Source organism: Selaginella moellendorffii, unplaced genomic scaffold (genome assembly GCF_000143415.4).
Source record: "Selaginella moellendorffii unplaced genomic scaffold, v1.0 SELMOscaffold_163, whole genome shotgun sequence".
Taxonomy (NCBI): domain Eukaryota; kingdom Viridiplantae; phylum Streptophyta; class Lycopodiopsida; order Selaginellales; family Selaginellaceae; genus Selaginella; species Selaginella moellendorffii.
This window is the reverse complement of record NW_003314423.1, coordinates 30,856-141,583: the sequence shown is the minus strand read 5'-3', so window position 1 is coordinate 141,583 and position 110,728 is coordinate 30,856. Positions and strand designations below refer to the sequence as shown.

The 110,728-nt window shown below is 45.6% G+C and overlaps 17 protein-coding genes and 2 non-coding genes across 24 annotated transcripts; 8 read left to right on the top strand and 11 right to left on the bottom strand.

The window, feature by feature from the left end:
• Nucleotides 1–5,011: 5,011 nt before the first annotated feature.
• Nucleotides 5,012–7,874, bottom strand: LOC9663398 (protein ecdysoneless homolog). 4 transcript variants are annotated; one of them, XR_002991314.1, is made up of 5 exons: nucleotides 6,739–7,874; nucleotides 6,383–6,687; nucleotides 6,205–6,327; nucleotides 5,663–6,143; nucleotides 5,012–5,617 (listed from the first exon to the last, which is right to left on the bottom strand). XR_002991314.1 is itself a non-coding variant. In XM_024667203.1 (4 exons), exons 1-4 carry the CDS (start codon nucleotides 7,863–7,865, stop codon nucleotides 5,812–5,814), a joined length of 1,887 nt encoding a protein of 628 aa, XP_024522971.1. In that variant the 5' UTR covers nucleotides 7,866–7,874; the 3' UTR covers nucleotides 5,633–5,811. The 4 variants fall into 4 exon arrangements, 2 of the variants coding, with proteins under 2 accessions (XP_024522971.1, XP_024522973.1); XR_002991315.1 differs by having other exon boundaries at nucleotides 5,012–5,546; XM_024667203.1 differs by lacking the exon at nucleotides 5,012–5,617 and having other exon boundaries at nucleotides 5,633–6,143.
• Nucleotides 7,875–11,254: 3,380 nt separating this feature from the next.
• Nucleotides 11,255–12,045, top strand: LOC9663397. Its single transcript, XM_024667200.1, has 4 exons — nucleotides 11,255–11,408; nucleotides 11,465–11,539; nucleotides 11,603–11,845; nucleotides 12,029–12,045. Exons 1-4 carry the CDS (start codon nucleotides 11,255–11,257, stop codon nucleotides 12,043–12,045), a joined length of 489 nt encoding a protein of 162 aa, XP_024522968.1.
• Nucleotides 12,046–30,088: 18,043 nt separating this feature from the next.
• LOC9663408 (vacuolar iron transporter homolog 1) lies at nucleotides 30,089–30,652 on the bottom strand. Its single transcript, XM_024667199.1, has 2 exons — nucleotides 30,608–30,652; nucleotides 30,089–30,499 (listed from the first exon to the last, which is right to left on the bottom strand). Exons 1-2 carry the CDS (start codon nucleotides 30,650–30,652, stop codon nucleotides 30,089–30,091), a joined length of 456 nt encoding a protein of 151 aa, XP_024522967.1.
• A 2,809-nt stretch (nucleotides 30,653–33,461) lies between these two features.
• LOC9663407 lies at nucleotides 33,462–34,259 on the top strand. The gene is made up of 3 exons (XM_002993519.2): nucleotides 33,462–33,555; nucleotides 33,629–33,727; nucleotides 33,798–34,259. Exons 1-3 carry the CDS (start codon nucleotides 33,484–33,486, stop codon nucleotides 34,176–34,178), a joined length of 552 nt encoding a protein of 183 aa, XP_002993565.1. The 5' UTR covers nucleotides 33,462–33,483; the 3' UTR covers nucleotides 34,179–34,259.
• A 503-nt stretch (nucleotides 34,260–34,762) lies between these two features.
• Nucleotides 34,763–35,836, top strand: LOC112343549 (RING-H2 finger protein ATL72-like). Its single transcript, XM_024667198.1, has one exon. It carries the CDS (start codon nucleotides 34,763–34,765, stop codon nucleotides 35,528–35,530), a length of 768 nt encoding a protein of 255 aa, XP_024522966.1. The 3' UTR covers nucleotides 35,531–35,836.
• Nucleotides 35,837–35,986: 150 nt separating this feature from the next.
• Nucleotides 35,987–39,979, top strand: LOC9663405 (protein CHROMATIN REMODELING 25). The gene is made up of 22 exons (XM_024667184.1): nucleotides 35,987–36,141; nucleotides 36,209–36,565; nucleotides 36,636–36,737; nucleotides 36,793–37,033; nucleotides 37,091–37,216; nucleotides 37,269–37,325; nucleotides 37,375–37,461; nucleotides 37,514–37,609; nucleotides 37,664–37,714; nucleotides 37,763–37,837; nucleotides 37,889–37,975; nucleotides 38,022–38,113; nucleotides 38,176–38,299; nucleotides 38,348–38,467; nucleotides 38,523–38,636; nucleotides 38,681–38,764; nucleotides 38,824–38,889; nucleotides 38,938–38,993; nucleotides 39,049–39,190; nucleotides 39,254–39,352; nucleotides 39,405–39,727; nucleotides 39,793–39,979. The coding sequence occupies exons 1-21, from the start codon at nucleotides 36,032–36,034 to the stop codon at nucleotides 39,627–39,629; spliced, it is 2,511 nt and encodes an 836-aa protein (XP_024522952.1). The 5' UTR covers nucleotides 35,987–36,031; the 3' UTR covers nucleotides 39,630–39,727; nucleotides 39,793–39,979.
• A 33-nt stretch (nucleotides 39,980–40,012) lies between these two features.
• LOC9663396 (E3 ubiquitin-protein ligase EL5) lies at nucleotides 40,013–40,663 on the top strand. The gene is made up of 2 exons (XM_002993516.2): nucleotides 40,013–40,489; nucleotides 40,607–40,663. Exons 1-2 carry the CDS (start codon nucleotides 40,013–40,015, stop codon nucleotides 40,661–40,663), a joined length of 534 nt encoding a protein of 177 aa, XP_002993562.2.
• A 163-nt stretch (nucleotides 40,664–40,826) lies between these two features.
• LOC9663395 lies at nucleotides 40,827–43,316 on the bottom strand. Of its 2 annotated transcripts, none has more exons than XM_002993507.2 (6): nucleotides 42,283–43,316; nucleotides 42,024–42,149; nucleotides 41,711–41,950; nucleotides 41,354–41,540; nucleotides 41,141–41,290; nucleotides 40,827–41,092 (listed from the first exon to the last, which is right to left on the bottom strand). In XM_002993507.2, exons 1-5 carry the CDS (start codon nucleotides 43,103–43,105, stop codon nucleotides 41,254–41,256), a joined length of 1,413 nt encoding a protein of 470 aa, XP_002993553.2. In that variant the 5' UTR covers nucleotides 43,106–43,316; the 3' UTR covers nucleotides 40,827–41,092; nucleotides 41,141–41,253. The 2 variants fall into 2 exon arrangements, with proteins under 2 accessions (XP_002993553.2, XP_024522953.1); XM_024667185.1 differs by having other exon boundaries at nucleotides 41,711–41,925; nucleotides 42,024–42,144.
• A 160-nt stretch (nucleotides 43,317–43,476) lies between these two features.
• On the top strand, nucleotides 43,477–44,526 carry LOC112343543 (RING-H2 finger protein ATL39-like). Its single transcript, XM_024667186.1, has 2 exons — nucleotides 43,477–43,616; nucleotides 43,681–44,526. Exon 2 carries the CDS (start codon nucleotides 43,723–43,725, stop codon nucleotides 44,350–44,352), a length of 630 nt encoding a protein of 209 aa, XP_024522954.1. The 5' UTR covers nucleotides 43,477–43,616; nucleotides 43,681–43,722; the 3' UTR covers nucleotides 44,353–44,526.
• A 1,774-nt stretch (nucleotides 44,527–46,300) lies between these two features.
• LOC9663393 (RING-H2 finger protein ATL72) lies at nucleotides 46,301–47,391 on the bottom strand. Its single transcript, XM_002993505.2, has one exon. It carries the CDS (start codon nucleotides 47,274–47,276, stop codon nucleotides 46,605–46,607), a length of 672 nt encoding a protein of 223 aa, XP_002993551.1. The 5' UTR covers nucleotides 47,277–47,391; the 3' UTR covers nucleotides 46,301–46,604.
• A 1,578-nt stretch (nucleotides 47,392–48,969) lies between these two features.
• LOC9663391 (pentatricopeptide repeat-containing protein At5g10690) lies at nucleotides 48,970–51,948 on the bottom strand. Of its 2 annotated transcripts, XM_024667189.1 has the most exons (15): nucleotides 51,744–51,948; nucleotides 51,348–51,565; nucleotides 51,116–51,277; nucleotides 50,881–51,060; nucleotides 50,687–50,819; nucleotides 50,538–50,632; nucleotides 50,324–50,485; nucleotides 50,192–50,254; nucleotides 50,007–50,142; nucleotides 49,723–49,955; nucleotides 49,589–49,666; nucleotides 49,473–49,544; nucleotides 49,340–49,414; nucleotides 49,235–49,290; nucleotides 49,024–49,175 (listed from the first exon to the last, which is right to left on the bottom strand). In XM_024667189.1, exons 1-15 carry the CDS (start codon nucleotides 51,832–51,834, stop codon nucleotides 49,130–49,132), a joined length of 1,800 nt encoding a protein of 599 aa, XP_024522957.1. In that variant the 5' UTR covers nucleotides 51,835–51,948; the 3' UTR covers nucleotides 49,024–49,129. The 2 variants fall into 2 exon arrangements, with proteins under 2 accessions (XP_024522956.1, XP_024522957.1); XM_024667188.1 differs by having other exon boundaries at nucleotides 48,970–49,175; nucleotides 49,235–49,414; nucleotides 51,744–51,914.
• Nucleotides 51,949–52,181: 233 nt separating this feature from the next.
• LOC9663390 (RING-H2 finger protein ATL74) lies at nucleotides 52,182–52,940 on the bottom strand. Its single transcript, XM_024667197.1, has 2 exons — nucleotides 52,470–52,940; nucleotides 52,182–52,295 (listed from the first exon to the last, which is right to left on the bottom strand). Exons 1-2 carry the CDS (start codon nucleotides 52,938–52,940, stop codon nucleotides 52,182–52,184), a joined length of 585 nt encoding a protein of 194 aa, XP_024522965.1.
• Nucleotides 52,941–54,340: 1,400 nt separating this feature from the next.
• On the bottom strand, nucleotides 54,341–55,209 carry LOC112343545 (RING-H2 finger protein ATL80-like). The gene has a single exon (XM_024667191.1). The coding sequence runs from the start codon at nucleotides 55,185–55,187 to the stop codon at nucleotides 54,543–54,545; it is 645 nt and encodes a 214-aa protein (XP_024522959.1). The 5' UTR covers nucleotides 55,188–55,209; the 3' UTR covers nucleotides 54,341–54,542.
• TRNAH-GUG lies at nucleotides 54,417–54,488 on the top strand. Its single transcript has one exon. It is a non-coding gene; the product is annotated as a tRNA-His (tRNA).
• A 48-nt stretch (nucleotides 55,210–55,257) lies between the features above and the next one.
• Nucleotides 55,258–56,191, bottom strand: LOC9663389 (RING-H2 finger protein ATL38). The gene has a single exon (XM_002993501.2). The coding sequence runs from the start codon at nucleotides 55,693–55,695 to the stop codon at nucleotides 55,279–55,281; it is 417 nt and encodes a 138-aa protein (XP_002993547.1). The 5' UTR covers nucleotides 55,696–56,191; the 3' UTR covers nucleotides 55,258–55,278.
• Nucleotides 56,192–56,296: 105 nt separating this feature from the next.
• On the bottom strand, nucleotides 56,297–58,670 carry LOC9663388 (pentatricopeptide repeat-containing protein At4g02750). The gene is made up of 2 exons (XM_024667190.1): nucleotides 58,206–58,670; nucleotides 56,297–58,148 (listed from the first exon to the last, which is right to left on the bottom strand). Exon 2 carries the CDS (start codon nucleotides 58,127–58,129, stop codon nucleotides 56,546–56,548), a length of 1,584 nt encoding a protein of 527 aa, XP_024522958.1. The 5' UTR covers nucleotides 58,130–58,148; nucleotides 58,206–58,670; the 3' UTR covers nucleotides 56,297–56,545.
• A 25-nt stretch (nucleotides 58,671–58,695) lies between these two features.
• On the top strand, nucleotides 58,696–58,767 carry TRNAD-GUC. The gene has a single exon. It is a non-coding gene; the product is annotated as a tRNA-Asp (tRNA).
• Nucleotides 58,768–64,586: 5,819 nt separating this feature from the next.
• Nucleotides 64,587–67,663, bottom strand: LOC9663386 (probable LRR receptor-like serine/threonine-protein kinase At1g34110). Its single transcript, XM_002993498.2, has 2 exons — nucleotides 67,594–67,663; nucleotides 64,587–67,529 (listed from the first exon to the last, which is right to left on the bottom strand). The coding sequence occupies exon 2, from the start codon at nucleotides 67,340–67,342 to the stop codon at nucleotides 64,853–64,855; it is 2,490 nt and encodes an 829-aa protein (XP_002993544.1). The 5' UTR covers nucleotides 67,343–67,529; nucleotides 67,594–67,663; the 3' UTR covers nucleotides 64,587–64,852.
• Nucleotides 67,664–70,358: 2,695 nt separating this feature from the next.
• On the bottom strand, nucleotides 70,359–72,005 carry LOC112343548 (pentatricopeptide repeat-containing protein At2g35030, mitochondrial-like). Its single transcript, XM_024667196.1, has 2 exons — nucleotides 71,235–72,005; nucleotides 70,359–70,484 (listed from the first exon to the last, which is right to left on the bottom strand). Exons 1-2 carry the CDS (start codon nucleotides 72,003–72,005, stop codon nucleotides 70,359–70,361), a joined length of 897 nt encoding a protein of 298 aa, XP_024522964.1.
• Nucleotides 72,006–110,728: the final 38,723 nt, after the last annotated feature.

Sequence of the window (110,728 nt, the reverse complement as noted above, 5' to 3'; positions counted from 1 at the left end):
GTGATAATAACAAATACAACTCAAAAACAAAATCAGTCTATGCTATCAATTTTTTACCCATAGGAACTTCAATGTGCTTCTGGATGTACCAGAAAGGACTCCTTAGCTTATGGAACTGCAGAAGGTAGCTCGAGTTTTTCTTTCATCTCTGAGAAGAAGCTAATAAAGCTTTTGCTTGTAGTAACCTGAGCATAGATGGTGAAAACTGGTGGCAAGGCCATGCACATGCTTACTCAATTCCCAGCCAAGGCACTCTTAAAAGGATTGATTCACCAAGTTTAATATTTGTAGCATCACAAGTCTCCCTGCAAGCTGACTTGGTCACTCGGAGAAACTGAGAGACAGTCTACTTCATGATTGAGTTGAAGGAACTCAAGTTGGTTGTTTGGTTGTTGTTGCTGTTTGTGGGATTGAAACACCAGAGGATCTTCTCATAGATTGCCTGGGACATGAATGCATCCTTGCCAACACTGATTTTCAGGGGTTGTTCATGTAAGTAGTACTCATTTCCTTCAAGTTTGATACTACGCAGGTTGGGTCATTTGTTTGACACAGCAAGGCGTGAATTTCATCGTTAGCATGTAGCTCTAGATCATAAAAAAAAATTGGTTTTTTTACTTCCATACTTGGTCCCGGTGGGAGTGTGAAAGCTTTTCTCTCAGATTTACCAGACACTTGCTGGGCGGGAATGATGGTACATATGCATGAGTTTTTCCTCTAGTGTTTTTCAATCTCTTTCTCTTTCTTGAGCAACTATGGCAATGCTTTCCAAAACTTATACACATATGGCGGATACAGCATTCTTCCCTGCATTGATGCTGTTATTGCCTACATCTCTGAAGATAACAGCACATAGATGATAATTTGGTAACATCAGATATCAAATCAAAATCTGGATTTGATCATTTGTAATCTGGATCTATAATACAGCACACTTAGGGATGGACGGTTGCCTGTGAAAGTCTGCAAGAACAAGGTAACTGTAGAGCTGCAAGGAATGAACCTTCAGGAACTTACTCTATGAAGAATCTAATAATCCAGAACACCTTCTGCTCAAGGTTCCTCGGGGATATGAAGAAAGAAACATTTAGACTGCGAGAGATTCCTTAATGACCTTGCCATAAGCAAACACGTCTGCTTGGGCATATAAACTCGTTGGTTGTTATGACAATTTACTGACAATCTCATCTGAATGAATCGTCAGCCTGTGGTAACGAGAGTAATAGAAAACTTACTTCTCAAAATCACTGATTGCTGTCTTTTGATGATTCCAATGAAGTCGCACAGAACAACTTGATGTTTGTTACTATCTGAAAGTACTGAGCTTTCCTTCACCAATGCGCAAAAACGCAGAAAAGCGAGAGTGTTGAGGCTGATATCGTCACTAAACTTGTTTTCTTATGAATGCAAGAATGCCATTCACAGTCTGTGAATATTGTGTTCTTGGTTTCAGTAATGTGTTGAAAGTTATTTCTGGCAACTTTCTCCACCAGTTCAAATGCAAGATGCATAATGCCGCTATCTCTATCTGTTGCAGCAGTAATAAAAATCTGTAATCGATAAAGCATTGATACCTTGTCCAAAATTACTATAATTTACCATAACCATAATTTTCCAGCCAGATTTTACGTTGCCAACTCGGATCCTGCCTCTGTTGAGACCTGTGGCACTCAGGAGGAACCTGGCAACCTCTTCAGGAATTTTCTCCACTTCTTGGCTTTTACAAGGAAATCAATACTCATGCAAGGCTTCTGGTTGAATAGTATGATTCCTTTCTGCATAGTGTAAAAAACTTGGAATGCCCAGTTCTTCATGCATCCCTGGTGTATAGGGTGGAAAAGTTACAGAAGAAATTCTCAGCACTGGCGCTCTCTTACAATGAAGCAGGGATAGAGGTTACCTGAAGCTCAAGGTTGTGAACACGTCTTTGACTGCATTTAAGTTGATGCTTGATCTGTTTCTGATTCTAATGGTTCAGTGGTCTCATCCCCGACTTCTGTAGCAATAGCTCCTCCCATGGATATGCTTAGAGTGTCCGAATGTCTACTTCAATGCCATAATTTCTCGCATAGACAATGAAACTATAGCAATGAAACTATAACTCTGATATCATGTCCTGCAGAAATAAGTTTCTTGCCAATAAGGTCCTGTCCGCAGAAAAATCCAGATTGTTTAAAAAAGAAAACCGATGAATGACATGATCACCTGTGTCGCATTGAAGGCACGTTTTAAATATTTCAACGTCCAGGCAAGTATCACTAATCCGCATAGTGGAAGCTAGCAAGGAAAGAAAACCACAGTTTGTCTGACCTGATCAAAAAATTGGGCCAGTGCAAAACCTCCTAGATGACCTTTGCCAGTCCCAACAAAAGAACAACTTCCTCTCCAATCTGGAAGAAGCAAGTAATCAGATTTGAATGAAAGGATATGAATTTCAGTACCTTCAAATCAGGGGTGACGATGAGTGTAATGTCTGGACAAGTCACATACGACTAATGACGAGATTCGCAAGTGCCTTGACAGTTTCACCACCTGCTTGAGCAGCCATTGACAAGCTGTCCTTTCCACCTTCTATTGCAACCTCAAGCTCGATCACAGTGTCACGAAGAGCAACAGCAGGATTGTACATATATTTCGGAATCAAGTTCAACCTGCAAAGTTAAACAGATCATAAGGTGTGTAAACACAATTAAGATGAGAGTACCTTAGCCCAAACAAGATTCGTCGAAGCTTCTCCAAGCGCCAGCCTAGCCATAGCTGCAGGATTCAGCAGTCCCTGCAAATTGTCTTCAGAAAAAAGTAAAGAATTTTCAATCTACCTTGATCGGTTGTTCACCAATAGTGCATGCAGCAACTTAGCAAGCTTGGACACATCCTTGACATGTTCATGGAGTCACATGAAACCATGGAGTTTGTGGATGCGTCGCTTCTTCCACCTCACAGCCAGCTCCTGGAGAACGTTTGTGGCTTGCAGAGACTTTGGAATCTGGCCGGATGGGAAATACAGGGGCGAGGATCCGGCCTGCACACAGCAAAAATGTTTTGAGACAAAACAACGACAAAGGTTTTATTGCACTTTTGGTTTGCAATAATCTATGAAAGACCATCGCAGTCTCTTGATCTTCCAAAGTCATTTCAAACAATGACATGACCACTGAGTGAGTATAAATATCCTTCCTTCAACAAGACTGTATGGCACAGAAAATGTGGCGAACAGGAGTGGTTGCCAGTGGGGAAGTCGTCATGGAGCTGGAGCTTGTGTTCTTCAGACTGTCCACCTTTGACCTGTCCCAGGCAAGGTGCGTGTGTCGCAAATAGCGATGAGCAATCCACGATCCTGGCTTTCGCAAAGGGTATGCACACGCCCACCAAAGGCAGCTTGTCCTGTATGAATTTGCCCGATCGCCCTAAAAAATTTCACTTGATTTGGAGCGTCATTAATTGAAGCGTTGCCACCCCTTTAGCACTTCATCCATGCCATCTATTTGAAGTTTTTGAATTTAAGCCATTAGATTATAAGCATATTCAGAAATAATATTCTAAAAATGGAATAAAAGACGCCGGATGCCATATGCCAATAGCACGTTTAAATAAGGGAGTATGATTTAAACTCTAGAAAGGTCAACAAGTATTCAACTTTTAACAGACTCTGCACAGTCCACAGTCCCACACTCATTGTTTTCTGTGAGGGAAGCTTTGTCTGCATGTCTCTCTTGTTAAAGTTCTTCACATCACTTCCTCTGAGTCTTACGTTTATGCTCCTCCTTGTCATATGGGAGCTGCATTCCAATCATTCCCAGGACATTAGGTGCTGGTCTCTTGCTGAAATGAGTATAAGTCGAGCAGGTTCTTAAGCAGGTTGAGGTCCACGTCCACATGCAAGTTTTCATGGTACCAAAAGTAGATGCTAACCCAAAAGCACGAGATGTGTCAGGTTGCACTTCTCTGACATGTCAGTCGAGCAGCCCTGCATACCCCTCCATACATAGAATCCGCTAGATGCTCCCTTCACGGTACTATTATCAGAAATATTTTGTTTTTATAGGTTTAGTACCTAAAAAATTCTAAGTACTGGACAATAAAAATTATTCTATTTCTTTGGGTTGATTCGTTTAATTTAGCACAATAAAACTATAAGATAATAACATATTGATTGAGTGTCATATTTATCTTTGGAGATATCTTTCACACATGAATATTAATTTTTTTTTCATTAATATTGTTTGGCACAGCAGGATTTAAAGCTATAATTATTATTTGGAAAACAATTGTCTTATAATGAATATTCTTCTTATAGTTTCAATTTTTAATCAGTTAATGTTTTTCCAAACCATCCAATGATATAATCAAGTGATTCTTAGTGAAACATTGCATCTATGTGAGCGCATGAATTTTAGCTGTTTCAAACTTAAGCAAGTGTGTGCTCAAACTGTTTCTCCAACATTTCAGATTTCAACTAAAGAGCACAAATGCATAACAAAGTAAAGTGTTTCAAACATAGCACTGGAATGAAAGTGTTTCTCGAATTAAGCTGGTATGTCTAAATTTTTGTGTGACATATTTCACATGGGGGATTTAAGCACTTTTTTCTTTTTATAATGGTTGAACTCTCCAAGTAAAAGCATTTATTTCCTACCGTTGAATATTATATGTCGTATAGGCATGAATATGCTGAAGGCTGGTATTTTATCATATTTCACTTACAAAACCCATAACATCTCTCAACCCTCAATCCCAAAATACTTGCACTGCTTCGGAAGCAAAATGTGAATGAGAATATATTTACTTTTAATTTCTTGATTGTTTCAAGAGTATTTCAGATTTTTCTAAAATCTAGGTCTTCTGGAGAAAGTTAGAGTTTAAATATGGAATATTTAAATTTTATATTTATATTCTAGGATTCTATTATTTGTACAAAAATATTCCTATAATATCCAGGCATAATTATTTAATATACTTTTTTTAAAAAAGATTTCGTCATTTATTAATTTTCTTCTAAGAAAGAGTCGGCTTTAACTTTAACAATCAACTGTAAATGCAGCCGCCAACGCGGTGTTTAGCTTCGTCCACGACTATCTGGGCCTCAACACCATCAGCCTCGCCATGGCGGTACGCCTCCACGAACCCCGCGGCTAGCAGGGGCACGCCACCGCCAGTGGTAAACACCGTCGCCGACACTGCCACGGTCGCGCCAGCGCCTCCATGTCAATTCTCCCGCACCCCCGGCGGTGTGCTGCCGCCCCCTCCTCTCTATCTCGGCTCGTGGTCGCGCTGCGAGGACACCGACAGGAACTCTCCCACCGCCATGCTGCACGCGCCGGCGATGAGGCCCGCGATGCCCGAGAGGACGCTCGTTACTGTTCCTGGCACTCACGCCCAGGAGGAGTGATGCTATTGAGGCTAGGCCGTCGTCGAGAGCCGGCAGCTGAGCGACGGGGAGGCTGCTCCGGCACTCTTTGGCCGCTTCTCCATGTCCCCCGGTTTGTTGCTCTGCTGCTTGGAACCGTGGAATCACATGATCCAGCTTCTCAAATACCCGACATTTCCTGAAACCGCAAATTTAAAACATGAAACGATGATTAAACATGTCTTATGCACTATCCAAGTGGAGTATTATCTGGGAGAAGAAATGTGAGGCAAGAAAAGAAATAAATGTGAATACCTGGTAACTGAGATAAATAATTCTTGGTCCAGCAGCATTCTCCTCCGAATGCGTGGGTCTTAAGTTGTAACACAGTCCCACTGTTTGGTTTCGACGAGGGAAGCTTTGTCTCCGTCTCTGTCTCGTCCAAATCAACGCACTCCGTCACGTCACTTCCTCCGAGTCTTACGTTTATGCTCCTCCTTGTCGTCTGGGAGCTGCATTCCCATCATTCCCAGGACGTTAGACGCTGGTCCGGGCAGGCCTTGCTGCGATGAGTACGAGTCGAGCAGGTTCTTGAGCAGGTTGAGGTCTACGTCCACGGGCAAGTTGTCATCTCCGGTAGCGGTAGCAGAAGTAGATGCTGACCCAGAAGCGCGAGACACGTCAGGTTGAGCAAATGTTTTGGAGACACTCGAGTTTTTAAGCTCGTGTTGGATAGCGTCGGAGTACTCCTCCATAAAGTCATCGTCACCTTTCGAAAGGTCTCCATCTTCGTCGTCTGAGCTTTCAAACGGAAAACAATTTAGAGCTTGCATATTGAGAGGAGAGAAAACGAATACCTTCACCCGAATCTGAATCTGAGGAGCCCGACTGCAAGTTCCCGGCACGCTCATTATCCAGTTTCAGTGCTGTTTTGAGCTCTTGCATAAAATTTTCCAAATCCATAGACACAGGCTCGTCATCTGTCAGAGTTGATGGTTAGCAAAAGCCCAAAACAAGATCACAAATATATCTTACTCTTTGGTACCTCAGCACCCTCAAAACTTGAGATTTTGTCCACAAATGACTTCATTGTCTTGGTCAATTCGCTGGGATCAAACTCGCCTTCGACAACAGGTGCCAGAGTTTTAGCACCACTTTTCTTATCGTGAGCGTCCATTTCCTTCTGTCTCTCTTGCATGGCACTTGTTAGCTCATCTTCACCTCTATATAACCACGAGTCATCGTCACTTTCCGGGATATCCACATTCATGAAATCCTCGGCTTTATGTTCCAAAGCCAAAATTTCGTCAATTCGTTTCGCAGGGACTTGCATTGCTTCTCTGGAAAAACGAAGAAAATTTAAAAAAGATTAACTTCCCGTCAACCTTTACCTTATTCTTGAAAACGTTTCCGTCTCTCGGTAGCTGGCAAAGGCAGCGTCCAAAAGCTGGCGGTGTTCTTTCGATCCTTCAAGAAGATCTTTAAAGTAACCTCTAGCCTCCAGGCCCTTTCGAAATGTTTTGCCTACTGCCTGCTCATCCTGGAAATTGGAGCGTTCCCAGTACATCATCTCAAAACCGCAGGCCAGCTTCACGCCAATGTCATCTTGTCCCTCCGCAGGATAAATCCGAGGAGCCTGGAAAACCTGCTGCTTGAGCTGAGCGTACATAGCCTTGGACAAGCAAACCGCCACGGTGACTATCTCATCCTGCCCTCCACGTAAAAACTTCTCCATCCTCGAGGCCGCAGCCATTGCATCGTGATCGCGAGTGTAAAACGCCTCCACCGCCAGAGCAACCAGCTGTGGCTCGTGCTTGAGCACCTGCGCTACGCTCAAAGGAACCTTGCATCTCACTCTGTGCATGTTCTTCCGGGACCGCTCGGGATATCCTTCCAACTTTCGGCCGATTGCTGCCTGGACACCCTCGGAAGCTCTAGTGTCGACGCTTCCGCTGGAAAGAACTCTCACGGCCTCTGCCAGCGTTGGATTTGCTAGAGAAAGGCCAACGTGAGCCGGAGAGGTGGGCAGTGGAAGAATGTGAAGTGACCCCTGGCTGATGAACACCCTGTTCTGGCTGTTCTCTGGTTTCAACCATCTTGGTATCGCGTACGCTGCCTCTATGAGCAAAAACTCTCCATCAGAGTCCCACACCCTGATATACACCCCCGGAATCCTCCGAGAAATCTCGTAGAGCAAGTAAACCACGAACCACTCATCCTCCAGATTATGCCCATACCTCGTTCTTCCATAGACAAGCGGCAGCCCGGGATCGCAACGAGCCGCCGGCTCCTCGTCACCGGAAAATGCCGGCTCCCTGTGCGATGGCGGCGCCGAAAGCGCTACCTGCAAATCGAACTGCGCGTGCTGCCAGATGTATCCACGGACAAGCGGCGACGCTACAGCTAGGCAATCGTCGCGGAGGCGCTGGAGCTGGATCAAGGTATCGCCATCGCTCGCGCCGGCTGGTAATCCCGGATAGATCGAATAGAACACCGCGTCCTCGGCACCAGCATCCATCGCCAAACCCTACCTAAACCCTAGCTGCTTAGTGAGAAGGGTGATTCCACAAAAAGAAAAAAATGTGAAAAGTTTTATTTGTTAATTGGTAAAAAAAGTTACGCGGCAAAAAATTCTACCGCTGGTGTCAAAGTACATGTTCTCCTTGGTAAATTTCTCCATTACCACCTTGTTAAATTCCTCTGTGTAGTGAATTCCATCCCAGCTCGCAAACTCGGTGCTGTTCGTGTAAGCCCTCCCTTTGCCGCATCCACACGTAAACATGGTAGCGACGCCATTGATCGTCCCGGTCTGGCAATTAGACTCGCCATCGCCGTGCGGCGATCCACAGCACGCCCGCAGCGCATTCTCGGCCTGGAAGCTGTTCATCGCATCGATGCTGGCCTGGAAGAGGTCGGCGTAGACAACCATGGAGCCGGCGTCCCCCCGCAGAGAGCGCTCACCGTCTTGTTGAGCTGCGAGGAGAATGCCTGGGCGATGTCGTTGTAGCTCTTGACGCAGTTGAGCCCGTCCCTCTGGGTCTGGCCGTAGAGCTTGGATTGCGTGAGGAAGAAGGGCTGGCAGCCCACCGCCGGCTGGTTGAAGATGAGGAACTTCTTGGCGCCGCCGAGCTGCGCGAGGATCATGGTCTCGTTGTAGATGGTCTCGGCGACCATGGGCACAACCATCGCGGTCATGTTTTGGACGCTTACATTCTGGGCGAAGAGATTGTAGGCGAAGTCCGCGGAGCCGGCTTGGATCACGAAGAGGGCGTCCGAAAAGGAAGCTGGCGATGGGAGCTTGGTGGATCCGGAGGTGGTGTTGGCCAGGTGCTGGAGGCGCAAGAACTCGAAGACCTGGACGTCGAGATCGAAGGGGTTGTGGTTCTCGTAGACCGAGGCGGCGGTGGATCCTCCATAGGCAACGTTTGCGCCGCGGTGGAAGTTGGAGCCCATGGTGATGCTCCGCAAGTATGGGGACAGGAGAGGGAAGCCAAGGTAATCGGTGAGGTAGTCGATCATAAGCTGGCCATTGCAAAACCTTGAGTGTTGATTGTTGCGATAGAAATCCTTGCCCTAGGGGCAGTGCTGCGATGGGATATGGGAATTGGGGAGATTGAAGATGTTGAAGTACGGGAAATCCAGCGTCCAGGTTGCCAGTGTTGGAGTAAGAGTCACCAAAATTGTAGACGGACGAGACTTTCAGCGTCTGGATCCCAGCCACGAGTAATGGGCTTGAAATTAGAGAGAATGATACAAGAACAATAAACCATAGAGACATTTTTAGGAAACTAATGGGAGAATTGTGCCTTTATACATGAAATTGTGAATCAGATTATAAATGAATAAATTTCTATGAGGTTTATTTTAAATAAACTGGGCCACTTTTGTAAATATTAAGATTAAATTTATCTTTGGCCATAGTTATTTTTCTATCCCCTCATTGGAACTTGGGACACTTTATTGTTTTTATCTTTGAAAATCCTCACTCTATCCCAGATATAATCATCACTGTAAGCACCATCATCTGGAAGAATTATAACATCAACACCAGCTCCGACCTCACGCTGAATCGTGCTCTTGGCTTGTTTGGCATTTGCTCTCAGAAGTTCATCCCATCTATCTGCAAAAGAGAATTTGCGAATTCAATCAGAAAATGAAAAATGAGAGAAAAATGTGGAGAGATCATACGCTTGCTTCCATTCACATTCAAAGCACAGCCAACGAGCATAAGGAGGAGGATAGAAACATAACCATTTATCTTCCTCATTCTCTCCAAGTTACTAATATCTAGATCAATGGCGAGTTTTAAAGACAAGGAGGAACTCTGGATGTATCAACCAGAGGCTGTGATGAAAGCAATGCAGACTTTTGTTATTTAGCTTGGATCCAAAGAAGGGGTTCAGGGCACGGAGGCTGCGTGAGAAGGATAGGTGAGAGCCCAAATCCCAGACACTCGAGCCTGGAGTGATCACTTTGATGGGATTGAAGTCGCAGGTGGCAGAGTCTTACCACCACTTTTCTAATTGTGAGCGTCTATTTCCTCTTGCACGGCACCTTTATATAACCACGAGTCATCGGGATACCCACATTCATAAAATCCTCGGCTCTATGTTCCAAAGCCACAGGGGCCTGCATTGCTTCTCTGGAAAAGATTAACTTCACGTCAATCTTCGCCAAAACGTTTCAGTCTCTCGGTCGTCCAAAAGCGGGCGGTGTTCTTTAAGAGATTGCCTCCAGCCTCCAGGCCCTTTCGAAATGTCTTTCCCACCGCCTGCTCATCCTGTAAATTGGAGCGTTCCCAATACATCATCTCGAAACCGCAGGCCCCACTCTCCTCGCGAGAGTAAAAAGACTCCACCGCCAGGTGGAGAGGTGGGCAGCGGACACACTCCGTTTCGGCTGTTCTCTGGTTTCAACCATCTTGGTATCGCTCTATGAGCAAAATCCCCCCATCATCGCCCACCCATGACATACACGTCTCGTAGAGCAAGTAAACCACGAACCATTCATCCTCCAGATTATGCCCATACCTCGTTCTTAGCCCGGGATAGCAACGAGGCGCAAGTCGAATTGCGTGCTGGAGCTGGATGCCATCGCTCGCGCCTATACTAAAACCCAAAACCCAGCAAGGAACGCAAAATGTTGATGCGGCTGATAGGCGCGACTAGGAGTAGGAGCGGCATCCTCACAGCAAGCGCAGCTAATAGCTCTTTCAGGTGAGCAAACCACCGACCCAGAAGCCTACAAAGAGTTTAGAGAGTTTCTATGGGTGGTGATGCTCCGCTTAGACAACCGTGTCCTCGGCCAAGCCTTTAAGGTGCTGGGCAACTCTGATGTTACCACCTGCGGCCTCGAGGCGCATCTCCTGGACTACACGCTCAAGTACACCGAAATTGTGAGCGAAATCCCCCCATCCACTGGAAAACCACTCGGGTTTGACGACATCCCGTCCCATATACACACATAATCAAGCTCGTGGACGGCGTCTGGGAGAATCCCAAACCCCCCGCTCGCTTACGTGGAGCCCGAGGCCGGGCGGCCGGGGGCTGAGGGCGACTTGCGCCCGCCGGTCGTGTCCGGGTGGTTTGCGGTCGATGGGGCGGTTTGCCCGCCGGCCATCGTGGCGGCCGTCTCTCCCTTCCCGGCTTTGCAGGGGTGGGAGCCGCGATCGGGAATGCAATTCGCGACTTGCGTGGACGGGAAGAAACTCGCCTCGTGCACGACTTTTGCCGGAGTCTTGAAGTGCACGAGTTGCAGGAGCAGGCGAGAGTGTTTGGCGCTGAATCCTGGACCAGGTTCTTTCGTCTGCAGTCCACAAACCTCACCGCTCTGGTCCATCAGCGCTCTATATCACATGCTACACCGGTCGTTCCATGCACTGAATTCTTCCCCGACGCTCCCTTGACGATGTGTGTCAGGAGCCTCAAGTTAGCGCAGGAGGTGGCTGATGCCGGGGGGCTCCCGCAGTTCCCTGATCATGGCGGTCTAGTTGCTCTCTACAACTTTGAGAAGAAACATGCTTACCAGCTGCTGCTAAACTGCCTCAAGCACATTGATAAAGGTATGGCTTTGATCCTGCCTGGAGTTTTTTTATTTCTTTTTCTCTGTGGCATGCAGGATATGACAAGCGCAAGCTATTGTGGTCGTCCTTCGAGAACCAGCAGTTCTACACTGTCGATGTGCAAGTGCCGGGTAAGTCAACTGCAGACAACGTTATCTCATGTTTTTTTTTTTCTCTTGCGTACTACTGTACAGGTCTCTCGTCGCTGGATCAAGTGCATGTTGAAAAACATGGACGGGGTGTGCTTGTTTCCACGGAGATGGACGTTTACTGCCCCGAGAAGCTTGCCGTTCCTCCTTACACCAACGTCGACGGTTTAATAGCTAATCTGCAGGATGAGATTCTCACCATTCGCCTTCCCAAGGGGGCCACTGTGCTCGAAGGGACAACCTCGACAGTGCCAATTGAGGACCGTGACGAGGCCGAGCTGGACACAAGTATTTTGGTTTTTTTTCTTTTACCTCTACTAATTTCTTTTCCTTTTCTGCTGCAGCCACGAGCAAACGACTCAAGGCAACTATTGTAGATGACAATCATCACCATTCTTCATATCAAAGTTCCAGGTATGTCCCTGGAAGCTTTCATGTATTCTCAATTGCTTTTGCTTTGCGACCATGCAGGCTTGTGGAGGAAGTGATTGTGCCACAGAACGTCTTCCAGGAAAGGAAGTTTAAGCTTCCCAGCTACCGTCTCTTTGGAACGGCTTGCTTATCCCAATTGTAATGTTCTTAATTATCGGTAAGAGAAAAAAAGTAGCACACAAAATTAATCTAAATGAATAAATGTAGAATGTCCTCATATTGTAAATATCTAATAATCACTCAGTAATAGCCATCACTGTGGCTTATTTTATTACTAAAAATCAAGAAAAATGAGCAAACTCCCCAAAGAAAGAAAAATAGTATTGCTGTGTTTGTTATGCATTGCAACTTCTACTTACAGGTTTGCTTGAGTAAAATTATTAATGAGAAAAACATTTATATTCATTTGTGAAAGATAAAAAATAAACATAGCATTCAATCAATATGTTAATATTCTATATTTTTCAAGAATCGACCTAAAGAAATAGAATAATTTTTATTGTCAACACTTAGAATTTTATAAGAGCCAAACCTTTTATAAGAAAAAAAATCACATTTTAGATGTGTTTAGACTCTTAGAATATGCTTGGATATTCTTGAATTATACTATTTAACAGTTATAATTTTTAGACTTTCTTAAACACTTCCTAGTATATTAGTTTATTCTTATGCAATAATTATAATTATACACTAGATTAAATTACTAAATAATATTAAATATATATAACAATACTATTATCAAGTGTTGTTGCATACAATATGTAGCAAATTATTCATCCTGGGCCATAATAAGATTTAAATATATAAGATAGATTGATTTAAATTTTATATATATATATATATATATATATATATATATATATATATATATATATTACTTGGAAATAAAACAATTAATATTATGATATTGAAGTATACAGCTATGATGCCATATACTAATATTAGTGTAGTGGGATTTTGACAGCTGTCAAATTAATATCAACTTTTGTATATAACTAGGGTTTTTAGGCTTATTTCAATATTCTATACACTCACATTAGTGTAGGTGAGAAGCATTTTTAATTGTCCCTGATGAATGGTTATATTTTGGATTTTGGTTTAGATGAAGCTTTTGCATTGTCTAGATTTCACTTTCCTTATAAATTTTTCAATTTTTTCTTTTTTTTTCCTTTTCGTTCATTTTTATATAGAGTAGTAGCCTCCTAAGTTTAATTGTTTAACTACAATTGCATAGCATCAAGCAACTACATTGTCGCGCATGTGACTTCGGGTATCGAAAGTTACCTGTCAACTAGTCCTTACGGACACTCTTACCTTACTGCCACGATGGCAGGAGGTCGGTATTGCTGGTTCCCTTTATTAGCCCCTCTTGTTCAAGTGTTAGTAAACTGGACTTTGTATCTGTACTTGGCCGGATGAGCATAAGGAAGGAATTCCTAAGTGTCTATTTAGCTGAGCATACTTGGCCCGGCTTGTTAGTTCTCTTTTGCTCTGTTTTGCACTGGCTTGACAAGAACCCTCGCGTATTGAGATTGGTCCCTCAATATCGCTACATGATAGCTTACCGTGTCTGCCAAACACCCTCGCTATCATGCCCTTTGTGTTAGTCTCATTTCGGTCCCAAATGCTATTTGTGGAAAGTGTCCAGATTTGCTCATTTGGCATATCTACGGAATGTAGAGATCGTCCTGAACACAATGGTGTTTGTCCCGTGTCCAAATTCGCAATCTAGGGACATTCCATATTTAGTAAGTTTCGAACTTGTCCCAGAGACTAACTCCTGATACTAAGGGAGGCTTGGGGTGAAAGCCCAAAGCGTGTGTTCCTCAAGGGGGGGGGGGGCTATGGGGGGTTCTAAATGTATAGTAGGGATAGTGGGTAGGTTGGGCATGGCTGACCAACCTGAGGCATAGTCTAGCTCCCGCTTGCGTGCCTATCCTTGTTCTGCGTCCGGCTTGGGTCTAAGCCCAAGTTCCATTCCATGCTAGTTGGTGGAGTACCCATATCCTCACGTTAGGCCACCGGTATGCCGAAATAGCGCCAGACTCCATTTGGCTCCGTTTTGCGTGCTGGTCCTGGCATTGGGATGCTGGTTGCTCCAGGACTATTCCAAGTCGCTCCGGGCTCCTGTCCCTTCACTCCTTGGGCTTTATGCTCGGGAGTTGCTCCATGGTTCGGTTCCGACACTCCTTGGCTCCATGCTTGGGAGTTTGGCACCGTTCTATCGTTCAGTGGCCCAAGGCCCTGAACCTCGGGTTCCTATGGACACGTGGCATGGACACGTGGCATGTGACACGTGGCATCCGTCACGTGGCACAAAGAGGGTTTAGGTTCCGCTTCGTGGTGTTATCCTATGGTAAATCACCATAGGATAAAGGGTCAAAACCACGTGCGCTACATTTGGTATTAGAGGGTGAGTCTCAGCGAGTACTATACAATGAGATTGGGCAACTAGTCTCGTTGCATACGCAGAGATGAAAACGATGATCCGAGTGGGTACACGTTTGGTGCAAAGGGTTCACATTTGTTCCTTGGGTATGGTTTTGGTTACCTTTTGTACCTAACAATGTGAGCTTGCTCTTGGGCTCATAGGATGGATTTGAGATGCTCCGTTAGCACGAGTTTGAGCTTGGGCTCGTGAGTGAGGCGCATTAGCAACTTGAGGTTACACTTTGAGTTGGCAGGATTAATGTTAGCCTATCAGTGGTTCCATGAGTTGTTCCATGTACCGTGGGTGAAAGTAAACCTTCCCTAAGTTTGCTATGAGTGGCAAATAGGTTGGTCTGTAGCTGTTTAGCATAGCACTAGTGGATCCTTCCTAGGCATGGTTACAAGTGGATCAGTAAAGACTGTAGGGATTAGTCTATTGGTTCAAGTAATCATTGCCGTGCTCTCTCATAAACTTTTCTTGGATTGAACTGAAGGTAGTGCGAAAGCAAGCTTGAGGTTTAGTCAAAATTGAGAACGAAAAGAGAGTCATCGGGGACGAAGGATCAAACACGTAAATCATCTTCTCTTGGAGAAATGATTTGCAACGAGGTGTGACTCATTGCTCGTGTTCACATTATGCAATCAAGAGTCCCTATCTTGATGCATGTTGGAAATGATGGTCTTACAAATGGTGAGTCATGGGATGGATAGCGGTGAAACGCTAAACCATTTTGTCTAGACTTGCTATCGGAAGACTTGGGTTGCAATGCTCAATTCTTTTCCGGGGAACCTTGCTATTGCTCCTTGAGTAGCTTGGTATTGGATTAGTGTTGAGTTTGGTCAGAAAGAGAGTGGCATGAGTTTGTCCATGTTGTGAACAAAAAGTTAGTGGTGTTGGGTGTTATAAAACTCTATCGGTGGAGTGTGGCATTTATGTTGCATTTTGTCGAATTGAGTTGGCACTTGATGCTCACATAAACCTTTGAAGTAATGACATTGGCATTGCTCATATTGTTGCTTGATTGATGATCAAGTCATTGTGATACTTATATCATATCCATGTGATAATGAACAATGTGTTTACGAAGTTGCTTGGTTAACGATGATCAACCCCAAAGTGGTTGATGGAGAAGCTAATCTACTTGCACGTAGTAGCATTGTAGTAGCTTTGACTAGATTCTCAATGGTGGACCATTATGCTAAGTTTGAGTTGGTACCTTGTTTCCTTGAGGGTTTGCCCATAATGTGTTGGAAAGGGTTATAGCATTCACTTGCTATAGCTTGTTGGTTTATCCGTTAACACTTGGAGTAGATTGTTGGATGGAAAAGGTGTGTAGTTGAGGCATTTACATCACTAGCACTTATGTTAGTGGAAGTGGCATTGTTGTTCGAGTGATGAGGAATTTTCCTTAGACCTTGATTTTCTATGTCATTTTTCTTGTTAGTGTTTTAGCTTCACATTGGATCTTGAAGGTGGTTGAAGAAGAGTGTTAGTGCAATGTAGATATCCGAAGATGTGGTCTTCGTGATCAAGCCTTGGATGTTCACTTTGCATTTTGCGGATGTCGGTGTTGGATGTCGGAAGTATGGGCAAAAAGAGATGTTCAAGGCTTAAGCATACTATGGGTCATGAGAATGTATGTTGAGGTGAACCTATGTGAAGTTGTTAGTAGGAGGAAGTTGGTTGAGTCTTGAAAGTTTGCATTCCTGGACTGAGAGCCATTCTTTCTCTAGGATGGAAAATTTTCCACAAATTTTCTTAGATTTTTCCAATAGCTAATCTATTATCACTTTGCCAAAAACCATTCTGTTTTCGTAAGCCAGTACAAACTAGTGAAGGGGTTGGAGTTGACTTCGGTTGGCTTAGACCTTGGTAGGTAGTTTGTATGATGCGACCCGAAAGGGATGCTGATTTTCGAAGCTAGAGCAATTGAGTTGGATAGAGTCTGGAGTTGATGTAGAAAAGTGGCCATTGCACTTTTCTAGAAAGGTGACCCTTGTGCCTTTCTTTTACAGCGTTATGCTTGTGGCAAGTTGCTCCTTGCATTCTATTAGACTCTATGAGAGTAGTGAGCTCTTACTAATCTTGACTTGGTCTTGGTGGCCCTGCGCCTTGGCTGAGGATAGTGATGTTCAACTTAGTTGTTTGAGTTTGAGATGTTAGTACCCATACTATAGCTTTGTCTGTGAGGAGGTTGTGTACTGACATGAGTTCATCTCATGGTCTTCACTTGAGTTTCGACTTAGTGTTGATCATGTATAGCTAGCCTCTTCAAGGCATGCTCAGAGCTAGTGGTTAAATGCATTGGTGAGTTTATCGCGGTTGAGTTGGGTTCGAGTGGTTATTTAGTTTGTGCTTGTCTATGAACCTTTATCTCGTCCATGAGGTATTACGTTCATGTTGGACAAGTATATGACTCGATGGCATGAGTTTAGTGTTTGGGTCTTGTGAAGGCAAGTTGAAAGAGTGATTGTTAGTTGCTTTGCGACTAGTGATTACTTGTAGATTTTGTCGAAGACTGTTACACTTGCTTCACTTGATGATGATTCAGCAGTGATGGGCTTGCTTTATCGGATGGTGTTGCAGAGGATCGTGTCATTAGACTTATATGGTTTTCCATGTTGGTATGTTGACTCTACCTTTGTTTATACCATTTGGTTGCATTTAGTTCATAGTGTTGGATTTCATGGAGTCTTGGATGTGGTGATTCACTCCTTGAGGAAGTGTTATCTGTAACTGAGTATTGTTGAAGGATTAGTCTAGGATACTGAGTAAAGTATCTTCGACTTTGGTTAGCTTGGTTGCAAGAGAGTTTTGAGTGGTGATTCACTCTTGCTTTCTTCTAGCTTTATTATGGTGTTGATGGCATTGAGGTGATGCTTTGTCATTGATAATATTGATGTTGAGATTCAGGTGAGATGATATATCTATCCTTAGGATTGATATTGAGTTTCATTGTTCTCGATGAAGATAGTGTTGATGATTTGGTTATAGCTTTGTGTTATTAGCATTCGCGCATTTGCTAGTTAGCAACTATGTTGACGTTCAAATGAACTGAGTGGCAAGTTTGAGTTAATTATGTTCTAGACGAGATTATTTAGTAGAGGTTAAGCTTTGGCTTTTCCTTGAAAAGTGATTTAGTCATGGACTATGCTAGCTTTATAAGAGGGAAGAGTTAGTGATTGAATCCTTGCTGGATTTCAGTTGGGATATATCGATCACTGATGATTCTTCTTATGCTTGTTATGAAGTGAGTTACGTCTTGCTATAGATGGATTCATGGAGGATCGTTTGGTGATCACTTGTTGAGTATAGCTTCGTTATGCTTAGCTTTTGGATTGATGCAGACATGCTCTTCATTAGCTTTGGCATTATGAAGTTTAGCTTATGGATGTGTTGAAGAGGATGTTGTGGGTTGTACTATGATTTCTTCTTTAGCATTGAAGTTAGTTCATGCAAGACTTGTGATCATTGTTAAGCAAGACTTAGCTATAGACTTCTTCGAGCTTTTGGTTCTTTGAGTTTTATGCTCATTGTTCCATTTGTTAGAAGTTGTTGGGGAAAACATTTTGGCTTGTTAGCTTCGATATTGATGTTAGTATTTGCGTTTAGCAATCATTGGCGATGATTGACTATCATCTAAGATAGTTGATTATCCTTGTCAAGGGTGTTGCTTAGTTATTGTTGATATAGAATGGTTTGCCATTCTGCGGGATGGTGGATTCTTTCTTTGACAATGATTATGCATTTCTTTATTGATGGGATGATTGATGATCTTTCATGATGGTTAGTTGTTCTCTTTGATAGCTTTTGGCTTTTCGCAATACCGCATGTTCTTTGTGGTTTGCTCTGGATTGGTCTCTTGGGTTTGAGACATCAGTAGGATATTGCTGACACTTGCTTAGGCAACTTGAGTTCCTTGGTATTGTTGGCTGGGATCTATTCAGATTGACTTTTGTGATAGTTGGCAGGAGTGAGTGTTTATTAATCTTACCGCATTCATTCTCTTCTGTTGATTGTTGCTTGAGTTTGTTCTGATAGATTGGAATGTTATTTCCTCCAGGTGATACATTCGCAAGCATTTTGCTTGCCAGTTGATGATAATTTGTGTTCTTTGAGTTATCTTTGGTAAGTTGTTCGGCATACTATCTGCCATCTTCAGTAGTTAAGTTTTGTCATTGAGTTTTCTCGATGATACGCTTGCTATTGAGTTTTGTTAGATGGTGATTCCTATGTTTCCCAATTATGATGATCTTGGTGGTTCCTATACTGTAATCCTAGTTTATCGGATGATAACTGGCTTGGAATACTTTTGTGTTCTAATCTAAGATATATTCACTGATAATTAAGCTTCTAAGATATCATTGTCTATGACTTTGATATTGTCCATCTATTGATCTTTGAGTTTGGGCCAGTAATAGGCAGACTGGCTTCGGCACTTCGTGTGCATGTTGAAATCTCTAGTCATGGGGTAGCTACTGTCGACTGGTCACACAACCCGCCTCTTTGTCGATGTTCCTTGTTCTGTTAAAAGGGTGTAGCGCACGTGGTTTTGACTCTTTATCCTATGGTGTTTTACCATAGGATAACACCACGAAGCGGAACCTAAACCCTCTTTGTGCCACGTGACAGATGCCACGTGTCACATGCCACGTGTCCATGCCACGTGTCCACAGGAACCCGAGGTTCAGGGCCTTGGGCCACTGAACAAAGGAACGGTGCCAAACTCCCAAGCACGAAGCCAAGGAGTGACGGAACCGAACCACGGAGCAACTCCCAAGCGTAAAGCCCAAGGAGCAAAGGGACAGGGGCCCGGAGCGACTTGGAACAGTCCTAGAGTAACCAGCATCCCAATGCCAGGACCAGCACACAAAACGGAGCCAAACGGAGTCTGGCGCTATTTCGGCATACCGGTGGCCTAACGCGAGGACATGGGTACTCCACCAACTAGCATGGAATGGAACTTGGGCTTAGACCCAAGCCAGACGCAGAACAAGGACAGGCACGCAAGCGGGAGCTAGACTATGCCTCAGGTTGGTCGGCCATGCCCGACCTACCCACTATCCCTACTATACATTTGGAACCCCCCACAGCCCCCCCCCCTTGAGGAACACACGCTTTGGGCTTTCACCCCAAGCCTCCCTTAGTATTAGGAGTTAGTCTATAGGACAAGCTCGAAACTTACTAAATATGGAATGTCCCTAGATTGCGAATTTGGACACGGGACGAACACCATTGTGTTCAGGACGATCTCTACATTCCGTAGATATGCCAAATGAGCAAATCTGGACACTTTCCATAAATAGCATTTGGGACCAAAATGAGACTAACACAAAGGGCATGATAGCGAGGGTGTTTGGCAGACACGATAAGCTATCATCCGGCGATATTGAGGGACCAATCTCAATACGCGAGGGTTCTTGTCAAGCCAGTGCAAGACAGAGCAAAAGAGAACTAAGAGCCAGGCCGAGTATGCTCAGCTAGAAACACATAGGAGTTCCTACCTTATGTCCATCTGGCTAAGTACAGGTGCTAAGCCCAGTAAACTAACACTTGAACAAGAGGGGCTGATAAAAGGAACCAGCAATACCGACCTCCTGCCATCGTGGCAGTAAGGTAAGAGTGTCCGTAAGGACTAGCCGACAGGTAACTTTCGATACCTGAAGTCACATTCGCGACACTCTCCCCCCCTTGGGAAGATCGACGTCCTCGTCGATGCATACTCGAGTCTAGAATACCGCCAAGGAAACAACTCCAGAAAAAGTTCACGGTACTCACACTATGTGAGAAATGCACCAACTTAAATGAGTTAGGGGTAACCTCTTTGTCTAACGCGGATGCGCTACCAGCTCAGACACCTTCCGGCCGTCGCCGACAAGGAAATGACCAACGGAGTCAGCCACCCTTGCTGCTCTGGGAGTCACCCAGCTTACAAAAGTGTGATATGCCCCTGCCCGCAGGAACATAGAGAGAGAAGCCAGAGGCCCCAACCCTCCTAAGCAAAGAAACCAAACCCGTCGGTAAGGTTTAGATAGACTACTGTAAACAGGCAGTTAGAGTTGTTTACACGGTCACGCCCTTTTAACGGAATAAGGAACATCGACAGAGAGGCGGGTTATGTGACCAGTCGACAGTAGCTACCCCATGACTAGAGATTTCAACATGCACACGAAGTGCCGAAGCCAGTCTGCCTATTACTGGCCCAAACTCAAAGATCAATAGATGGACAATATCAAAGTCATAGACAATGATATCTTAGAGTCTTAATTATCAGTGAAGATATCTTAAATTAGAACACAAAAGTATTCCAAGTAAGTTATCATCCGATAAACTAGTATTATAGTATAGGAACCACCAAGACCACTATCATTGGAAAACATAGGAATGACCATCCAACAAAATTCAATAGCAAGTATATCATCAAGGAAACTCAATGATGAAACTTAACTACCAAAGATAGTAGACAGTAAGCTAACAACTTACGAGAGATAACTCAGAGAACACCAAGTATCATCGACAAGCAAGCAAAATGCTCGCGAATGTATCACCCGGAGGAAATAACATTCCAATCTATCAGAACAAACTCGAGCAATAATCAACAAAATAGAATGAATGTTGTATGGCCAACAAACACTCGGTCATGTCAACTATCATACGAGCCAATCCAAATAGATCCTAGCCAACAATACTAAGGAACTCAAGTTGCTTAAGTAAGTGTCAGCAACATCCTACTGATGTCTCAAACCCAAGAGACCAATCCAGAGCAAACCACAAAGAACATGTGATATTGCGAAAAGCCACAAGCCATCAAAGAGAACAACTAACCACCATAAAAGATCATCAATCATCCTATCAATAAAGAGATGCATAATCATCGTCTAAGAAAGAATCCACTATCTCAAGGAGCAGCGAATCATTCTATATCAACAACAACCAAGCAAAACCCTTGACAAGGATAATCAACTATCTTAGATGATAATTAATCATCACCAATGATTGCCAGATGCAAATACTAACTTCATCGAAGCTAACAAGCCAAAATGCATTCCCCAATAACTTCTAACAAATGGAACAATGAGCATAAAACTCAAAGAACCAAAAGTTCGAAGAAGTCTATAGCCAAGTCTTGCCTAATAATGATCACGAGTCTTGCATGGACTAACGTCAATGCTAAAGAAAAAATCATGGTACAACACACAATATCCTCCTCAACACATCTATAAGCTAAACTTCATAATGCAAAGCTAATGAAGAGCATGTCTGCATCAATCCAAAAGCTAAGCATAATAAAGCTATGCTCAACAAGTGATCATCAAACGATCCTCCATGAATCCATCTATAGCAAGACGTAACTCACATCATAACAAGCACAAGAAGAATCATCAATGATCGATATATTCCAACTCAAATCCAATAAGGATTCAAATATTCCAATATCAATCACTAACTCTTCATCTCGTAAAGTTAGTGTTATCCACAACTAAATCACTTTTCAAGGAAAAGCCAAAGCTCAACCCCTACTAAATAATCTCGTCTAGAACACAACTAACTCAAACTTGCCACTCAGCTTGTTTGAATGCTAACATAGTTGCTAACTAGCAAATGTACGAATGCCAATAACACAAAGCCATAGCCAAATCATCAACACTATCTTCATTGAGACTAATGACACTCAATATCAATCCTATGGAGAGATATCTCATTTCACTTGAATATCAACTTCAACAATGTCAATGAAAAGGCATCGCTTCAATGCCATCAACACTAGAACAAAGCTAAAAGAAAGCACAAGTGTATCACCACTCAAAGCTCTCTAACAACCAAGCTAACCAAGGTCGAAGATACTTTACTCAGTATCCGAGACCAATCTCTCAACAATACTCAGTCACAGATAACACTTCCTCAAGGAGTGAATCACCACATCCAAGACTCCATGAAATCCAACACCACGAACTAAACGCAACCAAATGATATTAACAGAGGTAGAGTCGACATGCTAACATGGAAAACCCATGTAAGTTTAATGACACGATCCTCCGCAACACCATCCGGCAAAGCAAGCCCATCACTACTAAATCATCATCGAGTGAAGCAAGTGTCATAGTCTTTCGACAAAGTTTACAAGTAATCACTAGTCACAAAGCAACTAACAATCACCCCTCAACTTGCCTTCACAAGACTCAAACACTAAACTCATGCCATTGAGTCATATACTTGTCCAACATGAACGTGATACCCCAGGTTGAGATAAATGTTCATGGACAAGCACAAACTAAATGACCACTCGAATCCAACTCAACTGCGATAAGCTCACTAATGCATTTAGCCACTAGCTCTGAGTATGCCTTGAAGAGGCTAGCTATGCATGATCAACACTCAGTCGAAACTAAAGTGAAGACCATGAGATGGATCATTTCGGTACACAACCTCCTCATAGACAAAGCTACAGTACGGGTGCCAACATTTCAACTTGCAAACAACTAAGTTGGACATCACCATCCTCAGCCAAAGCGCAAAGCCACCAAGACCAAATCAAGATCAGTGAGAGCTCACTACTCTCATAGAGTCTAACGAAATGCAAAGTGCAACCTGCTACCAAGCATAACGCTACAAAAGAAAGGCACAAGGGTCACCTTTCTTAGAAAAGTGCAACGGCCACTCTTCTACACCAACTCCAGACTCTATCCAACTCAATTGCTTTAGCTTCAAAAGTTAGCATCCCTTTCGGGTCGCATCATACAAACTACTTACTAAGATCTAAGCCAACCGAAGTCAACTCCAACCCCCTTTCACTAGTTTGTACTGGCTTTCGAAAACGGAATGGTTTTCGGACAAAATGATCAATAGACCAGCCATTGGAAAAGTCTAAGAAAATTTGTGGAAAATTTCCCATCCTAGAGAAAGAATGACTCTCAGTCCAGGATTGCAAACTTTCAAGACTCAACCAACTTCCTCCTACCAACAACTTCACATAGGCTCACCTCAACACAAATTCTCATGATCGAACAACATGCTTAAGCATCGAACATCTTTGCCCATATAACCGACATCCAACACCGACATCCGCAAAGTGCAAAATGAACATCCAAGGCTTGATCACGAAGACCACATCTTCAGATATCCACATTGCACTAACACTCTTCTTCAACCACCTTCAAGATCCAATGTGAAGCCAAAACACTAACAAGAAAAATGACATGGAAAATCAAGCTCTAAGGAAAATTCCTCATCACTCGAATCAACAATGCCACTTCCACTAACACAAGTGCTAGCGATGTCAATGCGTCAACCTCACATCTTCTCCATCCAATAATCTACTCCAAGTGCTAACGGATCAACAGATGAGCTATAACAAATGAATGCTACAACCCATTCCCAACACCTTATGGGCAAACCCTCAAGGAAACAAGGTACCAACTTAAGCTTAGCATAATGGACCGCCATTGAGAATCCAGTCAAAGTTTCTACAATGCTACTTCGTGCAAGTAGACTAGCTTCTCCATCAACCACTTTGGGGTTGATCATCATTTAATCAAGCAACTTCGTAAACACGTTGCTCATTATCACATGGATATGATATAAATCACAATGACTTGATCATCAATTGAGTAACGCAATGAGCAAGGCTTATGTCATTACTTCAAACGTTCATGTGAATATCAAATGCCAACTCGATTCGACAAAATGCAACATAAATGCCACACTCCACCAATAGAGGTTTACGACACCCAACACCACTAACTTTTGTTTACAACACGGACAAGCTCATGCCACTCTCTATCCGACCAATCTCAAAACTAATCCAACACCAAGCTACTCAAGGAACAATAGCAAGGTTCCCCGGAAAAGAATTGAGCACTGCAACCCAAGTCTTCCAATAGCGAGCCTAGACAAAATGGTTTAGTGTTTCACCACTATCCATCCCATAACTCACCACTTGTAAGACCATCATTTCCAACATGCATCAAGGTAGGGACTCTTGATTGCATAATGTGAACACAAGCAATGAGTTAACACCTCGTTGCAAATCATCTCTCCAAGAAGAGAAAATGATTTACGTATTTGATCCTCCGTCCCCGATGACTCTCTTTTCGGTCTCATCTTTTGACCAAACCTCAAGCTTGCTTTCGCACTGCTTTTAGTCCAGTCCAAGAAAAGCTTATGAGAGAGCACGGCAATGATTACTTGAACCAATAGACTAATCCCTACAGTCTTGATTGATCCACTTATAACCATACCTAGGAAGGATCCACTAGTGCCGTGCTAAACAGCTACGGACCAGCCTATTTGCCACTCATAGCAAACCCAGGGAGGTTTGCTTTCACCCATGGTACATGGAACAACTTACAGAACCACTGGAACCATCGATAGGCTTACATTAATCCTGCCAACTCAAAGTGTAACCTCAAGTTGCTAATGCGCCTCACTCATGAGCCCAAGCTCAAACTCGTGCAAATGGAACATCTCCAAACCATCCTATGAGCCCAAGCGCAAGCTCACATCATAAGGTACAACAAGGTAACCCAAAACCTATCCCAAGGAACCAATGCGAAGTCTTTGCACCATAACGTGTACCCACTCGGATCATCGTTTTCATCTCTGCGTATGCAACGAGACTAGTTGCCCAATCTCATTGAATAGTACTCGCTGAGACTCATCCTCTGATACCAAATGTAGCGCACGTGGTTTTGACTCTTTATCCTATGGTGTTTTACCATAGGATAACACCACGAAGCGGAACCTAAACCCTCTTTGTGCCACGTGACAGATGCCACGTGTCACATGCCACGTGTCCATGCCACGTGTCCACAGGAACCCGAGGTTCAGGGCCTTGGGCCACTGAACAAAGGAACGGTGCCAAACTCCCAAGCACGAAGCCAAGGAGTGACGGAACCGAACCACGGAGCAACTCCCAAGCGTAAAGCCCAAGGAGCAAAGGGACAGGGGCCCGGAGCGACTTGGAACAGTCCTAGAGTAACCAGCATCCCAATGCCAGGACCAGCACACAAAACGGAGCCAAACGGAGTCTGGCGCTATTTCGGCATACCGGTGGCCTAACGCGAGGACATGGGTACTCCACCAACTAGCATGGAATGGAACTTGGGCTTAGACCCAAGCCAGACGCAGAACAAGGACAGGCACGCAAGCGGGAGCTAGACTATGCCTCAGGTTGGTCGGCCATGCCCGACCTACCCACTATCCCTACTATACATTTGGAACCCCCCACAGCCCCCCCCCCTTGAGGAACACACGCTTTGGGCTTTCACCCCAAGCCTCCCTTAGTATTAGGAGTTAGTCTATAGGACAAGCTCGAAACTTACTAAATATGGAATGTCCCTAGATTGCGAATTTGGACACGGGACGAACACCATTGTGTTCAGGACGATCTCTACATTCCGTAGATATGCCAAATGAGCAAATCTGGACACTTTCCATAAATAGCATTTGGGACCAAAATGAGACTAACACAAAGGGCATGATAGCGAGGGTGTTTGGCAGACACGATAAGCTATCATCCGGCGATATTGAGGGACCAATCTCAATACGCGAGGGTTCTTGTCAAGCCAGTGCAAGACAGAGCAAAAGAGAACTAAGAGCCAGGCCGAGTATGCTCAGCTAGAAACACATAGGAGTTCCTACCTTATGTCCATCTGGCTAAGTACAGGTGCTAAGCCCAGTAAACTAACACTTGAACAAGAGGGGCTGATAAAAGGAACCAGCAATACCGACCTCCTGCCATCGTGGCAGTAAGGTAAGAGTGTCCGTAAGGACTAGCCGACAGGTAACTTTCGATACCTGAAGTCACATTCGCGACAAAGGGCGTGACCGTGTAAACAACTCTAACTGCCTGTTTACAGTAGTCTATCTAAACCTTACCGACGGGTTTGGTTTCTTTGCTCAGGAGGGTTAGGGGCCTCCGGCTTCTCTCTCTATGTCCCTGCGGGCAGGGGTGTATCACACTTTTGTACACTGGGTGACTCCCAGAGCAGCAAGGGTGGCTGACTCCGTTGGTCATTTCCTTGTCGGCGACGGCCGGAATGTGTGAGCTGGTAGCGCATCCGCGTTAGACAAAGAGGTTGCCCCCTAACTCATTTAAGTTGGTGCATTTCTCACATAGTGTGAGTACCGTGAACTTTTTCTGGAGTTGTTTCCTTGGCGGTATTCTAGACTCGAGTATGCATCGACGAGGACGTCGATCTTCCCAAGGGGGGGAGAGTGTCGCGCATGTGACTTCGGGTATCGAAAGTTACCTGTCGACTAGTCCTTACGGACACTCTTACCTTACTGCCACGATGGCAGGAGGTCGGTATTGCTGGTTCCCTTTATTAGCCCCTCTTGTTCAAGTGTTAGTAAACTGGACTTTGCATCTGTACTTGGCCGGATGAGCATAAGGAAGGAATTCCTAAGTGTCTATTTAGCTGAGCATACTTGGCCCGGCTTGTTAGTTCTCTTTTGCTCTGTCTTGCACTGGCTTGACAAGAACCCTCGCGTATTGAGATTGGTCCCTCAATATCGCTACATGATAGCTTACCGTGTCTGCCAAACACCCTCGCTATCATGCCCTTTGTGTTAGTCTCATTTCGGTCCCAAATGCTATTTGTGGAAAGTGTCCAGATTTGCTCATTTGGCATATCTACGGAATGTAGAGATCGTCCTGAACACAATGGTGTTCGTCCCGTGTCCAAATTCGCAATCTAGGGACATTCCATATTTAATAAGTTTCGAGCTTGTCCCAAAGACTAACTCCTGATACTAAGGGAGGCTTGGGGTGAAAGCCCAAAGCGTGTGTTCCTCAAGGGGGGGGGGGGGGGGGGCTATGGGGGGTTCCAAATGTATAAAAGGGATAGGGGGTAGGTTGGGCATGGCCAACCAACCTGAGGCAAAATTTAGCTCCCGCTTGGGGGCCTGTCCTTGTTCTGCGTCCGGGTTGGGTCTAAGCCCAAGTTCCATTCCATGCTAGTTGGGGGAGAACCCATATCCTCACGTTAGGCCACCGGTATGCCAAAATAGCGCCAAACTCCATTTGGCTCCGTTTTGCGGGCTGGTCCTGGCATTGGGATGCTGGTTGCTCCAGGACTGTTCCAAGTCGCTCCGGGCTCCTGTCCCTTCGCTCCTTGGGCTTTATGCTCGGGAGTTGCTCCGTGGTTCGGTTTCGACACTCCTTGGCTCCATGCTTGGGAGTTTGGCACCGTTCTATCGTTCAGTGGCCCAAGGCCCTGAACCTTGGGTTCCTATGGACACGTGGCATGGACACGTGGCATGTGACACGTGGCATCCGTCACGTGGCACAAAGAGGGTTTAGGTTCCGCTTCGTGGTGTTATCCTATGGTAAATCACCATAGGATAAAGGGTCAAAACCACGTGCGCTACATACATCAACTACTATTCCAGAGTTAAAAGAGGTTGATAGTAACATTTATAGAATCTGTTATAACTCCTCTTGCTCTTATTACCAATTCTCATGTTTAGTCAGAGTTTTTTTATGGGAATCCTAAAATAATGCATACCATTAGTTTAATCACTTTACAGTGATTGTTACCTATCATTCTTGGGATGATGCTTAGCATTTATATGAGTTTCCACATGTCTTTAAGGAACAGCATTATAGTGGTACAATGGTTTAAGCACAACCACTTATGTGGATTAGAGTATTCTCCTAGATGTCTTCAAACGTGTATTTAAATATATTGATAATTGTGATAATGCCTTTTAATAATTGCATTATCTTTGTTAAAGGCCATTTGAGTCAATAATGCAATTTGGCATTTGTTTTTAGAACTTTTTGCTTTATGTGGAAGTGGATCAAGTTGGGAATGTTATGCCCACCTTAAGATTTTGTTTGACTTGCATATGCATTTGCTCCAACCATCCTTGATAATACTTTTCAACGAACATAATGTTATAAGATATCACTTCTTCCATTTCTCGTTACACATCCTTTAACTCCACTTTCTATAGAAGATGATCCTATTCTGATAAAGGTTAATGTTATTGTTGCTCGTGTTTAAGGAAAAAAACAAAGACATGGTCATGGCCATGATGTCAGCTATTGGGCATATGATGAGGTTGGCCACACATATCGGTGTTAACGTTTTTTAAATTAACATCTTCCATTTCCTGAATGGAGGTATTGGCATTAATAATGTAAAGGGTTCCAAGGATAGTGGGTAAATTGGGTATACCTGACCAATCTGAGTATAGTTTAGTTTATGCGTGCATGCCTATCCTTGTTTTGCATCCAATTTAAGTCCAAGTCCAAATTCCATACCATGCTAACTGGTGAAATACTTATATCCTTGCATTAAACCACTAGTATGCTAAAATAATGTTAAACTCTATTTAACTTTGTTTTGCATATTAGTCCTGGCATTGGAGTTGGAAGTTCTAAGATTATTCCAACATTGCTCCATGCTCCTGCTCCTTTACTCCTTAAACTGAATGCTCATGACTTATTCCATGCTCAATTCTGTCACTCTTTGGCTATATGCTCGGGAGTTAGGCTCTGTCTCTTTGTTCAGTGGCCCAAGACCTTGAACTCAAGTTCTGCTTTGCTACCCTTACCGTTCTACTTCATGGTTATCCTATGGTAAAATACTATAAGGTAAAAGGTAAAAGTTATGTGCATTACAATTTTCATAATCTTATAGTATATGGTTTGTCTAAGGGGCCCTTTACTCAATAGAAAAGACCATATTAAGTGTTGGAGTAAGTTGGACCATAAGTTTATGAAGTTCAATATAACATTTAATAGATTAATTTGTAATAGTTAAAACACTTCATAAAAAGGGATTAACTAACACCACCTATAGATCCACTAATGCCTCCTTTTGATGTTCCTCCAGATCCTAACCCATTAATCATAGAACTTTGACTATTTTCCATCCTTTCAAAAGAAGAGGATGATGTGAGGTCCAAGTGTACAACTACAATATTATATACTAATATTAGTATAGTGGGATTTTTATAGGTATCGAATTAGTTTCAATCCAGACCACTCGGTCCTATATATAAACTAAGGGTTTTGAACTAATTAATATATACATCTCTATATTTCATTTTCATATTTTTTATACACTCACAATATAACAAGCAGATATAAACACTCTTTTTTTTATATATATATTTTAGTGAGTCTCTCATTAGTCTATACCTCAAGCAAAATCATTTCTTTCATTATCCCTTTACCATTGCTAATGAGACGGAGATGGTGAATATTATGTATAATATACACAAAGGTATTCTATCATATTTCATTTTGAAAACCCATAACATCTTTTAACCCTCAATCCAATACACCTACACTACTTTGGAGGCAAAATGTGTTTGAGAAATATTTTACTTTTAATTTCTTGATTGTTTATTCTTATGAATGAGTGCTTCAGATTTTTTTCTAAAATCTAAAGTTTAGAAGAAAGTTAATGGATAACTTCCCAGGGTTTATATTTGTTTTAAGTAGGACATCATTATATTTTTTGTACAATAATAGAATCTTAGAATATAAATATTCCACATTTATTTAAACTCCTATTCATTTTTAAAAGCTCTTAAAGTTAAAGAGCTTGTTGAAGACTAAGGGCAGCATTCCGCCAACCAGCACCAACTTTAACCACGTCCTGGCCTTTGCCGGAGAGCTGTGCTGCCACCTCTCTCAGGCGTCAGTCCGCACGTCACGTATATCTGGGCCAGCTCCTCCATCTCCTGCCGGGAGCGTGCTGCTGCCGCTCCCTCTCTATCTCGGCCACCTTGGTGTCGCACTGTGAGGACACCGACACGAACTCTCCCACTGCCATGCTGCACGTGCCGGTGATGAGGCCTGCGATGCCCAAGAGGATGATGCTGCGCTCGTTACTGTTCCTGGCACTCACGCCCAGGAGGAGCGATGCTATCGAGACCAGGCCATTGTTGGCGCCAAGGACGAGAGCCTGCAGCCACGGAGCTCTGTGAGCAACGCGGAGGCTGCTCCTGCAGTCCTCTTTGGCCACTTCTCCATCTCCCTCGGCTTGTTGGTTTGCTGCTTCATTTGGTAGCTTTGGGGACTTTATTGCCTCGTGATATAGTTGTTTTTCTAGATCCTCACTCTGGAACCATGGAAACACGTGCTGTTTCCAAGATCGTGGCTTTGAGTATTATCTGGGAGAAGAATTCTAAATGTGAGGTGAGAAAACATAAAATTTAAAAATGACTACCTGGTAACTGAAGTATATAATTCTCGGATCCTGCAAGAGCAGCATTCTCGTCCAAACGTGTGGTCTTAAGTTGTAACGAACTGTGGAGCCCGCACACTCCACGGTCCCACTCGTTGGTTTCTACAAGGGAAGCTTTGTCTCCGTCTCTGTCTCGTCCAAATCGAAGCAGTTCGTCGCGTCACTTCCTCCAAGTCTTAAGTTTATGCTCCTCCTTGTCGTCTGGGAGCTGCATTCCCATCATTCCCAGGACGTTAGACGCTGGTCCAGGCAGGCCTTGCTGCGATGAGTACAAGTCGAGCAGGTTCTTAAGGAGGTTGATGTCCACGTCCACAGGCAAATTTTCGTCTCCGGTAGCAGTAGCGGTAGCAGCAGTAGATGCTGACCCTGACGCGTCAGGTTGAGCAAATGTTTTGGAGATGCTCAAGTTTTTCAGCTCGTGTTGGATAGCGTCGGGGTACTCCTCCATAAAATCATCCTCACCTTTCGAAAGGTCTTCATCTTCGGAAAACAATTTAGAGCTAGCATATTGAGAGGAGAGAAAACGAATACCTTCACCCGAATCTGAATCTGAGGAGCCCGACTGTAAGTCCCCGGCACGCTCATTATCCAGTTTCAGTGCTGTTTTGAGTTCGTGCATAAAAATTTCCAAATCCGTAGACACAGGCTCGTCATCTATCAGGGTTGATGGTTAGCAAAGTTCAAAACAAGATCACAAAATATATCTTACTCTTTGGTACCTTGGTACCCTCAAAACTTGAGATTTTGTCCACAAAGGACTTCATGTAGATGGTCTCAGCGACCATGGGCACAACCATCGCAGTCATGTTTTGGATGCTCACATTCTGGGTGAAGAGATTGTAGTGTTGAAAACTAAGGAAGAAGAGAAAAACTCTATTACTCAGATATTATCATTGCCATACATACACAGGTGAGAGTCATGACTCTCCAGATCCACCACGTGTCACCACGTGTCTCAGCCGTACAGTGATCTTGGATGTACTACATCCTCACACCCCCACTCAGCCGAGATCATCATGCGAAGGTTGGATCAGAAAAAAGAAATTAATGCTAAACCATTGTGAACCTATCTCACTCCCCCCACTCAGCCGAGAAAAGCTGAGCTCATGAAATCAGCATCTTGTGGTGTTGAACAAGAGTAGCAGCAAGTTCCAAGGTACCCAAGCTTGCACACAGCCCAGCTTGTATTAGGACCCATCAGGAACCAGCATCTTGTTCCATGTCCCCCACTCAAATGTGATCTCTCCCATCAGCCTCAAGGCCTTTGCGCACAGCAATTCCCGAGAGAAGCCTCTTGGCAGCATCAGCAAGTCTCCAGGAAGCCTTCCCTTGTAGCAGCAGGGGCATCAGATCGTCTCCAGCGGTAGCAAGCAGTGCCGCAAGCAGTGCCCTTCCAATTCAAATCCAGGCCAGTCTCGATCAAGAACGGCCTCCATTTTAGGGTTGCCTGCACAAGACAAAATAAACAAGAAAACCTCCATATTGATATTTGCAATTCACAGCCACTCCAGATCAGGGGGCTTATTGTCTTCCTCCTCCATTCAGCCCAGGATTTAATCCTTGAGCTCCGATGCCATGTTGAAAACTAAGGAAGAAGAGAAAAACTCTATCACTCAAATATCATCATCACCATACATACACAGGTGAGAGTCTGTGACTCTCCAGATCCACCACGTGTCACCACGTGTCTCAGCCATACAGTGATCTTGGATGTACTACATCCTCACATGTAGGCGAAGTCTGCAGAGCTGGCTTGGATCACGAAGAGGGCATCCGAAAAATAAGCTGGTGATGGGATCCAGAGGTGGTGTTGGGCAGGTGCTGGAGGCACAAGAACTTGAAGACCTGGACGTCTAGATCGAAGGGGTTGTGGTTCTCGTAGACCGAGGCGGCCGTGGATCCTCCATAGGCAAAGTTTGCGCCGCGGTAGAAGTTGGAGGCCATGGTGATGCTCCACAAGTATGGGGACAGGAGAGGGAAGCCGAGGTGTGAGGTAGTCAATCCATTGCAAAACCTTCCCTGGGAGTGTTGATTGTTGCGATAAAATCCTTGCCTTAGGGGCAGTGTTGCAATGGGATCTGGGAATTGTGAAGATGTTGAAGTATGGAAATCCAGTGTCCTAGTTGCCAGTGTCGGAGTAAGAGTTACCAAATTTGTAGACGGACAAGACTTTCAGCGTCTGGATCCCAGCCACGGCTTGAAATTAAAGAGAATGATACAAGAATAATAAACCACAAAGACATTTTTAGGAAACTAATGGGAGGATTGTGGAACAATGATCAGATTACAAATGAATGGAAATATATGTTTATTTAAAATAACTGTGCCACTTTTGTAAATATTAAAATTAAATTTATCTTGGGCCATAGTTATTTTTCTATCCTCTCTTTGGAACTTTGGATACCTTATTGTTTTTATCTTTGAAAATCCTCACTCTATTCCAATGATAATCACCAGTGTAAAAACTATCCTCTGGAAGCACTATAACATTAACACTAGCTCCGACCTCACGCTGGATTATGCTCTTGGCTTGCTCAGCATCCGCTCTCAGAAGTTCATCCCATCTATCTACACAAGAGAATTTGTGAATTCAATCAGAAAATCAGAGAAAAATGTGGAAAGATCACCCTTGCTTCCATTCACATTCAAAGCATAGACAATGAGCATAAGGAGGATAGAAACATAGCCATTTATCTTCCTCATTCTCCCCAAGTTACTAATATCTAGATCGGATGGCAAGTTTTAAAGACAAGGAGGAGCTCTGGATGTATCAACCATAGGCTATGATTAAAGCAATGCAGACTTTTGTTATTTAGCTTGGATCCAAAGAAGGGGTTTAGGGCACGGAGGCTAGAAAAATGCGGTGGGTCACAAGCGTGAGAAGAATCATTTCGATAGTGTTCAAGGGAGAAGATCCGGTGCTTCGCGAGGTGAGAGCCCAAATCCCAGATACTTGGAAGCGAGCCTGGAGTGATCGCTTTGGTGGGTTTTCTCGATCGCCAGATGCAGGAAGCTCGGCGGAATCAGGAGCAAATGGTGTTAAAGGTCTTCCGTACGCTCCATGAGGAGCTCTTGAAGAAGGAGCAAGTGATGATCCAGGCGGTGAGCGAGTGTTTATAAGATTGTCTCTCGTTCTTTCTTTCTTTCTTCTCCTGAATTGTGACTCTGGCAGCGTGAAGAAGCCACGAACAGGATAAAGAGTGTGACCCAGCAAGTACTCGCGACGCACCCGGAGCTATCGCAGAATCAAAAGTCTCAAGAGCTGACCATGGACGAGCTCTACACTTATATGCAGGCTCTCAAGCAGAACAAAATTCCATTCGATCTCAATGCCGACGTACGTGCCCAGCTCGAGGAGCTCAAACGCAGCAGCAAAGTTGACGACCAGAGCGACGGTTCTCCGGATCAAGCTCGCAGTGTGGACATCCAAGCCCATCTCGAGGAGCTCAGCCGTGCTGACAATCCTCCGAACGATCACTATCAAGCCGACACTCCTCAAGCAGATCAAGCAGATGCTCCTCAAGCAGCCAAAGAAGATCACGCAAAGCCTTGAGGGACAAGTTTTGTTTTTTTCTCCCTCTCCCTTTCTTGATAAAGCATAGCCAAAGCAACCGTCGCTCTCGGAGCAAAGTCATGAAGATTCGCCCAAACTCTTCTACTAGGTGCGTGAATCTTCGACTGGCAAAACAATCAATTCCTTGCGCGTGGTCTCTGTACTGGGCAGCCTCTCCGCCGCTGCGCCATCGCCATCTCTCCACCTCCATTTCTCCACCTCCATCTCTCTCGAGCCTTCGTCCATTCATCCACGGGCAAAAAAAAGGAGACGTGGAGATCTGGCTCGCGAGTTCTCTAGCGTTATCCACTGGAACAAGGATACAAACAAACAATGCAAGTCTCTGGCATTGATTTGTGTCGGTCGCTCCAGGCTCCAGCGTTGACAAAGTTCTGACCCCACGGGACCTCCCATTAGATTTCCCCGGGAAAAGAATTCTTCTTTTGAGCTAAAATCACGGCACCGTACCGTACGGTAGACCCTCGCTGCCACGTGGCGGATTCTCTTTGCTCCATGTGGCGGTGCATATTCCGTTGGCTATACGTTTGGCCAGCTAGATCTATATATGGTTGGCTTCCTTTTTAATGCGGAGAAACGGGCGGAATGTTTTGGTCGAGAACTTGTTCCTCGTAGGGTTCTTGGCTGGAATCTCCCGGAAGATAGAAATGCTTGGCGCGCCACCTCCCAACGCCGCTGCCTCCGCCGCCTCTGCCGTAGCGCCCACGCTCTCGGGCTATGACATTGGCCAGAATTTCACCTCGGCGCTCGCGATTGGCGCCGCCGCGATCGTCTGCACGCTCGCATTGCTCGCCTTCTACTTTTGCAGGTATGTGTCGCTGGACCGCGGCGGCGGCGGCGGCGACAGCAGTGCCGCCAGCGGCAGCTCGCAATGGAGCGGCGGCGGCGGCGGAGGAGGAGGAGCGGCGGCGGCGGGGCACTTGGAGAAGATCCCGGTTGTGGGGGCGGGCGAGGTGGCAGGGCGGATCAAGGGTGGCGAATTCTGCGCTGTTTGTCTCACAGACTTCCAGCAGCAGCAGAGCCGCCTGGATCCTGCCAGTGACAGGCTCCGTTTCCTTCCGCACTGCTCCCATTGTTTCCACTGCGATTGCGTCGACGAGTGGCTCCAAAAGCATCTCTTCTGCCCCGTTTGCCGGACGAGCTTAGTCGCCGCTGCCGCCACCGCCGCCGGGAGCAAATCACAGTCGACTGCCACTGACACAGCAGCAGCAGCAGCAGCACCAACACCACCAGAGCAATCGGAGCAATCCGAGCTTCAAATCGTCATTGTAGTTGATCCTGGAGCTCGCACCGATCGGGATCGCGAGGTGGATCGGGAAGAGACAAAGCAATGACACTGACAAAGTTGATCAAGATCGGATAAGCTTGCAAGAACAGAGGGAGTTAACTGATCTCACCGGTTCGTACGCGCACCATACGCATCCATATCAAAATCACCCGCACGGCCTATCGCCACACACATTGTTGGCGTGAGACACGTATTGCTTGCTCACACACTTCGTGCTACCAAAGAAAATAAAATGTGCCCATCTCTTCGCAAGAGAAAGAAGCGTTTGTAAGTTGTAGGATCTATGATCACTTCGAATCACTCCTCCCCATCTTGCTGTCCGCACTGATCGAACAACAATAAACAATAACAAAAGAATGGGACAAGGGAGACCCTAATCATTTGAATTTTATACTAGACGAATATCTTTTTGTACTGGCGGGAAGTTTAGTAGCTAGGGTTCCTGAGCAGAGGGAGGGTTTCGCGTCGCCGCCTCGCCCGTGGATCACTCGTAAGGTTCGCTTCGCCTAGATCGCGCGATTCTCTAGCTAGGGTTTGCGGCGCGGCCATGGACGATGAAGATTTCCAGCTCGAGGACGATGAGGAGGAAGAAGAAGGGGTAGAAGATCTCGCCACGCCAGAGAACAGGAAGTCCGAGAATGTGGCAGCGCTACTGAGGTGAGATAATCTCTGGCTTCTTGAGCACATTTCACTCTCATCTTGGTTTTTAAATTTTTTTTTTCAGGGGAGACTTGGTTGTGAAGCGACAGGCATTGATTCCAAAGGTTCTCACTGTCACAGACGGCGCCGCCGTGATCAGGAGGCCTTTCAAGTCCCCGTGTCCTGGCGGGCAGACCAACAGTGACGAGCTGCTTCGGCGCCTCTCCGCAAGGAAAAAATTTGTTCCTTGGAAGAGACAGCCTCTACTTCCCTTGAGTCCCAATGTTGAGACGCTGCCGATTCAAGAGGATCCCAGTGAAGGGAGTATAGAGCTTCCGGATGACTTCGAGCCTTTGGTGCTGTGGCAGCCTGATGGAAACGAGGATGGTGCGACTATAGTGGTCGATCCAATTGTCGCGAAGTTCCTTCGACCACATCAAAGGTACTCTGTTGTTTTGTTTTCTTATCCCTTTCTTGGTTCTGTTTTCTTTCACAATGGAATGTATATGCAGGGAAGGCGTCCAGTTCATGTTTGAGTGTGTAACTGGCCTTCGCGAGTTCTCAAAAGCTGGCGATGCGGCTTGGTCTGGATGCATTCTCGCTGATGACATGGGGTACAACGTCCAGTTCAGTTGTTGGACGCCTTCCTCTTTAACGATTTATTTCCAGGCTTGGGAAAACGTTGCAGTCTATAACGCTTCTTTGGACATTATTGAGACAAGGTTTCCAAGGATCGCCAATAGCTAAGCGGATTATCATTGTCACTCCCACCAGTCTGGTAAGTAACTGGGAATCTGAGATCAAGAAGTGGCTTGGTGGGCGTGCTAGCGTCATTGCAATTTGCGAGGCATCACGTGCTGAAGTTCTTCAAGACGTGGCCAGTTTTCTTTCACCCAGGAATGCATTTCAGGTATTTCAAATTTTTTTCAAACGTAAATTTTCTAATCATGGGCAGGAGTTTCTGTAGATTCTTATAATTTCATACGAAACTTTTCGATTGCATGCGGGCAAGTTTCAGAAAGAAGGTGCTTGTGATCTTCTTATTTGTGACGAAGCACACAGGCTGAAGAACGACCACACTCTAACAAATCAAGTGAGCTTTTTACATATGTCGTTTTGGTTTTTCTAAGGGGTTGGTAATTTAGGCACTTGCCAGTCTTCAGTGCCATAGGAGAGTTCTACTTTCTGGCACTCCAATGCAGGTCCGCGTTTCAATATAATTACTTGCAGTACATCATTTTTCTCTTGCAGAATGATCTAGAAGAGTTTTACGCTATGGTGAATTTTACGAATCCTGGCATTCTAGGCGACGTGGCTGCATTTCGCCGGTATTATCAGGTAAACAGCGGCAGTTTTTCCTTTGGTATTTTGAGTGTTTGTATCGGTCTAGAATCCTATTCTTCGCGGTCGTGAGCCTGAGGCTACAGAAGAGGCAAGAAAACTAGGATTGGAGCGCTCTGCAGAGCTAAGCGAGAAAGTCAATCAAGTATCCAGCTGAGAGTTCAATTTTGATACTGAACTGAAATTGGTTGTCTTATAGTTCATACTTCGGCGTACGAATGCACTTTTGTCCAACCATCTTCCTCCCAAGGTGAATAAAGCTTTGGTACTTTATCGCTAACTTTATCTAAATTTGTAGATCGTGGAGGTAGTTTGCTGCAAGCTGACGAACCTGCAACGAGAGCTGTATACACACTTTATACACTCAAAGAATGTATGCAAACTTCTGAGCATTTAGCTTCTTTCTGAACTCCATGTTGTGCAGGTCCGTCTGGCATTGCAAGACAAAGCAAAACGTGCTCGTGTCCTTGCATCAATTACGGCTTTGAAAAAGCTTTGCAGCCATCCAAAGGTAGATCGATTCGCAGCGAGTCATTGTTTCAAACTCTTGCCTGCAGCTGATATATGACACTGTTCGTGCGGGCGGATCAGAAGCCGCTGGCTTTGAGAATTGCATGCAATTTTTTCCGAAGGAGATGCATACTGGAAGGTAGATCCTTATCAAAAGCCATATTTTCATCTAACAGGGTATATGACATGGTACCCTGACAGAGGGACTCCTTCCGACGGAAGCTGGGTTAAGTTGTCTGGAAAAATGTTTGTTCTAGCACGTCTACTGGAGAATCTACGGAAGAAAACAAACGATAGGATCGTGCTTGTATCGAATTATACACAGGTAAAATTTCTTTTTTCCCTCTAAATTTAAATAAATGTTTGCTCTCAGACCTTGGATCTCTTTGCTCAACTCTGTCGAGAACGGAACTATCCCTATGTAAGGCTTGATGGAAGTACGTCGATTGGGAAAAGGCAAAAGCTGGTGCAAAAGTTTAATGATCCGTCACAGGTTATTATGACTTTAATGCATTTCGTTTATCCAACGTTAAACTGTCGGTGAACAGAACGAATTCGCTTTCCTGCTGAGTAGCAAGGCCGGTGGATGTGGATTAAACTTGATTGGCGGCAACCGGCTGGTTCTATTTGATCCTGATTGGAATCCGGCAAATGACAAACAGGTAACAGAAACGTTCTGAATATCATTGCTTTAACTAGGATGCAGGCAGCAGCGCGTGTTTGGAGAGATGGCCAAAAGAAGCGTGTGTACATCTATCGATTTTTAGCAACTGGTACAATCGAAGAGAAGGTAGCATAAAGGTGTAGTTGTGAAAGCGCTACTTTTTCTAACACGCTTGTCGCAAGCAGGTTTATCAGCGTCAAATATCGAAGGAAGGACTTCAAAAGGTGATCAGTGGCGACTCCAAAGCTGAGGTTCGAAAGCTGATTAAATTTTTGAAGAGAGTTGTAGTCCTGTTCCAGGTCAACGCGCTATCCACAGAAGATTTGAGGGATCTGTTCACCCTTCGCGACATAAGGTGATTGCAATGGATTATGAATTCCTTGCGGCTCATTAAATCGTTTTTTATCCAGTTCTGATACACATGACACGCTTGATTGTGAACGTTGCGATGTTGAAAATGTTCCAAATGAACTAGCTAATCAACTAGGTGATATAGGCGCTTTCGCTGGGACTGCCGGCTGTCTGGAGAGGCAAAGGCATTGGGAGAAACAGGTCTGGAGGTCTACTCGATGGTCAATGCATAGATAAAAGTTTTTTTCTTTTTCCTGTCGCCAGATAGGTGAGCCTGCCGAAGAGGACCTGATACGCTGGGCTCACCATTCGCATCCATCAACAGTCCCTGATGTCATCTTGCAATGGGCTGCTGGTGAAGAGGTGAGTGCGCAGTGTCTCCTTAAGAATTTGACTGAAAGTGGATGTGGACCAGGTTTCATTCGTTTTTACGTGCCAAATCGATGGTAAAGTAGTTCCTATAGACTCGATTTTACCATCAGCTGCCGCCGAGGAGGAGAGAGATTCTACGAGAACGGCTAGAACCACGCTGCCGACGTTCGCGCAAAAAAGAAAGCTTGACAAGTCAGTACTACAAGCCGCCTGTTTGCGTTCGCCGAAGAGGGTCTGCATCGATTTAGAAGTAAGTGATTCCGACTGAGAGACAAGGAGGGAAGGGCCCCCTCTCCTCGAGAAGATGCCGAGCAAATTGCAAGCGTGCTGACGTCGGTGGCTTATTCCCCTCGATCGACGTATGAGGTACGTTCCATTTTCCTTCTTTTCTTTTCGCTGGTGTGATCTCATGACGGGATTCTGATTGCTAGGATCGAGACGACGTAAAAGCTATCCAGCCAGACGCTACACTTTGGTTTGGTTTGAGGGGGCAGATTCCTCAGTGTGTGGCTTTCTGCAGCGATGACCGACTAATGCTACTGTTTAACTCCTCCGGTGTCAGCTCAACACTAAGTCAGCTTGCGCTCCTAATGACCTGGAGCCCCAATTCTCTCCTCGACGCGGGACTGACAAGCTTGGCGAAAGGGAAGAATGCAAGACCCGAGATCTTCGTCGCCACTCTCCTCGTCCCTGGCAACCGATCGCCTCACGGTGGTGATTGTCTGCTCCATCCTCTTCGCATTCATGCTGCTGTCGCTGCTCATCTTCTTCTACGCGTGCAAGTGCGTCGAGGCTCGCAACAGGCGTCACAGGCAGGTACAGGAGGAGGGACAGGGGCTCGTTGGTGCTGGTGCTGGTGGCTTCCAGTCCAGGCTGGGACTCTCCAAGGATCTAGTGAAGCGGCTGCCGGTGGTGAGCTACGAGCAGCTGGTGAAGATCAAGAGCGGCGAAGAGAATGTCGAGTGCTGCGCCGTGTGCTTGATCGAGTTTGGGAAGGGAGACTCGGAGATTCGGCACCTCCCGCGCTGCGGCCACTGCTTCCACACTGACTGCATCGACATGTGGTTCTTCTCGCACAGCTCCTGCCCGATTTGCCGCGACAGTTTGCAAAAGGAACCGCTGCTCGAGGTGGTTTCCACCTGAAGATCCTCGGGTAAGAAAAGAAAAAACTCTTCTCTCTCTTTCACTTGAGTTTTTTCCAAGTTCGTCTCGTTCGCTACTTATGGGTGTGGTGCGTGAAAACAGGAGCCCAAGGAAAGAACACTCGGGAATGTGTCTATATCAAACTTTGGACGTCGTTGAGGAAAGGATAAGTCGGATCGGTCAGTTTTCACGACTCTCTTTTCTTCCTCCTCTTTTCCGGAGTTTCTATCGGAAAAGAAGTGAGACCACTTTGTACACGGAGTGTAATTACAGCTTCAAGACACAACCGAACAAGTTCCTACGATGTACACAACGAAGCCGATTAAAAAAAAAAAATTCTTCTCTTCGTTTAGCTTGCTCTCGCTCTCTCGCGCGCTACTGCTGCTAGATCTGAGTATAATACACCGCTCGCGAGGACAAGAAAGAAAACTTGTCCGCGGATCAGGTCTCCCCGAGCAAACCCGCGCATAGCTGAGCACGCTCGTTCCGCAGCATCGCTATCTCCATACGAATTCCTTCGTCACCTTGCCCAGCCCCTTCTGCTATTGTCTGCTCCAAGGTGGCGATTATCCGCTCTATACTCTTAATCTATGGAGGAAAGATTAAAAAACAAGAGCGAGAGAGAGACATTCTTACCTTTCTATGAGGCCACCGACGCATCCCGTTCCTCCTACAAATCTTCTTCAACACCGTTGGACAGATTCCCAGCTCCTTGGCGGCGGCATTTATAGGAAGGTGGAAGTGCTGCGCTAGATCGGACATCTTGAGCTTGCCGGTTCTTTCCCTCTGAAAGTGCAAAAACACTCGGTGAGGAGAGGAGCAAAAGCAAACACACCGGTGTGATCTTACAGTGAGAAACTCATCCCTTTGGCTGGGGGGCGACAGAAGGAAACCTGTGCGGCAGCGTTGCTCTTTGGAGGCTTGACAGGCAAGTTGGAACCGTCGCCAGGGTCCATGCTGTCCAAGCTGCTGCTTCGGTTTGCTTTGCTCGGCCCCAGAAGATGTTGCTTACCAAACGCGTTCAAAGTATCGGAGGCTGTTGGAGAACAGAGCTCAGCACATGTTGGTTTAGCAAAAAACATATAAGAGGAAAAAGGAAAAGAGGACCAGTGTCCGGAAAAGCAAGAAAGCAATAGAAATGTCTACAAAAGAAAAAAGCAAAACGAAACACGCATGCTGTCCTATCAAGGAAACAAGAAAACGCACCGGAGTGAAGGTCCGAGAACAAACTGCGGCCAAGTTGCTTTGGGAAAGAAGCGGACGACTCGTTCAAACAGTCGGGCCCGATTCCAAAACCGGACGCTCCGCCCGTGTCAAAGCTCCCCGTGGAATCGTGCCGCAGTACGAAGCCTTCCTTCCTTCGCAAGAGGCTGTACTGGAGTAGAAATTGCTTCACATACTCCGCGTTACCCACTGGAAACCTGCAAAGAACAAACAAGCACGGAGCTAATCAACTCATAATGAGAAAAGCATCAAAGATGACAACAAAGAGAAACCTTTCACAGGGAGCTTGGCTTACTCAACAATCTGCTGCTCCAAGGTGGTGGGAAATCCATCGTCCACACAAAACCGAGTGTGCAGCACGGCGTTGTAGCTCTGCCCGTCGCATCCGTGGATCTCAAGCTTGGTGTCTTGGACTCCTGCACTGATCTAGTACAAGTCATGGTGGAGCTCATGCAGTGTGTATAGTAATCAACGAGTCAGACGAGAGAAAAACAAAGAGAAAGAAACAAGAACAAAGAGACCGAGAGAAGGAGGAAGAGAAGAAAGTTACGTACCATTTGAGTGGATAATACAGTGTAGGATCTGGCAAGAACCGCACTGGAGATTATACTGATGAACCATGTTGTTTGTCCCGCTGCTGCTACCAGCATTGTTGGACTCACTGCCATGGCTGCCGCCGTGCGAAGAAGGAAGAAGAATGGTGTCGGGTGGCAAGCTCCAGTCCCCCACGAGATTGCTACACGACTGTGCGTGGATCTCGGCCGGAGCCGCCTCAAAACCAACGAGCTCCGAGCCATCGGGAGCAACACCGGCGGCGGCCGCGGCGGCCGCGGCGGCCAGGAACGAGCTCCCATGCTGCGCCAGGAAGTTGTTGAGCGGGAAGTTGAGCAGCGCGCTGGCGGCGGCGGCAGCTCCAACACTCCTGGATGGCGAGCAAACCTCCAGCTCGATCCCGTCGTGGGAGTTCCCGTTGCTACTGTCGTCCACGGCGGCGGCGCCACCAAAGAGCGAGAAGGAGTCCCTGGCCATATCTGCGTCGATCTGATCAAAGGCGATGAGCTCTCCATTCAAGCCATCGTCAGCGGCGGCGTCATCCTCGGACTTGATGCTGCTCCCCTCGAACAAGAGGCCGCTAAAGTCGGGGCCGTGGCTCGTCTCGCAGGGCCGCGCCATCGCCAGACTCTCGTACTCGCCGCCGCCGCCGCCGCCGCCGGTCAACGGAGTCAACGGCCTCGGCGCGGGCGAGGGGTTGACCAGGAAATTGAGCAGCACCTCTTCCGGCGGCTTGTTGTTCCTGAGGAAATCCGCGATCGTGCCGCCGCTACGCTGATCAAACCACGGCAATGCCAGTGCCGTTGGCGGCGAAGACGATGACATTGGACAATGCAGTACCCCCTTGCCGCTGATTCTACCATCAAACCCTTGCGCGATGATCTCTTGCTCTCTTCATGCTGCCGGCAGTGACAAAACCCCACCGCGTACCTCCGCGCAGCCGCCATTGGGAGGATACAGCGTCGCCACCGAGCCGCCGCCGCCGCCTCCGCCTACCCCATGGATGCGCCAAGGAATCGCGGAGAGGATCCTCACCATTTTCTTGCTCTGCTCGCGTCAAGCGGTGTTTTTGAGGCCGTGCCGGCCGGCGGCATATTCCCACCTCAACCCCCCGCGCCCGCATAAGCCCTAGTTAGGGCACGCTTGGCGCGCCCCAAAGCCCTAATTAGGGCACGCTTGGCGGTGGAATGGATGGACGTTCCAGCGACCGCGGTCGCGCTCAATTCGCGTCTTTGATGGATCCCCACCTCGTGGAACCACCGCGTCTCCTCCATTCATGAGGCCCGGGAAAAACCAAAATTCGGCAACTGGACTAAAATCGCAACCCAATTGCAAGGTGATGGAGCTAGATAGATCGAGCAATCCGTCCATTGATTTCCTCCTTGCTCCTGGCAGTGCAGGTTTGATTTGATCTCTCCTCCTTGATCATCCTTTCCACTCCCATGGAGCTCAATTCCTCCAATTCCGTCAACCACGGCGAAATGGAGCACCAGATCCTCCATCTCAGCAACGGCGCTATCATCACGCTCATCGTCATGGTGATCCTCACATTCATCTCGTTGCTGGGGCTCCTGGGCCTCTACTTCCTCTGCCCGCGCCGCCGCCTCAACGTCGTGCTCAGCCGCTCCGCCGCCGCCGCCAACCTCGCCCACATCCACATCCACGCCGCCGCCGCTCATCACCCCAAGCCCGGGCTGGAGCCCCACGAGATCAACAAGCTCCCGCTCCTCACTCTCCAAGACCTCCTCTCCAAGTATTCCAAGAACCGCGCTGGCGCTGGCGGCGGCGTGGGATGCTGCGCGGTGTGCCTGGCGGAATTCTCCGATGATCAGCCGGGCGACGAGAAGATCCGGTTCTTGCCGCGGTGCAGCCACTGCTTCCATCCCCACTGCGTCGATGTGTGGCTCCGGACCTCCGCGTCTTGCCCTCTCTGCCGATGCGCTGTCCACCAAGAACCGAGACGAGAGGAGGAAGAAGAAGAAGAAAATCACCGCCAAGATCAGGATTTAACGGTGGGACGAGAACCAGCCGACAATTCCAACCCTGCTGCCGCTGGAATCGCTCAATCCTGATGAGATCCTGATCTACGGGCCTAGCAGAGGAAGATTCTTCTCTCTTTTCAAGCGCATCAAGCTCTTGCTTTTCAATTTTCTGGAATTTCTTGATGGCGATACCTATAGTGGCCATTTCCCCTGCTATAGCTCCTGTTCCTCCACTCAATCCAGATAAATCACTGCCTCCCCGATTGAAATCTCAGCAGCCCTCGCATCGCAACATCGGCATCGATCGACAGCAGCCGCGGCGCCGCGAAAAAATGGCAAGGTTCCCGCCATTCTCACTCGCTGGGGAAGAAGGAGCTCCCGATTCGGCGCCTATGATCCACAATCACCTCTACCGCCACCACAAGCCCTTCCATCTCACCACTCTCACTTGCGTCGCGATCGTCCTGTGTGGAATGGGGGCGAGCCTCTCGATCATGGTGCTCTTCTGGTGCTTTAGCTCGCGGAGGAGGGGACGGCAGCAGGGGGAGGGAAGAATCGGGCCGTCCGTGGGGGCGCAAGAGCGCCAGACGCGCGCCAAGGCGACCGTTGGATTGCTGCCCATTGTCTCATCGGACGATGCGCGGCGCGCGGACGAGTGCTGCGCGGTGTGCTTGACAGATTTTGGGCGGAAGATTGGCGGTGGGGAGGAGGAATCCGAAGATCTTGATTTGGGCGATCGTGAAATTCAGAGCTGGGAGATCCGTGCGCTGCCCGGCTGCGGCCACTGCTTCCACACCCAATGCATCCAGCTCTGGCTTTGCTCGTATCTCACTTGCCCCCTGTGCCGCAGGGGAATCGCGGCCGATGATCATCAACCCTGCGCTGGATCGATCGTCGCGAATGGTGCAAGCTCCTCGGGCTCTCTCTGCGATCGGCAGCAGCACCGGCGCAGCAGCCGATCCGCCCCATCCTCCCCCGCGCCGGTAGCCACCGATTGCGAGTGTGGGTGAATTTTCTTGGCAAAGATAGTTGGTGTAGCTGTTCTCGAATTTCTAGCACGCAATCAATCATCGCATTTCCTGGCATTGTACAAATCGAAATTCTTCCTGTTTGCTGGATTATAATAACGATTCAAGGACCCTGTTTGCCAGCGTCACCCATGGCCAGAGAATAAACACCATTGCTAATCAATCAAGAGTAGGAAATGATTGATTTCTCTACGGATGTTTCGTTTTTCTTCCTGTTGCTCTTGGTAGATGTAGGAGAGCGACCCCAGAAAATGGATGGTGACCTAATGTTCGGGGTTACTTGGCGCCAAGACCTCCAAAACTTCCTTTGCTAGAAGACTTAGACTTTTAGTCTTTAGCATTACTGTTCAAGAGAGGAAAACTTTGAGCATTAAAGAAAGGAAAATCTCACTGTTTTGGATTGCGAGAGACGATTTCCCGGCTTCTGTACGTAATCCAATGCAAGTTTCTGGTAGGCCTAGCTAGGAATTTGATGGCGACCTCATACATAGTGGAGTTGGAGCGAAGGAATTTACGATCGATCGTGAGAAAGAGACTGGAAGAAAAGAAGAAAAATCAAGTAAACCGAGCTTCGCGATTGATAGCTACACCATTGCGCTCTTGGGATTTGCTTACTTTGATCTCTCTTGTTATGGCTAGCCACGGAAAGGAGAGATAGGCCTTTGCTGCGACAATGCTTGGAAGCTAAACAACAGGCAGTGGTGGCGACTGGCGGGCGGCTCGATCAACACGCGCCGTCAGATGCGACGTTCCGGGCGGGGACCAACGACAGCGATTGCGCGCCCGGATCATGAATCCTCGTCATCGCCATAATCATCATCAAAAGCTTCCAAAGTGCTTCCAAAGACAAAATAAAAGAAGAAGAAGAAGAAGACTTTGGCTTGGCTCCACTGCAGTGCTGCCATGCGAAGCTAAGCAAAGCGACTATTGATTCGTCGCTCTCCAGCTCATTGCTCCAATCCAATAGAAAAATCTATCGACGGGGCCAAAAAGCGTAGAAAACTCTGTTCTTGTTCTGGAGCGCTCGACTTTTTTTGTTTTTCCATTCGTCATGAAATTCGAAGGATAGACAACGAGATTGACACGCTGGTTCGATCGATCGATCGATCGCTGCGAGCGAGCGAGCGAGAGAGCCAGCGAAAAGAATTCTAAATTTCCATGTGACTTCTCTCGGTCGATTCCTTTGGATCGACCGTCGAGCAGGGCCTTATTTCACAGAACGCGCAGAGCCTGGAATATCCGCCGCGAATATGCCCCGGAAAGAACACGAAAAGGAGAAAACGAAGAAATGCGAGAGCCCACGCGGCACGATCATCAGCCACGCTCTTGGGGATGGATTTGGGGGATCTCTATGACGACGACGCGATCATCCCGGCGAGCGCTGGAGCTGGGCGATGGCGGGAGGAGCTCCCGGCGGCAGACGGGGCAGGAGGTGTGCGAGAAGAGCCACATATCGATGCATTCCGTGTGGAATCCATGGCCGCAGCCGGGAAGAACCCTGATCCTCTTGTCCTCCTCCCCGAAATCGATGAGGCAGACCGGGCAGCAGCACTCCCCCTCGCCCGGGGCGCTCGATGATGATTCCCTTCCCCTCATGGCGACGAGCGCCTTGTAATTCACCACCTGGAAGCTCTCGATCACGTCCCTGCGCAGCCCAATCGCGAGCTTGTTCGCGATCGCGGGCTGCGAATTCCCCGCGCGCCGCGCGTCGTCGTCCTGGGAGCACCCGCAGAACCACAGGCGCAGCAGCAGGAGCGTCATGAGCGAGAATCCAGTGACGAGCACCGCGACGAGGATGATCGTCCCGGCGCCCAGGCCGTCGTTGCGCCTGGGACTCGCGAATCCAAACCCCTGCCAGCCAAAGAAATTGTTGTTGCCAGTGCCGGCGCCCGGCCACGGCGGCCACTGCCCGTCCTCCATGCCATTGGACGGGAATGGCGGCCACGCAAACGAAGAGATCGAGCCTCCGGAGCTCCAATCCGCCATGGAAACATGAAAATTCCTCCTTTTCTCCGCCCAAGGAGCGAGAGCTCCAAGAAGAACAGCCCCCTGTTTTTCCGGGTTGTTGTTGCCGCCCTAAATTTATATCCAAAGAAGGGGAGGTTTTTAGGGTAAGAGCGCGCGAAGCTGGGTTTGGCGGCTTGACACGTGGTGGAATTCCGCGCGCCTCTATGTTCTCGCACGTCTTCTCCCGGGGCTATGACATGGGGCGAAAGGCAGGACTTGGGCTATGACATGGAGGGCCGTGCACATCCTAAAGTTTCCTGTTCTAGAAGCCTAGAAGTTGAAGCTACCGCCTTCCAAATTGGAGGCCAAGGGTTGAGAGATTGATTCCCGGAAGCTTTCTCTACGCGCTTAATAGTTTCTATCGTTCGTATCTCGACTGGGTTATAGATTGCTTCTCCATGGGCGAAAGAAACTATCTTCCATTTTGACAGGGTCTCTCTTTTGAAGGGTCCCATTTTTATTTTTTTTTCTTGCCACGTTTATATCAATCTACAGGACATAAGTTCTCCGATATAGATCAAGAAGGAAGACCTTGTTCTCCTTGCTCTGATTGTTTGCAGGACCACGCAACTTCTTTCGCTTTCGATCGTCTCTCTATCGCGTCGCGACCTGGATATAAGCCGAGCGATGATGCCATGCGAGCCAAAAAAGAGCTCTCTGCTCATCGCATAGAGACAATCCCTCCTGCCTACATTGATATCTCCAGTCCGGACTTTAACTGATATGACAATCCAACTCCTCCTGCCTCTACGACTACGCGAAAGAGCTTTGCTCGAGAAGAGGGAAAAACCAACGCCGCTACGAGAGAACTATCGATCGTCACCGGGAATCCACCACCACCACTACCATTTGATCTGGCTGCTGCTGCTGCTGTTGTTGTTGCTGCTGCTGCTCGAGGCTGGAGAGATCCGACCGGCAAGTCGGGCAAGTCTTGTGCGAGAAGAGCCACATATCGACGCACTCGGCGTGGAAGGCGTGGCTGCATTTGGGAAGGACCCGGACCCTGTCGTCCAATTCACCCAGGCAAATCGCGCACGCCTCGCTACTGCTGCTGCTGCTGCTGCTAGTGCCCCCCTCTGGATTCGCAAAGCTGCTGGTGATTGGTATCCTTGCTATCGCCTCCTTGCTCAAGCCGGGCTTGACAACTTCCACCTGTTGCGCGACGCGAGCACTCTGAGCGGAGGAAGCGCGGCCGCACATCCATATCCCGAAGGCGATGAATCCCACCAGAACTAGCAGACCCCCGGCTGCTGTCATGACAACGTTGACGCCCTGTCCCAAGCTCGAAAACTTCGCTGCCGCTGCTGCTGGAGCATCGGCAGCCATCTGGGAAGAGCCTGGCAATGTTGCCTCCGGGTATCCTCCAAACCCAAAGCCTGTCATGTTCGTGCGAGCGATCCAGGAGCACAATACCTGGCGAGTTTTTAAACCCCTTTAACACGGTACCCATTTCGTGCGCCACAAGCAACCCGCAGCTGCTCGAGAAACAACGGAGAAGGTATCCGCGACGTTCATGCCATGCTCCATGTTTGTTCCTTCACGGGCGACTGCCTGAGACGTGCACAAATTGAGTTTTTAGCAAGGAGGCCGAGAGAAAAGAATGGAAAATGTTGGACTCACATCTGTGATGACACACCTCCATCACGGGAATGATACTTTAATTGACCTGTCCTTTGCGAGAAAAGATTAATTTGAAGATTGAGACAAAAAGCTGAAAAGAACCTCTCTCGTGAGGAAGCTTAATTCCCCGGACCCAGAACTCACTCCTACCAAAGTTACTCGGGGTGCAACCAGGAAGTCAATGGCGGTTCTCACTGATGCCGTGCCTGGTATCAGAGATGGAGGATCTTGCATGACGTCCACAAGCAATGGATCCACCTGGAAACAAAAGAGCGAGGTTAGGATTCTACCAAAAAGGAAGCTTGTAAAGATCCAACCTGGTTGCAGTCTCTGGCATGAACAGCTCCAATGCACTGGCCGTTCTCATCAGACACTACAGGAAGTACATCTCGATCGAGGAAGCACATCAGCACATCCTTCACCTTTTGGGAAGACGAAAGCGGCTGTAGAGTCTTCAAGCTGGGAATGATGCTCTCCAACGAAGCCTTCAATGATATCTGACAGCAAGCATCGCACTTAGAAAGCTCCAATCGAAACCTTTGCAAAGACCCGAACCTGTTCTCTTATAATGAATGGTTGAAACATGTTCTCAGTAAAATTAGTCATTGCCTGGAGGCGTACGATGGCCTACAAAGAGAGGAGATTAGCGGGCTAAGTAGGAATACACATACCGTGAATCCACGCTGACTCAAGTGTAGAGCTTTATTCAGGCTTGTCATGTTCTTCAGAACGTTCCGTGCAAGAGTTATCTGAAAGAGAGCCACTGTGTTGACATAAAGTCAAAAGTAAAACAGCGTACATGTACCTCGCCACTGACCACTGCAGCTTCGATTAGTAGCTCATCTGCCTCTAGTCGATCCTCCGCCCAAATGTGCCCGGCAGATCCCACAGCCATTCTCGACTTGAGAAGCGAAACTTTCTCGACGTCACCTATCTCTGAAAACGCCCTCATCATAGAAAGGAAAGCATGCACTCGTGGCCTTAGTCGACGGTCTTCCTTTGCCAGACATTCCATTTCTTGAAAGAATGTCAAAGCGTCTACAAGACAAAAGAATAAGTTAGATGGTACCAATGTAGCAAATGTACTACCTGTAGGCGAGCCAGCTGTTATGCAAGCGTCGATGATCGCAGTGTATCCAACGCGATCTATCACGCAAGACGTGGATGCTTTCATTTCAGCCACCATCTTCAACACGCCGTCCAGATTTCCAGCATCTGCAAGACCCTGATCAAATGAGAGCCACCTTTCGCAAAAAGCTCTTGTCGCAACGCACCTTTATGAGGGTCGTGTACGTTACCACATCTGGTGCCAAATCTACAGAGTATTTTCCTGCTTCCTGGCAAACGGCAAACCAAAAGAGAACGTAACTAATAAAATTCGAACAAGAAAACCAGAATCAAAAGACCTTCATCTCCTCTAGAATCTCAAGTGCCGCGTCCATGTCTTGTCCTCTAACGCATGCCATGACAAGCGAATTCCACGAAAGCTTGTTTAACTGCATTCCACGCAGCTGCATCTCTTCTCTAACTTTTAGAGCCTCCAAAGGGTTCTCTGATCGAGCGTACCCCTGTGAATAGCACGCATTAGCGTTTGTGAGTCATACCTTAAAATTGGTATACCTTGATCAGCATATTGTATGTCACCAGGGACGGACCTTCGTCTTTTATTACGGAGTGGTATCGTTTAAGAGCACCTCGAGCGCGCCTTGCATCCCCTGTATGGGAGTATAGCAATCACCTTTCTAAACAATAACAAAAGATACAAATACCAGCATTGGCACAGGCATTTATTAGCGTGTTGAGATGAATCAGTGAAAGTTTTGGTTTGCCAGGAGCTGTGCCAAGGTCCATCGATTCCAAAATCTGGAAAGCAGCGTCCAAAAGTCCTGCCTTTCCAAGCCCCTATTTAATGATCAAATTAGTGATTCTCAATGATATCATCAATGCAGATAAGAAAACAAACCTTTATAAGAGTGCCGTAAGTGATTTCGTCAACTCCACAAGCATCTGGTTGTACCATGTATTGGAAAAGCTGCATGGTTCGATGAATATCACCACAATGCACGCAAGCTTCCATCACAGCGTTCATCGTTTTCCGATTCACTAGTTTCTTCTCCTTTGCACAATCCAGAATCTCAAAAATCTGTCCAATGCAACACGGAGAACGTAAGCCGAGCTGGATGCCATGCCATAACTACCTCTTTCAAACGTCTCTTTCGACTCAGCTCCATGATCGTCTTCGTCAACTCACGCCCCTGAAGCTTCCTCACGGCCCAGAGCGGCAGCTTTTGCTTCCAAAGTGGATCTCGCTCGCCATCTTTCCTGACTAGGGCCGCAAGTTCTTCCCTCCTTTTCCTGACCTGGATGCCACACGAAACCAAGTAAAATGATTTGTCACGACAAAGAGCATCTGGTCGAAAGAACTGTTACCTCGGCAAGCAAGAACTCTCCGGGGCCCTTCTCGGGTAAAGCAGCATCAAGGTTACCACTCGTGACCGCAGCACAGCCTCTGGTGGTGCGCGACAAATCCCGGGAAAGAAATGTCTCAGGTGACAAGAGAAGCCAAGATGCCCTCCACTGACGATGAAACCGACTGTTCCTCCCGTGCTTCCTCCCAGAAAATTCCTGCCGAGGAGGAGGAGCATATCCTGCAATGCAATTCCCGAGAATTATTGACAGGACGAGAGAAAGCTCTCCTCCTCCATTGCTAGATCCTCAGTGCTGGCGACTTGCGAGAATTTAAAATCGCCAGGACTGCCCGACCATTGCAATTGAGTTGGAAAACGAAATGCAATCACTCCGACAAGGAATCGACTCTTCCGCTACCTGGGGCAATGGCGCTGCCACTGCAAATCTCTGGGAATGTGGCCGCGGTGGAGGCGCCGAATCGCCCGAGGCCGACGCACGCAATCGCCATTGCGAGCGCCTCGATTTTCGCTCGCGTCGCGCGACCTTCAAAACCCTAGAGACCACATAAATCTTTTAACGGTCGGGATGAGGTGAGAGAGCTTAAAAGATCTCTGTCAATCTTTCTCGTTCTCGCGAAGAACCCTAAAACACCGGGGGAGGGAGACCGATGGTACGCTGGTGACCAAAGCCAATTTTTTCTCCACACCCAGGACGAGAAGTGGTTGAGTGCGCGGGAGTCAGTGCGTAGGACGCGAAGCGACAATCGCAGACCTGAAATTCTTCTCTTTTCTTTGTTACAACACAAAATGTACACGAATTTTCCGCGCCAGGAACAGAGCATTCACTGGGCGCTGGCTAGTGATGGTGATCGCGACGAAAATCATCAGGTGGCACCTCGATCACAACCTCTTCTAGCTGAATCGTCCTGCTCGGCTCGGGAGTTGGGATTGGCATTGTCGCTGTTTGCAACTGGACCGAGTAGCAAGCAACAGCCTCGCTAAAGCTGAGGTCACGCGTGGTGGGCGGCGGCGGCGGCGGTAGAGGAGATGGAGGAGGAGGAGGAGCTTGAGGATTGCTGGCCGTGCTTCTTCCGCAATTCTTGCAGCACTGCGTCTCCAGCCCGATCAAGCTCCGGCGGCAGACCGGGCAGGAGCTGTGCGCGACGAGCCACAGCGCGATACATTCCGAGTGGAAGCAATGCCCGCAGCTGGGCATCATCCGGATGAAATCGTCCTGCTTGCCAAACTCCGCCAGGCAGATGGAGCAGCAGCCCAGCTCGGGGTTCATCGTCCTCTGCGAGGCCAGCATCCGCGCCGCGCCATAGCTCATCACCGGCAGAGCTTTCTCAATCGCTTGCTTGCTCATCCCCGCCTTGGCCGCTGGCAGCGCTGATCTATCGCTCGCGCCATCGCCCGCGCCGCCGCTGCGTGCCCGGATCACGTCCTCGGGGCTGCATCCACACATCCACACGCAGAAGGCCATGGCGCCCATTATCGTCGCCACGATCAGCAGCGCCGAGAGGATCATCGCGAAGCTGGAGGATCCCGCGGCGGCGGCGGCGATCGCGATCGTGGGCGCCGGGGATGGATGGGCTCCAGCAAGCTCTCTGTCCATTTCCCTTCCCTTCTCTCTTTCACTTCCCTCGCTCGAGCAAACCCCCGGTTAAATGGTTTCGAGGGCGGGCATATTCGGCGACTGGAAAATACCCCATACACTGGTTCTTACAAAGATTCTTTATGCTCGCAGGTAAAAAACGAGGTGGCGGCGGGGTTAAATTTTCTGAAAAGTAGATTCCCTATCCAGCTCATGTTTGCTACGTGTTGAGAGATATTCAAAGCTGGCCATGGTCCACAGCGCCATTGAAGTTTCAAGTCTCCTTTTCGCCTGGAATTCTGGAAGAAAGAAAATTCCTCATTTTTTCTCTTTTTCTGTGGCTATTTGCGAATGTAGATTCTTGTCGGCGAGGGGTTCGTTTATTTCGGTCGCATGGCATGGCAATCTCTTTCAGTGGCTCCAGAAACCCGGCTAGTGGTGGTATAGACTATAGAGAATTTAAAAAAAAGATTTCCCGCCACCTCAAAAAACAATCCCTGTCGTTGACAAGAACGTGTTCTTCTCCAGTGTCGAGTGCGATCTAAAACCCAATTTCATATAGAAACGTTTTCTTCGACTATCACCTCCCAATTCGTGGGTGCTCGCTCCAATTTGGGCGACGAACGAAAGCCCCAGCAAGGGGGGCGGTCGAGTAGTGTGTGTTCTTTCCAATTCTACTAGAGAGTGTGGGGTCCGGGACCTTTGGACCGAATCCAGTGGTGGCCAACACCCACGCGTGGCTTCGAAGCTGCCCACTGATTTCCACAATTCTGGGCGACTCGCTGTCGGATCCAATGACCCGATCGATCAGTGCTCTCTTCTAGAGGAAGGGATGTCGGCGGAGGTGAAAAGGAGCGGTGGCTGGCGCTCCAAGCACTGGGGAATAGCAGGCGCCCCTTTGTTCCTTCTATCACGTTTTTCATGCGAGAGATCGGACAAGCCAGCTCCAAGGTTTCGAATCAAAACTGGGAAGAAAACGAGAATTTTGATCCACTATCACTCGGTACATGTTCCTCTCAAAGTCACCACGAATTTGGTTTTGTGGTCGAGGGGTTTACGACTTGATTCCTCGCATGGCACTCACCGCACGCCCTGTGCCTGAATAGTAGATTTCAAGAACACTTGGCATGAGTCTCTCTGTTCAGACTGTAGAGAAAATAGAGAGAACTTTACTTACATCTTCTTGCAGCTCAATAGGACCAAAGCCCATACCAAGGCAATACAGACAACCAGAATGGCGATCAATAGAACCCCAATCACCGCCACCCTGAAATTGCGATGGCTGGCCACAGAGGGCAAAGCGCCTGGAGATTGAGATTCGAGGAGGAACATAGCTACTAAATCAACCATGCAAAACATCCTCTCCTGTTTTTCATACAAATAATAGCTTAGAACATGCCTACATTTTTTCAGGAAAGTGCTGTGGTAAAGCTAAGTCAAGAATTTTATCATTCAAATCATACCAATCTCAATAGTTACTCATACACAGTAACTAATGTGGCTGTAGTTTAGTGGTTAGAATTCCACGTTGTGGCCGTGGAGACCTGGGCTCGAATCCCAGCAGCCACAGGCTTTTCTCCTCAGTTCAAACTTTTCAAACTTTAGGGTTTATCTTCTTTCATCTTAGTCTTTGATCGTCACCCGGCACACCGGGCACGACGTGTGGGCCGCGAGCCACTTTTGGATGCACTCCGAGTGGAAGGAATGGTTGCAGCCGGGGATGAGCCAGATGGTGCCGCTGTGATCCGACGCCTGGAACTCGGTCAAGCACACCGGGCAGCACACGTCGCTGGCGCCGCGAATCTGGAAGAGCGTCGCGAAGCTCACCTTGGGGATCCTGTCGATCGCCTTGCTGCTCAGCCCCTGCGACGCGATTGCTCGCGGCTGATGATGATCGCCCAGCTGCTGCTGCTCCTGGTCGATCGATCCACTGCCGCCCCTGTTGCCCCACATCCACACGCAGAACGCCACCACACACATGCTCACCACCGCCGCGAAGAGCGATCCCACGACGATGGCGATGCCGCCCTTGGCGCCGATTTGATTGAGGGCGGCGCGTGTGCTGTGCTGCGATCGATGGTGATGGCCATTCGCTGGAGCCTGTGCCGATTGCGTTGATTCCATGGCTCCCAGCTTGCCACCAGTGGAGCAATCCCGCGAGGAGGGAAGAATTCGCTCCTCTTCCCTCAGCCAAGTTGCAGTTTTGACTTTGAAACAAGCGAATTTGTGGAGCAATTTTTTAATCTCTGGAGGAGATCGTGTTCCCATTCATCTCCCGCACGTCAGTGGCAGTAGACATTGTCACAACCCAAACAGAGTCCCCTGTTTTTAGGGTTCTTGGGAAGCGGGCACTCTGTTTTTAGGGCTCGGCGGACGCGAGACGAAGCTCTTCCCGGCAAACTGGGCACGAGGTGTGCGAATCCAGCCACAAGTCGATGCATCCCGGGTGGAAGTAGTGGCAGCACACGGGCATTTTCTTGACGAGCTCCTCGCGGAAGGGAGCGAGGCAGATGGGGCAGCAGTCGGCGGCGGCGGCGGTGGCCGGGCTCTTGATCTCGAGGGCGGAGTAATTGAGCGTGGGGATTCGGATGCGGCGCGCGGCGGCGATGGCGGCGTCGCCCTCCGCGGCGATTGCGTCGTCGATCTCTTGCTGGCCGAGGAGGCGGAAGCAGAGCCACAGGCAGCCCAGCACCGAGGCCGCGAAGACGAAGCACGCAAAGACGAGGAGCCACAGACCTTTGGTCGCAAGATGGGCAGCGGAGCTGCGACCATCCATTAATTTATCCTCTGGATGATGATGACTGATGGCTCGCTTTGCTTGCTGCTTAGCTCGAGAGGAGTAAAAGAAAGAAGATTGGCAGCCCAAAGAATTAAGAGGATGGATATAATCAAAGCAAGGAAGTCTCTTATCCGCCAAGAGCTTTTGGAGCGTAGCGCGGGGCTCAATCGCTGTGAAACGCCTGTTTGAAATTTGCCCAAGTCAAGAAAACGCTGTAGCTCTCTCGCTTAAACGCTTCTTTCAATCGCATTTACTTTTGGAAAGAAAGAACTAAAAGTCGTTCTCAAGGAGCGATGCCACTGGAAACGCAGCTCGTTGGGCTTGACCCATCGATGCTTCAACTGTGGATGTGATACCCTCCCTGGGCATTTGCTGTTTCTGGAGGTTGTCTCTATCACTTTAGTCAAAGACCAATTTAGTGGTTTATAGTTTCATATAGATTTGGTGCACTTATGCAAACAGTCAAAGTGTGGCATTCATTTGCTGCAAATATGGGGGCCAGTTTTATATAAAATGTCTATAAAGTTCCATCACCATGTTTTAAGTGGACCTTCTTGCCATTCGGGAAGCAAGGAAAAGAATGCAGCAGACACGGCTGTAAGATTGTGCTGGTATTTAAAAATGCCTGTTTTGTGTAAATGCTTGAATCGACAGCAAGATGTAGTCATAGAGAACAAAGAGAGATATGTGTGTGTTGAGATGGCGAGCTCAAGCTCAAGGACAAACTCCATCTCTGATCCCAAGGAGTTGCAACATTGCACTCTGGGCGTTAACATTCTCATGAAGCAGCCGGGGTGAATAGCATGCTAGTGGTGTTGATCGCGAAACAAAATCATCTGGTGACAATTCACTTGATTGGAGTGGAAGCGTTTGCCACCAGCACATACGATGCAGCACTCTCCGGCTCCAGATCAAACGCTCTTCGCATTTCTCTCAAGCTTTCTTTGCGAGGGCTGCTCCTGGCGGCCCCCAGAAGGCACGTCCACTCCAGGAAATCGGGAACAAAAGGCATGTCGTGGATGAGCTCCTTGGAGTCGTCCAAATAGCCACCCCGGGCGAGCAAATCCACCATGCAGCAGTAGTGCTGCTTGGTAGCCTCAAGCTCGAAATCAAAGGCCATGGACACGAACCACGCCCTCCCGGCATGGACCTTGCCGTCATGGCTGCAAGCCAAGATCGCCGAAACGAAGCACACCTCGTCCGGCTCCTCGCACAGCTTCATCGCATCAAACAGCTGAATCGCGTCTTTGGTACGCCCCCTCTGTGCGTATGCCGTGAGGAGAGTGCTCCATGACACGAGATTCGTCGTCGGAAATTGGTCAAAGAGCTTTCTCGCAGCATCCAAATCCCCGTGCTGCGTGATTGCCCACAACACTGCGTTCCAAGAGACGAGATCGCGCTCGGGCATTCCGTGGAAGAGGATAAGCGCGTCATGGAGGCGGCCGTACTGGGTATAGCCACAAAGCATTACTGTCCACGACACGCAGTCGGGAGCAGGCATGTTTTCCAGCAAACGTTCAGCATCATCCAGATACCCACTTTGGGCATATGAGGCAAGAAGTGTGTTCCAAGATGCCAAGCTCAACGCTGGAATAGCGTCAAAGATGCATTTTGCATCTTCAATGCATCTAAAAGACGTGTACACTGCCAACATAACATTGTGTGATACTGTATCGTGTTCAGGCATTTGTAAGTAGGTCCGTTCACATCGGGAAAGGTAACCATGTTCGGCATATGCCGTCAAAAGAGCGTTCCAGGAGACTACATCCGTCTGTTGCATTTGATCAAATGCTCTCTCTGCATCCTTAACATTGCTAGATGATACCACAGTTGTCAGTGACACCATATCCCACTCCGGCATGAAATCAAGCAAAATATCGCTGATTCCATGATGCCTGCTCTGGGCATAAGCCGTAAAGATGGTTGTAAACGATACGATATCCCATAAAGGCATGGAATCAAACAGCTCTTTAGCCTTTATAGTGTGGCCATTGATAGCGTAAGCAGACATAAAGGCATTTAACGATATAAGGTCGTAGCTTTGCATCCCATCAAAGAGGTTCTTTGCGCCCTCCAAATGCCCACTCTGGGCATACAGGCACAGCATAACGTTCCAGGAGACGAGGTTCCACCCGGGCATCGCATCGAACAAGGCCTTGGCCTCTGGCAACCGGGAGCTGCGTGAGTAGGCAATAAGCATGAAATCCCAGGAAAAGGAATCCTTGGGCTCGATGGCATCGAAGACGAGCCGTGCTTGGTAGGCGGCGCCGCAGTTGCCAAACATCTGGATGACATGGTTGAGGAGGAATGTATCCTCAGGGCGGGCGATCGATCGAGCGCGGGCGTGGAGCGCCTCGGCTGCCCGTAGACCCCTGCACGACTGCAAACGAAGCAAAAGCTCGTCCCGGCTCATCCATTGCCTGCTCGTCATTCATTGCCTCTTTTGGTTGCTACTTGGTAAAAAAACTCTCAATTCTCTAATAGAATGGTTCTTAATTAGATCTTACCTGCGAGAGATCCACACCGACATTGAAGTTCTTGTGGTGAGATCACATACATCCTGGATGGAATACAGGTTTGTAGTGGCCCAGCTCCCTCAAAATCATCGTCTTCCTCGTCAGTCCATTCTTCTTGGTAGAACTGCGCTTGCCTTGGATATGGAGCGTGCTCACGGGGCTGTGCCATTAGAATGCTCCTGGCTTCTTCGTCCAGTTTCGCGCTCCTGGCCAAGTGGAGGCGATTGCACAGGTAGAAGAGCACTGTGAGTGCCGGGACGCCCAGAGCGATCGCGAGCAAGGGATTCATTGCGAAAGAGATCGATGGATCCAAATGAAAGATTGCAGCGTACTAGCAAGAGACTCATCGCAAAGGAGACGGATACAAACACGCGTCTTACTGAAATGAGAGCTCAGCCGTACGTTATCAGATAAACATTCCAGTTTGTTCCTTGAACCTAGACTAATTTGACCCCTGATAGTTCAGATTACACAAGCAAAAGTCGTTGTAGTATAGTGGTGAGTATTTCCGCCTGTCACGCGGACGACCCGGGTTCGATCCCCGGCAACGGCGTAAAATTTTATTCGCTCTTTCCATCGAAAGAATCTATTTCATTCGCTCTTTTACTACATTTTCAGAGGTTGAAGAGCAGCACGTACGATGCGGAGTCTTGCGGTTTGATCCTCATGACATGCTGCGCTGTGTGACGCCCAAGCACAAATCAGTGTCGTTTCTTGAAGCTGACAAGAGTGTCATCCACGCCACCTCCTCGGGCATGAACGGCATCGAGTGAATGAGCTCCTCGGCATCACGCAGCCTCCCCGCCCTCGCCAGCGCTGCGATGAGACAGCAGTACGTCCACGAAATTGTCCGCCACCATTGCCATGGACCTCTCTCGGACCTCGTCCACGATGCCCGTGTAGGCCACCGACGAGAGCAGGCACACGAACGTCAGCTCGTCCGGCTTGATCCCGTCGAGCAGCATCGATGCGAAGAGAAGCTGGACGGCAGCGTGGTGCCCCGCGTGGGCATTTGCTGTTGTGAGCGCATCCAAGAGACAGTATCTCTTTCCTGCATTCATTCGAAGAGGCATTTCGCCTCCGCCAACCTTTCGTGCTGTGCGTATGAACCTGTAAGGATGTTACAGGCGGAGACAGTGCTTTCGGGCATGCAATCAAGCAGCTCTTTCGCGCTTCCCAGATCCCCGTTTTAGGCATTTGCTGCAACAATTGCAGCCCAAAAGACAAGATTTACCTGTGGATTTCGCTCAAAAAACCCCTGTAGCAAACTGAAATTGGCCCTCCTGCGAGAACACGGCCAGAAAAACATTCCACACAATCACATCGCTCCGTGCCATGTGAGTGAAGATGTCCTTGGCATGCTCCAAATGCCCGCTTTGGGCAAATGCTTGAATCATCAACGTCCACTGTGAGACCCCGTACAGATCCTTGGCGCGATTCCATCGGCCACAAACTCCTGAAGCAGCGTGTCCCAGGAGTTCCGGCACTGGTGGTCCATCCGATCGAAGAGCTCCTTGGCCTGATCCGCCTGGGTCATCGCGTTCCAGGCCGCTCATCCCTCTAGCGCATCGAGGCAAAAACCTCTTTCGCTTGCATCTTGACATACGATCAACATAACTTTTGCGTCAGTTTTTCCAGCAGTGGATGCCCCTGTGTGGCATATGCTTGAAGCAGGCAAGTCCAGGATACTGGATCTCGCCGTGGCAAATCCTCAAAAATAGACCTTGCTTCTCCTATGTGGCCAAGCTCTGTATAGACACGGATCATCACAGTGGCTGCGATTTGGGTCTTTTCGGGCATGGCGTGGAAGAGGCGCATGGCCTCGAAGAAATCCCCATTCGCGGCACACGCCGAGATGATGATATTCCAGGAGAAGAGATTGGGCGAGGGCAGGGAGTGAAAAACCGCTCGCGCATCGCCCAGGCTACCGGATTGGCGAGAAAGGTGTTGGTGGCGAGATGGGAGTGGAGGATCTGGGCGTGGACGACGAGATCGCGAGAGACGGTGTAGGATTTGATGAGCCGGACATAGGCGGCCGCGTTCATCGATCATAAGTAGCCATGGAACTTCACAAGATATAAAGTATATAAGAAGGTTGACCTTCCCAGTCATCCTTCTCGTTACACGGTGCAAAGACCAAACGAAAGGAAAAGGAGAAAAGACTATTTTTGTGGCGGTCATTCACAAAAGCTGGCATGAACAATCCCCCTGTGCTTCGTGAGCATCTTATTAAGCAAGGCTGACCATACTAATTACGTGCAAAAAGAAGCTAATTAATTCCAAATGCTAACTCGTCCCACCATCCAGATCTTGCCTCTTGGCTATCTGCATTGACAACTCTTTGTTGAGCATGCTTTGCTCAGCGGCCTTCCACACAAGTTTGGATTCCCAATATAGCTCGAGTTGACGAATGTGTTGAACTGAAGGAGTTGGATGACAAGTCCAGCAGAGTAGTCGTCCTCAAAACATATTTATAGCCCATATCCTCTCGTCCTTTGATTTGCAGGAACAACTCTTGGTAAAGGCGATCCCCATCCCCATCATTCTCAGACTTTGAAACCCTCGAGATGGCTTAATGAATTGACAGGAAGCTCTCCATGGAAGTGTTTGTCGGAAACATCCAACACTTGCAACTGTTTCATGCTCCAAGTGAAATCTGGCAAGACTCCTTCATTGAGATCAATCAACTCCAAGCTAGTGTTGCCAGAGGGAAGCAAAGTAAATCTGCCTCCAAGATGTGAGTGAGAGAATCTTCAATGATGGAAGCTTATTCACGTCAATGCTGGTGCCTTCGAGAAAGTTATTCCCGCTCCAGCTTTGTGCAGTTCTCAAGCAGTACACGTGGAATATGTCCAACCAGCTTGTTCCTTTCCATTCCAAGGGTTTGAAGGTTGTGCTTGCACAACGTTTCAAATGCCTCCCATGGAATTTCTCCCGTCAAGTTGTTCTTTGACAATTCGAGAAGCTGCAAAGAAGTGCAATTTCCCAGTTCAACCAGCATTTCCCCCTCGAGACACTTGGCTGAAATATCCAGTTTTGAGTTTAGACATAGTCCCTTGTAGTGATTATGCTTAGAGAGCATTTTATTAAGTAAGGTGACTATATTAATTATGTGAGGATTGGCAGAAAAAGCAAAAAGAGTTGCATTATGTGCTATGAATGCCACTATCAATTAAATTTCTACTTTGTTTTTCTTCCACTATTTCTTCTATTGATATTTCTTCCCTTTTTATATTCACAAGAATGACAATGACTCATATTTGATTTAAAGAGCTATGTAGGTCAAATCTAAATGATTTGTTGTGTGTTGTTGGCATTTAATTATATTAGTGAGGATCTACTTAAGGTCAAGCATGAAAAGTTTCTAGAACTTGGCACATATGGTGGGGATGCAATAAAGACTTGTAGAGTGATGAAGAATCTTGCATCAGGTAAAAAATTGTATAGTTTTTACTTTTAGTAAAAATCATATGGATTGTACTGACTTTTAGATTAACAATATAAAGAGTGAACTTTTGCTCAACTCAAATGCAAATCAAAAACTGTGGAAGTGTTTTAGATGAGGAATCTCCCTTCAATAAATGGTGGTTTTTTACTCAAGCATCACTGAAGTGTCATATGATACAAAATACTAATGGTAAGAAAATGCATAAGAAAGGATTCTATGCACCACTAAAGGGAAATAACTTGTAACATGAGCTTTTGCAAGTGTTTTTGAATTACAATGATGCATATTTTAACTATATCTAGTTACTCATTGAATGCTTATATGGTCAAAAAATTGAGTGACTATAGCTACCATATTACTAAGCAAAAACTTAGTTTATAATAATGTTTTAAAAAAGTTAAGTAGATGGTGAAGGGTTTGGGCAAGTATGAGCACTTGCTAAATGAAACTATAATACAATTTTACATATTCCAGGATTTAAGAATCTAATGCAAATGGATAAAAAACAACATGAAAAACATTTTTATAAAACATATTTGTTAAAATCAAAGTCATTGAATGGTTTGGACATGTCATTCATTAGCAAGGTGGTTAAGATTTCACAAATTTTCTCAATTGCTAAAAACTAAAGTATAAACTTTCTAAATTAAAACTATATAATCTTTGTAATTGCTTTCAAGTATAGAAGGATATTTATTGGTTAAAATCTTATATTAAAACTGTAAATTATAACAACAAATTTAATAAGAGTTACAATGGCTAGAGTGAGTACACTATCATATCACTCTTGAGATACTTTAATATTTTTATGAACTTGCTATATATAAAAAAACTATGAATATAAAAAAACAATTGGAGGAGAAAATGGAATTACACGCCAAAGAATTTAATGAATATATGAAACTAAGTGCAAATGACAAAGGAAAAATGATATATTACTTTTAAGTTTTATATATTTTCTAAACTAATAAAATTTTGCAAAAAATGAGTAACTTTAATTTGTGATTAATAAATAATTACACTTTAATGAGGTCATTATTTTGTTGGAGAAACCACCTGTAACTTCAATAAAATTTGTGATAAATATTTATATACTTTTCAATATGGTTTTAAAAGACATTAATACAATTACAATGTTACATATTGAAATTCATATTGTAGTTCTGGCAAAGAAACTAACTATAGCTTTAGTAGTTCCAGAGGTAAATATTTATATCATTTTTAACACAATTAAAATTAAAGGTCTATATATTGTATAAATTGCTATAAAAGGTATTGAAACCACCACAGAAGAAACCTATATAGTCATTATATGATATATATGCATTCACAAATGTTGTATAAATCTAGATAATAGAATGAGAATGTGGAAATTGTATTTGGAGTTGGCTACTCCATTAGCTTCTTTAAGGCATAGAATCAAACAGCTGTTTAGCCTTTTTTGTGTGGCCATTGATAGCATAAGCAAACATCAAGGCATTTAAGGATACAAGGTTGTAGCTTTGCATCTCATCAAAGAGGTTCTTTGCGCCCTCCAAATGCCCAGTTTGGGCATACAGGCACACCATAGCGTTCCAGGCAACGAGATTCCACCTAACAAGGCCTTGGCCTCTCACAACTAGGAGCTGCGTGCCTAGGCAATGAGCATGAAATCCCAGGAGAAGGAATCCTTGGGCTCGATGGCATCAAAGACGAGCTGTGCATGGTAGTTGTCACCGCAGTTGCCATAGATCTGGATGACATGGTTGAGAAGGAATGTATCATCAGGGCGGGTGATCGATTGAGCGCGGGCGTGGAGCGCCTTGGCTGCCCGTAGATCCCTGCACGACTGCAAACGAAGCAAAAGCTCATGCTCATCCATTGCCTGCTTGTCATTCATTGCCTCTTTTGGTGCTGTGAGTGCCAGGAGCAAGGGATTCATTGCAAAAGAGATCAAGGGATCCAAATGAAAGATTGCAGCGCACTAGCAAGAGGCTCATCACAAAGGAGACGGACTACAAACACGTTATCAGATATACATTCTAGATTAGTTTTAACCCTGATAATCAAGATTACAGTATAGTGGTGAGTATTTCCGCCTGTCACGCAGACGACCCGGGTTAGTCCCCGGAAACAGCATAAAATTGAAGAAACATGCAGAGGTTGAACGATGCAGAGTCTTGCGGTTTGATCCTCTCATGACATCCTGCGCTGTGTGACGCCCACGCACCAAATCAGTGTCGTTTCCTGACGCTGACAAGAGTGCCACCTCCTTGGGCATGAATGGCATCGAGTGAATGAGCTCCTCCGCATCGCGCAGCCTCCCCGCCCTCAGGCAGCAGTAGTGCTGCAACGTCGTCCGCCACCATTGCCATGAATCTCTCTCGGACATAACATAACTTTTGCGTTTCGGTGCCCATCGCTGCCGTGGATGACACCACATCCCACTCGGGCATCTTGTCAAAAAAAAGTTTTGACAAGTGGACGCCCCTGTGTGGCATATGCTTGAGCAGGCGAGTCCAGGATACTGGATCTCGCCGTGGCAAATTCTCAAAAATAGACCTTGCTTCGTCTATGTGGCCAAGCTCTGTATAGACATGGATCATCATAGTGGCTGCGATTTGGATCTTTTCGGGCATGGCGTGGAAGAGGCGCATGGCCTCGAAGAAATCCCCATTCGCGGCACACACCGAGATGACGATATTCTAGGAGAAGAGATTGGGCGAGGGCAGGGAGTGAAAAAACCGCTCGCGCCTACCACATTTGCCATGATGAGATTGGCGAGAAAGGTGTTGGTGGCGAGATGCGAGTGGAGGATCTGGGCGTGGACGCACTTGCCCTGGATGAGATCGTAGGATTTGATGAGCCGGGCATAGGTGGCCGTCACAAGGAGCCATGAAAAACTTGGAACTTCACAAGAAATAAGAAGGAAAGCGGATCCAAAATATGAGGAGTACTTCGAAAGGTGTTTGTCGTGATGCAAGGCCGCGGTCTGACGGTTGACCTTCCAAGTCATCCTCCTCGTTGTCGTAGTCTATACGGTCGTAAGACCAAAATAGCTCAGCCATCACTTTTACGGACGAAAGGAAAAAGAGGGAAGACTATTTTCGTGGCGGATGCCTTACTTCATACGGCCATGCTCAAGGGGTCTTGCGATTAATAGGGATTGAGAGCTCGGACACAGTCCCCAGTAGTCTTCTTGAGCATCTTATTAAGCAAGGATGACCATACTAATTACATGCAAAAAGAAGCTAATGGAGCAGCCAACTCCAAATGAGATTGGATCCACATTCTCGTCCCACCATCCAGATCTTGCCTCTTGGCGATCCACATCATTGACAACTCTTTGTTGAGAGCATGCTTTGCTCAGTGGCCTTCCACACAAGTTTGGATTCCCAGCATAGCTTGAGTTGACGAATGTGTCGAACTGACCACCCGTAGGAATGCGTCCGCTAAGTGTGTTAGATGACAGGTTAAGAGATGACAAAGTGTTCAGCTCTTCAAGCTCCACTGGAATCTCTCCATACAAGTGATTGTCTGACATGTCCAGTTGCTCCAGCAATTTGAGCTTGCCAAGTGTTCTGGGAAGCCTACTCGAGATGTTGTTGTGTGACAAGTTGAGAAATCGAAGGCCGCTTAAATCCCCAAGGTTTGGTGGAACCTCTCCACTCAAGGAGTTGGATGACAAGTCCAGCAGAGTAGTCGTCTTCAAAACATATTCATAGCCTATATCCTCTCGTCCTTTGATTTGCAGGAACAACTCTTGGTAAAGGCGATCCCCATCCCCATCATTCCCAGTGGGGAATAATGGCTTGAAACCCTCGAGATTGCTTAATGAATTGATAGGAAGCTCTCCATGGAAGTGATTGCCTGAAACATCCAACACTTGCAACTGTTTCATGCTCCAAATGAAATCTGGCAGGACGCCTTCAAAATGGTTGCCTCCCAAGCTTAAAACTCGCAACTGGTGGAGGTTAGCAAGAGAGGCAGGAAGCTCACCAGAGAAGTTGTTTCTCTTGAGATCAATCAACTCCAAGCTAGTGTTGCCAGAGGGAAGCAAAGGAAATCTGCCTTCGAGATGATTCATTGCGAGTGAGAGGATCTTCAATGCTGGAAGCTTACTCACGTCAATGCTGGTGCCTTTGAGAGAGTTATTCCCGAGCTTCAGCCGCTCCAGCTTTGTGCAGTTCTCAAGCAGCACACGTGGAATATGTCCAACCAGCTTGTTCCTTTCCATTCCAAGGGTTTGAAGGTTGTGCTTGCACAACGTTTCAAATGCCTCCCATGGAATTTCTCCCGTCAAGTTGTTCTTTGACAATTCGAGAAGCTGCAAAGAAGTGCAATTTCCCAGTTCAACCGGGATTTCCCCCTTGAGAAAATTGGCTGAAATATCCAGTCTTTGGAGGCCCTTCATGTCCCCCAAGCTTTGTGGAATCCTTCCCACGAAGCTGTTATTGAATAGATATAAAAGTTGTAAGCTTTTGAGTTGTCCTAGTGACGAAGGTATCTCTCCAGTAAGATTATTGTTCTCCAACTGTAAAGCCTCAAGGTTGGAGAGTTGCACTAGAGATGAAGGGATCTCTCCGCTCAATCCGTTGCTTCCCAGTTTAAGCTGCTTCAAGTACTGTAGTTTTCCCAGCGAATGTGGGATGTGGCCACTTAACATGTTACCATCAAGAAAAAGATACTCCAAGCTCTCACATCTGCCTATCTCCTCCGGTATGACTCCCTTGATATGAGTGTTTGCCCCCAAATTCAAATAAGTGAGATTAATCATGTCACCAATTTGTGAAGAAAGTGTCCCTTCACACCCAATGTTAGCCATGCTAAGATATTGAAGCTGACTCATATTCCACAATTCTTGAGGCAATTGCAAGTGTGTAAGATTGAGATGATTGAGTCCCAATGTTGTCAGTGATGGTATTTGAAGAAGTGACAAGGGAATTGGACCATTTATATGTGGTTCTGTGGAGAAGTCTCCATTGATGTCAAACCATTGGAGTTTGGTGCAGTTGCCAAGCTCAGGAGGTATTTGCCCACTAACGCTTGTAACGTCAAACATAGAGAAATATTCAAGGTTCTTCAACTGGCCTAAGGATGCTGGTATTTTGCCATGAAGAAGGGGGTTTTGACCAATACGTATTTCTACCAGTGATGAGCAGTTGCCAAGAGACTCTGGTATAGTGCTGTTCAGCAAGTTGTAATCTAGGCCAAGTAATTTGAGCCTTTTCAGCATTCCCAGCTCAGCTGGAATTTCTCCAGTGATATTATTCATGCCAAGGGCAAGAAACTGCAATTGTTCTAGTGAACCAAGCTCCTTTGGGAGTGGGCCATTCAAGAAATTGTAGGAGAGGCTGAGAACTTGAAGGTCTTTCAAGCATCCAAACTCTTTTGGAATGTTCCCAGTCAATAAATTGTAGGAGAGGATGAGAAATTGAAGGTCTTTCAAGCATCCAAACTCTTTTGGAATGTTCCCACTGAGAAAATTATGTGTTAGTTTCATGTACTTGAGCTTCAAGAGCTTTCCCATTTCAATTGGAATGTTGCCGGATAAATTGTTGCTTTGGAGATTCAAAGATGTCAAGTTGTGTAACTTACCAATGAGGGCAGGAATTTCTCCTTGAATAGCATTAGTAGAGAGGTCGATGGTAGTGAGATGAGTAAGCCCAGAGAAGAGGGAGCTGAGGTTTCCCCCAAGCATCCAACCAGAGAAATTGAGCTCTTGAACATGACTAGTGATGTTGTTACAGGAAACTCCTGCCCAAGAGAAGCATAGTTCTTGAGAGTTGCGCTGACTCCAATTTGACAGAAATATGTTGCTGCTGCTGTGATTTGTAACACTTTCTTTGAATGCCAAAAGTGCATTCAGCTCCTCTGCATCCCATGCTCTTGTGCAGCAAAGAATGCTCAGCAATAGCAGAAAACATTGAGATAAATTTGCAGCCATCTCACCCAAAAATTAGAATTGCAGATCCATGACATATATTATAGTGATGCAGGGGTGACAATTTCAAAGTATCCTCCCACTAGTATTCAAAGTGTTGTTCCATGTCTTTTCTAGCGTGGATCAAAGATCTTTTCTGGTCAAAGACTGAAAATGTGCAATAAACTTTCCATTAGATGTACAAATTCCTTGAAATTCAACTAAAACTTCTAGTAGATAAAAAGTCTTCTTCTTGTAGTCTACACGGTTGTTAGACTTTATTTGAAAAGTGGAAAGGGAAAAAGTGGTGGATGTGATGGCTGAGCTATTTTGCTATGTGTTGCAATTGACAACACATACCAAAATAGCTCAGCCATCACATCCACCTTTTTTTCCCTTTTCTCTCCTGAACAAAAGGCAAATGAGAAAATACGTGTGAGTGTATTTTCGTGGCAAGAGAGAATACGCGTGAGTGTATTTTCGTGGCAAGAATGGTCTTTTATAAAACCTGGCATTCATGCCTTGCTTCATACGCACATATTATAGTGGCCATGCTCAAGTGGTCTTGTGATTAATAGGGATTGAGAGTTTAGACATAGTCCCTAGTAGTGACTGCTTAGTGAGCATTTTATTAAACAAGGCTGACCATATTAATTATGTGAGGATTGGTAGCATTAGCAATAAGAGTTGCACTATAAGCCATAAATCAACTAAGTTTTTACTTTGCTTTCCTTCCACTGTTTCTTCTATTGCTGTTTTCTTCCCTTTTTAGGTTCACAAGAATGACTATGACTCATGCTTGATTCAAGGAGCTATATGGGTCAAACTAAATGATTTGTTGTGTGCAATTGCCATTTAGTTATATTACTGAGGATCTACTTAAGGTCAAGTATGAAAAGTTTCTAGAGCTTGGCACATATGATGGGGATGCAATAAAGATTTGAAGAGTAATGAAAAATCTTGCATCAGGTAAAAAATTGTATAATTTTTACATTTAGTAAAAACTATATAGTTTTTACTGACTCTTAGATTAACAATATAGAGAGTAAAATCTTACTTGACTCAAATGCAAACCAAAAAGTGTAGAAGTATTTTAGATGAGGAGTCTCCTTTTAATAACTTGGCCATTTTTTACCCAAACATCACTGGAGTGTCATGTGACATATGACACAAATGATAATAAAATGCATAAATGTCACATATGTAATTATAGGATAAGATTTGAATATATTGTATATACTTAGTATTAAATGACCAAAGCTATTATATTACTAAGTAGAAAATTGGTCTACAATAATGTGTGAAAAAAGTTAAGTAAATGGTGAAGGATTTGGGTAAGTATGAGTACTTGCTAGATGAAACTATGTGTAAGGAATCAACTCCTCGAGGTGTCATAAGTTAAAGGATCTACGAAACCACAATCGGAATGATGAAAAATTTATCGGATGAAACCAAGTCTAAAATTAAGTCCAAAACCGAGTTCAAGATAGAGTCCAAGACTAAGTGTAAAACCAAGTCTGAGATCTAAAACTAGGTCCAAAACTGAGTCCAAGATTGAGTTTAAGGTTAAGTTTAAGGTCGAGTCTGAGTCTGAATACTAATATATGTTATGGCGTGAAAGCGTAAAGCAATCGTCTGTTTGGGGGGGGGGGGGGGGGGGGTGTTGTAAAAGGTTCCAAAAGTGCAGTAGAAATAATAAAGTTTAAAAATCAGTCTTGAAGGAACTCTTTAGTGGTGCTTTTAAAATGACTTAAGGGTTAAAGGTCTTGGGTGGAAGTGAACATGGACTCAGGTGGTGTGAAAGAGGTTACCCAAGAAAGTGTTTAAGAACAACTCCCACTACCAAAAGGGAACTTGACTATAATGCTCTTAAATTATATAGAATGATGCCCCACTTGAGTACTATATAACTTATTAGTTTTTTTTCCTTCTTAGGGGCATGGGCCTTCCCTTTAGGATGGAGGGGAGAATATTTATTGGCTAAAGTTTTATATTAAGACTATGAAGTATAATAACAAATCTAATTAAGGTTACAATGGCAAGATGAGTATACCACCACACTTGAGATACTTCAATATTTTAAGGAACTTACGATATATATAATACATGTGAATTTGCAAAAAATTATGAAGATTATACACAAAAAAAACTATATCAAAGGAGGTGGTGGAATTACGTGCAAAAAAATTTAATGAATATATGAAGCTAAGTGCAAATGACAAAGGAAGAATGAAATATTACTTTTAAATTCTATATATTTTCTAATCTAATAATTTTTTTTAAAATTAAATAATATTAATTTGCGATTGATAAGGAATTACACTTAAGAAGGTCATTCTCTTGCTAAAAAAACCACTTGCAATTTCAGTAAACTTTGTGATATATATTTATTTAACTTTCAATATAGTTTTAACATATGTGGTTTTTTTACAAGCTGTTACAAAATACACTAACATAATTACAATATTACATATTAAAATTTATATTGTAGTTGTGGCAAAGAAACTAGAGGTAAATATTTACATCATTTTCAATACAGTTATGGTTTATATATTGTATAAATTGTTACAAAAGGTATTGAATGCCATAATTGAAGAAACCTATAAGGTAGTCACTATATCTATATATTAGGATACATATGTGTTCATAAACTTTATAAAAACCTATAGTATAGATCTAGATAGTTGGATCCAATTGCATTTGGAGTTGGTTGCTCCATTAGCTCATGTGGCCATTGATAGCATAAGTAAACATCAAGGCATTTAACAATACAAAGTTGTAGCTTTGCATCCCATCAAAGAGGTTCTTTGCACCCTCCAAAAGCCCCATTCTGGGCATACAGGCACAACATAACGTTCCAGGCAACAAGATTCCACTTGGGCATCACATCAAACAAGGCCTTGGCCTCTCGCAACTGGGACTACATGCATAGGCAATGAGCATGAAATCCCAGGAGAAGGAATCCTTGGGCTCGATGGCATCGAAGACGAGCCGTGCATGGTAGGTGGTGCTGCAGTTGCCATAGATCTGGAGGACATGGTTGAGGAGGAATGTATCATTAGGGCAGGCGATCGATCGAGTGCGGGTGTGAAGTGCCTGGGCTGCCCATAGATCCCTGCATGACTGCAAACAAAGCAAAAGCTCGGCTCATCCATTGCCTGCTTGTCATTCATTGCCTCTTTTGGTGCTGTGAGTGCTGGGAGCAAGGGATTCATTGCTTAAGAGATCAAGGGATCCAAATGAAAGATTGCAGCGCACTAGCAAGAGGCTCATCGCAAGGAGACGGATACAAACAAAACATTCTAGATTAGTTTTAACCATGATAATCAAGATTACATAAGAAAAAGTCGTTGGAGTATACTCCGCCTGTCACGCAGACGACCCGGGTTCGATCCCCGGAAACGGGGTAAAATTATATGCTTGATTGAAGAAAGAATCTATTTCATTCGCTCTTTTACTACATTTTCAGAGCTTGCTAGACCATGACTGTAGAGGTTGAAGAGCAGCGGAGTCTTGCGGCAGCGTGACGCCCACACACCAAATCAGTGTCGTTTCTTAAAGCTGACAAGAGTGTCATCCCTCCTGCGAGAACACGGCGAGCAAAGCCGTCCACACAATCACATCCCTCCGTGGCATATGAGTGAAGATATCCTTGGCTTTCTCAAAATACCCGCCTCGGGCAAATGCTACGTCTACGATGAGACCCCGTGCTGGGACATCCGATCGTACAGATCCTGGTGCACTCCAGGGATCGATCGGCCCCTTGGCTTGATCCAGGCGCGCGTTGACGACATTGGCCTGGATCATCGCGTTCCAAGCCGCTCCATCCCTCTCGCGCATCGAGGCAAAAACCTCCTCCGCCTCGATCACGCGCTCCTGCGCCGCCAGCGCGTCCAGCATCGCCGTGCAGCACACCGCGTCCCTGTGCGGGATCCGGTCGAAGAGGTTCTTGACGCCGTCGACGATCCCATTCTCCGCGAACGCCACCATCATCGCGGTCCAGGAGAGGGGAGATCGCGCTGTGGGCTGCCGTGGAAGATCGAGCACGCGGAACACATCCACTCCGGCAGTAGCCCTCGGCCATGGTGTTCCAGGACGTGGTGTTTCGATCGCCCATCATTTCAAACACCACTCTCGCTCGATCCATCTGGCTGTGCTGCGCGTACGCCGCGATCATCCCGTTCCAGGACACGAGATCTCTCCTGGGCGATCGATCAAACGCCGCCTTGGCGCGCTCCAGGTCCCCGGATTGGGGGTGCGCCGTCATCACCGTGTTCCACGAGATGGAATCCGTGTGGGGCATTCGATCAAACGCCTGGTCCATGAGCTCCAGATCGGCGATTGCGAGCGCGGCGATCAATCCATTCGAGGAGACGATGTTGCATTCCATCGAAGAGCTGCCAAGCGCGCAGTGGATGCGCTGGGCATAAGTGCCCATCATCGTGTTCCAGGAGACAACGTTCTGCTCGGCCATGGAGTCGGCGACTCGGCTACGTAACCGGCCTCGCCATAGCCGGTGATCATCGAGTTCCAGGTGACGATGTTCCTCTCAGGCATTCGATCAAACGCTTCTCTTGCAAAATATAGCAAATGCCCAATAGAGGCATTTGCTGAAATAAGTGTCGTCCAAGTGACTACATTGCGTCTTGACATACGATCAAACATAACTTTAGCGTCACCCAAAGAGCCACAGTGTACGCAAGCGCCCATCGCTGCCGTAGATGACACCACGTCCCACTCGGGCATCTTGCCAAAAAGCAGTTTTGACAACAGTGGATGCCCCTTTGTGGCATATGCTTGAAGCAGGCAAGTCCAGGATACTGGATCTCGCCGTGGCAAATCCTCAAAAATAAACCTTGCTTCTTCTATGTGGGCAAGCTCTGTATAGACACGGATCATCACAGTGGCTGCGATTTGGGTCTTTTAGGGCATGGCCTCGAAGAAATCCCCCGAGATGACGATATTCCAGGAGAAGAGATTGGGCGAGGGCAGGGAGTGAAAAACCGCGCATCGCGCAGCCTACCACATTTGCCATACATCTCGACGATGAGATTGGCGAGAAAGGTGTTGGTGGCGAGATGGGAGTGGAGGATCTGGGCGTGGACGCACTTGCCCTGGACGAGATCGCGAGAGACGGTGTAGGATTTTATGAGCCGGGCATAGGTGGCCGCGTTCATCGATCACAAGTAGCCATGGAAAACTTGGAACTTCACAAGAAATAAGGTATATCCCGCTCTGACGGTTGAAAATGGAACTTTGCAAGATTTGAAACAAACCTGATGGTCTCGAGTCGACACTGAAGATGTTGTAGTTGCTTGAAGCCGAGATGCAAATAAAGAACAGAGATAAGGCGGAGAATCTACTTACATTATTTACGCAATGGCATTATACAAGTTTAGGCTCGAAAAGTTATCTATATAATAAAAGTTTTTTTCTTTTTTTCTTTTTTTTTTGTGTAAGCCATATATGCTTTTATTATTAGTCTTGGAACTATAAATTTAACCTTGAAGATATTGCGTCTCCTGGAACACGATTCTTCCAGTCGAACACGTGTGCTAAAGGCTGCTCCAAAACACTTAACAAACATAGAAAGCGAGTGTTGTTTCATTGGAGCAGCAAGCGCTTCTTCATCTCAGCTTCAGACTCTTCTTCTTCTCTGCGGCGAACTTCCTTCTTGTGGCTCGCAACCGAAGCCTCAACAAAAGGCAGGCTAGCCCGAAGGAGATGGCTGAGGTTCCTGCGGTTGGCTACCTTGTTCTCTTCACACTTCTGGGCCACATAATGCAAAACTCCCAGAGCTTTAGCCGCGATCTCCAAGTCCCCCCTGATGACGTTGTAAGGATGTGACAGCCTCTCCGTCCTCAAGGTGAAAACGTGGCTCCAAGCCGCAATCATCTGGAAGCGGGCGTCGTCCGACGCAAGCATTTTCTGCAGCCAAAGATTGTCTGGATACTTTGAAGCTACACTGTGTGCAACCTCCCAGAAGAGGCGAGCCCCTGTCCTACTAATTGCAGTCCTAAGACGAGCATCCGTCCTTGGGCTACTTCCCTTGTAAAGTGCATGAGCAAAACGACTAAAAGAATCCTTAGCCTCCCCCGATTTTAGGCTATCACATCTACATCCTCTGGATGCGGCACACTTTCTTGTTACCTGGTTGTACTCTACCTCTAATCTGATTATCCCCTCAACCACAAGCATGACTTCGGAACAGCCTAAAGCAGCAAGTGCATGGGCGCACTCGATCTCATTGCTTATCCTGTAATGAGTGACATACAGCTCACCGGGTTCCAGCATTCCTGGCGCATTCACCCTCCTCACCTTCCACACGGGAACACCCTGATCCCGGGAGATCTTGAAAATCGCCTCTTTCGAGCGCTCCAACACCGGAGAACAGCAGTAGATGTGGTGACCCTCCGCCATTGCAAAATCCAGTAGCCCTAATCAAAGTTCTTTTAGCCCTAAATTCAGGGTGAGCTGAGCATTGAGCATGGCGGCAGCGGTCGCTGGAGCCGGAGGATACTGCCACATGGTGGCACCGCCAGAGATCTCGACAGTTGCACGGGTGTTTGAGGTGAGCAAGAAGGAAGATGTTCCGGTTTGGAAGGGTAGGTTAGTGGAGGAAGAACAACTTTCTCATGTTGTTGTAATACTCATTAAAAGTTATTTCTAGCTCCTGAGTCTAAGATGGAATCAGGACTGAAACCGAGACCGAAACTGAGACCAAGATTGAGTCCGAATCTGAGACCGGGAATGGTTGCAATTCTTGATCATCTTTGCTCTAGAGGTTTTTGCGTTTTCCGAGCAATGGATCGTTTTGGAGCACTTAATTGCTTCCACTACAATCACTGATTCTAGGCATCCAATTGTTGCCAACACGTGAGCACACTCTGTCCCAGTCACTATCCCGTTCAGATGCGTAAGAAACACCTCTGCTTCTTCTTCTTTCTCTGCAGGGATGCCCCTATCACCGTGGATGCCCTCATTAGGAATAAGTGATGCCTATCCTAGCTTGCATTGGGACTCTTGTGGACGAAGACAAGCAGAAAGCTGGTTGCTTCAGCCGGTTCACCCATGTACTACACTAGGGCAGCAAGTTGGGCAAAGAAGGTCCAGTTGCTGATGTGATCCGAGCTGGGGGTGCACAACTCTTCTAGATGGTCACAAAGGCTATGATTGAAGATAACCCAAACAACAGTGGCTTGCAGCGGATGGTCAGCAATCTAGACACTCACATGGCAACTATGGCGGCTCATTGATATTTGCCCTTCCTAGAGGTTTGGGCCTTACCTTTGGGATGGAAGTGGGGGAGTAGGGGTACCTATATTGGGCCATTAGGCCATGGTATTTCCCCCTAGTGTCCGGAAGCAAGTGTTGCACCTAAAGCTTGGGATTTAAAGGGTTCCATGATTAAGTCTTGTTGTACCAAAGGATGTTAAGAACTTGGTGGTTTGGTGTGCTTGGTTGCTTGTGTTTGCGGAGAGTGTAATTGAACCTTAAATCTAATCTAACCTAGGGAAGGGGATTGGGAAAGATTTGAGAATCCGTGGATGGATGGCTAATGCTCCATTGTTTGTGTAGGGAGTAGTTGAAACCAAGTAGTACGAAGTAGGAGCTAGTACAATAGGTGGGAACCTTAACAAAGGAACTTAATTAAGGCTAAAGCAATATTGGTCGGATAGACGGGGTAAGCTAGTAAATTATAGAGGAAAAATTTATGGCTTACAATTTGGTATCAAAACTTTTTCCTCAGTTTTAGCGAAGGATAAAGGCGGATTGCTAAGAGATGACAAAGGTAGTTTGTAAGGCGGAGATAGAACCTCTTTTAGAGCTGGAGCTTCTAGTCAAACAAGAGGCTATGGATGAGGAATCCTTACATAAGGAGGACTCCAGTGAGGAAACTTCCAAACAGGAGTCCAGTGGTGAGGTTCGGTCATCCAAGGCTCAATTGGATGTTCTAGAAGGACAATTGGCTCAGACCAATGCCCTATTGGAGACTCTTGTATACAAAATAAAAAGCGGAAGAAAAAGTGAAAGACTACAGATGTTAGCAATGCAGAAGGTGTGGACCCTTTGGTAGGGACTGAGGTGGAACCGAACAAGGTCGAATAAATTAAAGTGGAATCAGTCCCTCAGGCAATTCCCAAGTACAAAATAAAGCCCCCATCGGTCTTCAAGGGAATGAATGACTATAAGGTGGTGGAGGATTGGTTTTATGATATGGAAAATTACTTCTGAGCGTTGTAGTTACTGAGCTTAAAGAAGGTCCCATATGCAAAACCATACTTGGCAGATAATGTTAAGTCTTAGTAGAGAACAACAGAGGCTAACAAAGGACCGGTGGCCACTTAAGAAATGATGGAGGTGAGGATTCGTACAACCTACGTGTAAGCTCTTAAACTTAGACTTCCCGGGAGGTCACCCGGGACAGTACTATTCAAACCCAAGGATGCTTAACCCAAAATATCCCAAAACTTTTAATCGATTGGAAAAGGGGGTGCACTCTTGTTTATGAGCCCTTTCCCTTTATATTTGAACCCCATGGATCGTCTATCGAGTCATTCCCTTTGGTTGCTTACAATCCACCATGCTTCTCTGCAAGTTCACACCCTCGTGAACGGAAGGTCACCCGGGACAGTACTATTCAAACCCAAGGATGCTTAACCCCAAATATCCCAAGACTCTTAACCGATTAAAAAAGGGGGTGCACTCTTGTTTATAAGCCCTTTCCTTTTATATTTGAACCCCATGGATCGTCTCTCAAGTTGTTCCCTTTGGTTGCTTACAATCCACCATGCTTCTCTACAAGTTCACACCCTCGTGAACGGAAGCTAAGAGCTACAGCAGCCCTGCTCTCTTGACACCCTACCCCTCAAGTCGAACCCAGCGGGAGCAAACTGGACTAGCCAGATGTCAATCAATATGTGGTGTGATTCCCTTAGCCAACTAACAAAGTCAGTCTCGAGACCCCTATGATACCTAAATTTGGACTTCCCGGGAGGTCACCCAGCCCAGTACTATTCAAACTCAAGAACACTTAACCCTAAATATCCCAAGACCCTTAACTGATTGGAAAAGAGGGTGCACTCTTGTTCATAGGCCCTTTCCCTCTATATTTGAACCCCATGGATCGTCTCTTAAATCATTCCCTTTGGTTGCTTACATTATGTTCCTCTAAATGCTACTCTGCACCTAAAGGATGAGTTAAGTAGACTGAAGCAGACTGAAACCATTCAAGAGTATATGAATGCGTTCATGGCAAAGAGGATACTTGTCATAGACATGGGTGATATAGATGCATTCCATACCTTCATATCAAGCTTGCAAATTTGAGCTCGTGGCAAGGTGATGTATTGGAACCCGACTAACTGCAAGGAAGCATTAGATGTAACTATCAAAGTGCATTTCAATGATAACCTACGAAAGGGGAACACAACAGGGTCAGGGTCCACATTTAGCAAAGGGGCCAAACCAAGGGGATATATGGCAAAAGGAAATTCAAGAAGAGTTTTTTTAAGAATAAGTCTTTAGGGTTTCGGAAAGGTAGATCCAGGGGCCAGCAAGCAAGTACGTGGGGGAGTCAAGCAAAAAGGGACAAACCCACGGATTAAAAAGTCAAGTCTACTAGTAGCATGGGAAATAACATATGCTTCAACTGTGGTGAAGTGGGACATTTTTCGAGGGAATGTCCTTACCCGAAAAAGGCCAAAGCCAATATAGCCATTAAGCCGGGTGAAATTTAAATTGAGGTACATGATCCAGTCCTTAGTTCAAAGTTATTCATTATACGACCAACTTTGCTAGAGAGTCATTCGCGACATCTACTAGCCCTCCAAAGGAAGGTCGAAGGTAGCTTTGTTAAAATCTTTATTGATACGGGTGCTTTAGATAATTTTGTAGTTGTAAACATAGTCTGGCAAGTTGGACTACTAGTGCAGCGGTTAGGTGAACCAAGGATTATAGAGTTTGTTCAAGGTAGCCAAAGCACCGATGAGGTACTTCGAAAAGCAAGAGTTGAAGTAGGGACATGGAAAGTAGATATGGATTTTACCGTATTGGACATAGCGGGATTTGACATAATCTTTGGGACGGGTTAGTTCAATCGATTCATAGTAGCTCTACATGGACTAAAGATAGGGCAATATAAAGCCAAAGACTCTTGCTTGAATCTAGTGTCCATGAGAGGACAACTCACTAAAGGAACCAAGGCAACATTTTTGTGCTTACTCTCGGTGAGGAGTGAAAAAAAAAACAGGAACAAAAGAAGTACCTTTAGTGATCCAACAGGGTTGGACCAATTCCAAGATACTATGTCGGAAGAGCTACTAGCGGGTTTACCCCCCAAACAACTGATAAAACATAAGATTGAGTTGGTCAAGGGTGTTAATGTGGTGGTTCGTCCCTCCTATTGGTTGAACGAAAAGGAATTCAAGGAGCTCAAATGCCAACTTGAGGAGTTGGTGGAAAAAGGGTATGTTAAATTGAGTAAGTCATCATATAGTGCACCGATGTTATTTGTGAAAAAGAAATATAGATTTATGTGCATGTGCATAGGCTACTAGTTGCTTAACAATTATACAAAAAGGAACAAATACCTTTTACCAAGGATTGAGGACCTGTTTGATAGGTTGGGAAAGGCGAAATACTTCTCGAGGATCGACGTAAGGTCAGGATACTACCAGATCAGGGTAGCAGAGGAAGATGTGGAGAAGACAACTTGTCAAACAAGGTATAGAAGCTTTGAGTTTCTAATGATGCCTTTTGGGCTATGCAATGCACTAGAAACATTCTCAATGTTGATAAACCACATCTTTGTACCCTACCTATATCATTTCGTGGTTGTATACATTTACGACATCTTGATCTATAGTGAGATGCTAAAGGAGCATGCCAAACATTTAACAAAGGTGTTTGAGAAACTAAAGGAACACTAGCTATATGCTAAAGAGAGCAAATGTGACTTTGCTCAACAAAAGGTAAAGTTTCTCGGGCATGTGGTGGGCAAAGATGGGCTCAAGGTGGACTTTAGAAATGGGAATGACTATCGAACGTACACAATGTAAGCTCCTGAGTTTTGGACTTCCCGAGAGGTCACCCAGCCCAGTATTATTCAAACCCAAGGACGCTTAACCCCAAATATCCCAAGACCCTTAACCGATTGGAAAAGGGGGTGCACTCTTGTTCATGGGCCCTTTCCCTTTATATTTAAACCCCAACGGATCGTCTCTCGAATCATTCCTTTTGGTTGCTTACAATCCACCACGCTTCCCTACAAGTTCACGCCCTCGTGAACGGAAGCTGAGAGCCGCAGCTCTCTTGACACCCTACCCCTCAACCAGATGTCAATCACCATGTGGTGTGATTCCCTTAGCCAACCAACAGAGTCGGACCCGAGACCCCTCTGATACTAAATGTAAGCTCCTGAGTTTTGGACTTCCCGGGAGGTCACCCAACCCAGTACTATTCAAACCCAAGAACACTTAACCCTAAATATCCCAAGACCTTTAACCGATTGGAAAAGAGGGTGCACTCTTGTTTATAGGCCCTTTCCTTTTATATTTGAACCCCATGGATCGTCTCTCGAGTTGTTCCCTTTGGTTGCTTACAATCCACCATGCTTCCCTGCAAGTTCACGCCCTCCTTTTGGTTGCTTACAATCCACCATGCTTCCCTGCAAGTTCACGCCCTCGTGAACGGAAGCTGAGAGCCGCAGCTCTCTTGACACCCTACCTCTCGAGTTGAGCCCAGTGGGAGCAAACTGGACTAGCCAGATGTCAATCAACATGTGGTGTGATTCCCTTAGCCAACCAACAGAGTCGGACTCGAGACCCCTCTGATACCAAATGTAAGCTCCTGAGTTTTGGACTTCCTGAGAGGTCACCCAACCTAGTACTATTCAAACCCAAGGACACTTAACCCCAAATATCCCAAGACCCTTAACCGATTGGAAAAGGGGGTGCTCTTGTTCATGGGCCCTTTCCCTCTATATTTGAACCCCAATGGATCATATCTCGAGTCGTTCCCTTTGGTTGCTTACACACAAGTTAAGGGCATTCTTGAGGCTATGCAACTACTACCAAAAGTTTATCAAACACTATTCGAGAGTAACCCTACCTTCAACTGACCAAATAGGAAAAGGGAAAATGGTATAGACAGTGGAATGTGAAGCGGCATTTGTCCACCTCAAAAGGAAGTTGAGGAAGACTACTGTATTGGTGTTACCAGACTTTAGTAAGGACTTTGAGGTGGAAATGGATGCTTCAGAGTTTGCATTGGGCGCAATTTTGAAGCAAGACAACCATCCAATAGTGTTCTTCTTGAAGAAGTTGGACAAGGCTCAGCGAAAGTGGTCTGTTCCATGAGAAGGAATTGTTTGCGGTGGTCAAGACACTCAAGGAGTGGTGACACTACCTTGGGAGACACTTCAAAGTTTACACAAATAATGTGGCAATAAAACACTTCTTGTCACAACCCAACCTGAGAGAGAAATAGGGTCGGTGGGCCAATGCTTTGGCCGAGTTGATTGTGAGATTCTGTATAAACCTGGGAAAAGCAACATCATGGTGGATGCTCTAAGTTGAAAAGCGAACTTGAAATTGGTGATATCCAGCGCGACAACAACTTTTTGGAATGATGTGTGGATAGTGTATGAAATCGATGGTCTAGCACAAGAAATGTTGCTGAGGAACCAAGAGGCACAGGAAGCTCACTAAAGAGGGGAGCTGCCAACGGAAGAGAAAATAGGTTATGCAAAATGCAATAGGCTTATCTATTATAAACAAATGAGGGTGTATATTCCAAAAGGGGAACTGAGGAAGGTAACCTGGAAGAGTGTCATGACAGACCTCTTGTAGAAATGTGCCATAACAACTCACCACACTCAAGTATCAAGGTGAGTCCATGAGAAGTCATCAATAAGCGAGCTATTGAAGGTTCTGTGGAACTCGGTGTGGCCGAATATCATGGAGAGTTACCCATAGTGGAGGCATTCACAGTGGAAAGACTCAACATTTGGAATTTAGTGAGGGATTCTTTTGAACAGGCTCAACAAATGCAAACCAAATATGTGAACCATAAGCACTAGGATGTGGAATTCTAACCTGGGGAGAAGGTGTGGCTGAACACCAAAAATCTAAGGCTACCAAGTGGGATTAGCCGAAAGCTAACCCAAAGGTAAAAATGCATGTATTCCTGAAAAGAACTAATCTTGAGTTCTTTAAGCAGGTTCGTAAGGCCTTACGAGATTGAAGCACGAATTGGTAATATGGTTTACCACCTTCGATTTCCTCAAGAGATGGGGAAGATACACCCGGTGTTCCATGTAACTTACTCAAGCAATACTTTGAGGATCCGTTTCGCAAGGACCAAATAAGACCTTTACCTGAGGTTATCCAAGGGAAGAGGAATACGAAGCCGAGGCCATCCTCAATGCGTGTAAGAATAAGCGATAAAGACGTGAGGTGAGGGAGTTCCATGTGAAGTGGAAAGGATTTCCATACTATGAAGCAATATGGGAACCGGAGGAAAACCTAGCGAACGCATGGGATTTAGTGGAGGAATTTTTGCAAGGTAGAACTTTATGTACTTATGCAAAATTCAATTAAAATAATCTATTTTGAGAAATTGAGCAATGTCGTATGTTAGGACCCGAAAGTAAGCTAATTAGCATAGGTTAGCTATATTGACCATGTGTAGGGAACTACGCCTGACTCCCCATGGGGATGTCAAATCCATAAATGTATTCTACAGAGGTTGGGTTCGACTCCCAACCCTCTAGTAAAGCAAGGTTGGGTTCAAGTCCCAACCCCATACTAGGGCATGGTGATGAGAGGGGTATAGGGACACTTATATTCTGTTGTCATGGGCTTTCGGCTTGGGAGGCTAACTCAGGCACACCGCTAAGTGGGGGATGCCCTTGGAAACATGGTCAACACATTGTAGGATTAAAAAAGAGGCGTTGAATGTGGGTATCGAATTTTTTCTATAGGTGGTGGAGTTATAAAGAACTAACTCCCCTAGATGTCGAAGGCTAAAGGATCCCCAAGAGTATGACCCAAATGATAAAGAGTTCATCGGATGAGACTGCGTCTAAGATCGAGTTCGAGACCGACTCTAAGACCAAGTTCGAGACTGAGTCCAAGATTGAGTTCAAAACCGACTCCGAAACTGAGTTTGAGACCGAGTCTGAGATCTGAGATGGGGTCCGAGATCCAATCCGAGATCAAGTACGAGACAGTCCAAGGTCGGTCCAAGATCGAGTCCCAGATCGAGTCCAAGACCGAGTTCGAGGTAGAGTCCAAGGTCAAGTCCGAAATCAAATCCAAGATCGAGTGCGAGATTGAGTCTAAATACTAATATAGGTCGTGGGGTGAAAGCCCAAAGCGTGTGTCTCCTAAGGGGGGGGGGGGGCACAGCTGTAGGGGGTTCCAAAAGTATATAGTGAGGTCTAGGAATTAGTTTTGAAGGAACTCTTTAATGATGCTTCCAAACTAACTTGAGGTTGAGACTATAGCTGAGGGGAATGAGCATGGACTCAGGTGGTGCTGGAGGGGCCACCCAAGGAAGTGTTCAAGAGTAGCTCCCACTCCCAGAAAGGAAATTGATTGCGGTGCTTTCGGCTCATGTGGAGTGGTGCCCCACTTGAGTACTTTGCGGCTCATTGGTCCTCACCCTTTCTAAGGGCTTAAGTTTTCCCTTTGGGATGGAAGTGGGGGAGTAGGGGTACCCATACCAAGCCATTAGGCCATGATGTTTACCCCTGATGTCCCGAAGTAAATGTTACGCCCAAGGTTTAGGATTTAAAGGGATGCTCTATTTCGTTAAAGTGGGATTTATTCAGTAAAATGGGACTAGGTACAAATTTTCAAGTATTTGAAAATGACGTGAAATTATACGTTTTTTGTCCAGGGGCTAGACATATCTGGGGCATGGTGACTAGCGCGGTGACTTTATGTCCAGACTGAGTCCATCTGGTTGTATAATAAATCTCATTGTCAAGGTGAACAAGCCGAATCTGAAGCTAAAGAAGAGCGATGGCATGCGCGCACACACTATTTGTTTGTTCATTGAGCGTGTGGTGAGCTTTCCAAGATGAACGTCATTCCTATTAGCCAGACATATAACTTAATGGTGAGAACATTTAGATATTATTCAATGTTATCTTTTTCTAACGAATCTAATTGTGAAGGTGTAGCAAGAGGCATTGCTAGTCTGGAGAAGTCATTTAACTCATTTGACCCTTAGTGTATTTTCATGAAACTAAATAACATTCATATTATTAAGGAATTTCTCTAGTACCTTTTTTTTACGACATAGAGGCTTGCATTTCTTTCAAAGGTGATTTAGTAAAAGGCCTGAGGGCACATGCCATTCTATTTCTCAGACCGGTATTAAGATATACTAGTGCAAAGGGAAAAAGGTATTTGGTGATCAAGTAAATGGCATGAGGGCACACGCCATTATAAGCCTAAGCGCTAGTGGACACCTCCTTTTTGGTACTCTCAGCGGTACTATCATCCTTCTCCGGGTCAGTTGTTTTGCTTTGGATTGTTGTCTCTGACGTTACTGGGGCGTTCTCGATAGTTGTTAATGTTGCCGTTTGTTCAGAAAAATGATCACCTGGAGTATAGTACAGGGAGTTTGGAAGACTTATATATTCTACATCTTCACCTATCTCCTTCTCCGTCTCCTTTTCTGCCTCACTTACAGATTTTGTGCTTGCCATGAGAACGCTCTTCACCCTAAAATATGGAGTTCGTTGTGTTATAAAAGGAAACCAACACACACGCTGCAAGGGAATGATGGTACATAAAGCACGTAAGCCCACAATATGGGTTTATGTGCCATTAATATGGGCCACACGCCATATTATTAGATTTATGCACGTGTGATTGGTAAATGCATATGTCACATCATCTTTGTTTTACCTCACACACTATATCAGGCCTAATGAACCCTATCACATGTGCGCACATGCTATATATATGGAGAAGTATTATGCAAGGATAGAAATTCAATGCATGATTGTGGAGAGCAATGGCATGAAGCCACATGCTAAATAACATTTTAGAGAAAGATCTTGTTATTTGTTATTTGTATCATCTCACTTAGGAATGGCGTAAGGCCACATGCCATCACGCCTCCTCTGATTCAGATTCGGATTGTTCACCTTGAAATAAAATACATTAGAAACTTAGTAAAGGAATATTCATGAATCTCACCTTGAACCCGGGTTATGAATGCTCTTGCTGCATCTCTTGCATGGTCTGGCAAGGTGATGGTGGCACTCTGCTTCCGCATCCAACCATGCACAACATTATCCACCGATATGCTCATGCTGGGATCCCTTGGATTCAGCACCCATCTCTTTTCTAGGCAATCGTTCGTATATCCGGAACTTGGCTTGAACCACTCCACAGTTATATTGAAGGAGTTAGTTTCTGCGTCCTCCTCTGCATCAGTGATGCAGCGCCCCACCCATATCATTTGTTTTTTATTACTGGGTCTGACAAGCACGACCATTCCTTTGCAGACCTGTACTGGATTGAATGCTGAATCCGGCTTCTTGTTCCTCGGCCCACAATAGTGATCCTCAACATCGTTATCTGTCACTGCATTTCCAGAGGACATTGTTCCGCTACTATCTGGTGCTCTGGGTTCTGGCCAAAAGGACTCTTCCAATTCTTCATATACAACCGGCCCATTTTGGATAGCAGATATAATCTTCTCCCAGTATTCGAGCAAAGGTTTGCACCTCTGAAAATAGGATTCTCCACCAAACACCAACCCCCTCTTCCAGAAGGCAATATGCTGTCTAATCCCGGCCACTATACTTTCCTGGTCTTTGAGTCCATCCGGGTGCATCGGCCGTGGGGAACCCTGAGGAATCATAGGTTCCCCAGTTATGGGATCTCTCTTGAAGAGTTCAATGCCGTCCACTGGCAGCCACACTGTGTCCCATTCTCTCATCTTGTACCTCATCACTGGAGCATCGTCACACATGCTGAAATGAAACTGAAGAGGCTTGGAGTGGCTAATCAGCATTTCGGATCCGTCCCTGATGTAGCCTCTTACAAACCCCTTAAAGTCTGGAACCTCTGTCAGAAGTGCAGCTTCAACAGTGCCTTTGATGCAATTTTGGAATTCATCGTAGAGTTGTGGGAGGGTGAGGACATTGGATCGCCAGAGGGACTCTGCTAGGTGACTGAACATGGCATCGACGTCTTCATGAGTGTGCCCAACCATGAGAAAGCCAAGTGTAACCGTTTCAAATATGCCTTTGGCAACAAGCATCGCCAAGTACGCGAAGACGTACATGTTTTTGTTCTCACTGCCAGCATTGTCTGTTTGGAGCAGAAGATGGGGTGGAAGGCCACATCGGCCGCAAGAACTTCCTTGAGATTCTGCTTCGTTTGGATGAGGCTGTGCATTCACCGGGCGACCAGCCTCGTCGGAATGGCATGAGGCCTCACGTGATAACCCTACAATCTGACGGCCAACATATTCACTGGGATGGCATGGGGCCCCACGCGATACTGCAAGCCTTTGCTCCTCCTCCAGCTGAACCCTGTATGGGGTTTGATCGACAAGGGCCTTATGCAAGGGTTGGCCGTTCAGCTCAGTCTGCGCACTTTGCAGAGACCTTAAGTGTTTTGCTAGGGACGCAATCATCATGTTTGCACCCCCGCCACCCCATAGAGGTACAAAGAAGTTCCCATAGTTCTGGGCACCATGCCCATGAGCGATTATGCCAAACAGAGACACAGGCAGCTGCATGGATGAAGAGATTGCCTTGGGGGCAGGATTGAGTCGAGGTAAGCATGTCTTTTTCTGGTCCATTTTGTCGTGGATGATGCAGAGGTAAGAGTCAGGTCTCTCCATGGAGAGAATCCTGTTATGATAATATGCAGTCCTGCAGCTTCTCTGCTCGATGTTGTGGTCGAGCCGCCTTCTAACCAACATCTCTCGCTCTTGAGCGCTGCAAAAATTCTTCGACAAAGCCATTTTGATAGCAGTGCACTCGTCACACTTTGAAAAGCTGGAGTACTTTCCTATACTCACATCCCTGAACCTGTTGCTCCACAATCTACTAAATCTAGATTGGCTCAGCTTCCTGTAGCCATTACTCTGGAGTTCCCGATTCACATCTTCCAATATGGCCCCCTTGGTATACATGGAAGGGAGAACTCGTTGGGTGTCTCGTGTTCCATCTTCCAAGAGGCGGGTTTTATGTGGTTGCTGCTCGCTACATGTCTCGACAAACCTCTTGAAGATTGCCTCTCCATATACAACATGACCCCTGGTTTTGTGCGTACCGTCGTTCCCATGGACTGCCTGTTGAACCCTTTGTTCCTCGAACTCAGTTTTGATTCTGTAGAATGTGGTTCGAGGGACTCCATAAATGATTCTCCATGCCTTCATGCAGACCAAACCCTTCTGGAAGACCATGCCCCCCACCTGATGTTCTGAAGCATCAACAGATGACCGTAATGCCTCATACACAAAATTGCGAGCTGCCTTCCAGGACAATGTCTTGTATCTTGCTCTCTCCTCTTCAATAGCATCCCAATCAGCATGTTGACAGCACCTCCTCTTGCAACAAGCAACTGTCGAGACCATTCGAACCTCCATCGCCATTTTCTGCCTTTTCGGTTCGTTGCTCAGATCCCTTTGGCTGCGCTTTAGGAAGGTGTACTTTCTTTTCCCATGAAGAGATGTTCTGTCATCAGTTGTAATGGTGTTTGATTGTGAATCCTTCACATTCTCAAACACTAAGTGCCTCAATTTCCACCGCACAATGCTTCCAATAGTCAGACTGTTTTCTTCTGTGTCAACAACCTCTAAAATCGCAACTCCAATATCATCCCAGCCCAATTCTTGATTAGCAACCGCATCTCTTGGATCGACAACTGTGGCTAAGCCCTCAGCTACCACCTCCCCCTCGGGGTTGTTTAGAAACACCTTTGCCTGAATCCATGTAGCACGGTTCTTAAGATCCACGGAGGGAACATGCATCGCACTTGCGCTGTCCCCAACATCTGCTTTCTTCTGAAGATTTTTCAAGGCAACAACAACATTTACCCCGACGACCATCTCTCCTCGTTCAATAGCGACCACATTCCCATCGAAGACAGTCTCTACTGATACAGCAGCATTGCCTTCCCTAAGCCTTTGACAGTGTATAACAAAGTTCCGATCCATAGACACAAGGGTCCCTTTTGCAACTCTCTTCCCACCATTCAAAATGTAAACCTTTTCCCCAACCCTGAAGGCCATTCTGAAAGTGCAGAAAAGAAGTTAAGACCATACAAAAAATGATTGGAGAATGGCCTAAATCATAACATACCAAACAACCTCAATAGCATGAGGCCACATGCCATTATTCAAACATGCTATTGACACCCACGTGAAATTTCGCATTCACAAAATTGGCATGAGCCCTCATGCCATCTTGATATACACACAACTGCAGGCAAGTAAAAACATACATGACAATACGCTAGCCATGAAATTGCAAGGGCCCAAGATGGCATGTGGCCTCATGCCATTTCTAAATGTGGTCCTAAGCCATTCCATGGTGAACATACCAGGAAGCACAAGTGCCGAATATCAAGAGGAAGCGGTAGCCACACCAAAGACAGTGCCGCTCGCAACACCGCAACTACTCGTAGCGTCGCTCGCAACACCGCAACTGCTCGTAGCGCCGCTCGCACAAACTGCCACTCACATAAACTGCCGCTCGCAATGGCGCTCGCAATGCCGCAACCGCTCGTAGACGCATAAACCACAGCCCACAACGCCGCTTACACAAGCAGCGCTCACTGCGCTCAGCAGAACCAAGAACACGGCGCACAAAAATGATAGACCTAGGAATGAGTTCGAGAATTCAAAAATAACACACGCTTGAACGTCACATCAAATCCTCTGACAAACCAGATCTTATGATTCCTTTGACAAATTTCAAACTGAGTAGCTTCTAGACTTTGCTGTCGGAGGTTGAACTTTGTCACATCATGTCCTTGCCTCGATCCAGCTGTGCCATGTCAGTGATTCGAACTTTGCCATGCCATGTCAGCGATCCGCACCAAGATTATTTGCCGTGTAAAGGAATAATTATGCTGTGTGTGTACGTCCATTTATGGCAATATAAGGCCACACGCCATTCAAAGAATAATGCTCGACATAAGGCCACACGCCATTCAAAGAATAATGCTAGTCGAGCATTTTTTTGTGCATTTTTGGGTTCAAAATTGCATGAGCCCACACGCTATAAAGTTTACCTGTACCAAAAATAGAAACAGCTTTATTTACTTGGGAATTTAAGTGGTTGAGGCATTTTTAAACTTACAAACACATGCCCTACTTACATTCCTTTGGTTGCTTAAAATTCAAAAATATTATAAACCTTTCTTTTTGCATTTTCAATGTTTTCAATTATGGTTTTTGATTTTCGTAGGACCAGCCTAGTAATCTATTTGCATCCCGTCATGTTTATAGCTAGCTTTCGTTTGTCCCCTTCGCTAGCCTGAGATACATCTGCTCGGCATCTGCCTCTTACAGCATTTGCCCAGAAAGGGCATCTTTCTTCACACAGCATTTGCCACATGTTTAGGGTTTAGGGTTTAGCAATTCAGTAGCTTGATAAACATGTAAATACAGAACTTGATGCAAAATCCTTTGATATGTCACAATGCCCCTAGAACCATAAACACATTTCAATAGAGAGGGTCCTTTCATTTCATAACTCCTTACGTAGATCTTGGTGAAACCAGAGTTAGTGAAGTTAGTTTCTTGTGATCCCGCATCTGATTGTGATGTCCCTTTGCAGTGTCGATGGAAAGGTCAATGCACACCAAACTGTAAAATCTTGGAGCAAAATAACGGTCGGATCTATGGCAAATGCCCCTGAAATATTGTAAGGCTCGTGTGGTCTTATGTGGTGTCCGATCGAGATGCTTCTTTGCAGGGTCATCAAGAAAGACATTGTATACCATTCTGTAAAATCTAGTTGCGATCTAACGGTTGGATCTCCAGAAAACTCAAAAAAATCTCGCGCGTGTCAGAATATCCTAGGAATATACTCCTATGTGCCCCTGAAAATGGCATGCGGCCCCACGCCATTCAAGAGATAACGCCAGATGACGCCGAGAATTTTTTGGTGCATTTTTTGGGTTCAAAATTGCATGAGCCCACACGCTATAAAGTTTATCTTTGCCAAATAGAGAAAAGTTTATCTGTGTCATGTGAGGTAGTTACAGTCCTTTGTGCTCGGCATCTGCCTCTTGCAGCATTTGCACTGAAAGGGAATTTTTCTCCATTCAGCATTTGGCCCTGAAAATGGCATGCGCCCACACGCCATTCAAGGAATAACGCCACAGGACACCTGGATTTTTGGGTTTAAAATGTTTAGGGTTTTTTGGGTTTTTTCAAAATATTTTGGGTCTAACGTTTTTTGGGTTTCTTTGGTTCAAAATTGCATGAGCCCACACGCTATAATATTGATTTGAGAGAAAAATAGAAACAGATAGAATTTCTTTATTTAGCTGAACATCTGCCATTTTTGGAAATACAAGATGCTTTGGAATATCCAATCATGCATGGTATAAATATAGCGAGGGTATTAAATGATATCCCAATCATGATCTTTCTTTTGGATTTCGCGTGCATGCAGTCCGAGGAATGATGACGTTGCGGATTTCTTTTGGATTTTGCGTGCTTGCATGCGCGCGGCAATCCAGAAATTAATGGTGGCGCCCAAGTCCGAGGAATGATGACGTGGCAGGATTACCAACCGTTGTGACATTTCGCGCGTGTGAGGTTAGGTTTTGCATTTTGCTTTGTACTCGCGCTCGCGCTCGTATCACACTCGCGCTCCCGCTCGCATCGCGCTCCCGCTCGCATCGCGCTCCCACTCGCGATCACGCTCACTTCTCTACAGGTTTCTCGTGTGCATCGGCATCCACTCGCGCTTGCATCACACTCGCGCTCGCATCGCGCTCGTGTGCATCGGCGTCCACTTCAAGACACACCCAGTTTGTAACTTCGCCGCCAACTCCGCCGCCCACTCCGCCACCCACACGCAGCCCACTTGGCGTCCCGGGAGATTTCAGCACCACTCTCCAACTGTAAGTGGTAGAGTAGCCTTGCTGCTACGATCCGCTGCACACACAGTGCACATTCGCCAGCGAGTCCGGCCTCGATTGTCACGGCCTCCATTCGGCTTCAAATGGTAAGTCTTTTAGGCCAAGTAGAAAATGGCATGAGGCCACATGCCATTCAGTAGCAACATTGGCATGCACCGATTGGGCTCTCGAGTGCAGTCCGGTTACAGATGGTGTGTAGCCTCACGCCATCTTAGGATGCAACCTCAAGACATCTGATGCAGTGGTGAATGGCGTGTGGCCTCACGTTATTTCCAGCTGCTAGCTTTTCATCTGTCAGCTCTAATTGTTGTGCATTTCTGAACAGGCGAGGAATTGCGTTCTTCTTCCAGCTACTGTCAATGTGGATGCAGAGAAGGGGGAGGAGCTCACCAGTTGGACTTTCGGGATGGAAGGCGAGGATCTGATGCTGTACAACACAGATGGTGGGAGAAAAGAATGCATGGGGATCCTCATCCAAGTGACAGACACTCCATGTAGTTCCATGCAAGAATATGGACTGGCACTTGTGGTAGAGACAGCGTCCGCCTTCAAGATCCACCTTGCACATCCTAGCGGCTTCCCGGAGGGGGGCAGCGGCTATGAGGAATTCCTAGAGGGAGCTAGGGAGAGGTTGTCCAGGAGGCCCACAATTTCAAAGACGCTGCGGGTCTATGAAGATCACATGGAATCCACGGACCTCACCTACGGCGATGTTCAAAAACTATATTCCAACATTGAGCCGTTGAGAGTGCCTCCAGTTTGCGAAGCGAAGGGGAAGGGGGTCGATCTGGAAACTACCCCGAAGCAGAAAAGGGTGGTCAAGCTCAAGCCGACGTCCGACTCTGCTGCTCCAAAAAAGAAGCTACTCGGTGATGCCATTGCCTCGGGTTCGAACACTACACCCACCAAAAAGAAGAGCCGCAAAGAGCAGAAAGAGCAAGAAGAGGCAGCAAAAATCGTCGCAGATAATAGTACTTGTTACTATTCCAACAAAGTATATACAATCGACGTGAGCCGTATCGAGATCCAAAGCAAATACAACCACAGGCTAGTATCTGATGAGTGGGTGGAGAAACAGAAGCAGAAGATGCTGGCAAGTCCAGTAACACCCGACATCGCAGACGTGATCCCCTACTACCGAACAATGAAGGGCGAGACGAGGTTTCCAGACTTGATCAATAGGAAGGTGTTGGACGATCAGAACATCCGGTTCTATGCCGTCTCCGGGCAGCATTCTAGCTTGGCGATGCAACAGATAGTTGTGGATATTATGGTGGGCGAGGAGGTAAAGAAAGTCTTCAAGACAAGAGTTGTCCGCCTGATAAAAGGCAACTCGCCCCTCCGATCTATCATATACATCTCCCACGCGCAGAATGTCAAGCAAGAAACGTGCTACAAATCGGGTCTGCACGAGACATTGGCACGAACACGGAAGCTCTGGGTTCAACTGAAGAAGCCACAAAAACCAGGACAAGGACGTGCACTAGCAACTAGCGCCTGGCAGGTAAGCCTCGTTGCATGTGGCATAGCATGTGGCCTCACGCCATTTCCATTGCAGGAATTCTCGAGTCTTCTCTCGAAAACACTGGGGGTCAATGACACACTCAGCATCCATAACATTCTACTCGCGACAAAAGTTGTTTTTGACAAATGGGTAGATGTGCTGAGGAGGTACCATGACGGGGAGTTGCTAAACTCAATGGGTGTGGAGGACGGTCGGAAGCCCAATGATTTGAAGCTCAACGCCTTGCGTTTCTCGCGGTCTCTAGACGACGACAACCTTCTGACAGTGGCTAATGCTCTTCTACGTGGTGAGGTAGTCTTCAACAAGACCAAAATGACTCCCGGCCATATTGTGACATACAAGGACTTGTGCACGACTCTGAGAGCTCGTGCGCTATTGAAGGATTGGATCTTCGAGCAAGTGGCCGTGGCGAGGGTGAGCATCGACACCACGCAAGAGATGATGGAAGAGCTGGAGTTGTCAAATGAAGACATCGACGACTACGTGAAGGGGGCCCCCAAGTTCATCGATCTGCTGCGGGATGCCATGAAAAGTAAAGCTGAGAAGTTGGATCAGTATCCAAATTTCATTAAGAGGGATGTCGACCACCGGCTTTAGAAACAGCTCGACCCCGCAGCAGAGGCCTATCGAGAACCTTACCAGGTATACGTGAATTCGGATGAGGATCAAAGGTGGAGGAGCATCGTTTCCCGCGTAGATGAGCAGGTCAAGAACATCTTTTGTGTGATGGACTTCACAAATGAGGAGATCACTCATGCAGACGAAGTCAGCTCCATCATTGACTTAATGGTGGGACTTGCGGAGGTGGAATCTTCAGTCCACTATATGATCTACGACTCCGAATCCTATCACAAGTTCTGGAAGGCCTTGAACGAGGTGAAGGCTCGGTTGAAAGGCAAGGAGATGCGGGAGATCCATGGGATAATGGCTAAGAAGAAGATACCGACGAATGTCCGCATCTTCACACTCGCCCTTGTTATTGGTCCTGCAGCAGAGTGGGACTGGAGTGACTTCCCAGCTTCGTTCAACAAAGCCGATCGAATTGATCTGAGGGAGGTCAATTTACCCGTGCCTGAGGAACTGAAGACGGCTATGGAGCTTTCGAATCCAAAGAAAGCTCCAGGTGCAGCATGGGAAATGCTCAGCTGGGTCTTCAACGCAATAGCAGGTGACTCCAAGGGCAAATGCGTTGTCGAGTACAACTGCGGCGGACTATTCTTTCGAGCCGCACTACTCAAGGGTGTCCCGTGTGTTGCGGTGACAAACTCCATTGAAGAGGTGACTTCAATGGAGCATATAATTACAGTTGCCATAGAAAAACAGTATCTTCTCTACAAACCTGGTGAGTACGCACTTTAAGTTTAAATGTTATTTCACAAGCTCTGTATGCAGGAGCGTGGCCACCCCCAGATGCTGAAACGGCGTTAACAGCTACTGATGTTAGGCCGAGCTCACAACCTGCACAAGGTAAGGTCACGTGAGGCCTCACGCCATTTTGATTATAGATCGTTGTGAATATTCAGACACGAGGACTGAAAAGCGCACTGGTGGCGTGTCGAAGAAGGACAAACAGACAAGCAATAGGAAAAAAGGAGGTACAAATTATATTTGCAATAGCGTGTGGTCTCATGCCATTCCTTGCAGGAGACACTTCTTCAAAGGCAAAACAGGCAAGCACCAGCCAAGCTCAAACTGACAGTGGTCATAAAAAGCGAAAGCATGTTGGATAGTCGTCGGGATCAGAGGCGTTTGATTCGAAAAGGAAGAAGGGCAACGAAAAGATGATAGGTAATGCCTCGCGGTTATGGCGTGTGTGCTCATGCCATTCATTGCAGATCAAGGGCTGAGTGAAAGGAGCCAATCACCACCTTCTGACTCAAATTCCTATGGCGGACTCCCCTTCCCCAATCTCAATAGAGAGGTACAATGGATGAGGGATGCTTTTCAAGTCAGGGCCACGTTTTTCTCATCTCGTCGTCTTCGAAGGGTGCAAGAACGTGCAGAAACCATGTTAAGATAGTCGGGTGAGGATACGGTCCTAGGTCACGCACTAAAACAGGCTATGGATGTCTTGTATTTTGAGATGGAGACTCGGCCAGATGATTTTCGCAAGATGGTCCTGGAAAAACAAGCCATCCAGCCTGAGCAGCCTATGGAAGAAATGTAGGAGGGGGATGAGGAGCCAGAGAAAGATAATGAGCAGGAAGAGCAGAAGGACGAAGAGGAGGACAAAGAAGAGGAGGACGAAGAAGAGGAGGATGAAGAAGAGGAGGACGAAGAGGACTTGGATGGTCCTCACAATGGTGACGATCACAATAACGACAATGACGATGATGACGACGATGGCCAGCCTGAGGTGGCCAAAGAGCAGCGGAGGAAGGTCATACAAGACAAACCATCAGGTAAATAATAGTACATCCATTCCTAACCTTTTACCATTTCTAACATTGTCCATGTAGGTCGCAGAAGAAATGGTAAGTAGAGATTATTCAGTTGAATTAAGATACAAACTCTAGCCTTTAGTGTCGAGGAAGGATAGTGCCAAGCAAGGGTCGAAACGTATGTCCAATCCTTCAGAATCAGCAGTGCGCCCAAGTGATATCGGTCCTAGTTCCTCAATAGCAGTTGATGGTAAATACAGTATAGTCGATTCAATGTGCTAATGAGTTTGTTTTTAGTAGCACGGGAGGATACCATCTCAATCGAAGGGAGATATTTGGACATGCATATGGATCCGCCAGTGGACTCTACTTGCCTGCAAGAGTCATCAGAGCTGGTGGAGGCTACTATCCATATCAACGCCAAGCAAGCTGACCACGCTCCACTTGATGCTGCCCATACCACTGAGTCAATCTTGTCCACGTATCCAACTGACGGTGACCAGGCGCCATTGGACCCGCATGAGGCCGCCCCAGCCGCCAAGCCGGTCGTATCCTCATTTCCAACGTGTGCCCAATCGTCTGACTACGCGCCGTTGGAACCTCCCTACACCGCCCCTGCTGCCTGTTCGGTCATGTCCACTTTGCCAACGGAGGCACCAGCTGAAATGGCGTGTGATCACACGCCATCGGAACCACCCCATGCCACTGTTGAGCCAGTTGTACCAGAGTCTACAGCTGAAATGGCATGTGCCCACACGCCATCGGATGCGATTGACCCCACATTGCAGAGGAGAGTATTTCCGCCCTTCACGTTTCCTCGACCAAAACCCTCTAAACGACCATCGGGAGCACCATTCGCTAATATTGTAGATGGTAAAATTGACTTGTACCATTTTTTATGCTGACGCATTTCATTTCAGAGTCACGGTGAAAGTACTGTATCGTTTTTGATCTGAACGGTGTCCTTTTCTCCCATGAGCGTGGCTCGTCCTCGAATGTCACTGCACCCTCCAAAGCCTGCGGTCGCAAGTTGGTCAAAAGAGACAGATTCACATTAATCACACGGGAGAAACTGCGGGATCTAATAATGACCATGCGACACTTAAAACAGAGGGCCGGGTTCAATTTGCAATTGGAAGTTTGGACATCCATGATGCGCCACAATGCATTAACGTTGCTACAGATGATGCACGATCAGACGCGAGTAATATTACCATTTGACTTTCTCCTAACGCAGGAGGATTGCTTGACTATGGTCCATGTGAGGGGTAGCAAGCCCATCTTCGTCAAGCCAGAGGCTGTAGTGATGAACCGGACTGCTAGGTCAAGTGAAATCCTCATCATCGATGACTCGCCGATTAAAACTGCAGCGAACACGCACACATATGCAGTGCACCCCATCTCTTGCAGTATGGAAACTAGGGAGAAGAAACCGTATGTTCTGGGGGACCTTGCAAAACGGCTTGAAGCGATGGTGATAGAGAACCGGCCAATCCAGGAGGTGGCTGCAGAAATCAACCAAATGGTAGATGGAACAGTATATCAGAAGCCATTTGATCGGACAGACACCAGTCATCATTTATGGCATGTATATTGTCTAGCCAAGCACTATCCGCATCTCCATAATCTGCTCAACCGGATGGGTTCTTCGACCACTGAACATGAGTGTGGACGTATTAGAGAAGAGATGGCATTACTATTGGGTTTAAATCCTGATAGTGTGGAGAGTGATGAAATTCCAAGATTATTGTATAGGCATTGGAGGCAAAAAATAACAGTCTGAGATGGCATGTATTTATTTAAAAATGTAACTTATTGTGGCATGGGGTTCCATGCCATTGTATTAATATTAAAAGACAATTCTTTGAGAGGATTTGCATTTACAGCATGTTATTGGAAGTCTACGAAGTTGTTTTATTAATAAGGGGAAAGTAAAGATTGAATGGGGACTTGGGCTCCACCTAGACTCGGAGCAACTGAGCCAATATTAAAAGGATGGAAAGAAATTGGACGACGATGACAAGGAGAAGAGAGAGGTGAAGCAGTGGCAGGGGGAGGAGAAGTGATTGAGTAGACATTTCCTTGTTTAAAATAAAATGGCATGTGCCTCAATGCAGTTGAATTTTGTTATATTTATATACTATATAAAGGTTTGGAAACCTTATTTTACAAGTGGGATAATGACAATTCCCACTTTAACGAAATAGAGCTTAGGGTTCCATGATAAAGTTTTGTTGTACCAAGGGATGTTAGGAACCTGGTGGCTTGGTGTGCTTGGTTGCTTGTGGAGAATGTAGTTGAACCTTAAGTCTAATCTAACCCAGAGAGGGGGATTAGGAGAGATTTGGGAATTTGTGGATAGATAGCAAACACTCTGTTGTTTGTGCAGGGAATAGCTGAAATCAAGGACGAAGTAGGAGCTGATACAATAGGTGAGAACCTTGGCAAGGGAACTTAATTAAGGCTAAGGCAGTATTAGTTGGATAGATAAGATAAGCTGGCAAATTGGAAAGGAAAAATTTGTGGTTTACATAACAACTTGAAGGTCAATACATAGTACCTATTAGTAAATTTGTTAAAGTGTTAAGGCTAGATCACTAGGTGATTTTACGGCTAAATAAAGACAAAGTTCTTTTGAAGTTAAAGAATAAAGTTCTTAGTTCAAAGTGTTGATTTGAATTGTTGGTAATGGTGTGGCTTAGTCAAAATGACTAAATGGGAAGGATATCTAAGGGAAATGAACTATAACAATGTAATGGTATTATGAGTTCAAGAAAATAATCCCTAAGGAACGACCCGTGGGTGGGTCATGAAGTTCGGTTATGGATAGAGCCCACAACAGAAAATGCTAAAGAGTCCTACTAGGTTTGAACACCTTTTAGATTTGGCAAAACAAAGCCTTTGTTGTGGAATCGAAAGGTGGAAGTAATGATTCTATATTGTTTAGTGCAACAATCAAAGGATAGGAGCAAAAAACTAGTGGCTAAGAAAAGGCTATGGGATTCATTAAAAGAAATCCAAACAACAAAGTTAAGCAATGAACACTTATGTATTGGATATTAACGGATTCTAGGAAATGAAATATGTTTATAAAGATGGATTCCCAAATGTTCCAATTTGACAAACTCGAAAACTCCAATAGAGGGAGTGGCAAGATAGGTAAATGATAAGGCTATGGACAACTCTAACACAAATTATAGATAAGTGGAATTTAGTGTCTAGAGTGGCACAAAATAGAAAAGAGGATGATGATGTCCTCAAGTAAAGAACTTCCTAGGATAGGGAAGTGGAGTTTACACGACATATGTAATACAAGGTGTTGGAGACACCCAAGAAATTAATTTTGAGAAGTCAAAATTAAATGTTCCAAAAGGGTGATAGTTATGTTGATCGAAACTGAGACTACTCGAGAAGGAATAGTTGGATTGAGATAGAAAAGGTGTCTTTAATGGGTTTAGTGAGAACTAAACCAAATGAAGAGAGAGAACCACCACAAGTGGTATAATGAGTCTCTTAGTTGGAGAGATTATACTTTTTGAAGGATGTGTAAGGTATGGCAAGCATTAAGTGTCAAACTATACCAAGGATAGAAAGGGTAATATATGATGGTGTTACTTTATAAAATGGTTTATTATTTAATGAGGACATCAAACTTCTTCCATGGGTGGTGGAGTTGTGAGACACAAACCCCTAAGCCCCAAAGTGGAGCTTTGGTAATGGCCGAAGTGGAAGCCAAATAAGCATAACACGTTTTGACTAAAAGCTCTGACTTAAAAAGTCAAGGGCGGGAATGGAACTCCCAACGAAATGCTCGAGAAATGAGCATGAAGCAATCAGTGAATGAGTTTCTAAAAGGAACACAAGAAGAATTGATACATGGCAAGTGTTGTGACATATGGAAGTGTCAAAAACGAGTCTAAAATGGATTCGAGATAGAGTTTGATATGGAGTCCAAGATGGACCTGAGATGGAGTACGATATGAAGTCTGATATGGATCCGAGATGGAGTCCAAGATGGACCTAAGATGGAGCCTGAGATGGAATTCGAGATGGACCCAAGATGAGACCAAGACCGAAATCGAGACCGAATTTGACTTCAAGACCAAGTCCAAGTCGAATATGAGTCCAAGTTTGAGTCCGAATGGGGAGGGGGGGACCTGTAGGGGGTTCCAAAAGTATGTATATGTCGCGAATGTGACTTCGGGTATCGAAAGTTACCTGTTGACTAGTCCTTACGGACACTCTTACCTTACTGCCACGATGGCAGGAGGTCGGTATTGCTGGTTCCTTTTATCGGCCCCTCTTGTTCAAGTGTTAGTAAACTGGACTTTGCATCTGTACTTGGCCGGATGAGCATAAGGAAGGAATTCCTAAGTGTCTATTGAGCTGAGCATACTTGGCCCGGCTTGTTAGTTCTCTTTTGCTCTGTCTTGCACTGGCTTGACAAGAACCCTCGCGTATTGAGATTGGTCCCTCAATATCGCTACATGATAGCTTACCGTGTCTGCCAAACACCCTCGCTATCATGCCCTTTGTGTTAGTCTCATTTCGGTCCCAAATGCTATTTATGGAAAGTGTCCAGATTCGCTCATTTGGCATATCTACGGAATGTAGAGATCGTCCTGAACACAATGGTGTTCGTCCCATGTCCAAATTCGCAATCTAGGGACATTCCATATTTAGTAAGTTTCGAGCTTGTCCCAGAGACTAACTCCTGATACTAAGGGAGGCTTGGGGTGAAAGCCCAAAGTGTGTGTTCCTCAAGGGGGGGGGGGCTGTGGGGGGTTCCAAATGTATAGTAGGGATAGTGGGTAGGTCGGGCATGGCCGACCAACCTGAGGCATAGTCTAGCTCCCGCTTGCGTGCCTGTCCTTGTTCTACGTCCGGCTTGGGTCTAAGCCCAAGTTCCATTCCATGTTAGTTGGTGGAGTACCCATGTCCTCACGTTAGGCCACCGGTATGCCGAAATAGCGCCAGACTCTGTTTGGCTCCGTTTTGTGTGCTGGTCCTGGCATTGGGATGCTGGTTGCTCCAGGACTGTTCCAAGTCGCTTCGGGCTCCTGTCCCTTCGCTCCTTGGGCTTTATGCTCGGGAGTTGTTCCGTGGTTCGGTTCCGTCACTCCTTGGCTTCGTGCTTGGGAGTTTGGCACCGTTCCTTCGTTCAGTGGCCCAAGGCCCTGAACTTCGGGTTCCTATGGACACGTGGCATGGACACGTGGCATGTGACACGTGGCATCTGTCACGTGGCACAAAGAGGGTTTAGGTTCCGCTTCGTGGTGTTATCCTATGGTAAATCACCATAGGATAAAGGGTTAAAACCACGTTCGCTACATTTGGTATCAGAGGATGAGTCTCAGCGAGTACTATTCAATGAGATTGGGCAACTAGTCTCGTTGCATACGCAGAGATGAAAACGATGATCCGAGTGGGTACACGTTTGGTGCAAAGGGTTCACATTCGTTCCTTGGGTATGGTTTTGGTTACCTTTTGTACCATATTCTGTGAGCTTGAGCTTGGGCTCACAAAAGGGATTGAGTTGTTCCGGTTACACGAGTTTACGCTTGGGCTCGTGAGTGAGGCACATTAGCAACTTAAGGTTACACTTTGAGTTGGCAGGATTAATGTTAGCCTCTCAGTGGTTCCATGAGTTGTTCGAGTGGTTCCATGAGTTGTTCCATGTACCGTGGGTAAGAGCAAACCTTCCTTGAGTTTGCTATGAGTGGCAAATAGGCTGGTCCGTAGCTATTTAGCACGGCACTAGTAGATCCTTCCTAGGCATGATTACAAGTGGATCAATCAAGACTGTAGGGATTAGTCTATTGGTTCAAGTAATCATTGCCGTGCTCTCTTATAAACTTTTCTTGGATTGGACTGAAGGCAGTGCGAACGCAAGCTTGAAGTGTAGTCAAAGATGAGACCGAAAAGAGAGTCGTCGGGGACGAAGGATCAAACACGTAAATCATCTTCTCTTTTGGAGAGATGGTTTGCAACGAGGGGTGACTCATTGCTCGTGTTCACATCATGCAATCAAGAGTCCCTACCTTGATGCATCTTGGAGATGATGGTCTTACAAATGGTGAGTTATGGGATGGATAGCGGTGAAGCGCTAAACCATTTTGTCTAGGCTTGCTATTGAAAGACTTGGGTTGCAATGCTCAATTCTTTTCTGAGGAACCTTGCTATTGCTCCTTGAGTAGCTTGGTGTTGGATTAAGTTTTGAGTTTGTTCGGAAAGAGAGTGGCATAAGCTTGTCCATGTAGTGAACAAAAGTTAGTGATGTTGGGTGTTGTAAGTCTCTATCGGTGGAGTGTGGCATTTATGTTGCATTTTGTCGAATTGAGTTAGCACTTGATACTCACATAAACCTTTGAAGTAATAACATTGGCATTGCTCGTGGTGTTGCTCAATTGATGATCAAGTCATTGTGATTTCTATATCATATCCATGTGATAATGAGCAATGTGTTTACGAAGTTGCTTGGTTAAACGATGATCAACCAGAAAGTTGTTGATGGTGAAGCTAAGTCTACTTGCACGAAGTAGCATTGTAGTAGCTTTGACTGGATTCTTAATGGTGGTCCATTATGCTAAGCTTAAGTTGATTCCTTAGTTCCTTGAGTTTGCCCATTGTGGTGTTGGAAAGGGTTGTAGCATTTGCTATAGCTCATTAGTTGATCCGTTAGCACTTGGAGTAGATTGTTGGATGGAGAAGGTGTGTAGTTGGGGCATTGACATCACTAGCACTTGTGTTAGTGGAAGTGGCATTGTTACTTCGAGTAATGAGGAATTTTCCTTAGAGCTTGATTTTCCATGTCATTTTTTCTTGTTAGTGTTTTAGCTTCACATGGGATCTTGAAGGTGATTGAAGAACAATGTTAGTGCAATGTGGATATCCGAAGATGTGGTCTTCGTGATCAAGCCTTGGATATTCCATTTGCATTTTTACGGATATCAGTGTTGAATGTCGAAAGAATGGGCAAAAAGATGTTCGAGGCTTAAGCATACTATGGGTCATGAGCATTTGTGTTGAGGTGAACCTATGTGAAGTTGTTAGTAGGAGGAAGTTGGTTGAGTCTTGAAAGTTTGTATTCCTGGACTGAAAGTCATTCTTTTTCTAGGATGGAAATTTTCCACAAATTTTCTTAGACTTTTCCAATAGCTGATCTGTTATCACTTTGTCCGAAAACCATTCCGTTTTCGTAAGCCAGTACAAACTAGTGAAGGGGTTGGAGTTGACTTCGGTTGGCTTAAACCTTAGTATGTAGTTTGTATGATGCGGCCTGAAAGGGATGCTGACTTTTGGGGCTAAGGCAATTGAGTTGGATAGAGTCTGGAGTTAGTGTAGAAAAGTGGCCGTTGCACTTTTCTAGAAAGGTGACCCTTGTGCCTTTCTTTTGTAGCGTTATGCTTGGTGGCAGGTTGCACTTTGCATTTTGTTAGACTCTATGAGAGTAGTGAGCTCTCACTGATCTTGACTTGGTCTTGGTGGCCCTGTGCCTTGGCTGAGGATGGTGATGTTCAACTTAGTTGTTTGAGTTTGAGATGTTGGTACCCATACTGTAGCTTTGTCTATGAGGAGGTTGTGTACCAATATGAGTCCATCTCATGGTCTTCACTTTAGTTTCGGCTAAGTGTTGGTCATGCATAGCTAGCCTCTTCAAGGCATGCTCAGAGCTAGTGGCTAAATGCATTGGTGAGCTTATCGCGGTTGAGTTGGATTCGAGTGGTCATTTAGTTTGTGCTTGTCCATGAACCTTTATCTCATATTTGGGGTATTACGTTCATGTTGGACAAGTGTGTAACTCAATGGCATGAGTTAGTGTTTGGGTCTTGTGAAAAGCAAGACAAGTGATTGTTGGTTGCTTTGCAACTAGTGATTGCTTGTAGACTTTGTCAAGGGCTTTGGACACTTGCTTCGCTTGATGAAGATTTAGCAGTGATGGGTTTACTTTACCGGATGGTATTGCGGAGGATCGTGTCATTTGACTTACATGGGTTTTCCATGTTGGCATGTCGACTCTACCTCTGTTGGTATTATTTGGTTGCGTTTAGTTCATAGTGTTGGATTTCATTGAGTCTTGGATGTGGTGATGCACTCCTTGAGGAAGTGTTATCTGTACCTGAGTAATGTTGAAGAACTAATCTCGGATACTGACTAAAGTATCTTCGACTTTCATTAGCTTGGTTGCAAGAGAGTTTTGAGTGGTGATTCACTCTTGCTTTCTTTTAGCTTTGTTCTGATGTTGATGGCATTGAGGTGATGCCTTGTCATTGATATTATTGACGTTGAGATTCAAGTGAAATGAAATGTCTATCCTTAGGATTGATATTGCGTTTCATTAGTCTCGATGAAAATAGTGTTAATGATTTGGCTATGGCTTTGTGTTATTGGCATTCGTGCATTTGCTAGTTAGCAACTGTGTTGACGTTCAAACAAGCGGAATGACAAGTTTGAATTAGTTGTGTTCTAGACGAGGTTATTTAGTAGGGGTTGAGCTTTGGCTTTTCCTTGAAAAGTGATTTAGTCATGGACTATGCTAACTCTACAAATGGGAGAGTTAGGGATCAATATTGGAATATTTGAATCCTTATGGGATTTTAGTTGAAATATATTGATCATTGATGATTCTTTTTGTGTTTGTTATGAAGTGAGTTACGTCTTGCTATGGATGGATTCATGGAGGATCGTTTGGTGATCACTTGTCCAGCATAGCTTCGTTATGCTTAGCTTTTGGATTGATGCAGACATGCTCTTCATTAGCTTAGCATTATGAAGTTTAGCTTATGGATGTGTTGAGGAGGATATTGTGGGTTGAACTATAATTTCTTCTTTAGCATTGAAGTTAGTTCATGCGAAACTTGTGATCATTGTTAGGAAAGATTTAGCTATAGACTTCTTCGAGCTTTTGGTTCTTTGAGCTTTATGCTCGTTGTTCCATTTGTTAGAAGTTGTTGGGGAGGGCATTTTGGCTTGTTAGCTTCGATAAAGTTAATATTTGCATCTGGCAATCATTGGTGATGATTAATTATCATCTAAGATAGTTGATTATCCTTGTCAAGGGTTTTGCTTGGTTGTTGTTGATATAGAATGATTCGCTGCTCTTTGAGATAGTGGATTCTTTCTTAGACGATAATTATGCATCTCTTTATTGATGGGATGATTGATGATCTTTCGTGATAGTTAGTTGTTCTCTTTGATGGCTTGTGGCTTTTTGCAATATCACATGTTTTTTGTGATTTGCTCTGGATTGGTCTCTTGGGTTTGAGACATCAAAAGGATGTTGCTAACACTTGCTTAGGCAACTTGAGTTCCTTGGTGTTGTTGGCTGGGATTTATTTGGATTGGCTAGTGTGATAGTTGGCATGAATGGGTGTTTGTTGGTCTTACCGCATTCATTCTGTTCTGTTGATTATTGCTCGAGTTAGTTCTGATAGGTTGGGATGTTATTTCCTTCGGGTGATACATTCGCGAGCATTGTGCCTGTCAGTCAATGATACTTTGTGTTCTTTGAGTTATCTCTAGTAAGTTGTTGGCTTACTGTCTGCTATCTTTGATAGTTATGTTTTTTCATTAAGTGTTCTTGATGATACACTAGCTATTGAATTTTGTTGGATAGTGAATCCTATGTTTTCCAATTATGATGATCTTGGTGGTTCCTGCACTATACTACTAGTTTATCAGATGATAACTTACTTGGAATACTTTTGTGTTCTAATCTAAGATATAATCACTGATAATTCAGCTTCTAAGATATCATTGTCTCTGATTTTGATATTGTCCATCTATTGATCTTTGAGTTTGGGCCAGTAAAGGCAGACTGGCTTCGGCACTTCGTGTGCATGTTGAAATCTCTAGTCATGGGGTAGCTACTGTCGACTAGTCACATAACCCGCCTCTTTGTTGATGTTCCTTATTCCGTTGAAAGGGCGTGACCGTGTAAACAACTCTAACTGCCTGTTTACAGTAGTCTATCTAAACCTTACCGATGGGTTTGGTTTCTTTGCTTAGGAGGGTTGGGGCCTCTGGCTTCTCTCTCTATGTTCCTGTGGGCAGGGGCATATCACACTTTTGTAAGCTGGGTGACTCCCAGAGCAGCAAGGGTGGCTGACTCCGTTGGTCATTTCCTTGTCGGCGACGGCCGGAAGGTGTCTGAGCTGGTAGCGCATCCGCGTTAGACAAAGAGGTTGCCTCCTAACTCATTTAAGTTGGTGCATTTCTCACATAGTGTGAGTACCGTGAACTTTTTCTGGAGTTGTTTCCTTGGCAGTATTCTAGACTCGAGTATGCATCGACGAGGACGTCGATCTTCCCTAGGGGGGGAGAGTGTCGCGAATGTGACTTCGGGTATCGAAAGTTACCTGTCGACTAGTCCTTACAGACACTCTTACCTTACTGCCACGATGGCAAGAGGTCGGTATTGCTGGTTCCTTTTATCGGCCCCTCTTGTTCAAGTGTTAGTAAACTGGACTTTGCATCTGTACTTGGCCGGATGAGCATAAGGAAGGAATTCCTAAGTGTCTATTGAGCTGAGCATACTTGGCCCGGCTTGTTAGTTCTCTTTTGCTCTGTCTTGCACTGGCTTGACAAGAACCCTCGCGTATTGAGATTGGTCCCTCAATATCGCTACATGATAGCTTACCGTGTCTGCCAAACACCCTCGCTATCATGCCCTTTGTGTTAGTCTCATTTCGGTCCCAAATGCTATTTATGGAAAGTGTCCAGATTCGCTCATTTGGCATATCTACGGAATGTAGAGATCGTCCTGAACACAATGGTGTTCGTCCCATGTCCAAATTCGCAATCTAGGGACATTCCATATTTAGTAAGTTTCGAGCTTGTCCCAGAGACTAACTCCTGATACTAAGGGAGGCTTAGGGTGAAAGCCCAAAGCGTGTGTTCCTCAGGGGGGGGGGGGCTGTGGGGGGTTCCAAATGTATAGTAGGGATAGTGGGTAGATCGGGCATGGCCGACCAACCTGAGGCATAGTCTAGCTCCCGCTTGCGTGCCTGTCCTTGTTCTGCGTCCGGCTTGGGTCTAAGCCCAAGTTCCATTCCATGCTAGTTGGTGGAGTACCCATGTCCTCACGTTAGGCCACCGGTATGCCGAAATAGCACCAGACTCTGTTTGGCTCCGTTTTGTGTGCTGGTCCTGGCATTGGGATGCTAGTTGCTCCAGGACTGTTCCAAGTCGCTCCGGGCTCCTGTCCCTTCGCTCCTTGGGCTTTATGCTCGGGAGTTGTTCCGTGGTTCGGTTCCGTCACTCCTTGGCTTCGTGCTTGGGAGTTTGGCACCGTTCCTTCGTTCAGTGGCCCAAGGCCCTGAACTTCGGGTTCCTATGGACACGTGGCATGGACACGTGGCATGTGACACGTGGCATCTGTCACGTGGCACAAAGAGGGTTTAGGTTCCGCTTCGTGGTGTTATCCTATGGTAAATCACCATAGGATAAAGGGTTAAAACCACGTTCGCTACAGTATAGTAGGGAGAGTGTAAGTGTTGGACTCTAGTGGAACCAGTTTGCAATAGTTATCCCAAGAGATGCAATAGTTATCCCATTACACAACATAATTAAACCACACAAGAGAAAGAAAGAAAGAATAGTGAAGATAGTGATCATAAGCTGAAAATAAATGCAATAAGAGAGGGCATTACAAATTGGGTGAAAAAGAATGTTCTCCTTCTTGTTTTAGAAAATTGCAATTTCATAACTTTCAAGAAATGCTTTATATATTTTCTGGTTTATAGTGGAAATAACGGCGATGATTAGTATAATGGTATATATGCTTTTGCGACACACTACAACATCACGCCTGAAAGACTACTATGAAATATTTTTTGAAATGGTAAAGACAGAAATGGAGACACATGAGTACTATGGGCAGCATTACAAAACAAGTATATAAAATAAAAAGTGAAATGAAAAAAATATTTTTTATTAATTATATAAAGTATAATAAGTTTATATTATTTATAAAAAATAGACATTGATAGTCTTGGAAAATCTAGTTAGCTTCAAAAAAAATTTGCAATTTAACAATAGTAAGGCTTACTTGGTGTATATGAATATCCACTTTAGGATCCTAGTGTAAGATGTTGATAAAGATGTAATACATATGCTTGCAATGAGTATATACCTTTTTATATTCCTTGTATTTTGTAAAGTTTGGACATGTACAAGAAGGAAAGTCTTTAATGGCAATTGTCTCCACTATGTACTCCTTTGCAAACGTAGTGATGTAATTTGTGAAGAGAATCTCACACTCAAGTGTTTAAGCCAAGTTTATTTTACCTTACTTTTGTTTGGAGACAATACCAATAAATTTAACTACCTTACCTATTTTTGCTAACCTCTTATACATCTCTATGGGAACAATCTTGATTTTGTCACTCATGTCCCAACTCTCTGCTCAAGATTGAAATAAAATTTCTCAAGGTTTTCAATGTTATTCGAAGTGAGTACAACCCCATTAGCAACCCATCATTCTTTAGATACTGCATCAAGTTTAGTCACTATAGTGTCTTCAAGCTGCTTTGTATGGTTGGCATCAGTATTACAACAATATAGCCAACACCATCTTGAAAATCCTGCTTGCTTTTGTTCCTCATGGAAACATGAGGCTGGAACATAAGCAAACTTGTCACCATGGATCTAAGCCCAACATTTGCCCCTCGAAAGCATCCCCACACACTTTACATTTGATTTTGCTGGCACTTGGTGATTTCCTGTTACTTTGGCTCCATGCTATAGTAAGCAATTTCAACTTGTTGTGATGCACTCTTTTCATCAGCCATTTAAAGTGGCTTGATCTAAGGGTGATGTATTGGAATAGAATGGTACTTAACATCAGACTTATGAAATTTTTCACTCCAAGGTCCATGCCAACTTCTTCACCAGCAAAGGAAAAGTGATGTTTTGAGCAAACAATCTTTATATCATTAATAGAAGCGAAAGTATACTCCATAAATGTGTTGTAAACCACTTCCTTTACTGCAGTTGCCATTATTCATATTGGTGAAATCACTTTCTTCTTCATCTAATATGTAACATTTCAACCAAAGGTCTTATTCATATATAGTTTCCTTCCTCAAATGCCAAAGCTTTTGAAGACTACTTTACAATACGTATCAAATTCAATAGACATACTTCATATAGACTTATCTTCCCTTTCCCTACCTCAAAGAAACACTAGCTCTAATATTTATTCTCTAAGAAATTCACAGTTGGGGTGTATGCAAGATCCTCAAGTGGTTGGTTCTAATGAAAAAAACAATATTAAAAGGTAATAAAATGAGAAGAAAAAAGAAAACAAACTTGAAGAAAGTGATATCCCCATTAGAATATTCTAACTTCCCACCACTCCAACCATGGCAAAAGCAGATGAGATCCAAATGTGGTGGCATGAAGATGGGTATACAGACATAAGTTATCTATCGAAGGTATAGCCTACCATTGTTTGCACAACTCCTTAAATGCTAATTAGAAATCTGGCTTGATAAAGTGGTAATGTTGATTTAGGCTCTAAGCTAAATGGAACTCACAAGTCCTTTTATAACCTTCTAGGGGTTGACCATTCCTAAATACTAGATGCCATTCCAATTAGCCCCAACCCGATCTACTATGAAATTGCAAACGTTGGTAGGCTTATCAGTTCGCTTCAGTACAATATCAGAGAGGGATTTCCAAAATATTTTTTGGGCCATCTGATCTTATACTTTAAACTTTGCTGTTACAATTGTCAAGTTGGAACGTAGCTTATGAAAAAATCAATGCTTAAAACCATTTTAAGATAGTGAGAAAACATAACTACCTTGGATCATACACATAAGCTCCCATGGTTGTCCAGCTTACTACCCGCTCCATATGGTCAAAATATACTCATGCATTAGCAAGGTTACTTGACTTAGATATATGTATTCAAGAAACAACATTTACATCAAAGGTAACACCTATGGTAAACATTTTAAAGACAAAGGGCGCTCTTGCTCATTAATGACTTGATCTGGAAATAAACTCCCATGGATAAACTCATAGGGACAAATTTGTTTTAGTTCAAGGATAGAGTCGATTTTTTACTAGAGTTTCCCCTCTCGAGATTCACACATCCAAGATTTTATCCTAAATAAAACAAAATATAAAAGAGATACTATTGAAAAGTATGTAATAATATTTTCTTACCTTCTGAGGCTAGTTGCAGGTTGCATGTATCATAGTAACTCTTGCAAGCTAGCCTTGTCCAGTTGAGTCTTTTTGTAGCCCGGATCAAGTAAGATGCTTGCCATAAAATCTTTTAGCACTGTCTTTTGAATATGCTTTGGAGTTGTAAATGAGTTTCTCACAATCTCTATCTGCACTATATCTTTGAAATGGTTGACTAAACTCCATTATATCCCTTTCTGCATTGGATATATGTGCATGCCAATATGTATTACAGCTCTACCAACCTCTCCATCCCCTGGAAGAAAATAGTACATTTTAGCCCATAGATAACACGATATAATGGAGCATTCTTGCAAAACCAATACTTAAATCCAACACTATGGTGTCATGGATGGGAGGATTGATTATAAATCCTTTAAAAAAAATGGAATTTTTACTGCACTCTTGATTGCATGCTTCATTCACACAATCAAAATACCCACCACAATGAACCATGGACACTATGCCTTCAAAATGCTAGAAATATATGGTTTTGATCTTACACCAGTTGTGAATGTCCTATTTGGTCTCCATCCTTTTTCATTTTGACTTAACAAGAGGTGGTATTTCAAAGAAGATGTTTGCCATTGTATATAGATTGGAGCTCATTAATGGGCCTATGCAAAGACGAGCGCACGTTGATAGAGAAGTGGGAGAACTGGAAAGCATTACAAACAGCTTTGAATATTGGTAAAGTCGGTCTTGGCTAGTACTAAGCTGGCATCTCCACTAGAATTAGAAGAAGAAGAAATGATGACGATTGACTCTTGCTTCACATTCACTTTGGCATGATCACAGGCTCGTACTTTGATTGGAGATCATAAAACTCAAATCTCCTTGAATTTGGAATATTGCAAATCCCAATGCTGTCCACTTTCACCCATACCCGAAAGAAGAAACTCTGATCATTCAACTACACTAGTATTGTTGCAAATCATAGCCTTCAATGAAACAAAACCCAAGAAAGATCAAAATGTTGGTAAAGAAAATTTTCTAAAACAAAACTTTGTGAGAAAGAAAACAATGGGTGATATTGGTAATGCATAAGAAAGCTCTCTATTTTGTTACCTTTAGGTTTTGGAAATCTAAACTTTTATGATAAAGTCTATTAGAAGTATAAAAAAGCTATGTTGTTATACAATACTAAATGTCCATATTATCTTCCAATCTTTTTACTAGATTCAAAAATATGCTCAAAGTTAGAGTTAGAACAAAAAGAAATATCATCTCAAACATGTGCCATTACTAATATGCCATTATATGAAACATAAGGGTGATTTTATTCTAGGATCTACCATTAATTAACATTGTTATAATAAGGTCTATATGAAGTATAGAGGACTATGTTGTACAATATTTAAAGTCAATATACATTGAATTCAAAACATGCTCAAAGTTATTATATAGACTAACTTTTGGTACAACAGAAAGAAATATCACCTCAAGCATGTGCCATAATGTGAAAGATAGGAATTATTTTATTCTATGATCTACCATCGATCAACTATTGCCAAAAAAATTAAATATTATACATAGTTTTAGTACTTCAGTAAAGCCAGAAGGCATCACATTTTTCTGAACTTATTTAAATATATTCTATCTATGTACTACCATCTATACCTATAGTAAATTATCTATCATATTGCTTTGAAAATAACACCTTACAATTATGAAATTCTTATATTTTATGACAAGATTTTATAATGTGCAAGAAAACACATAATGCTCATTTATAATTTCATACTGCGATCAATTCCACACATGTGGTTGTCACATTATTTCCATATTATGGCACAGTGATATTATAGCACACCTAGGTTATAACTCAAGGACTTTGTCACGTGATCAAATCTAGGACAGAGTAGAAATTGTAGATTGCTAGCGAATAATTGCAACATAATGGACATATAAAAATTACTACAACCACAATGAATGACTATGATAAGAGTGACTCTGTGGAATCTATCAACATCAAAAACAATGCCACTAAGAGTAAGGCTTATTTTTTCTCCTCCTCCCCCTCATAGTGCCACCTCAATCTACATCTTTCAACATCGCTCGATGCCACTATGCCACCACCTCCACTTGCCATGCAAACTGGGCTGCACACTACTATTGCACATGTGCTAAGTTGAGCACCGCGCAGGTCAGGCCACCCCCTATGCTGCACCCTGCAGGCCAAGCCCACACACCTCATCTGCAACCAAGCCCCATAGTACGCTGGCATACTATGGGCATCAGCAGGCGGAGCATTGTCATTGCCCACGGTGCACCAGCTTGACCAGGATAGTGTGCAGTGCGGCACACATGGGCTGTGGGGCCATGCCACGTGGGGTGTACAGGTTGCGGCGGTGCCAATGTTGGCAGATATGGGCCACAATGTTGTGCCACGTGGGGCATACGGGCCAATATGGCATGCCACACCGCACAACACCGTGGCTTCCATGCCTTGCCAGCACAATGCTGTAGCCTATGGTATGCCAATGAACCGTGCTTGGCCAGGATAATGTGCTTCATGGGACATGTGGCCCATGGCATCTTGTAGGGCAAGGCACAACAGCTGCAGAATCATGCCACTTGGCATGCCATCTGCCATATGCAGCATGCCACAACCCAGGCGGCCCAGGCAGCTAGGCCTGATATGCTGGTGAACCAGCCTGTACAAGACGGGTGGCCCAGGTGCTTGGCTGGGCCTGGTACACCAATGAACTGGCCCACTGCGCCTGCCTCAGCCCATGCAGGATAGGTGGCCTAGGTGCTCAATTGAGCCTAGTACGCTAGTGAACTGGCTTGAGAACCGCACCTGCCTCAACCTATGCAGGATAGGCCGTTCGACTCAATGCCGCAGTGGCATTGAGTTGAACTGGCCTATGCATGTTGAGTCAACTGGGGCGGCCCACCAGAGTGGTATACCGGGGATTAC

What these genes read in the sequence shown, in the direction of transcription:
- LOC9663398 (XM_024667203.1), bottom strand. Translation starts at nt 7,865, where the DNA reads ATGGATGCTGGTGCCGAGGACGCGGTGTTCTATTCGATCTATCCGGGA. An exon ending in GGGTGCTGAGGTACCAAAGA is followed by an intron (nt 6,328 to 6,382) that starts GTAAGATATATT and finishes CAACTCTGACAG; the next exon opens with ATGACGAGCCTGTGTCTATG. An exon ending in AGATTCAGATTCGGGTGAAG is followed by an intron (nt 6,144 to 6,204) that starts GTATTCGTTTTC and finishes TTGAAAGCTCAG; the next exon opens with ACGACGAAGATGGAGACCTT.
- LOC9663397 (XM_024667200.1), top strand. Translation starts at nt 11,255, where the DNA reads ATGTGTGTCAGGAGCCTCAAGTTAGCGCAGGAGGTGGCTGATGCCGGG. An exon ending in CCTCAAGCACATTGATAAAG is followed by an intron (nt 11,409 to 11,464) that starts GTATGGCTTTGA and finishes TGTGGCATGCAG; the next exon opens with GATATGACAAGCGCAAGCTA. An exon ending in TGTCGATGTGCAAGTGCCGG is followed by an intron (nt 11,540 to 11,602) that starts GTAAGTCAACTG and finishes ACTACTGTACAG; the next exon opens with GTCTCTCGTCGCTGGATCAA.
- LOC9663408 (XM_024667199.1), bottom strand. Translation starts at nt 30,652, where the DNA reads ATGCTGCTCTTGCAGGATCCGAGAATTATATACTTCAGTTACCAG. An exon ending in TTATATACTTCAGTTACCAG is followed by an intron (nt 30,500 to 30,607) that starts GTAGTCATTTTT and finishes CCATGGTTCCAG; the next exon opens with AGTGAGGATCTAGAAAAACA.
- LOC9663407 (XM_002993519.2), top strand. Translation starts at nt 33,484, where the DNA reads ATGCGGTGGGTCACAAGCGTGAGAAGAATCATTTCGATAGTGTTCAAG. An exon ending in AAGATCCGGTGCTTCGCGAG is followed by an intron (nt 33,556 to 33,628) that starts GTGAGAGCCCAA and finishes CTCGATCGCCAG; the next exon opens with ATGCAGGAAGCTCGGCGGAA. An exon ending in AGCAAGTGATGATCCAGGCG is followed by an intron (nt 33,728 to 33,797) that starts GTGAGCGAGTGT and finishes TGACTCTGGCAG; the next exon opens with CGTGAAGAAGCCACGAACAG.
- LOC112343549 (XM_024667198.1), top strand. Translation starts at nt 34,763, where the DNA reads ATGCGGAGAAACGGGCGGAATGTTTTGGTCGAGAACTTGTTCCTCGTA.
- LOC9663405 (XM_024667184.1), top strand. Translation starts at nt 36,032, where the DNA reads ATGGACGATGAAGATTTCCAGCTCGAGGACGATGAGGAGGAAGAAGAA. An exon ending in AAAGGCATTGGGAGAAACAG is followed by an intron (nt 39,191 to 39,253) that starts GTCTGGAGGTCT and finishes TCCTGTCGCCAG; the next exon opens with ATAGGTGAGCCTGCCGAAGA. An exon ending in AATGGGCTGCTGGTGAAGAG is followed by an intron (nt 39,353 to 39,404) that starts GTGAGTGCGCAG and finishes GATGTGGACCAG; the next exon opens with GTTTCATTCGTTTTTACGTG.
- LOC9663396 (XM_002993516.2), top strand. Translation starts at nt 40,013, where the DNA reads ATGCAAGACCCGAGATCTTCGTCGCCACTCTCCTCGTCCCTGGCAACC. An exon ending in AAAAGGAACCGCTGCTCGAG is followed by an intron (nt 40,490 to 40,606) that starts GTGGTTTCCACC and finishes GCGTGAAAACAG; the next exon opens with GAGCCCAAGGAAAGAACACT.
- LOC9663395 (XM_002993507.2), bottom strand. Translation starts at nt 43,105, where the DNA reads ATGTCATCGTCTTCGCCGCCAACGGCACTGGCATTGCCGTGGTTTGAT. An exon ending in TTGGAGCAGCAGATTGTTGA is followed by an intron (nt 41,951 to 42,023) that starts GTAAGCCAAGCT and finishes TGAGTTGATTAG; the next exon opens with CTCCGTGCTTGTTTGTTCTT. An exon ending in GTTCTCGGACCTTCACTCCG is followed by an intron (nt 41,541 to 41,710) that starts GTGCGTTTTCTT and finishes GTTCTCCAACAG; the next exon opens with CCTCCGATACTTTGAACGCG.
- LOC112343543 (XM_024667186.1), top strand. Translation starts at nt 43,723, where the DNA reads ATGGAGCTCAATTCCTCCAATTCCGTCAACCACGGCGAAATGGAGCAC.
- LOC9663393 (XM_002993505.2), bottom strand. Translation starts at nt 47,276, where the DNA reads ATGGCGGATTGGAGCTCCGGAGGCTCGATCTCTTCGTTTGCGTGGCCG.
- LOC9663391 (XM_024667188.1), bottom strand. Translation starts at nt 51,834, where the DNA reads ATGGCGATTGCGTGCGTCGGCCTCGGGCGATTCGGCGCCTCCACCGCG. An exon ending in TGGCAGCGCCATTGCCCCAG is followed by an intron (nt 51,566 to 51,743) that starts GTAGCGGAAGAG and finishes ATTGCATTGCAG; the next exon opens with GATATGCTCCTCCTCCTCGG. An exon ending in GAGAGTTCTTGCTTGCCGAG is followed by an intron (nt 51,278 to 51,347) that starts GTAACAGTTCTT and finishes TGTGGCATCCAG; the next exon opens with GTCAGGAAAAGGAGGGAAGA.
- LOC9663390 (XM_024667197.1), bottom strand. Translation starts at nt 52,940, where the DNA reads ATGGACAGAGAGCTTGCTGGAGCCCATCCATCCCCGGCGCCCACGATC. An exon ending in TCGCGCACAGCTCCTGCCCG is followed by an intron (nt 52,296 to 52,469) that starts GTCTGCCGCCGG and finishes TACTCGGTCCAG; the next exon opens with TTGCAAACAGCGACAATGCC.
- LOC112343545 (XM_024667191.1), bottom strand. Translation starts at nt 55,187, where the DNA reads ATGGGAACACGATCTCCTCCAGAGATTAAAAAATTGCTCCACAAATTC.
- LOC9663389 (XM_002993501.2), bottom strand. Translation starts at nt 55,695, where the DNA reads ATGGATGGTCGCAGCTCCGCTGCCCATCTTGCGACCAAAGGTCTGTGG.
- LOC9663388 (XM_024667190.1), bottom strand. Translation starts at nt 58,129, where the DNA reads ATGACGAGCAGGCAATGGATGAGCCGGGACGAGCTTTTGCTTCGTTTG.
- LOC9663386 (XM_002993498.2), bottom strand. Translation starts at nt 67,342, where the DNA reads ATGCTTGGGGGAAACCTCAGCTCCCTCTTCTCTGGGCTTACTCATCTC.
- LOC112343548 (XM_024667196.1), bottom strand. Translation starts at nt 72,005, where the DNA reads ATGATGGGCACTTATGCCCAGCGCATCCACTGCGCGCTTGGCAGCTCT. An exon ending in GTAGCATTTGCCCGAGGCGG is followed by an intron (nt 70,485 to 71,234) that starts GTATTTTGAGAA and finishes CTATGCATGTAG; the next exon opens with TCCCAGTTGCGAGAGGCCAA.